We start from the raw sequence: 144179 nt of genomic DNA, 5'->3' as shown, positions 1-144179 counted from the left end.
TGTTCTACTGTGTTTTTAAAAATCGATTTTATATGCTGGTAAACTGATTAAGAGCCTTGCATTCACACTTTAGAAACTGCACGCTGACTGGCCAAGGTGAGCTGGTGTACTTCCCCTTGCCAGAGCGGGACACTGAGCACACGCCACCTTGGTCAGCGGTCTAGTGCTCCAGTTCAACTCCCCTAACGCTCCTCCATATTTAAGGAGAGGAGATGCAAGCGTGAGGTAACTGAGATTATCCTGTGCGCGTTTTTAAAATTGTGGGAACTAACATAGCGCGATTCAGCATCTTGGTATTTTGCACGCGCTCATCTTTTAAATATTGTGTTACACTGTGTTTTTAAAAATCGATTTTATATGCTGGTAAGCTGATTAAGAGCCCCGCATTCACACTTTAGAAACTGCACGCTGACTGGCCAAGGTGAGTTGGTGTACTTCCGCCTGCCAGAGCGGGACACCGAGCACATGCCAACTTGGTCAGCGGTCTAGCACTCCAGTTCAACTCCCCTAACGCTCCTCTCTATTTAAGGAGAGGAGATGCAAGCGCAAGGTATCTGAGATTATCCTGTGCGCGTTTTTAAAATTGTGGGAACTAACATAGCGCGATTCAGCATCTGGGCATTTTGGACACGCCCGTCTTTTAAATATTGTGTTATACTGTGTTTTTTAAAATCAATTTTATATGCACGCTGACTGGCCAAGGTGAGCTGGTGTACTTCCGCCTGCCAGAGTGGGACACCGAGCACACGCTATCTTGGTCAGCGGTCTAGCGCTCCAGTTCAACTCCCCTAACGCTCCTCCCTATTTAAGGAGAGGAGATGCAAGCGCACAACACGTGTGCGCAGCGGGCATGCCGCTGGCGCGCCAAAGGCGCGCCTAAGGCAAGCCTGTCTGCGCCGATCCGCGCACTGACCGCGCACAGTGCCAGCCATGCTGCCAAACAGAAACTCCAAATAAATGGGGAGACGAGATTTACCTATTCAAGGGAGCAAATACTGGAAATAGGCAAGCAAGGTGGTACGTACAAGAAAGGTGAGAAACTGACAGATGGCAGGCACTCCTCGTCAAAGTCCACACCAGATATTCTCAAATGCGGTCTGATTAATGTGAGATCCCTAGTCAAACACTATCAGGAGATCTATACGTTACTATAGGACCAGGACTTTGACGCATTATTTTTAACAGAAACCTGGACATGTGCTGACTCGTAAGTCGAATAGGGACTAGCCTGCCCACCAAGCTATAAAATATTCCACAATCCTAGATTAAATGGGAGAGGAGGTGGGGTGGGAGTGATACATCAAGATAAGTGAAATTTTGCCACTTTAAATGTCGATGAAATAGAAGGCATTGAAACGCTAGGATTCTCTCTCAAGGATACCAAAGAGAAATTGTACTCTGGCATAGTATGCTCCAGGCCCCCAGGAGGACTAAACCTCCAAAACCAAGCTCTGATTGACACTATCTACAATATGTCACTTACCCACTCCAGAATGGTTATATTTGGAGATTTTAACCTCTGGGAGAACGGGAATCTTGACCCAGCTCTGAAAGAATTACTGCAAGCATGTGAGAACATTAGCTTGCAACAACTGGTGAAACACGCAACACATCAGGACGGACAAATTTTAGATTTAGTATTCGCAAACCATATGGAAGTAACGGTAGGAGAGATAGTGCCAATGTGTTGGACTGATCATTTTTTAATTCAATTTATGCTAACACCTCCTAAACTGAACAATAGGACTACTCAATCCAGCAATTACTGTTGGAGAAGGGACTGGGCCAAGCTGAGGAAAATGAAATACCACCACTTTGCTCTGGAGTGAGCTTATTCGACTCTAACAAAACGGTAGATGTAAACTATCTTAACCTCTGTGTTCAGATCAATTACACACTTGACCAGATGGTACCCACGAAAAAGTTAAAACATATGGATAAACCCTCAGACCCATGGTACAACGAGGAATTAAAAGAACAAAAGAAAATCTGTAAGCAAGCAGAGAGAAAATGGTGTAAACTTTTTGAGGAAAGGAATAAACTTATCCTACGAAAAGAACTGAGTACCTACAAGGGTACAATTGCTAAAACTAAGGCAGCATATTATGAGAAACTCATCCTCCAGGCACCGGATAGGATTAAAACTATCTTTAACATTGTAAAGGATTTGTCCAAACCCGATAGTACGAAAAATAAGACTGTAGCCAACCAAGCCCTATGCGACGACCTGGCAGTCTTCTTTGAGGAGAAAACTAAAAAAATGATTACTGGTCTGGAACATAACAAGGGGAATGGGATGAATAATACAAGTGTCTATTCAGAAATGGCGACATCAGAAAAACAGAATGAGGGAGCAGGTGATAACACTATGGCAACTATGGCCAAGTTTCAGATCCCCACACAGGAAGATTTTAACAAAATAGCCCTAAGTATCTGTTCCGGATCACCACTAGACCCACTTCCGCATAAACTATGGAAAGAGTTTAATCCAGAGATATTCCAGCTGCTGCATCAAATTTGTTGCCAGTCGCTAATTAGCAGTATGGTCCCTGAATGCTGGAAGAAGGCGATGGTGACCCCTTTATTGAAAAAGGCCACATTAGGCCCTCTATGCCCAGCCAACTACAGACCAATCTCTCTGCTGCCTTATCCTGTAAAAATAGTAGAAAGATTGGTCAGTAAATCGCTCTCACAATTCGTAGATGAAAACCACTTGTTAGATGAAGTCCAATTCGGGTTTCGTCCTGTACACGGCACAGAAACAGCCTTGGTAACAGTCCTGGATGAGATGAGAATGCGTGCTGACACCGGTCAAGCGGTTATATTAGTATTACTGGACATGTCAGCCGCATTCGATACGGTAAACCATGAGATCATACTTGAAAGGCTCATGAAATCTGGGATTCGAGGGACTGCTCTTAACTGGTTTCAATCGTACCTATCAGATAGACAGCAAGCAGTGGCAATCCCTCCGTTTGTCTCCAAATATAAAACTATGAAACACGGAGTCCCGCAAGGTTCAGCAATAAGTCCAATCCCATTTAATATTTATATGCGCCCTCTTATCTCCATTATAAAATCATTTGGAATTAAAGTGGTGAACTACGCTGGCGACTCACAGCTTATTTTCTCACTAGAAGGCTCTCAGGGAGTATCTCTAACAAAATTCCACGAATGCATGCAAATAACCTCAAAATGGCTTGGGGACAACTCTCTGCAATTTAATGGGGGTACAACTGAGATTGTACATTACACAACGAACAAGGCACCCTGCCCTCTCCCTGCAAACTTCTGGCCTCTCCCAACAGTTACTCCACTGACTCCATCAAAGACAGTATGCAATCTTGGAGTACTTTTTGACAGTAACTTACAGTTAGACTCGCAAGTAAACAGAACAATCAGTACTTGCTGGTCAATGGTTAGAGCACTACGGAAGATAGCTCCATTGCTACCACTGTCTGCTAGGGCACAGGTAGTGAGGAGCGTCATCTTGAGTAGATTAGATTACTGCAACTCCTTGCTACTAGAAGCACCAATGTTTCTGATCAAAACATTGCAGAGGATCCAAATAATAGCAGCCAAGCTAGCTTTGAAAAGACAATGCATCATCATCATCATTGAAGGACCTTTACTGGCTGCCAATCTCACAAAGAGTCCAGTTTAAATCGCTCTGTATTGTTCTCAAAGCAGTCCACAGACTGGGACCGCTACCACTGCGGAGCAAATTCTCCTGGTATGTACCAGCTAGAAACCTCCGCTCAACTTCTGCCAGACTGGTGTGCAGAGCCAGATTCAAGAAAGCCGGATTAGGAGGCAGAGCTTTTAGCACGACAGCGTCACGTCTGTGGAATAAACTTCCGCTGGCTCTCAGACAAATCGAGAACCGGCTAGAATTCACAAAGAAGCTAAAAACGTGGCTCTTTCCTAGTGACTAGTTAGCCTAGTTATTGCACTTTTATCTTCGCCCGCATACCTACAGGTTTGCATTTCCTGTAGGATAATCTCAGCGCTAGGATACCCGTAGGGTGACAGAGCGCTATATAAGTCTACAATACAATACAATACAATACCTTACAGCCCTCACTGCCGTGCTTCGAAAATTGACCAAAGCCACTACCACATGGAACTGGGAACCCCTTGCAGCAAGAGGCCTTCCGAGCAACCACGTTCGTTTATTTTGACTCCAACCGAGATTCAGAACTATCAGTGGATGCAAGCCCCACTGGTGCACTAAGGCTGCTGCCATTGTCATATTTATTGATCTGGCCAACCATTCGCAGTTCAAACTTAGCACATACCACTAGTCACTCTCTTCACTGGGTCCTCCTCCAAATTGCCTCCAAGAATAGACAAATGAATTCTCCAACTTCAAGCATACCATTTCCCTGTGGTATTTTATCCTGAATCACAAAATCCTGCCGATTATTTATCCAGGCATGCTAGGCTCACCACTATGGAAGAGGAATCAGATGCTGAGGAAGTGGAAGAATACGTTTGGTTGGTGGTAGAACGATCCAGGACAGTCCCCATCTCTCTTGCGGACATTTTTAAGGCCACTACCACTGATAAATGCCTTCAACTGGCCATTTCTATGATAGTATCTGGACAGTGGCACACTCTCACACAAAAGGCCTCCCTTCATAAAGAGGAAGCAAGGCTGACCCTGGCATCCCTACACTTTGTTCGTCTGGAGCTCGCTGTCTCTCCGGAAGAATGTCTTATGAAAGGTCCCCGATTGGTTATTCCGAGTACCACGCAGCAACAGGTGGTTGATCTTGCTCGCATAGCCCATCAGGGGATCGTCAGGGCCAAGTCTAGACTATGGTGCAAGGTATGGTTCCCGAACCTGAATGATCTAGTGGAAAGTACAATCCGGCAATGCCTACTGTGTCAAGTTGCTATATCTGCAGAGTCAGTGGCTCCCATCAACATGGAAACCATACCGCCAATCCTGTGACACAGGGCCAGTGCTGATTTCAGAAAGCCAATCTGAGGCAGACGTATGTTAATCGTCATAGACGATTTCTCAAATTATCCAGAGTTTGAGATCATAGAGTGAACAACATCTGGCCAAACAATCCCCCGGTTAGAAAAAGTCATGGCTACTCACGGTTTGGTGAGTGATCTCCGTACACACAATGGTCCTCATTCTCTAGAAGGAGTTCACTGATTACTTACAATCTCGTGTGAACCGTCACAGGAGAATCACACCACGCTGGCCTCAAACCAATGGAGAGGTCAAAAGATTTATCCAGACTTTAAATAAAATCCTCAGAATTGCTCTGGCCAATGGACAGAACATGGAGTGTACTCCCTACGCTTTTCTAAGGGAATACTGGCTCCCACCACATGCTACGACCAAGGTAAGCCTCAGTGCTCTACATGAATCAGGCTGTGAATGACACCATCCCCTATGTGGAAGTACCTTCAGCCTTACAGCCCAAATTGATGTAGCGGTGTCATGCCAGGCTCAAAATGACGACATCTCTCAAACAAAGCATGCTTGTTGGAGATCTGGTGGTAGTCAAGAACCGCCATCCCCGGAGCAAATTCCAGCTGCCATTTTAGGTTGATCTATGGAAGGTGACATTTGTGAAAGGAACTATCATAACTTCTCAGAAGCAAGGCGAGACTGTCCCAAGAAACATGTTTCTTCAAGCTCTATGGGCAACCAGCTGCCATTGTGGCTGATCAATCATCCACACTCAACCGGAATGTATCAGTACCGGAAGAGTATTACTCATTGGCAGGATGCCCCAGGAGCCAAGTCTCCTGTTCCCTGTTGACACCCTCTCAAGAGGCCAATGAACATCCACTGCCAGTGATCGCGTCCAATCCCAGCAGTGGGTCAAGGAGAGACAGTTCAACTCTACAGTCTGGTCCTGCGACCTGCCAGCCACAAAAAAGACTTGGAAGCGGGGTTGAAACTAGTTCATTCGCCAGTGACTAATGTAAATGATCCTGCGTCACTATATTTTAAATACAGCTCGGTCTATCTTTCAAGGCCCACACCGAAACAGAAGAGTGTGCTCAGTCGGACCTACTGCTCTCCCTCTCACCCTCACATTTCACCCCCAGACCAACTGATATTACGTGGATCTCTCTGTCTCGTTTAAATGCTTTCCTCCTTTTTTTTTTTTAAATAGTAATTTTTTTATTTTTTTTATTTTCATCATCATAATTGACACATAGATACAATAAAGCAAACAACATACAGAAATATACCTCAATCATATAAGAAAAGGAAAAAAAAGAAAAAAGAGGAATTGAAAAAAAAAAAAGAATCAGAAGAAATAATAGCAAAGAGAAGGAAAATAATAATCGTACAATAATACAGTAAACATGAGGGGACATATAAACACAAGTAAATATAAGCACAAAATGATATAAAATTGTATAATCAGAGGGCCATAGGTCGCCATAACGCTTCTAATTTAACTAAGGAACGATTTCCCCTAGCCTTTGCCAGAGCGGCCTCTAAGCCATAAGTTTCTTTGATAATAACCCAACATTCATCAACCAACGGAGGTGTGGGAGAAATCCAAGACCTGGCAATAGCCAGTCTTGCAGAGGCCATCAGAATTGAAACTTGCTATATCTGAATGATTCTCCTTGTATCCCAACATAATTTCAAGATCAGTCAGTGGTTGATCTAACCCAAGTTTGACCTGAAGTAACTGTTCTATTTTCTGCCAGAAGACCGTAAGTGCTGGGCATGAAATAAACATGTGTAATAGATTAGCAGCGTATAAACCACACTTAGGACAATATTTTTTATCTCCTACAATATTTCCTTGAGCCCATTTAGCTATTCTAGACGGCGTATAATATAACATACAAGTAGTACGAAATTGCTGAAGTTGCAGATTCACGGAGTGCACCGACTCCTTCACATTACCTAACGCTTGTTTAATCATATCGGGTGAGACCGCTACACCCAGGGTTTGACTCCAGCGTTCGGCTAATTTTTCATTACCATCTACTTTGAAACTATGTAAATGTGTGTACATCATACCTATTAAAGATTTGGTCTTTCCTCCATATATACAGTCCCAGACATTTGACTGAATGAGCTCAATTGCCCCAAAGCTTGTAGTCAAGTAGTCTCTTACTTGCAAATATTTAAAAAAAATAAATTCGGTAGCTTATACGTTACACGCAAGTTTTCAAATGATTTGATTCCTTTCACATTATAGATTTCGCCCAAGTATGAAATTCCATACTTAGCCCAGGATTTGCCAGCCTGATCCTGAAAAATCTCAGGAAACAATGGATTCCCCCACAACAATGGAAGTTTATTGTGAATTATTGGTAGTTTACACTTAGAAGACATAGCTCTCCAAATATACACAATATCCCTCAAGGTCTTAAACTTAACTCTCTTAAAGTAATTTGGATCGTTTATTCCATACAAAAACATGTCCCTCTGATTACCTAAAGCAGAGGTGTCAAACTCAAATTCATCGGGGGCCGCATCAGCAGTTTGGTCACCCTCAAAGGGCCGGTTGTATCTGTAGGACTATGTGTCCACTCTTTATTATCATAAATCATGGGTGTCGAACACAAGGCCCGCGGGCCGAATCCGGCCCGCCAGACCTCGTCATGTGGCCTGTGTAGCCGCCGCCGGCCGCCAGCCTTCTCCTTTTATTCTCGCTTTTTTTTTACACAAGAAAGCCTTCACCTTTTATTCGCGCTTTTTTTTTTTGACACAAGAAAGCCGCCTCTTCAGCTTATGCGCGGCCGCCTCTTCAGCGCATGCACGGCAGCCTACAAGCTAGAGAACGTCTGCCCTCTAGCGCCGCCGGCCATTCTACACAGGAAACCTCCACTTTACATGCATTCAGGAAACCTCCACTTGTTTTTTATTGAGCGCATGCCATCCTGTGATGTGACAGATCCAACGGCTGCCTGAACCCTTCTCTCCTGTACTGTAAGTACATATGATGTATGTGGGGGGAGGGGGGGTCTGCTTATTAGGGGGGGTCTGCTTATTATTCTGCTTAAAAGTCTGAGCGGTAAACTTTGGATATACTGACTACTTCCGTGTCACTTTACAGTGGTATAGGGACCATAAACTACAATCAAATAACCCAAAAATGTCCAAGAAAAGAAAAGTTGATGCAGAGGGAAGGCAATTTCAGGAGAGATGGGAAAGTGAATACATGTTTGTGATTAATGGAGACAAGCCGGTATGTCTTATTTCCTATGTGGCAGTGGCAGTGATGAAGGAATACAATTTACGCCGGCACTTTGAGACCAAACATGGAGCCAAATTTGCTAACCTTAGCCACCAGGAAAAGCAACAAAAGGTCCAAGAATTAAAAGGTAGCCTGCATTCTCAACGGAATATTTTTGCAAAAATGACAGCAAAAAATGATGCAGCAGTGAAAGCCAGCTATCTTGTGGCTGAAGAAATTGCGCGAGCTTCAAAGTGCTTTTCAGAAGGTGCATTTGTAAAGCAGTGTATGCTGAAGGTATGTGAACAGGTGTGCCCTGAGCAGAGACAGGCTTTTAACAATGTCAGCTTGTCAAGAAACACCATCACAGACCGAGTCAGGGACCTAGCCTGTAATCTTAAAACAAAGTTGGCTGAAGAGGCATGCAGTTATCTGGCATTTTCATTAGCTGTTGATGAAAGCACTGACAATACTGATACAGCTCATCTAGCTATTTTTGTAAGAGGTGTGAAGGAAGACTTGTCTGTCAGTGAGGAGCTCTTGGATGTGGTCGCCATGTATGGGACAACAACTGGGAGGGACATCTTCAATGCAGTGGAGGAATCCGTAAATAAAATGAAATTACCTTGGGAAAAGTTGGTGGGACTTACTACTGATGGCGCTTCAGCAATGTGTGGAGAGAGAAATGGCTTGGTTGGACTGTTAAAAGAGAAAATGAAAAAAAGTAATTGCCACACGCCGCTGATAACTTATCACTGCATTATCCACCAAGGAGCTCTGTGTGGCAAGGTTCTGCAACTGGATAACATAATGTCCACAGTCACGAAAACAGTGAATTTTCTGCGTGCACGGGGTCTGAATCATCGTCAGTTCCAACAATTTTTGAAGGAGGTGGGCATGGAACATACAGATGTGCCATACCATACAGAAGTAAGGTGGCTGAGTAGGAGCACCGTTCTCAAGAGATTTTTTGAGCTTTTGGAAGAAATTACTCTTTTTATGCAAAGTAAAGGGAAGCCCTTGTCAGAACTGTCAGATCCAAACTGGCTGTGCGATTTTGCCATGTTGTGTGACATAACAGAGCATCTCGCCCAACTGAATCTGAGGCTGCAGGGCCGCAAACAAGTCATAACCTCAATGTATGAGGCAATAACAGCTTTTCAGGAGAAACTGCGCCTATGAAAGTCACAGCTTGAAAAAGACAGTCTTGCCCACTTTCCTATCTGCCAGAGCATCTCAACCTCATTCCCAGGTACTTTTTCATGTGCTCGATTGGGTACCAAAGTGAATCGGCTGATTGATGAATTCAATCGACGCTTTTCTGACTTAAAGGACAAAACTTAACCTTTACCAGCTTTGCCAATCCCTTCAACATCGATGTTGACAGTGCACCACATCACCTTCAAATGGAATTAATAGAACTTCAGTGCAACAGCAGCCTGAAAGCGAAGTTCCAGGATGCGACAGTCGACGACTTTTACCGTCTCCTCCCCCCTGCTTTGATGCCACAGCTCCGACTTCAAGCTGCACGTGTTCTGTCCATGTTTGGGAGCACCTATCTATGTGAACAGATGTTTTCAGTCATGAATCTGAACAAGACCAAGCTCAGATCACGCATCACTGATGATAACCTCCATGCTGTTTTGCGGATTGCTACAGCACAAGACCTAACGCCAGACATCGATGGACTGACCTCAGGAAAACGATGTCAGCCATCTAGTCAGAAAAGTTTTTAAAAAGTTAATGCCTTGTGTTTGCCATATGTGTAATAAACAGTGTTTGGCAATATTTGTATGTTTAAAAAATAAAAATAAAATACTGTCTGTTACCAATAATCATTTTTCAATAAATTGTACAATAATTGTACATTTGAATATCTACTTGCCATTATTCTGACTATGTTTCTGCTTTCAGAGCTAGTTATTACTTACATTATTACAAAAAACAGTAATAATTGAATGCAGTGACAATAAGCTTAAATAATAAATCATTCTGGCCTAGACCCAGCAAACAACGAAAACGACCAGTAAATGAAGCCCAGAAATACATTTTGAAATCCGGGAAGCCTAGTCCTCCATGTTCGTACGAAGATTTAAGTAACTCAATCGCCCTCCTAGGTTTTTTATATCCCCATATAAAGCTACTACATATGCCCTCTAATTTTTTTTTAAAAATGTTAGGGATTTTCAAAGGAATTGAACGGAACAAATATAGAAATTTGGGAAGTATTTTCATTTTAATTAGGTTGCATCTTCCAAGCAATCCCAAAGGGAGCCTATGCCAGATTTTAAGCACCTTAGTAGTCGCCTGTAAAAGTGGTACATAATTAATATCTATAATCTGATTAACTTTAGCTGCTATTTTTACCCCCAAATAAGTCACAATTGTATATGCCCCAAGAGTAGCTTTTTGAATCCCGGGTGTAGTTAGCACTTGAGTTTTATTAACATTCAATTTATACCCCGAGACATTGCCATATTTCTCTGCTTCGTCATTAATCCTAGCCACGGCCACACCTGGATTGATAGCATAAACCGCTATATCGTCAGCGTATGCCGTGAGTTTAAGTTTGAAAGAACCGGATTCCAACGGATTAATATGTACACATGATTGTAAAGTCCGTAAAAATGGCTCTGTATACAAAGCAAAAAGCAATGGAGACAGAGGGCATCCCTGTCTAGTCCCGCATAAAATCCTGAATGGTGCTGATCTAGATCCCATATAAGAAAGATTGGCTTGTGGATTGCGATATAAAGCCTTTACACTTGACTGAAACTGCATACCTATACCTATCTTAGATAACAAAGCCCATAAGAATTCCCACCTTACACAATCAAATGCTTTTTTAGCATCTAAAAGGATCATACCAGAGTCTATTTTCTTTTGCTCTGCATAATCAAATGCGCTAATAGCCATATTCACATGAGCAGTAGTATCCCTCCCTAAGATAAACCCGTGTTGACTTTCAGAGACTAAATCCGACATAAGCGGAGCTAAGCGGACTGCCAAGATCTTTGAGAATATCTTTGCGTCAGCGTTAATAAGGGAAATTGGCTGGTATGATCCACATTCAGTTGGTGATTTGCCCTTTTTTAGAAAGAATACAATCTGTGTTCTATTCCATGATGCTGGAACCTCTCCGCTAATAGCCAAAGATTGTATTACTCTAGTAAGTGGTAAAAGTAAAATCTTTTTGAAGGATTTGTAAAACTCCAATGGTATTGAATCAATACCGTTAGCCTTCCCAGTAGGCAATAATGATAATGCCAACTCGACCTCCTCTAGCAACACCGTTTCTTCCAGAGTAGCAATTTTCTCAGAATCTGCAGCTTGGAGATCACTATTATTAATATACCTTAATACCTCGTCTTGGTTAGAGGCCCATGTCAAAGAATATAACTGTTGATAAAACTGCAAGAATTGTTCTAAGATATCTGAGGGTTCCGTATACGTTATCCCATTTGCTCCAATGATAGTATTAATCTTAGTTTTAGCTTTTGTCTCTGCGGTCTGGTAAGCCAGTACATGTCCTATATGCTCCCCATATTCATATTTTTCTAAACGATGCTTACAGTAATTTACAGCCATTTTTTCTCTTACGAACTTTTTTACTGCAATTCTTGCATCGATTAATAGTAAGAGCATGCTATCCTGGGCCACTAGATCCTTATTCTTAACTACCTCCACATGTTGTCCCTCAATATTACACAGATTAAGTACTAGAGTCTCCATTTCATTTTTTCGTTTTTTATTCTGATAAAAGATGTACTTTTGTGTAATGCCTCGAACAAACGCTTTCATAGCATCCCATACAATTATTGGAGATGCAGTCCCTGTATTAATTTTAAAAAATTCCTCTAGTAGCTGAGTCGTACTTAACAAATATTCATTATCCGTCAGCAAGTACCTAGGGAAGGAGTATGGCCTAAGTTCTTTTTCTGCAGTTTTAACCCCAAAAGAAAAAATAATAGGATTATGGTCAGAAGTCACTCGGGGGCATATCTCCATTTTTGATGTTGTAAGTAAACTGTCAGACACAAGGACCATATCAATCCTAGAATATGATTTATGAGGGGCCGAATAATAAGTATACCCTGGTATTAAAGGATATATATGTCTCCAAGCATCCTTAACAGACTGAAGCCTTATCATTTGTAAAATTGCTCCCCGAGTTCTACGCATTCTTAGATTAAGCCTTTTCCCCGTAGAATCTATATGACAATCTATAACACAATTAAAGTCCCCCATGTTTAATTTATCCCCCTCCCAATTTAACAATTCCACGTTGAGAAATTCAAAAATAACAGGGTCATCCACATTGGGACCATATAAAGCACAAATCACATATTTTTTAACCCCTATCTCCAGCTGGACTAATGCCCACCGCCCCCATTGATCGGCTTGCTTTTTCATTACTTTGCAGTTGAACCTTTTATCTTTTAAAATAGCCACCCCCTTTATAGATACTGTTTGAGTAGTACAAATGATTATATCCAACCCTAAATCCATCAATAAATTTCGATCTTTAAAAGACAGATGTGTTTCTGTTAGAACAACCAATTGAGGCTGATACATTCGTAGCTCTTCTCGGACTAACCTTCGTTTGGTTTTGCTATTAAGACCAGCCACATTACAAACCAGACACTTGACCCAACTCATACTTATTTGCTATCTTTTGGATTAATCCTCCTCCTCCTTCTGTTATTATCAAAATAAAATGAATTAAAGTATATACTGTTTTTAATCTACTGTTTTGTTAATTTCGCTTATTAATCAGGACAGGAAAAGCTACAAAAAACCTTCCCCTTTCTTTAGACCCACAATGTCCTGATGATGATGATTTTCTCCCCCATTCAACCCCATACTCCCACCCTCACCCTTTCCAGATATCATTAAGATCTGAGATCTAAGAGTGACGCCTCACCCTGTCTCTTAGAAGAACCCTCCCCTCTATTAACAGCTGCCACTGGAGTGGCAGCCCTATAGAACAGCAGCAATGTTGTTCAACCCACCCCCTTTCGTTTCTTAACACAATTTCTGCAATTCTGGTTTGAATAAAAAAAAAAAAAAAAGAAAACGTGAGAGAGAGAAAGAAAAAAGAGGAACCAAGGGTATCATAGCATAGTATTAACACTATACATACATCCATAAATATCACAAAAAAACCCCAGTCTATCCCTGTTCGGCAGCTTCTGCCCGCCATTTAGCCACTGCCAGACTAGTTTCCTTTTCTTCCAAGAAAATATAAGTATGACTGCCCTTAAGAACTTTCAGACGTGCAGGTTCTTGTAAGAAGGCTTGGGCGCCTAGAGCTTTTATAGGGTCAATAAATTGACGTAGTCTCCAACGTCTGTCCATTGTAGCCTTGCTTAGATCTGATCTAACAAAAAAGGTAAATGAATCTACTGATACCGGTGTGTTAGGTCGTGCTTTTGTTGCCACTGCCTGTCTCAGTAAGAAGTTCCCCAAGTAAATCAAAAACGGACGAGGGTATTGCCCACCCTTATTCTTCTGAGTTGATGGTAATCTGTGGACCCTTTGAAGTTGGGAGTCCCAATCCCAGTCAGAGAGATCAGGAAAGGACTTTTGAAGTAATTTGTACCATAAACCCCCTCGGATCCGCCCCCTCCGCGCCTTCTGAAATACCAAAGAGTCTAAGACTCTGTCGGCGCTGGCGATTTTCAATATCCTCCAGTTTGATTTGCATGCCTGAAATCTGTTCCTCGTGTTTTTTAGCAGAGACATCAGTAAGTCCTGATAGTTCTTCAGTAGCTAAAACTCTCTGCTGCAGTGAGATCTTGAGTTAGCCCACCAATTTTATCAGTCATCTCCTGCAAGGATTGTCGGATCTTATTATTATCCTCTCTAACCTGCATATAGTGCGTCTGTGCCTCTTGCCTTTGCTCAGTTAAAGACTGAAGGATCAAAGAAAGCATTGGTGCCGCACCCTCTTGACTACCAGTTACCATTGCCTCGGGTAGAGCCTTCGCCCGAACGACATGGGCTTCCTCTGAAGGATGTATGTCTCTATGATTTAAAGATGTAAACTGCCCTCCTCCTGGAGTCCCCTGCTCAGAGCTAGCTACTGCTGTCGAAGCACCATAATGAGGTTTCATTGTATTATCCTCAACAGAGCTGGCACCTGAGAGTCGTAATGCCATGCTTCTCACACCACCTTTTGCTTGCACCCATTTCCTAAGAGGACTATTATCCGAGATAGCTTTTCCTGATGCAGGTGCAATATGTGTAGGAGGTATATTTTTTTTAGATTTGTTTTTAACTTTGCCTTTACCTTTTCTGGCCACAAATGATTTGCCCACGGTCTGACCTAATGACTCTGCTGGCTCCACTACATCTTCAAATGAGCCTGAATCATTAGCTTCGCCGTCGTCCTCTCCTTCTTGTATGATACTATCCTTTAGCAGAGCCAGATTATGTTGCCCACCTTGACCATCTTGACTTGTACTAGCGAGAATGCTACATGGGCTCGTCAAACTAGCTGACTCCGGTGTATCCTGCTCGTATCTGCTGAGCCCCTCAGCAGGCTGTGCTGCCCCTGACGGCTCAATTAGATGACTCCCAACAACCTCGCCACTACTCACACTGAACAAATTACCATCGCCTTCATTGTCCGATATTTCCAAAACTGGATCCGAATGAGGGGCGTCAGTACTCATCCCGACAGTGTTAGTGTTACAATTAGAAATCGCAGTAAGTAAAGTCTCAGTAACATTGTTGCCAGAAGAGCACTTGCCTGCCAGAAGCTCCGGCACCCTCCCCGTCTGCAGTAAGTGCGAGAGTGGCTTGCTAGTCGTAATGCCCGGTTTCTCCTTCGTGACGGTTCCTCCAAGTAAGCCTGTCTCTCCTCTTCCAGCAAAATTACGGCCAATGCGAGTGCTCTGAGGTGTCACTTTCGGCGGCGCCATCCTTCCCCCGTACTCGAGAGCCGAAACAGCTGCCTCGGGTGAAAGACCAGACCAGTGGAACGCCGAGTGAGCAAACGAGCACCTCGGCGAAAGACGATAAACTGCCAGCAGCCGTACTAGTGACCCCCGGCCAAATTTTAACAAAAGAAGCTGCCACATTCGTTCGGCTTTATCGTTGCTAGATCTCTTTCTCCCTCTCTCCTGGAAAAACGCTCAGGAAACTTCCAATGCGCCCATTATTGCAGAGGGTATAGGGAGACCATCAGGCTGCTGCTGCTCTCCGTGGCGGCTTCAATCCGCCATCTTGGTTCTCCACCTTCACCTCACCCAAGCAAATGCTTTCCTCCAAGCACACATTCTTATTGTGTAGTTTCTTTAGTTTTGCTTCTCGAGGTCGGCGAATCACCGAAAGGTCTCGCTCCGTTAAAAGTCCTCTTGGACCCTCAAGTCCAAAACTAGCTGATCTTTCATGTGGTTTGTGTAATCCACCCACGCCCAAAACCTCATGTGTCAAGAGTTAATTCTTTGATGTAAAAAAAAAAAACACAGAGAGTTGTGAAACTAGAAAACCTGGAAACGATCCCGGCTTCCCCACTTTACTTTAATTATGTGACCCTAGACAATCTCACTGAGCCTTCTTTTTCCTCATTATCACATGACAGCTCCTTCAACCATATAGGTTCAGGATGTGCACTCAATAAAAACCTCATGTGTTTGGTTTAATAAACAACAGTGTTTCTCCATCTGTAATAACAATCTCGGCTATATTAGGGTACACATGACAACTGATTTGCCTTGAAGTTCACTAATAGCATTGTCGTGAGGGTGGGGTGCAGGAATTTTTTTAAGTTTGTGTTTGAAAACTACCATATTAATAAATACGTCTCTAGATATTGGTATAGTCTGACATACTAAGGTGAAACGATTCCACATATTAAAGAACTACACTTTTTTTTACTTTTCATGTCACTTTATGACATTGGCACATGTTTTACATGCCAAATATTTTCATGGCTCAGGTCGTGCATTGGCTCATATAGACCCTTGCTTGGCTCTGCTTGTTAATTTGTTGGCTTGCCCACCTCTACTTACTGTAAACATACTTCATAAAGTAAAACATATATAACCAGAAAACTAAGTAATGGTGCCTGTACCTTGGTGAACTGCAGCTTACCAAATGGACAGCTGGAAGTGAATAATTACAGTCGCTGTTTGAAGGGCCTTGTCAGCCAAGCTAATAATTCAAACATGATGCCTTATTTGTTTTTCACTGTCTAACTCCCATCTGCCTGAGGCCCAAAGTGTACCTGTACCGTGTCCAGCAAGATAGTCACAGATAGCGCCCTTACTACTTACTGATTTTCCTCGAAATTTAGCAAAACCTTTACCTGTGCTGGAAGCCAGGTGAATTACAGTAACAGGATTGGATCCTATTTGGCACATTGGAGAATAGCGAGTGCTTTGTGAATTTATAGTGCATTGTGGACTCAACCTGACCTAGTGGAAGAGGTGTGGCACAAGGGCGAGAGGATGTGGTCCATCGGCTAAACTGCCGACTTTGGTGCTGGAAACCAGAATTCGAGCCTCGAGGTCGCGTCCACATCCTGTGATTCTGGGCAAATCACTTAATCTCCCCGTGCCTTAATGTGTAATTTAAATACGGTGCTCATGTAAAGCGCTCCAATACCTTCGGGTCGAGTTCGCGCTATATAAATTTGCACCCAAAAAAAAAAAGGGCCAAGGCGCCTGACTCCAGAGCTCAGGGCTCAGGGTTTAATCGCCAGGGGCAGCTAAACTCAGCACCATGTGACTCTGGGCAATAGCTCACTTAATCTCCTTGATGGCCCCCAGTGCCTTGAGACCCTTAGGGGTGAGTAGTTTGCGCTTTACAAATGCCAGATTTAGATTTGGATTTGAGACTGAAAGCACCCTGAATATGCAAATCATTATTATAAATTGTATTGGACACAGTGTAAGTTAATGCCTTGACGTGCTTCAGGTGACAAAAGGAGAGACAAGTAAAGAAGAAGCACGTCTTATCTCCAGGGCGCCTACTAACTGAAAAAATGTAAATGTGTGCAGTTGTTTAATCAGCAAAATCTAAAGGCTAATTTGGATTGGATCAGGCTTAGCCACTTTAGCTGCTCCAACTTTGTCTGAAGAAGGGGGTGCAGATGGTAATTGGGCAAATGCAGTGTTGGGCGAGCTATCACTTTTTTAGCCTAATTCCTCCCCCCCCCATGGCATCAGAAAGCAGAATATACTGCAGAGTGAGTTGTAAGAGCCACCTTTAAAATCATAGTATCTAGACGTGTCATGCAATGCATGTGTGAACTTGGACTCCTGAACCCACTGTATCAAAAGCTACTAGTGTTGTTGTTATTCAGCATCTCAAGTAGGACCATGAAGGGCTGGTAGGTTGCTGTTGGCTCCAATACCTTGACAGGTGTGTGACTACAGTGCTGAGGCCGCTTTTCATGTCCCTGATACAATAAAGTCCCACATTAAAGGTTCAAAGTGTAAACCGAACAGGTTGTACATGCATCTTTTGCATTCCTTAGTGCGATGCATGAGATGTATGTGATGGACAGGGATACCAAAGTTATTTGAGCCCTGTTTAAGGCCATGACCTGCATGGGAATGAAAAAGTATGAAACATGTAGGCTAGGCTATAATGGATCAATGAATCATTATTTGTTATTTTAGATCCACAAGACTTGATTTATATTATATATAGCGCACCCCACTAATAAAGTTGAATTCCCTAAGGGGTTATTTTTAGAAAAAGACATGGATCCCTGCAATTATACAACTTACTTTATTAGAACTGTTGAGTAGCGGTACGCTTACCAAGGCGTTATTCACCTACCTTGTTGTGGCTAGATAACCAGTGATGAAGCATGTCACAATAAATGGGTGAGTTGACCTCTCTATATGTTAAAGGATACCTGCAGAGCAGCTAGGAAGAGCAAATAAATTATTGTTCCTTCCTTATTAACCGAAGCACGTTTTGTGTTGTAAGGATTTATCATCTTCTCCAGCACCCTATTTGTTCCCGGAAGAGCACAATTACTATCAGCCACCCCTCTTCATACAAACATTTTAGCAGCAGCTAATACATCTGATCCGATCCGCTCCTCACAGACCAGAGGCCTTGGGTGGAAGGGGTGGCTGATATATTTTATTACAGAAATGGTGGTGGAAAATGCTCTATTTTACACCTCTTATGCTCCCACACACAACAAAGCTCTTTAATTGGACCTAGCCTCCCACCACATTCAACTTACACCAGCTGCCACTGGGCAGGGAGCATCTGGTAGTGAATTAATGAGGCGTGAGGTGGATTCAAGACCACCGAGTCTTGGTGTTCAGCACCCCAACATTTAATAGCACTGTCTGGGGGCTTCTGAGCAGAGCTTTGGGCACCGGCATTCATTCTTTCATAAATGAATCACTAGACATAACCATATATATTTTATTGATAAGTTATGTGTCAGTTGAGTAACTCTGTATAAGTTCATGTAAGTTGACTTCTGTTGCTTGGAAATTGCAGTTATGTTAATGGTTGTGAGGCAGTGAATCCTTAGTACTGCAAGACAGATTGAGACGTTTAACTTACCCACCTGTAGGATGTTTTGAGAGTTATATATGAGTGTTTACTTTGACTCCATATGGGCATATGGAATCCAGACAGCAGTTTGGGGAAGCAGGTGTAGTACCCACATGCTTGTTGTTGTGTAGAAAGGTGCTGTTGTGCGTACGTTTCTTTAATGTGGGGAACAGCAGTTTCCTGCCACGAGACATAAGAGTGGAGAACTCTTTTATGTGTGTTGTTACAAGCTGGGGAAGAAGCAGTACCCTGACACTAGAGATTTCATTAGGGAGTACCCCAAAGTATGCGAACTGAGGGAAGTGTAGTACCCTTCCTTGAGAAGTTGAATTGCAGAGTACCCCAAGATTTTTTAAGTTGGGAACAGCAACACCCTCTCTTGAGAAGCTGACCGGGCAGTATCCCGATGTGTGCTAAGTGGGAAAACATAGTAGCCTGTTGTGAGACACTGAATGGGAGGATACCCCATGGATTGAAAAGGTGGTGAAGTGTTTTTTTCCGCTAGTGCCCTGTTTTTAATCCTGGCCTAGGAACGCACCAATAAAGGGTTATTGTATATCCTGGAGCTCGTTTTATTATCACTTTCACCTGCTCTGCTATCCCCACTACCTTTACCCCATCAGTGTGATATTTGGCATACCTTCTCTTACACAAAAAACATCCCAGAGCTCCTCCCTCTCAGTTAGGGGGTTGTAGCCCATGCTGTGACTAGGCATCACGGCACAAGGAGATTCCTAATGATGATGCACGCCACCTCTGGTGGATGAGGGAATTAGTCCTTTTAAAGGGATACTCCACCCTTCTGTTTCGCCAGGTTATTGCTGGTAACAGTTATTCATTCTATAGACACAAGGATTTCCAATTTGTGGTATATGGGGAAGTGTAGAACCCCATGGTGTTGTGAGTGATAGCCACAAGTTTCGCCTGATTGTTGCGGGTGATAATCACAAATTTTGCCTGAGTCTGTACAAGTGGAAAGATTTGACAGATGTGGGGTAAAGGAGGTAGAGGTTATTAGTGATCGTTTTTTCGTGCATTTTATTTACTTTGCGTATAATGTAGTTGTTAAGTGTTACTTTTAAATGGCAGTGTTTGATGTAGCCCTAACGTTTTGTAGGTGAGTACTCTTTACCTGCTGACATGGTCTGGTGTCAGTTGTTGTATTGCTTGACTGCTCTAGTGTTTGATTATTGTATGGTGCTAAACCTTTTGAGTATGTGTCTGCTGAAGGCGGTCATCATATTCTCAAGGCATTCTGACTTTTTCCGGTAGATTCAAGACGATACAGCATGGGGTGTAAACTTAGTGCTTTCTTCGTCTAGGTACTTGGTCCTGTTGGTCTGGCCAGCTAGTCTGACTGGGTGAGATGCATGTTGAGTGCTGGACTTCACTATTGTGTGAGTTTGTGGCAAAGTGTGTCCTTGTGGGCATATGCTCATTCCTTGTAGAAGATGAAGAAGAGAGAGTATATTATGTCTGTGCCACCTGTGTACTTAGTTATGTGATGTGGATGTCTGGAGGCAGTGTATGTGAGTGTATATGATGACATGTTTTGTGGCCTGGGGAATTTAGATTTCAGATGGATATATGCTTAAACTTTTCGTTTGTGTTTTGTTTTGTGCCTTGAATGTGTAGACTTAGGGATGACGTGGAAACTCTTTGCCAATGGAAACTGCTGGGGTATGTGCAGTGCTTACGTTTGACTGGGTGTCTGTGACCACATGACAAAGGAGGAGGGAGCACACTGCCTGGCATTCTAGCACACAATCCGCCCAGAAGCATTGTGAAAATGCAGTGCATGGTAGCACTCACTTCAGTTGAAAGTCTTTAGTAGTCACCATTGTTGGTGTAACCATTGCCGTGTATTTCTAGACATGTGTTCTAGGATATTTGTCCTTCTTCAGTAAAGAGTAACACTTCAAATTTGGGGTGCTAGCAACATTGCTCACATTCTTCTCAGGTTTCTGAACCACTACCAGTGTGCAGGTGCATCCCAATGAGCTCATCAGCCCAATAACTTAGCAAGAAGCCAATCAAAACAATTGGGGGAAGGAGCACTCTGCTTGGCATATCAGCGCACAATTCACCCAGGAGCATTGTGTAAATAGAGTACCTGATAACGCACACTTCAGTTAAAAGTCTTTAGTAGTGCCCATTGTTGGTGCAGCCAGTGATGGGTATCGCTAGACACATGTTTAAAGATGTTTGCCCTTCTTCACTGAAGAGTAACACTTCAAATTTGGGAGTGCTGGAAGTGCTGCTCACAGTATTCTCAGGTTTCTGCTCATGACTACATCTTCTGTATGCATAAATGTTCTGAGGCGTCATTGTGAGTTTGCAGACATCTGGTGGTTGGGCCTCATGCCTGAAGAGGTCGCAAGACTTGCATAGTTTGGACTGTTGAGCAATGGTAGTCCCAACCCCATTGTTGTCTTGTTTCTTTGTTTGACATGAGGTGTGGGGAGTCTCATGTCTTGGCCTGTCACTAAGTTTCTGTGGCTGCTATTTGTTGTCTTTGTGTGTCTGCTTGGGTACTGGAGAGTTTCACAGATTGCTGTTGGGTGAATGTGTAAGCTAGATATTTTAGAGATTGAGTTATTGTGCGTGATTTTCCTTGTAGTTGATAAGCGAGGGAAGGGATTTTCATGAGATGCAGGGTTGCACCTTTCCCAGCGATAAATACTAGCCATCCGTTCATGTTTTGGGATCTGCAAAGGCCCGGACATCATACCTAAAAAGAACTTGATAGAAAATCATATGTTTTCCTTTTTAACATGCCCTTTCTAACTTTGTTTACTTCATTCATCAGTCAGGGATTATTAAGGCAGCTCTGAAACACTTTAAATTGCTTTCTTCTTACATTTACTGTTTAACGTATGTGCTGATAATTCTTCTTACATTTACTGTTTAACGTATGCACTGATAAGTGGCAAAAATACTGGCTTTAGGTGAGTTTCCTATTTCTTGAACTGGCCAGAATATTAAAATATTGGTCAAAAACAGCCAGCTGGCAACCCTATGAAGGTGCGTAATATCATGTGTGTCCCCATTTCCTGTATGTCTGTCCTGGTGCCTCAAATGCTGAGAGTGAATGCTATAATAGAGGTATGGACTGGAAGCTAGGAGAGGTACAGTTGGAGGGAGGATGGAATCTTCGCAGGACTCACCTGCTGTTGCTGTAAGCTCAAGGCCTAACAAGAACTAAAGAACTTAGGCCATGTTGTACATAGCCCTAGTTGCAAAATACTGGTCACAATTTGTGACCAGTATTTTTGCAACCATTGGGGTAATTTGCGACTTACCTGTGTACTAATAGGTCCGTTCGACAATCATTGATTCCTAGTGGCAGGGCTTTAAGAGGGAAAAAAAACCTGGGGGTGCTCTAAAGGGGCGGGGCAAACCTCAAAGGGGTGTGGCCTATCTAAGTCGGGGCGTGGTCTAAATAAAGATAACTAGTGTAGCAGTACCCCCTGCTCTGACAAGCCATCAGCTCTAGGACTCCTCAGAGAACAACTGCAGTATACACAAACATAGACATGACAAAATATATTCCGCCTAACCTCAATGCAGATAGAATTGTGACACAGGTTGTCGAAGCACATTTACTTCAGTACAGCCTGCCGTACACCTAAAATCACATCTACCACAACATGTTTAAAGTGACTTTAAACATGTTGCAAGCTGTGACAATAAGAGAACTACCAAGAGCTTGGCGGCGTGTAGGTACATGCTCCGCCCCACGTTAAGCAAGCATCCTGAAAGCTGCATTTCGTACCATGGGTTAACCTGTCGTGGAACTTGAAAGTCAACAGTAAGCAGTCTCTTGAGGCTCAAAGGAGCATATAGAATTGTCTGCACTAGCCTCTGCAGAAGGCTGGTAGTTCGACAAGCGTCTGGCATGCTGTAACAGCATCAGACGGACTGTAGGGACATAGTTGCCCAAGTATATCGCCTTGCATCTGTTTGTGTCCATGGGTGCAGGGAAGAGGGCGCTTTGCAACTTCTTATATTTATGTATAACGAATTTCAACAACATAGAAACAGGTCAAGGTCAACAGCTGAGAGGGGGGAAGGGCAAGGGGCATCTCTTTCATGTCACACGGTATGAGGATCAAGACCTTTGTGAGGGCTGGTTTGGGAAAAGGAGGTGGCACGATGGTACAGCCTTTCCCACAGAAGATACCACCAGCCCCATGTTTATGTATGATCCAGCCGCAGGAATGCACAGGTGCAAAGGGTTTGGTGTCCCTGGTGTGACTGGCACCTACAGGCGCTCTCCCTCTCCTCGCCACTGGTGGCATTTCTTTGTCAGGGCTATAACTAGCCCAGCCTCGGTCCTTGCTTGTCACAAGATGAGAGTGCAGTGCCAACAGTTCTCACTCACAACAAATATTATTTGTGGCGAGTGCACCACTTTGTCTGTGCTGGCTGCAAGTGCATATTTCATTGATAAAGTTCTTCTTACTTTTATCAGGTTTCGACTAAGCTGCACCCATGAATACATGGTGCGCATCTCATTGCCACAATCTAGGCGCTAGATCAATGGCTGCAGCTGCCCCTTACTAAAAATACTTTGTCCACCAAGAGAAACCAGCATTGTAAGTCAGTTCTCTGTGTGAGAGTTCTTAGTACCTGTCGTTTCGTTCATAGTATTTACAATCAAGGGCACCACATGGCTGATAAATTGTCTCTGAGAAGATATTGATGATATAAAAATTGAGCACTTTTTGTTTTATATCTATGCCTACCAGCATAGGGCCCTGCACCGATCGTGTGCCCTGTTGTTTCCTGTCTCCTTCCTTACAATTAGGGTCCATGGAAGGGGTCCCCTCCCTGGGCCTCTCAGGGATGGTGTCTGGAGGCCTAGGGGAGGAAGACGCTTCCTTTTGTTGCAATTGCTCGGAGACCATTCATAGACACTGCGGGAGGCCCATTGTACAGGATTGTAGCGCCCCCACAGTGTTAACTCTCAGCCCCAAGCAATTCTTACATCCATCAGGCTGTAGGTGTGAGAATTGCTTGTGGGCTGAAAGTTAAAACTGTGGGGGCGCTAAAATACTGTACAATGGGCCTCCCGCAGTGTCTCTGAATGGTTTCCTTGAAAGGAGTCACTTAAGTAAATTTGAGGGGCCTCGCACATTCCCTTTTGACCCAGGGCCCCGCAAATCACAGAACCGGCCCTGCTCTCCCAAGTGCACGTGAGGTCAATGAAGACGCACCCCACGTGCATGTTGCAGCCTTTTGTGGATTCTGGAGAAAGCCGTCATGATAAAAAGAGCTCGCAACCATCAGCTAGCTAATTGCCACGTATATATACTTTAAAAAAAGTCTCAAGTAGTCTTATTTTTGCACAGAAAATAGAGCCCGATAGAGACCCGTTTCGATGCCCCCTGAAAATAACTGCCGATGCTCAGACCCGGCCCACTTAAAGCCCTGCCTAGTGGGTTGCAATTTGACCTACCTCATGAGGTAGGTCGCAAATTGCGGCCCAGTAGGAATCAAAAACATCACAGGGATGGTGGCCTGCTGAGTCAGTAGACCACCGTATTTGTGATTGCCTTTAAATAAAGCAATTTTTTATGCAATCCGTTTTCCTCAAAGGAAAATGAGATGCATTTAAAAAAAAAATGAAAAGTGTAAGTTTAATTTTTTAGAGTAGGCAGTGGTCCATAGGGCTGCTGTCTACTCTTAAAAATGTTTGGTCATTATTTACAAGGGGAAGGGGTCACTTAGGGACCCCTTCTCTTTTGATACTGGCTTTACAATTCCTTTGAGGAGGTGGTAAAAGATCAATGGTTAAAATTCGGTCGCAAAACATTAATGCATACCACGATTCAGTATTTCGAAATGACGCCCTAAACAGGCCCCTTCCAAATACCGAAACGTTATAGGGTCGCACGTTGAGGTTTGTACATAAGAAAAGGCCTTTTTGGGTCATTTGCAACAGCAAAAATGCTTTGTACATCTGGCATTTATCTCCTACCTGAAAGACTATAGATGCTTATAAGATCCTGCCCTCCATCCTCATCATCATGCCATCGTTTATGTATTCGCATTAAAGTGTCCTTCATTTGTGCTCCATTGAGGGATGCCTTTAAGTATTTAACTCCCATTTCAACAGCATGTTGATTGTTACATGGATTTTCTTGAACAATAAAGCATTCAATTTGAAACGAGTTAAAAAAAACTACTGAGTACACTTTTAAGCGTCAGGCACATAATCAGAAGAAGAAGCATTTTTTAAAGATAAATGTGAGAGTCAATTGCATCGTCTATGCAATGAAGACACCGATGCCGCACAAGATAAAACGCTTTTGTAAACAGGGCGAAGAAAAGAAACGGTGCTTTTTGTACTGCACACGTCAAAGCCCAACACACTAATTAACCAGGGCAAGATCAGACAGCAGCACCAGGGATTGGATCACTTTTCTCTGCAAAAAAAAAGTCGGCAAGCAGTCCGATACTTGTCCATTTCCTTACACTGAACCCAATGTTTTCATTAACCATTTAATACTGTAGGAAGCTGTTAGTCAAAACACACACAACCAGATTCCGTCGTTCATTTTTAGAAGCCGATAGTAAGTGTCTCTGTGTTGAACAGTAGCAGACGGGTAGTGCATGACCTCGCACTGCGCATGCTCACAGGGAACCGTGTCTCGTATGAGACCGTGTTCTTCTAAATTATAAACTGGGGCCGCTTCAGGGTTTGCATAGGAGGGCTGAACTGACAGCTCCGGAGCTTTGTTCACCGGGTTCTTCTTCCTCACCTCACCAATACACTGCGACAAACTTTTAACTCGGAAAATTACAATGAAACCCAGAAAAAATATGTCGCGGCGAAATTCGGACGAGGTGAGTAATCATGGTCTACAACGAACCTTGGTTTTTATCTCAGCAATGACGCTTACGTAGTTGTTTGCCCGTGAAGTGCTAAGTTGTAAAAATGGAAATAACTTTTATCGCTTATGTAGATATTTATAGATATGAAAATAATGTCAACCTCTTTTTGTGCACAGAGGACGTTACTTGAATGTGATCTGAATACTATAATATTTTGCATTATGAGATTTGAACATCTGCTCTATGAAATTTGCTATTCCAGGCACCCGTTACTTTTTATGAAGTGGCTGCCTATTTCTCCGAAGAAGAGTGGAAACTTTTACACGAATGGCAGAAAGAACTTTACAAGAGTGTTATGAAGGAAATTCAGCAAGCTGTGATTTCACTGGGTAAGGTCATCAGATCTATTTTTGGAGGGTTGAGGGTGGGTAAATTCCTGATGGGACACACTTTTGTGTTTGGAAAAACTGTACCAATAGAGTGAAAATAAATAACATCCCTAGTAGAACAGGAACGTCTTTTCTAAAAATTTCAAAGAAAGTGTACAGTAAGAAGGTCTTCTGGCTCACCCCCAAAACAAGGGTTCTGACACATAATACTTGCTTATCAAATTAATGAAAACTGCAGATCATCATAGCATGATGACAGGTAACAACTCTTTAGCAAATCAGAATTAAAAAGTAATAACCTAATACATTAGCACAATCCCATTTTAAGAAACAATCTAGCATCTTCGGAGCTACTGCTATCTGAAGGTGTAAAAAAAACTAAACATTTCAACCATATCGTTTCATGCAAATGAGTAAGACCTGTTTACACGAAGTAACTACAGCAGAAGGGCCTAGGATATTGCAACATATCAGGAACACTGGAAAGTGCATTCTAAATGTTGTATTCATACCAGTAGCAAAAACCCTTTACATCAACTGTCTTTGGTCTGCGTAGCCTGCGAGGAGATGAGATACGCAGGGCACATTATGGGAAGTGGTGAATAAAGGAGCGAATGACAGAAAAAGCATACAAATTGCCTTGACATGGAGTTTTCACATAAAATGTGATTCAACTAAATCATGCTAATACACTTCTATACATCATATTAAACTCATTTCATCTATAATCTTATTAACTCATTATTTCTATTTTGCATCCAACATAAAATCATTAATATTAGTTATTATTTATGGCAAAAAAAGGTGAATTGTAAACGCTTCCTCACTTTTATGGTTCAAATAATAGTTTTGATCCTCATTGGCTTATGTGATGTAAAGAATTTGCATGATCAAACAACAGTATCCAATCACATTACATACAATGCCATTATTTCCTTCCTCATCTGTTTTTTTCTTCAAAAACAGCTAGCCCCATCTGCTTGGATTGTCTTCATTTTTTACTTTTTTGCTGTATATAGGAAATTATCCTTTTCTGTGTGGTCACCTCAGATTTTGTGCCTTTTTCTGGACCATATTTTTGTTGGACTTAAAACTCTGTGTACTGTTACTCCTGCTAAGCAGGAGTGAAGTGCCTGTGCTCTTCTTTTAAACATAGTCAGGCCCATAGCCAGAAGTATATTTTTAATGAGGCATGGGTCTCGGGTATGACCAAACATTAAGCTGTACTCCAACCATGCATTTGTTCCCAAATACTGGTTGTATCACTATATATTGGTCCCCAGAATATTGTGGTACAAGAATATTGAGGACAGAATATTGAAAGGTAAGTCCATATAGGAAGGTAACGATTTACCATTTGTAACTGCATATCTACATTCCTTTAAGATATATTTATATATATATATTTAACATATTTCATCCTTTTAGTAAGGTCCAGGAAAACGAGGTGAATGTATTTAAAAATGGCTCACTGTGCTGCATATCATCTGGTAGCAGTTACCAAACGCAGCCTCTCTTTTCTTTTTCGTGAGATGGTGCTCCTCCCCACGGTATGGCGCCCTTGTAGATAGTTTGCTCAACAATGGCCAATGGCTTAGGAAGGCCCACACAGCTCGCCTGCCTACTGGCATACCATTCTCCACTCGCCTCGATCACCAGGTAATTATCCATTTAGCCAACGCGTTTCAAGGCTCTCTGCCTCTTCTTCCAGGGCGGGTTCGACAAAATGCAATACAGATTCGTTTTAGCTCTCTCTTTCAGCATTTCATTGGCTCATGGCCCCCTAGTGGGCCACGCTCTCCGCACACGTTTGAAATATTGCATCTTGGGATATGCTGTCTTTAAAACGAGTAATCAATCTTCCCGCAGTGGGTGTATTGCGTTATTGTCCATATTTAACATATTAATCCTTTTAGTATTATATATATATATATATATATATATATATATATATATATATATATATATATATATATATATATATATATAATATTACCTACTGGCGGTCGCCAGTAGGTAGTTATAGTTAGAACCTAGTTTCCATAGGAAAAGCATTTTTTGATTTGCTAATAACTTTGGCGTCGTTTGATGAATGTCCGCGAAATTCTCCCAAAAAAAGGTCTATCCAGGTCAACTCCTATCCTGAAAGTTTGGGGGTGATTCGTCAAGCGAGTGCTGGGAAAAAAGGGGGGTCCCAAAAAGTGTTTTCTCCATGTTAATTTCCGTAGGAAATCTTATTACAGGCTACAGCCCGAACTGCTGAACGGAATTACACCAAATTTGGCAAAAATGTAGTGCTTGGGTCAGAAAGCGACCTTTTTTTTAAATGGTGTAAATCCGCTCAGTAGTTGCTGAGAAATTCAAAAAATTAAAGTCAAAAAATCAATTTCCCATTGGAAACTTTAGCTAAGGCTACAGCCCGAGCTGCTGAACGGAATTACACCAAATTTGGCAAAAAGGTAGTGCTTGATCCAGAAAGCTACTTTTTTTTAAATGGTGTAAATCCGTTCAGAAGTTGCTGAGAAATTAAAAAAATAAAAGTTTCGATATTTGGTGCAGCGGTTGGTTCGTGTACCCTCCCGACCACGCGCTTCACTTTGATTGGCTGCCACGACCACGAGCTTCACTGTGATTGGCTGCCAACACTCCAAACCAGGAAGTGTTGGCAGCCATCTTGTGACTAGGTAGAACCGAGTCTCAAGAAAACAGTCGAAAAAAGAAGAAAAGGGGGCAGGGTAGATATACCCTGACCCCTAGGCCTGCTCAGGGGGTCCCTCAAGGACCCCCAGGCACAATTTTATTTGTTTAAACGTCAGAATGTGCGCTGGGTGCTCAAATCCAGATGATTTTTTATTTTTTTATTTTTAAATTTATGAGGTAGCTCCCCCACTTCATTTAAATGTGCCCCCGGGTGGGCTAGGTTCCGGGGGAAATCCTATAATTATATTGCGGGATTGCTTTCGGGCAAGGGGAGCTGTATGTTAGCAGCTCCTCTTGCCCAAAGGCAATGTCGGCTCCCGCCGCAGGAGGCGGGGAGCCGGCTGGGACCGTGGGGGCATTGGAGCTCCCCCCACGGTCTCCAACGAAGAGGCTAGGCCCCGGGGGATTGGGTCCCCGGGGCCAGAAGTGGACAAGGGAAGGGGGACCACGCGGCCTAATGATTGATAAATACATTCAAGAATTGGGCATGCCCCGGGGAAGGGGTCCTTGGGGCGAATATTAATGAATGGAAGTGGACTGTTTTTTTTCCAGGAAAGTTTGGAGTGGCGATCCTAACGTGGCGCTCAGCACGGCCCCCTAGTGTGAAGGCGCTGGGTCCGCGGCTCTCAGCGCAACCCCTAGTGTGAACGCGCTGGGTGCGCGGCTCTCAGCGCGGCCCCCTAGTGTGAACGCGCTGGGTGTGCAGGTCTCAGCGCAGCACCCCAGTAATTCACAGGACATTAAAAGACCATTTACCTGTAAATGAGGCTTTGTGGTGATTTCACCTCTTCTTAGAGCCCCTGCATCTCCACTCGGCCTATGACTGGAAGAATTAGACGCCCCCCCCTGAAGTTTTTTATCAGCCTCCCCCGAAATTTGGCTCTAGTTGCGCCCCTGACAGGCATGCGCCGGCTTTTCCCACTCCGCTTACAGAATTCCATAGATTCTATCTGCCGTATGTCAATGATCCAGCTGTGGGGCCGGGAATATCTTGCAGACAGGATTCTGGGCCTTTCCCGAGGCTTGGTTTGCAATCCTGACGCTCCGCCGGGGTTGCCACTGGTTGGAAGCCAATTAGAGCCAAGCTCGTGCTCGGGGGTTAGGCTCTGCCAACTTATGTACTTATCCAATCACTCCGCCAATCCCGAAGCACTTATAAATTCACTATACACTCTCCTTGCAGTACTCTAATCATCCAGTCGCTACCCATGTACTCATAGAATGACCCAGACAAAGTTACATTACTGAGGTCTTCCCCACTGCCAGAGGTAACATGGTTGCGTGCGCAGTCAACAGCACAATGTAATGTGATAGGGACCAGAGCCATCATGCATACATAATGAACACACGGACACAGTTGGATAGTGGAACTGGCTACGGCACGTGCGCTCAGACCCTTTTCATTACCAGGGTCACATGTCCAGTGACGTCTGTGCTGGATGCGTGTGGGGTGAGTGTAAGCCAGCCCTCAGGGAATGGTTGGTGCTGGCAACAACTGCAACAGTGATAATCGGATCACACACAGAGATTCAATCATAAAAGGTCCATGACTTGTGGTGCACTAAGGTAGGGGTACCAGATCTTAAATCACACAGAAAAGATTGTATCGTAAAGGGTCCATGACTTGTGGTGCACTGAGGTAGGGGCACCCGAGATGAGCGTGCTGATGTGAAGAAATTGTTACTGGCCCTTCAGTATATTCCTGCTGCATGAGGTGACATTGTTGCGTCCGGTGTCTACAGCACGAAAGTCAATCATAAAGGGTCCATGAGTTGTGATGCACAGAGTTAGTGGCACCTGAAGAGCTCAGCGTGTGCACAGCCAGCGATGATGGCGTGTCCTTGCAGGACAGGATTGGATTGGATATGTGTGAGAACTGCTGACCGCAGTGTAGGCTGGAGGCAGCGGTCAGCAAGGGCCTACAACCACGTGATGTTGACTTGTGGTGCACTGAGTTAGTGGCAACAGTGTCGGTCAGCGTGTGCGCAGCCAGCGATGATACGTAGTTCGGGCGGGCCCCACTGGGAGCAATGTCTTTTGCCTAATGAATTCTGCGTAAATAAGGCCACATGGCGGTGACTTGTGGTGCACTAAGTTAGTGGCATCAGAAGCATTCAGCGTGTGCGCAGCCAGCGATGATGCGTGGTGCGGACGGGCCGCACTGGGAGCAATGTCTGTTGTCTACTGGACTGCGTCATCTGCAATCGCTACTCGATCTGAATTGTGAGCCCTGCTGTCCGCAGTGTAGATGGAAGGCAGTAGTAAGCACAGACATCGAGGAATGCTTTTTGTCACTTCCACTTGACAAAATCCGAGGACATAGAGTACAATTCTCTCTGCAATTAATAAATCAAGACTCAATTCAAATTGCGAGCTCTGCTGACCACAGTGTAGGCGTATGGAACAAAAGATGAAATATGTATCGAATACATTGTCGGAATGTGTAGGTTTCAGGGGCGTTATAGTTAGTTGCCTACTGGACACTGAAATTAAGGAATCAAGACTGAATTTGAATTGTGAGCCCTGCTGACCACAGTGTAGGCCGGAGGCAGAGGTCAGCAAGGGCCCACAGGCACGTAGCATAGAGTTGAGCTGCACAGTTAGTGGTACATGAAGCACTCAGCGTGTGCACAGCCAGCGATGATGCCTGTTGCCTACTGGACTCTGCAATTAATGAACCAAGACTCCATTTTAATTGTGAGCCCTGCTAACCTCCGTGTAGGCCGGAGGCAGCGGTCAGCAAGGGACCACAGCCACGTGACGTTGACTTGAGCTGCACAGATTGGGAGCATTTGGTCTTCTTAACCGATTATACTCTCTTACACAATTTGCATTGGCGCTAATCTTGAATTGTGAGCCCTGCTGAGCGCAGTGTAGGCTGGAGGCAGTGGTCAGCAAGGGCCCACAGCCACGTGGCGTTGACTTGAGCTACACAGAGTTAGTGGTACCTGAAGCACTCAGCATGTGCTCAGCCAGCAATGATGCGTGATCCGGGCGGGCCGCACTGGATGCAATGTCTGTTGCCTACTGGACTGTGTCATCTGCAATCGCGACTCAATCTGAATTGTGAGCCCTGCTGTCCACAGTGTACATCGAAGGCAGTAGTCTGTACAGACATAACTCTGCGGTGCTGTGCCGCTGGGTTCGCAGGGGACCTGTGTCGAGGAGGCCGGCGGTCAAGGCGGCGGCCTCGTGGCAGGGTGAGGGCTTCCGCTCTGGCAGACGAGTTGGTCTTCCCAGAAGTGAACCACGCCCAGAGCCCCGGCCTATTTATTCTCACTTCTACGCTGGAGTGGTGTACGTTGGACCAGCCCACTCCGCTTCCAGTTCCGCTTACAGGGGGGGGACGACACAGCTACATGACCGAGATCTTCCACACTGCCTGAGGTAACATGGTTGCGTCCACTGTCCACAACAGTACAAGCACCAGCAGTATATGTACACATGGAGAGGTCTGTGCTCTGCATAGTGAGGTCTGTCCAGCACATTACCGCTACACTTGGCATTGTGTGCATTGTTATTGATGGGTGACTTGCCTCCTTCACACATACTTGGTTCCCACGTCTCCCAACATTCAGCTATTGTGTGGCTAAGGGGCCATGCCGTTTTGGGAAGGTCCGCTGTTCTGTTCTGCGCTGCCTCGTGGTAGTAGGAGGGGGGGGTCCGAGGGGGAGGTCCTGGGAGTGGTGGCAGTGGTTGTTTTGGCCTTCTTGGGTGTCGGAGCTGCATGATCAGTAGCTCTATGACATGTGTTGGTCTTCAGGTGTGGTTCTGGGCTGGGCTCCCTTTCATACTGTAGGTAGTCGTCCTGCTTTACACCAGTAAAAGGCAGATGTTAAATTCCTACTGCTTACGCGGCTTATCGCCTGTTTTTGGATCGCATTGCAGATTTCGCTGGTTGTTGAAAATATTGGGAAGTGGTTCTTTCATGGTTTTTTTTGCACGGGAACGCCTATTCTGCATATCATTAGCGTTAGTTGTCGCTCTCATTGGTGGCGACGTTTTTTTAAAGAAGCTATCGCTGGAAAACTGGCGATATCGGCAGTTTTCACCAGGTTGAGAATGGGATGATAATTCTTGTGCTGCGGTAAAGTGCCGATAACTCAGCGATAAGTTCTTGAGAATACACCCCATCATTTTTTTATTTTTTCGTCCGGATTCGTGCACCCAGCCAATTAAAAAAAAAAAAAGAAAATAGTAATAATTTTTTGGCCCTGGGGCTTTTTGTGGGATCCCCTGAGCAGGCCTAGGGGGTCAGAGTGTTTGTACCCGGCCCACTTTTCTTGTTTTTTCATCTTTTTTCTTGTGATTCACATGTAGCTACAACAAAGTCTTAATAAACACAAGGGCTCGTTTTAGAGTCACCCTATAACCCAACAGTTGGGACTTATCGCCGAGTTATCGGCAGTTTAGCGCAGCAAAAGTGGCGAAAGAATTATCGCCCCATTCTCAAGTTGGTGCACACTGCCACATTGCCCACAGGCTGACGGTACCTACACAGCGGACAATCAACATCATTACGCAGACAAAGCTGCTGGCTGTGCTGCACCTGTTGGCCTCTGGTATCTTCCAACTAACAGCTGCGAGAGTCAACAGGGCCCCGGTTAGTGCACATGGGGTGGTCTGACACAGGAGAATGCAAAAGGGGATGCGTCCTAACCGGAACATTCATGCACACCATTTGGGAATGCACACATATCAGCTCTTACTGGCTCCAAATCCACGACACAATTAGTGAGGTGTTACGTGTCTCCCTCCACCCGGAGGCGAGACGATACATTTTAAATATTTGGGAGCCCACGGATTTAAACACTTCTCAGACGCAATGGGCAACGCTAGGGTTCATGTTGGCCAAAAGAAACATCGCCCAACTGTGGGGGGCAGCACAACCGCCCACTCTAGAAGCCTGGGGGAAGAACCTTGATTGGTGTATGTTTAGAGAAAAAACTGTGTATTTGGCAAGGGGGTGTCCTAGGAAATGGTCCCGTATCTGGAATCCGTGGAATGTTTATAGAGGAGAGATCTGTGTACCGCCTCGAAATATTGAGCATGATGACCCGATTTCCCCATAATGTTCCTCTCTATGGTGAAGTCAGTGTATCCATCCACCCATGCGTACTGTAATGTATAACCTGCACAACCCTCTGCATTGTATTACTGACCGATGTATGTTTAATAAAAAGATTTAAAAAAAAAACAACTGCAAGAGTCTGAGGAATCTCACAGCCAGCCCTATTAAACTTCCTCACACGTCTTGGATGCATGTCTATAAAAGCAACTCAGGCCCCTGCATCCGCTCCACCTGCTCTTCCCAATTCGTAGTATTCCTGCACAACCAACCCCAACCCCAGCCGTTGCTTGACGCCTCTGTGCTCCAGATCCAAGATTGTAGTCACTGAAATGGGGGTGCGCCAGGTCATGAAGTCTAGTAGTCAACAGTAGTGGAAAAACAGTACTTTATTAGAAAAACAAATTAATAACACAAAAACATCAAACAACGAGTGACATTGCCAACGGGGAACATCAACTTGTGGATCGAAATAACTGTAGATCGTCCTGGAAATCCCAAAAGTCCGTATTCAGAAACCTGTTGGATAAATGAAGATAATGGTTAAGCATTAGTATGGTCACAAACGTAATATGGTACAATGTATTGCACTTGCACAAACCAGAATGCTTACAGGTATGATCAATCCTGCACAAAATGACCGTAACAGAAGCTTGTGTGGTCGTAACCTTCTTAGGAAAGAAAAGGAACGTTACAACCACACAAACTTCTGTTACGGTCTCATTATGCAGGATTTATCACACCTGTAAGCATCAGGGTTCATTTCAGCTTGATACACATGCATGTTCACTTCACCTAAACTGCACAGAAACAACTGGAGACCAAGCAAGGGAACCACGCCTTAGCAGCCTTCCTGCACGTGTTGAGGACGACTGACTGCACACATGTACTATTTGTGCCTCCTGCCGAAATGGCACCCAATCACCGCAACAGAAACCACATGCATTCCAACAATGTGCAGGCAAAACTGGACCACCGGGGCCTGTACACTAATGTCGTCGCAAACTTCTCAGGCAGTGTGCATGAGTCTTACATCTTTCGCAAGCATCCCAGCCCTGGTCCCCAGACCAGTCCGCCGCCCAGCGATGACTGCCCGACCCTACGCACCCAGACCTCAATGCTCGCCTGATTCCACTGGTGTGTATCCAAGAGGGCCCACCACGTGCCGGAGCAACCTCCTCAGCCGTTGGTGGATTCCACAGCACAGGCCCCCAGCGCATCCTGCTGCACCGCGCCGAGGAGTTATGTCTGTACAGCCAGCTGCCTTTGGCATACACGTGGTCCAGCCGAGCTCACAATTCAAAGCGGGTCTTGATTGCCAGGATAGCGTATCGAGGCCACGCATCATTGCAGTTTGCACACCCGCTGAGCTCTGGTGACACTAACTCAGTGCAGCTCAAGTCATCGCCATGTGGCGGGAGGCCCGTGCCGGCAAAGTGCTTTGGCTGCCACCATCTCTGTGCACCTCAACTCATTGCGACGTTGCGGGAGGCCCGTGTCGGTCAAAGTGCCTCGGCTGCCACCAACATAATAAGCACACGGATACACCCAGATAGAGAGTGGAAATGGCATCGAGCACGTGCGCCCGGCCCTTTTTATTGGCAGGGTCACATGTCCTGTGACGCCTGTGCTGCATGGGTGTGGTGTGGGTGTAAAGCAGCCGTAAGGGAGTGGCTGTGGCATGCTGACAACCAGACCTGTGATCAGCAGATCACTACAGGGAAGACCTGGGACATTTAGCGTTGTAGTTTCCTCCCTGTAAGCTTAAGCGGAGTGGGCTGGCTGAAACGCGTATCCTTCAGGACTTTACCAATATGGCGGTTTGAATCTGCACACCCAGCGAGATAGGTACATGATGGGTGCGCGACTCCACTTTTTCTAATATATATATATATATATATATATATATATATATATATATATATATATATATATTACCTACTGGCGGTCGCCAGTAGGTAGTTATAGTTAGGACCACGTTTCCATAGGAAATCCGCGACATTCTATTTTGAATAACTTTGGCGCCGGTCGACGAATCCTCGCGAATTTTTCAAAATAGGTGGGGCGCTACGCTCCGCTCCTACCCTGAAAGTCTCGGGGGGATTCGTCAAGCGGGGGCTGAGATAAAAGGGGGGTCCCAAAACGCATTTTTCCCATGCATTTTTCCATAGGACCTTTAGACACAGCTACAGCCCGAACGGCTGAACAGAATTACTTGAAATTTGGCAGAGAGGTAGCCATAAGGTCAAGGAAGTGCCTTTTGCAGGTCTGGTGTAAATCTGTTCAGTATTTCCGGAGAAAATAGCATTTAAAAGCATATATATATCTATATGCGCGCAGGGTGCGCGCACCGTGCGAGCACCGTGCGAGCACCCTAACGTGCGCGAGCGTAATTCTGATTGGTGGTTACATGTTAGTCAACGTTCTAATCGGTCGAAATCAGGAAGTGTCGGCCGCCATTTTGTTTGTTTTCAGTGCGAGAGTGAAAAAGGAAGGTGGCGAACGTGAAAAGGGGGCAGGGTAGAGAGTTCCTGACCCCCTAGCCTTTGTCAGGGGGTCCCTGAAGGACCCCGAAGGCAAAAAAAAATATATATATTTTTTTTTAAATCGCGGGGTGCGCGCACAGTGCGCGCACCCTGAAAAACACACACAAAAAATATTTTTTTTTACAAAAAAAAAAAAAGAATTCGCAGGGTGAAAACCAAAAAAAAAAATAATAATAATTTTTAATATGTAGTTTATTGTAAAATAAATATATAAAAAAAATAATACATAAATAAATTAGCATTTAAAAAAACGTACAAATTCACTGAAAAAACCATAGGTTTCACACATGTTATAGTTAGCTGGACATTTCACTCATAAAAAACCAATGAAAATCCCCCGTTATAGTTACTGCAGGCAACTATAACTCACGCGACCGTAATCCTCTGCTGATGCTAATACTGTATTTAGACACTTATTTACCCATGTCTTCTTCCATTAATCTTTAGCTATACATATATTACAAATATTTATTTTTCAGAAAGACACATATGTCATCAGTGATGTAATATCTGACGTCATCAGCAGAGGATTGCGGTCGCGTGAGTTATAGTTGCCTGCAGTAACTATAACGGGGGAATTTCATTGGTTTTTTATGAGTGAAAAGTCCAGCTAACTATAACATGTGTGAAACCTATGGTTTTTTAAGTGAATATATATATATATATATATATATATATATATATTAATATTTAAGAAAACATAATACATTATATTGTTTTAATAACAAACTAAAAAAATACAAAAACTATTTTTTGGATATTAAAGTTACAAAATATCACAAAAAAAATTTCAAAATTACTGAAAAAACCATAGCTTTAATAAACAATATAATTCGAAATTAGCATTTAAAAAGCCTTTGAAATTCACAGAAAAAACCATAGGTTTCAGGCACGTTATAGTTAGAAATTAGCTTTTTAAAAACTTTAGAAATTCACTGAAATAAACACAGGTTTCAGGGACGTTTTAGTTAGTTGGACATTTCACTCGTACAAAACCAGAGAAATTCCACCGTTATAGTTAGTTCAGCTAACTATAACTCGTGCCCCCGCAATGCACTGCTGATGACGTTACATATTACATCATTCATGACATGGTCAGTGACATGTCTCCCACCTGGGTGAGGGGACATCACCCAGGGAATCCAAGACCACCTGACCCTGGAGCCTGAAGCACCTGCTTGCCAAGAAGAGTGACTCTGCTGCGGAGGAGGACCGCGTTGGAGGGCATGAGGTCCAGTGGGGTTCCTGGCAATTGGATCCCTGTAGAAAGGTTTGAGTAGACGACTGCTGCACTGATTAGGTTGTTGTCCATGTGCGGGAAAAAGTCGTTTGCCCCGTAAACCTGGTGAGGCCACCATAAAGATTGGTGCCCAACTGATTGGGCTGTAGCCCGTGTGTGGAACCTAATAGGCCGTTGCATATGGTAGGTGGGACCTCCATGAAGATTGCTGCTGTGCTGATTGGACCGAAACCCGTGTAAAGAGGAGGAACGGTGATCTTGTATGTCAGGGGAGCCACTGGGGAAAGGCAAGGAGCATGGACACTGCTGTGGTAACTTGAGCCAACCCATGCCGTGACCGAGGACCAGGAGCGTCACAGCCCCCACCCCACTGGTCAGGAGGATCCCAAGAAACTCGAGAACCACCTGGCCGCTGCAGGACTGCATGTGAAGAACTTGAGGATGCCCACCCGCAGTCCCTCCCGTGTGTAAGACTTCAGCATCCCCCCTGCGAAGGGGGCATGCTCAGAGACTCCAGTTGCTCAAATCCTGCAGGTGTGGTTAAAACAGAGTTATGCGCCAGATGACCCCAGGGAAACTTGCCTGCCAGATAGTGCTTCAACGCTGGAACACTTTTGACTTAAATAAAGAGACGGAATGGGACCCCCTAGACTCTAACTACTAGTGGAGTTTAACTTGAATGGCGCCTATAGTGAATGAGGAATAATCACTACCGCTAGCGAGAGGAGAGTGAGACTCAGGGACTGCCCCCCAATGAAACACTAGAGCCTTAGAGCCCTGACCTCAGGGGACTGTGTGTATTGTTTGTGAATGTCGTCTTTTAGATGTGGTCATATATAACTACTACTATTTTTCATAAAAGCAAGTATTTGACTGGTCAATCATGTACTGTTGAGCCCATTTTCCATTGTGAGCCTATGTTCACCCCCGTGTCTGCCTCCTCCATAAGGAGCCTACGACTGCTTGATCCCTGCTGTCACTGAGAGTCAAGTGCTGAAGGGGTACTTGGCCCTTTTGGTCTGAATCTATAGTAGGTTGGGCTCCAGGATATCAGGAGTAAAAGAGTCCATACCCACGGTTGTGTCCAGAAATTCCGACATAACCTGTGGCCCTTTGAGCCGGGTTCTGACACATGGTAAAGAATAGGTGATTGTGTGAGCCTTGGATGGGTCCTTTTGAGGCCTGTGGCCTGGCTGAGGACACTAGTTCTATCTCTAGTTAGAAGAATTGATTCTAAGGTTCTGAATAATGGTTTCATAGTTTGCATCTGGGAGCATGCTTTGTCATAAAATCTCTTATTGATGCTGCTTACATAGTACAGCCCAATTGGATCCTACAGAGTCCTCCATTTCTTGAATTATGGACATTCTCCGCCCTTTCACATGTAGTAGATTCTTTGCATAGAATGTTAAAGCTGGCACCCACTATGTGGCTAAGATTGTTTGGATGAGCATGCACATTTCTGAGCTGTGAATGTAGAAAGCATGGCAGTCTGATATGTGGACTTTGAAGACCACTATGCAAGGTAATTCGTGGACCTTACACTAAGTTCCATTTTCGAAAATAAAGCCCAAAATTGTGCATCGAAATTCCGTTGGGCTAGGCCTTTTGGCCAAAACACGATAATCTATAAATTTCACTTAAAATCTCCTAACACCTTTTCTCCATGTGTATCTAGCTCTCATTTTGCTCCTTTAGGCTCTCTCTTAGTTTTTCTATTCTCTCCCCATCTCCTAATCTCTATCCCCACTGCTTCTCTAAACCTTCGTCCCACTACCTCTGTTTGCTGCTGCATCTATCGTCCCATTCCTTTCTCTCCTGCCCTCTCTCTTGGCTTTTCTACTTACTCTCTTTCTTTTCTCTCTCCTTTTCTAAAATCTCTTCTCTCTATCTTCTCTACTATCTTTTACCTATATATACCAATATTTCTTATTGTCTCTCTTGCCCTCGTCTCCATAGTCCATTTATCACAACGGAAACTTTCTCTTGGCTGTGCATGGCAATTAGCAGCACCACCCACCTGCCTTCGACCATTGTTCTTTTTGCTGTACCCCATCCCCAGAAACCTATTACCCTGGGCACCTCCTGGAACTGTAGAAGACCCCTACGATCATGAAGTCAGTCCAATATAACCAACAAATTCCTGCAGCTTGCTGCCAATTCGTATTGATTGGGACATCCGGCTGACTTTATTTGGTGGGTTTTAACTGATTTTGGGGCAGACAGCGACCTATTGACATCTACCCTGCTACTTCCACAGTGAGGTGGACTTGAAGGGGTTGTCCACAGTACTGGAAATGAAAATATGTTTGGTAAAAACACCAGAAACATTTCCTTTTTCAAAATCAAAGTTAGGAAGGGAGGGAAATGCCCCCATGAGTCCAGAGTTTGATTTCTTTTTTGTTTTACTGTATTGCGCAGCAAGCATGCTGTGTGCTCTGTGGGTTACACAGCAAAACAAAAGTGGAAGCAGTCCTAGCTAATGGAATCTGTGGGGATCCACAAATGTTCTACCACACAGTGTTCCTACCCCCATCCTGATAGCCTAGTCACACAAGTGGGTTACTATAGGTATCGCCTGTGAAATGAAAGGCTCCATAAGCCCCCTTAGACACATGGAAACATCAAGATTTTGCCTTTCAAATTGACCCATTGAGGCACTATGGGTAGCTGCAGTATTTAGGACAGGGCTCAGTTGTCACCCAGAGAAACCTGCAAGACCCAGACATTTCAGAAAACAAGGCACCTATGGTAGTCTGGGGTGGTGTGGCTTCGTGGATCCCAATATCTTCTCTTACCCAGAATGACCTGCAAACACCAAACATTGGTTAAAGCACAGATTCTCCTTATATTTCCGCGAAGGAAAGTTCAAGAATCTGTGAGGATCCATAAAATTCCTACCACCCAGCGTCTTTACACTTCTCCCAATAAAAATGCTACCTCAAATTTTCACCAACTATTATGCATATAATACATTCATTTACATCATAAAATCAATGTATTTACTATAACCATGTTAGATAAAGATCAAGCAAAGATTTTAAGGTGTCAGTATATTTATAAATACCGATTCATACTACACAGATCTTAAATGACAATATATAAAAATCAGGGAATGTTAGTGAATGTTCTTTGACAATGTCTAGAGAGGTCAATTATAATACACATGCTCAGCCTCCGATGCACTGATTATGGTTTCCACAATAATTGCTTCAAGGAGATGAATCTTCAGTGTATTGACCCTGGCAGGGCTATCTAGATATTAAACCTTTTTCGATAGATAGATATTCTATTATAGCAGACATTTGTGACCTGGGGGCTATATTGGGTCATTTCAGATTCACACTACTGCAGGTTAGGGCATTTACAGCCCTCTGCAGCGGGCCCATTAACCTAACAAACTATATGGCTCCTGCAAGCAAAATAAAGATCTCTAGAGCAGATACATTATCTCACTAGGTTATATTTCACAACAGGCACCAGTCCAATGGAAGTCCTACCCAGCTTGTGATGACTCTGCCCCAGCACAAAAGATGATTCAAAGAACTATGCCATATAGGAATCTAACGTTTTCTGATTAGACATTGCTTTTGAATTGCTGGTAGGTTTAAGTAGTAACAACCACAGAAATAGGAAAGCTTATAAACGCTGCTGGCTTAAGAACAACATGACTCAATATCCTGTACAGTTGTGCAGTCTTTTAACACAGCAAATTCTTGTTTGACATACCATATGTGAAAGGTGAGAATGGAGTTCAGCTAAAGTCTATTGAATTCTTGCCCTTTCAGCTGTGACTGTGAACTAGTGTTGTTTCCACCTTTCTCACCAGCCCCTCATACACAACACTGTGGCATCCCTCAGGAGTCCATCATATCTCCCTCTATTATTCAATATCCACCCAACCCCCTTACCCAACCTGATAAAATCATTCAACCGCACCTGTTATAACTATGCAGATGACACAGATACATCATCTTAAAATCTATGGTCTGCAAGACCCCTGCAATTCAACACTTGATGATTGCCTTCAGGCCATGAACGCATGGATGATGAATAACCATCTAAAGCTAAATACTGCAACGAAAGAGAACATGACCTGCGGAAAATGGCAAAAATACCAGCAAACTGTGAAATGGTCTAAGGAATATGAGGTCACTCACATTACATTTCGTCCTCCCATATATTGGATACCAACAGAAACTGCAGCCATCTTCACACTTGTAATCTCCAAGCTTGACTATAAATTGGGCCACCCTCATTCATCATCCACAAATGCAAATGCTGTTGCAAGACTTCCTTCTCTGACTTCAACCAATACAACACATGACTCTAGTCTTGTAATCACTCCTCTGTCTACCAATAGCAAGAAGGGCAATGTTCAAGACACTTTGCAATGTCCATAGAGCATCCAAGGAAAAAGACTGATATACCTACAAGTAAAATTCAAGCAATACAAACAAAAAAGGACACTGCGCTCCAGGCTTGAACCACTTTTCATCATACCACCTTTCCATAAGAAATCCTTTGGAGGCACTTCTTTCTCAGTACAAGAGGCCAAGCTCTGGAACATACTACCAGCCAGCAGTTGAAGCATCCAGGAGCAAATACACGTCAGAAGACAGTTGAAAACATGGCTATTACCTGACTCAAACTGGATTTTAGTGTTTGATGTGGGAGTACACTAGTAATTTCCATGGTACAATTCCTTTACACTCCCAGTTTTAATCCCAAGTTTGGTATGACTGAAGATGTTGGCCATCTTGGATTTGCCCTTACACATTGTAATTCGGGCCTCTTTGCAGTAAGGCAAACTGGAACTACTGAAAAAGTAGGTAGGCCTGGGCCTGAGAACTTTTTTTTTTTTTTTTTTTTTTTAAAAGACCTTTATTGAGAGATACACAGTACACAGCTGACAGCCTACAACCCAAGGGGCCGGCCACGGAGGTGATATTGTATGTGTAGCCAAATAACACAGCCCTGTGCCGTCAACCCGGGGGCACGGCGGCGTTAATAAACAAGTGTATCAAATTGTAGGGAAGAAGAACTTAGGTCTCGGTTTCTCTTAGAACCACTTTTCAACATAGGCAGGTGCCCCAACAGGCGTAAAGGTACCTAACAGTCAAACTCCCCCCCCCCCACCCTTTTAACTAACGGTCCACACTGTACGTACCGTATGCCTTCCACTTCCCGGTGGTGCGACCTACGCATCTCTATCTTAGCCCTCGGAGGGCCTGAGAACTTTTAACCCATTGGTTAGGAAGTTCCCAAGAGTCAGCCCCGCCCAGAACACTTTCCGGACCTGTGGAAGGTTAGAAGCCTGGGACCTGAGAGGAGCCCTGTGGGACTGGATTTGCTCCCTCTTGTAACCAGTACAAAGAAGTGGACTCCAAGGGAGCCCCCCACTCATTAATATAACATTATAGCCCCAGGGAGGTGGCAGTCCCCAGGGTTGCGAGGGCCGCATTCCTGCTATATTTAGTACTAGGGAGTACTTTGAATAGCCCGAGGAGGGAGGCCCGTGCGCCCCCCTCATATATTTACACATGCCCTCAGGACCTGGCTCACCTGAGGGCCATTTTCAAACGAAGCGCTTTGTTTTTTTTAAATTGAAATTTCGTTGGGAGTCACAGATCCAGGGTGACTCCTGTCAAATTATTTTTTTCCCAGAGGTGCAGGTTCCTTAAGACGTCATTAGAGATTACTTTTGAGTCAGGCTTAAAAGCACTGAAATTTCTATCATAAAAGTGCAGTTCCACTAGTCATTACGAGGTGTCCCTCTCGAGCAAAATGCAAAAGCATTGATATTCTTCAAAGTAAAATAGGTTCTAGATGTAGCACTCAAGTCACATTCAAAACATTGAAATTCTCACATGAATCCACATTTCTGCTAGCCGTTACTAGGTGTCTCTCACAAGTCAAATACAAAAGCATTGGAATTCTTTAATGAAGCCAGTTTTACTAGTCCTTAATAGGTGTCCCTATTGAGTCATATGCGAAAGCATTGAAATTCTTACCTGAATCTATAGTTCCACAAGTGTTTTTAGGTATCCCTCTCACGTCAATTGTAAACAAGCATTAAAATTATTCCGGAAGCTTCAGTTCTACCAGTCATTACTAGGTGTCCCTATCAAGTTAGATTCAAAAGCATTGAAAATCTTAGATGAAGCTTCAGTTCCACTAGTCGTTACTTGGTGTCCGTCACAAGTCAAATGCAAAAGCATTGACATTTTTTCATGAAGCTGCAGTTCCACAGGTTGTTGCTCGTTATCCCTCTGGAGTCAAATGAAAAAGCATTTATGGGCATATTTACTATGATTTTGCATTTGGTGCATCACTTTTGTGGCCCAGCCCGACACAAAATCATTTTGCATATTTAGTAAGACATGTAAACCCACTTTGTGTGGCTTTGCGTGGTTTAGAAAATGCAAAGTACCGCAAGGCATCGCATAGCGGTGCATTGCATTACCTTGCATTGATAAGACATTTTATGTGTGTAGTATGGGCTTTCCCATGCAATGCATCCACCTATGGATTTTGGCACATTCCCAGATTTATTAAAGCTAGTACACCTGGGAATGTGTCAAAATGTTATGCCTTCCCCAGTGAGGTGTAATGAGGAGAAGACTCTTTATTTCACCTCATTACTTCCGCTTTGTATATGTGTTGCATTCTGTAGCACACATATTTATTTTATAGAGTTTTATATAGAGCGAACTTGACCCCAATCTGGTTATTAGAGCGCTTTACATAGCACCAGTTGCATTACATGAGGACGCATTCCTTTTTGTTAGGCATGGGGAGATTAAGTGATTTGCCCAGAATCACAGGATGTTCACCGTGATTGCAGAGACTCGAACCCAGTTCCCCAGGTTCGAGATCGACCGCCCTAGCTGTTAGGCCAACTCCTCTCCCCAAGAGGAATATGCCTCTAAGGATTGTTTTTGTGCCGGAAGGTATCCCTTCCGGCGCAGAACAATCCTGCCCATAATGCAGGCACCCTTGCCCAATGGTACAAGTTTGCCTGCATTGAGTGCTGCACTGCAGGGAGGGACCTGAAGAGCGCCATATCTTAGTAGATATGGTGCTTTTCAGCACTCTGTCCCATTCATGCCATGCAGCACAGCAACTTGCCTTGAGGCACTGCAATGCGTGGATTCTAAGTAAATCCGACCCTCAACATATTACATGAAGCTGCAGTTCCTCTAGTGTTTACTAGGATTCCCTCATAAGTCACATGCAAAAGCTTTGAAATTCGTATGTCATTTCTAAGTATCCCTCTCGAGTCAAATGCAAAAACATTGGAATTCTTACATGAAGCTGCAGTTCCACTTGTTGTTAACAGAGGACGTACACAAGTCAGATGCAACTACTTCGAAAGATCTTCACAAGGCTGAGGTTGTGTGACTTTAATATATACATTAGCATACACACTTGTGCTAGTTTAATCATTTGTGCTTGGTTTCCATAGATTTTTATTTGCCAAAGTTGGTTCATAATAATCAGTCAATTACGGATTTGAATACATTTCTTGATTTCCATCACAGTAAGTGATTACACCCTACCAAATATAGGAGCTTTTATCCTCTGGTAAGTAAAAGTGCATATAGATGATCTATTATTGATATTTTGTTTAAGGTAGGTGTAATTGTATACTTAAACTAGTGAGTCTTTGCCTAGTGGCTCACTATGAGGTAAGAGGAGGAGTGTTTTCTTTATGCAGTCCGCAACCAAGGTATCTTTCTGTTTCTACCAGCTTCTTTTCAAAAGCTACAGTTCCACAAGTAGTTACTAGAGATCTCTCTCAAGTCAGATACAAGTGGTTGGAAATGTCAATCACAAACCTGAGTGGAATGTGGCTTCAACCTAGAAATCTGCATGTATACTCTAGCTACTAATAAATTGTGCTAATTTTCTGTAAGATAAATAAATATACCAAAGCTGGTTTATAGTGCGGGATCAACACTGTAATTTGCATGTTTCCTAAGGGTTATGGAAATATTTGATGAACGCCTATTAAACACAGTTCTGCTCAGAAGCCTGCACCGGTGCTATTGAAGGTCAAGCAGAAGTTTGCCAAGGCTGCATGGCCTTGATTCCCCCATGTCTCTCCAATTACCCCATCCCGTAATGTCTCTTTTTCAGGTTCTTTTTCATCCATTCTATCTCTCTTTGTCACTGTTTATCCCTCTTTTTCTTCATCTTTCTTTCCCTCTTTTATGTTTTTCTTTCTCTTGCTCTGGAGCATTGTATGTTGAGAAAAATTAAGTGCTGGTCCGCAAAATTAGTGCAGCTGAGCGCCACCTGCAACTAGCTGCTCATATTAAGCAGTAGATACAACTTATATGAGCGCGTGAAAGGGCCAGCGGGGGTGGTGATTTCGGAACCAGTTCCTAGGAGAAAACTAGACTGCGCATTATGCATATGGGAATTGGGACAAGAAATTACAAGTAAGTGGTGGTGATAGACACTGTCTCATACACAAACGTGATATTCAGTAAGCTCGTTGTCTGAAGATAGATAATGTGGCCAGAAGCAAGAGAATCACCAAGTATGGGCGCTAAAAGGAAGTAGGCTTTTTCGGTGACGATAAGAATAGGCACAGAAAAAACACTCCAAACCCTTAATGCAAGGCTGTTCAAAAGATCAAAGGCAGCGATCTAAATCATTTGCTTTTGTAACAGGTCCTTGAATGCAATACCCTTGCTTTGAAATACCATGGGACTAGAATCCTTAATACTGAAGCGGTGAGTCTGAAGCCTTAACCACTAGCCTGCCTCCTAAGAGTGGCCAGCTTAGTATACATAAAGACATTAATAATTTCAAGTACTCAGCTCGGACCAACAATACAGCAGCAAATTTATTAATTCAGGCACCCTGATGAACATCTCATCTTCCAAAAGGAATGTTCGGAAATATAGTGGTGAAACATGCTGATGAATTATAGGAAACTAACTTAGAATCCACTGTTCTATTACAACCTACTTGATGTTTTTCAATAAATCAGAGGTTCAGAAAAAAGAGTGTATGCCCAAAAGGTATTTAATGCTGCAACCATGAGTGGATCAGACAGAAAAAAATACATTTGTGATACAATCACCCACAAAATACAAAGGAGGGAAAAAAAACTGTAGGTTTATTGGAAATTATACCAGAAATTCCAATGATAATAGGTCCATTATTATGGAATATTGGAAAGTGCTTAAACGTGATACTGATACAAGCAATCTTTTAAATGAAAGGAGTCTGTAGCACATAAAATGAGCAGTAAGGTGAGATACAGTCTCTGCCACAGTTTTAGACTGATGAGTGTCTTAAGAAGTTGAATAGCTGGAGCAGCACTATTTTACCACCTTCGACGGTGGTAAATGGTTGCTTGTCACAGGAATTTTCAATGCATGTGTTCCCTTTGGCTTGAAACTTAGCAGCATATGTTGGCATACAAATAACAAAATAACATATACAAAGCAACATTATAACTCAATTAAAATATAACTGTCACAACAGAACAAAACATTCAACATATAACTCAACTCAACAACCACAGTACAAGACAACATAATTGCATTGCAATAATGCAGCACAATAACAGTAGTATAAAAAACCCCACAAAACAGCAGTACAAAAAACAAATGACATGTAACCACCACAACAAAATACCATACAACAATTGTACACACACATTCCTGTCGCTCATTACAGTAGAATATAAAAATAAATTTCCAAAAACATCTCAAAACAAAAATCTTGTTAAAATCTTTAATATTTATGTGCAGAGTTTCTTTGATGTTTAGATGTCTGCACTTTGCACAGGATCAGTTGGCTAAATTTGATTTCATGTAGTATGTTATTGCAGAGTTTCCTTGACTGAAGCTAACAAGTTTAATCTGATAAACGGTTTTAATTAGTTTGCTTTTGCCTGTTTGAGGAGTTGTCAGCTGGAAAGTAGAGTGAAAGAGAGTTTTGTTAAATGTGAGGATTTAAGCATCCAAATACTACATTAGTAGATCTAGTTAGGATCTTTCCCCAGGCTACAGAAGGACTTTAAAGAAATGTGTCACTTGTGCCTCAGATTATGGGTATATGTTCTAGAATACACTTGTAAACTTAGATATGTTGAAAGTACTGTCTTCCCAGTATGAAAAGGATTTTAGGGCAGGAGAGGGTGATTAGAAATATGGATTTAAGTTAATCAATTGCCGGGCGCTTCTGCAGCTTGCATAACAGTACACATGAAATGTTGACATTTTTTTGGACGACATGGTGATGAAGATGGAAAGAGTAGATGACTGAGAAAAAAATCTTTGCACACTGAAATCCAAATATATAATTTCATTGAACGTCAATAATCTGAATGGACTGCACATGGATAAAAATAATGCGTACACATTGATTAATGGAATCATATGTACAGACTGATTTTTGGAATAATGGTCCCTATTGACTGAATAGCTGAAGGACTTTGTTATGAATGTATTGATTCTAACCTAATGGCTGTTCCAATTATATGACTAGTGATTATTCTTTTATTTGTGCTGAATTCATATGATCTTGAAAGCAGTTCACTAGGTCAGGATGGAATATGAAATGATTATACAATTAAATGGATTTCCCTAGGGTTATCTTACATTCCCTGGTTGCGTGCTATGAATCTTAAAGAAGTTTTTGAGTTATGGTATTAAAGGCCCTTTTCACTTTTCATTAATTGTTTTTTGGATGTGCAATAATATTTTTTAATGGCAATAATAGATGAATTCATATTTGTGATTATTTATGTGAATTCACGGAATCTAAAGTTTCCACTTCTAACTAAAGTTTTGGATTTATGTTTGAAGCTGATGTTATGTTATGTTAATTTAATTTGTAACACACACTAATCCCCCGGGAGGGGTATCTTGCCGCAGAAACAGTTCACAGGCAAAGAGAAAACTGCTAAAATTAGAACAGCCCTGTCTTGAGTAATTTTCTAAATTGAAGGTGATCAGTACATGTTTTTGAATGTGCACTGGCAACTCATTCCAGTAAAGAGTGGCTAGGCAAGAAAAGGACCTGCTCACAGATCAGGACCTTCTGACCATGGGACGGTGAGCAAAGCTTAATTGCTAGATCTTAGGAGTCTGAAAGGACGTTAGTGAGTAAGCTTCGAAGATAGGTAGCTTGGACCTTTCCCTATCAGAGAGGTGTGTGATATGCAACAGATTTTGAAAATATTTCTCTTCTGGACTGGTAGCCAATGTAATGAACGCAGAAGGGTAAAGAATGCAGCACCAGATGAAAGATTGCAAATGAGAGGGGCTGTGGTGTAGTTTTGATAACAACAACTTATTTGCCGGGGCCAGTAGGGCATTGCCATGATCCAAATGGCTAATGACAAGAGCCTGAACCACAGCTTTCCCCGCTGTGAGTAGTAGGAATGGGAAGGTTCTTCTCAACCGGCATATTGTCTGAAAGCAGGTGCCTATAATAGACAAAACCTGCTCTTTCATAGTAAGGGATTGATCGAGACGAACACCCAAGTTCTTGACTACCTGTTTGGGTGTCGGAGCTGTGCCTGGTTCTGAAAGCAACCAATCAAAGGCCCAAAGCTGTTGGGCCTTACCAAACAATTTGCAGGGGTGAGCTAATTAGTAAGAGCAACAGAGATCCTAGGAGGACAAATTGTTGGAGGGGGGTAGAATGGAATTAATCTCCTCACATGCCGGATCAGATGGGCTAAGGAAGTTCTGATAGATCGCTTTGATTTTATCTTCAAAATGATTGGCCAGAGAATCGCAAATTGCTTTTGAAGCATGTATTTCTTGAGAAAAGGCACCAGGGTTTAGGAAAGCGTTAAGCATTATTAATAGCTCTTTGGACGAATTACCAGCCTGGACGATTTGGTTGGAAATGTAAGATTTCTGGGCTCTTTAGATGTTGTGGTGGTTAAGGCTCCTCTACAGGCCTCCATTTCTATTTTATTGTTGGTTAGCTACCACTGTCTTTCCAATTGTTTACAAGAAGCTTTCTCTGTCCTCAGTTCTGGTATGTACCAGAGCGCATGGAATCCATATTTGGAACTGGAACTAAATTATGAGGGGCAATCGTATCAAGAGCTGAAGTTAAGGCTCTATGGAAGTCTAGTATCGCTTGATCAACGTCTAAGTCTACCGATGTAGCAGTAAACTCAGACTCCTTAGCAAAAGAGTCAGGAGTGATTTTTCGCCGGTGTCTTGAAACATTTTTATGGGCTTTTGTCATTTTTCCCATCTCCTTTAACATAGGAATCTGGAAATAGGTAAGTGAGTGGCCCATCCAGAATAAAGATTTGGGGGGGGGTTCACAGGTTAGAGATATAGCGTTCATAAACATTAGATTCACATGTGCCCTTCAGCATGGGTAAGTTCCTAGATGTTTTGGTGCAGGGCCAAGCATGGCTAAATCAGAAATAAGCTGTCCTACCTCCGTATTTAGGGAGTCTTCTCCACAGTAGTTAAAGTGTCCAGCAAAAGAAACTGTTGCGATACCAAGACATGGGGCACAACATATACAGTTAGGCGCTGGCTAAATCCTTTTTTGGGCCCCGTAGGGCGATACACTACAGCGCCTTTCCATAAGTCCTTTGGGGAGAATTCAAACTTAAATATACATATCTCAGCCCAATCAGCAGGCGAAGTGTCAATAAGTGAAAGATTGATAGTGTCCTTAAAAACAATGGTTAGTCAGCAGCCTATCCTGCCTTCTTGGGGCACATTGTTGCTTGACAAAGGTAGGTGGATCTCAAACGCATTGAAAGCCTAAACAATAAATAAGGGTGAGCTGGTCTCCAGAGTACTCTCTTTGTCTAGATGTGATATGGGACGGCCTGCATATAAATTGTGTATTCTTGCGTACTTTGTCATGGTCAATAAATAGCAAGGAGTGTGGATTGGGATGTCTATTTCTATTTCTATCTATCTATATATCTGCAAATCAAGGCTAGGAACTCTTAAGTAGTTCCAAGGTTTACATGGAGAGCTGCTCCTGTTTATGGAGTGTATCTACGACACCAGCAACACTGAATTTGCCTACCACAAATGTCTGTTTTTCTTTAGAGTTTTTAGGCTTAGGATGGGCACAATGACATTCATGCTGTGTTAGAAAAGCAACAAAGCCTTTTGCTATTTTTGCAGCAAAGTCTTTAAGCATGGGATTATCTAGTACTAACCACATTGAGCTAAAAAATGACATACCTTTTTTGCTATTCCAATCACAGTATTACAGCTTTGGACTGGTAAAATATCCTTCAAGTCAATCTGGAATAAATAAAAGCAGCTTCTGACACGTGTTTCACTATCATTAGAGCTTGGCAGAAAAGCATAGCTTTTTCTCAACACAAGGGTTTCACCCAATATTGATTAAAATCAAACACAAGCTGAAAGTGCCACATAAATGATGCAGTTCAGGGTTATTCACAACCACACACACACACGTAGGAAATCGTTGAATACGTTTCATTTTTTTTAAGTTGCTAACTAGTACTTACCTGTGAAGTTGTGGTTCCTGTTGTAAATGCATGTAAGAACTTTCAATGTACTGCCTGCAATGTAAAGGTCAGCACACCATTTCCCATCTTTCGATAATCTCCCATCTGATGTTTTTCATCCATTTATAATGATCTAGAGTTGAGTTTTCTCATACCACATGTCTTTTGTAAAATGTTGTAGCTATCCTTGCACATTTCATCATTTTATAACAAACTGTTTCTGCATGATTGTTTTCTTTTCACAACAGGTCCTCTGATTGCCACCTCAGTCTTTTCCTTAAAATCTAAAACAAAAGAAAAAATGGATCAGATTGACGACATGGACTCTGAAATAAGTAGTATGAACCTTGACCTAAGTAAGTAGGAAATGTAGAAGTCATTGGTCAGGAGGTGAGAGAAGGAATCACACCCTTTCTCTTTTCTTTTCCTTTGGTCCTTCTCTATTACTTCATTGTTACAATACGCTAACATTATTTTTAATATGCCTTTCCCAATTTTCTCTTAGATCATGCAAGTATGTCACTATTTGTGTAAGATCAGCCCTTTCCTTTGAGCATTTGGAATGCATAGATGGGGTAGTGTATTATACCTTCCCAAAATATTATTGGTTTTATTGTAAAACTGGTGTATAGATTTGTATTGCTTTTATCACTGTTGCGTTGGAATTTGGGATCAGTGTTTTAGTGAAAAGATAGTTGAATGTGATCCATCGTCAATCAGTGCTTGCATCCCTAAATTACTTATTTTTTAGCTTAGAAGTATCACAGGAAGAAAGAAGGTCAGTAAGTAAACCCGATTAGATCCACTGAGTAGCCCTTTCACTATGTGTTACATGCAGATTTCTAAAGGAATTACTTTGGGGAGGTTCATGGTCTGATCTAACTTTCTTGAAGATTTCCAGATGAAACTGTTGTAGCATTCTGCCGACCAGAAAGATACCTAAGGGGTCTAAAGAGGAGCAATTACATCTGCAATTTTGCCAATTACGCCCTCATTATCACACAGGCGTATGTATAAAAACTCTTTGTGTTAAAAAAACATTGAGCAAATACCTTGCCTAACCTAAATGGTGAGGTATTCATAGTTTGATCTGTAGACAGTATAAATTATGTTTTGGTAAGTATCCAAGTGCTACTTCAGGCTTGTAAAAAATTTACTAATGAGAAACATTGTTAACCCAGGTTTATCCTGCCTAACAACACCTATGGAGTTCTCTTTTATTTTGGAGTTTACCTGCTATAGTCTTAACCTCTGGTTCCTTAGTGAACATAGCTATATCATATATCATCAGTGACAGCTGCTAGACAAAACTCCTGATCATCAGAAGAAATATGAAAACTCTTTAGCTAACTAATAAATGGTTCTAGAATCAATGCAAATAATAGTGGTGTGGGCATCCCAGCATGGTTCAATCCTAGAGGGCAGGGCAGTTGTTTGAGGCAGACCAAAGCGATTGGTCAATATTGAATATGGACCACATCTATCGGTACTAAAGGAAAGCCATATATTTTAATGGATACTATGAAAAAGTTCCACTTCTTCTTCTGTAGGCCTTCTCTTCATAAAAGAATGCCATTCCTAGAGGAGGCTTACAAGCATGAGCGTAACCAGAAAGAGTAACTAACAGCAAACTAATAGTGATCTTTGATTTTCCTACGAGGAATGTACCCATGCTGTTCAGGGGCACAAGTTTGGGTGACATCCTACTCACATATTTATGTTTTTTAGTTTTTTTGCCTTCGTTGTTTGTGAGTGAGATTGAATATATAAAGAGGGGATCTTTTTAGATATTGTAGCATTATGGACTGCAGCTTCCTAGTGATGCCATCTGAGCAATGAAGCGAGTATTGGCATGATGTCATTTTTTTAATGTTTTATAAAATGAATCCGGATTCCCATGATTACCAGCCAATGTATTATTACATAACCTCTGTAAAACCTGCATAACTTCCACCCTGGTGGCAGAACCTGACAAATATTCTTGAGCTTCAGCAGGTTGTTGGTTACAATGAAATCCATCTAGTACTGCTAATTACATTCCTTCTTAGATTATGGTTTGCATCTCCTAGTGTTTTGGTCTCTGTTTTCCTGTCTTTTAGTCAGTAACTCCAGTTTATTAAGCATCTGTTATATGGACATATTTGCTTTATCTCTATAAGTGTCTCTGTCTGTATTTTGATTCCTTTGTCGGCATTGGGTAGATACTTTTAAATTAAGCTTTAGAAGTCAAGTCTCCTCTATAGAATTAGTATATTCCTTGATTCAATCTCTGACTCTGTTATATCTGTTACTGACAATAAAAAGAGTGGAAAGGGGATTTTGATCCCTAGCTTTGGTGCATTGGATGCACTATCTCATGATTCACAAGATCCAAGTATGTGACTCCAGTGATTGTTGTTTCACAGTGTTCCTCTTTTTTTGAATTTGTTGTTTGATGACCTTCCTGGTACGGAGTGTTTCCAACTGAGTTTATTTTTTAAATAGCCATTCATGTTCACCATCCTGTAGAAAGCCCTCTTCCTTGCTAGCCCTCCAGAGGACCATTCAGCGGGGGCCGTCCAGAAATATTTTATAAAGACAAAACGGGTAACTTTTCTGAGATTGGACAGTAACTATTAGAACTAAAGAAGCTGGTCTGCAAGCTTCTTCTAAAGAGACTGACTAATGAAATACAACCACATGATGCCACAAGTTCTTTGCACTCTCGGCAAAGACTACCTTCCATGCAGAGAAAAGAAGGAAGCAGTAGAGAGGAAATGGGGGCTGGAGAATGCATTAGTGGAGACACAGCTAAAGAACTCCAATAAAAATAACCTGCTGCTTTTGCTGGAGAGGTCCTAGAGCTAATTTGGATAGCTGTCTCCTTCAGTTGTTTATGTGAAGAGCTGGAATCCTGCAATTCCAGCTGATGCAGCAGCGTCTTTGCAAGCTGAAGTTATTTGACTAGAAAATGACCAAGCAGTGGCTGGTAGTCGTATCAGGAGATACTGATCGCTTCTTTTTTTATACTTTTTTAAAATTGAGATGGCAAGAGATACCTTCAGAGACTTTCTCTTTATGACAGCACACATACAGCCTGATTTAGTAAAAAAAATCTTTCCTTCTGTATATTAGACTGTCACTGATATAGTGCTGATATTAGTTTCCATAGCTCTGGAAATTAGAGAAAGATTTAGCAGTAACAAGGGAGGAACCACCCAATTACTTCCACCTACATTCCCTGTATATAAAGATGTATGATAGATCATTTCACAGTGATGCAGGGGAAATGTTTGAATGTGGAAACCTCATGCAGCTATAGCTCTAAAGTACCCTTGTGTGCACAGACAAGCCAACATAGCTGGCGGGACCATACCCAGACTTGCAACTTTGCAGGTCCTTGTGGTCTTGAGCTCCAGTAGTAAAAGACAAGCGGTCTAGCCAGTAGCTCATGAAAACAAATGTAAAGGATCATGCATCTTGCTTAGGGTGTCTGAACAGGCTTGTCTCTGCCTGCTTCCAGGGTAGTTAACATCCCAGGATGGCATTCTATCTCTGCCCGCTTGAAACAATTGTATTGGCTCCCAGTTAAAAAACAAATGCAGGTTAAGGCCCTGATGGTCACAAAAGTCCAGAAAAACAGACCCTTTTTTTTAGGGATAGATTGTCTGCCTACATACCAATCTCAGATATGTTCTGAAGGGCAAAGCAAGGTTTCCTGACAATCCCTAAGAACCAAAAGGGGGCGTCACGCAGTTTCATTCTTGGCAGCCAGCTCTGGAATGAGCTACCCATTGAGTTAAGGAAGACCATCGCTGAACCTAATTTAAAAAATAACATGAAAACGTTCCTTTTACAATAGGTGTGAGCTGTTTAGGGTTACGTACTGTACCTCCGGGCTGCTTTGATTGAAGCAGCTATGTGCTATATGAGTTACAATCATTCATTGTCTCAGTGGTGGAGAACAACAATGCAAATGAAAGGATCAGAGTCACATGTCGGAAAGCAGCAGCACTCTGCTGTATTCAGCAGCAGTTTGAAGCATCTCATTCTAAAATGTCAGTGTCATCCTAAATAGTCTTCTTAATTGAGTAAAGGTCACACAAGTAATATTGCAGTCCTGGGGCAATCTCACTGCTTATTCTGGGGTATTCTGAGCTACAGTGGTATGCTTGGTACTGAATGACTGAGTTTAAAATTCCCACTACAACAGTGTCACAGCAAAATGAGAGATTACCAAAATATTGACAAGGTAAGTTTTATATGAAAGTGTAGTTTTACTATTCTTAACTTTATGCACCATGACTATGTGCATCTTCAAGATACCTACATTTGGAGTTAAGCATAGTAATTCAATACCCATCAATATATAAATTGGTTGTTGATATGTTTACTACAATGTTCTTGTGACACAATATTTATGTAGTCAATAATCTGATGTGCAACCAGTGCAGGGAAGATTTTTCAGTAGCGTAGGCCAACATTGATATCAGTCTGCTGCCATTTCTACCCCACAAATTCCTTGTGCACTTTTAGGAAATGTTCTTTCTGACATTTCCCGCTTGTAAGATACTTAAAACAAGTAACGTATGCAAATTGAACTCTTTTGTGTGAATGTGAAGTTTGTTTTGGCCTTTTTTTGGCAGGAGATGAGACTTTGAAGTCTGAGGGGCCACTCAGGAAAATAAAAATGTCAGCCAACCATCTGAAAGCTGCTCCAGACCCCGATCCAAAGGACACCCATGATGATCCCATCACAGGTTAGGAAGACATGGTGACAAATTTGTTTGGTCCTGATGAAACAGTATGCACTTGGGCATCAAATACTCCATAAACTGAGCCTAACCCTGTTTTGTCCACTGAAAGCAAACATGTTATTCAAATTACTGAGCCCGACACGCTACTTTTTGTCCTCTAGACATGTTATGGAACATATTGTAAAAGCTGGATTGCTTGTTCGATTACATTGCAGATCACCCATTTTGTATGTAACAAAGTCCAAAGGGTTCCATGTGACTATTTCAGATCAATTACGTACTTTTGATTTTAATCTCTAGAGTTTAGTGTGAGAGAAAGTTTGAGATTCATTGTTATTTTGTTTTTTTAACATCACTATCAGATCGGATAAAAAAAAATATCGTTTTCATTCAAAATGAATGTAACTTTTTTTCTTGGATGATGGTGGTGCAGCATCTACTGTGTTTCTGGTAATTAACTTTTTATTCACAGGGTAACCCCCATAAATCCAATCCTATCTATCCTATCTATCCTATCTATCTATCTATCTATCTATCTATCTATCTATCTATCTATCTATCTATCTATCTATCTATCTATCTATCTATCTATCTATCTATCTATCTATCTATCTATCTATCTATCTATCTATCTATCTATCTATCTATCTATCTATCTATCTATCTATCTATCTATCTATCTATCTATCTATCTATCTATCTATCTATCTATCTATCTATCTATCTATCTATCTATCTATCTATTCTATCTATCTATCTATTCTATCCTATCTATCTATTCTATCTATTCTATGTGTATATAGAGATCTATATTTGCTTTATTATTGCATAACATGTGAATAGTCCCTCTCTATTTGCAGCTTCTGTTTCAGTTCACAAATATAATATGTCAGTGGCACATGCAAGGTCTGCTTTGACCACCAACGTGCTTTCTCCATCGGTTAATGGGAATCCCCTTGCTGTCCGATAGGCAGTAGGGACAGGGCGCATTTTCTTTCACATATCCACTCTTTCTAGTTATTCCTCCTCTGCTTTTCCTGCATTTGTTTATGAAGCCTTAAAATCACTACAGACAATTTCAGAAGATCCTTTGTACCTGTTAAGCATGCAACAAACCTAAGTCAGGCAAGGGGACACATTCCCGAGTACGGAGGAAGGTCATAAAATACCTCTGGGCATCTCTGGTCATGTTTGTGTGGCAACTTAGTTCTGGGGTACCGCACCCTCCTGGTCCAGGCTCTATGTTGGGCACCATGGTGCGTTAGCCCTAATTTATTGGAGTCACACCAGGTAGCTCCCCTAATCCCCCAGAGGCAAGCACAACCTTTTCTTTCTCTCCTGAGGTAGGCTCGAGTGGTGTCAGACAAATCTGTCGGAGAATCTCCAATAAAAAGTAGTAGTCACATTCTCGATCACTCCACTGAAATCAGTACACACACAGACACAATAGTAGGTGTTTTACTAAATGATTATTTATTATACTCTATATTTATATAAATCATGTACACTAGAATGATTGTAAGTATTATATACAGCTCAGCAGCAATGATGCAATTTAGGGCAAAGGTCAAATAGGCCCCAGTCATATTTCATCACATCTCCCTATCCTAATAGTTTGACTTCAGTTGGTTGTAACCAGCCATCTTACAGCTGGGTTGGGTAAGTGTTACATAATATGTTAATATGCTGCGTCATGAAATGTCTCCACACGTACCTTGTGGCATCTTCAGGCTTCAAGCTGGACCTCCATGTTTGAGCACTCCCTCCAGCAATGAGGCTTTGAATCGCCCTTGTGTCGATGCCTTAAATGCCTTTTCTAGGCCTTGTGCTCAATGGAGCAAGGGGTTGGTTAATGCGTTGCTCCCATATCATTATACAAGATATCTGAACTATGCTTCTTGTTTCAAAAAGAGTATTCAGACATGTATTGCTACTTTCCTTCCTTCTTCCTACAGGAACAAACAGACACGTTCATCCCTCTCATAGCTATCTTTCAGCTATCACCTTTACAAACATTGCATACACCAGAGTTTGGACATTTTCCTTTTTGGTTCTTTTAACATGAGTAAAACAAGGGCAATCCAAGTACCTATTTATGAGCTGGAAAAACACGTTAGCCTGCTTTCTAGGCCTTTCACTTGCACAACACACGCACTGTCCAAAAGCAAAGACAATGTTATGTTAGGTGGTATTGTATGGAACCATGCCTGTATTGCATGCAACACAGAATAATACACATAGAAGCCTTGCCACACTCTTGAGTTGGATCTTGATGTCTAGCTTTTTGCCTGTGCAAAACAGATTGCGGCACATTAGAATAAATAGATTTTTCTGACTCTATTACTGTTTAGCAGGAAGTCTCGTTTTAATCACTTCTTTAAAGAGATCACCTGTCTTTGTGGTCTCACTAACACAAATTTGAATCTATTAGTTCCCAAGTCTGACGGATTGGTTTGCCAGACTGATATTGTGTGGCCATGCGTCATGACACTGAGTGGAGGGAGACATGCAGACTGGACTCGTTAAAGATTTTCAAGATATTCTCATAAGATGAATTTACGTACAATTGATCTGAATGGAACTCATTAGCAAGGTAAGTTGTTATTCGGATGACACAATCTTTTCTGTGACAGTTCAGATCATGTTTTTTTCTCTTTGATTCTCAGGACATGTGATTGTTAAGCCAGATGCGGCGTACAGAACCTCAAAAACCTGCCAATACCAGAAAGATGCTCCTGACATATATACGAGGGACAGTCAAGATGACCCTACATCAGGTCAGGAAAATATCTTATCATTTTGTTTCCACAAGATAATGCACATTAGAAATTACATTATATTACCTGAATGCAAAAAATTTAGTTACAAGGATTAATAATCATCCCAGTTAACTTAACCCCAGTAATGTTAAAGTCAGTCTTGTCTGTATATATGAAGGAACACATGTTTGCATTTGCTAAATAGTCCTGCAGCTTTGTCGGTAACAGCCACATTTGTCACCCCTCGATGGCAACTCGCTTTTTCTACTGTTCATCTATGTTAAAAAGTCTCTTATACCTATTCTCTTTGGCCTCAATTTGTTTCCATAGACAGATGTAGGCACACAATCATAGAATGGGGAAGTCTTTCATGTCACGTTTCATCACCATTGCCTTGAATCATTCTTCAAGGTCTGTTTTCAATCCATGGTCCTACCAGGCCCATGAAGGCACCATACTGAAACAGGTGCATAGTCCCAGCAAGCACCAGTGCGCACCCAACAACCAATGCACTCTAGACATTAAATTTGAGAGCTTGCACCTGTACTGGGGGATGGGGGGGGGGAGGGGGTGAAAGGCAGAGTTGTGGTTTCAAACTGACACTTTGTTTTTCGCTACAGACTTACTGGCCTGTTTTTGCAGGAACCCCAGCTCAGGTTTATTGTGCCTCCTAAAAGAATTTTGCCAAAGTACCCAACGCGGTCTTACAGAGAAGATGCAGAAACATGCAAATGAGTGAATACCCCTGTGATATTCTAGAAGTGGCAAATCTGTGCACACAAACTTGACATTACAGAAGGTGCTATGCAAGTGTCTGTGACCCATTCTGTAATACATAAGTGTCATAGGGCCTTATGTAGGTGGGCTGGCATTTACCACTTCATAAATACCGAATCATACCGATTCGGTATTTATGAAGTGGTAAATGCAATGTAGGTAATGAGTCGGTAAATATTACAGATGCGGAAAAATTCGGTAATTACCGAATCGGTATTTACCGATTCGGTAATGAGGCATACCTACCGATTCGGTAATGGGGGAGCACATGCAAGGGTGGCAGGGTGTCACATTGACACCCTGTTGCACCCCTGATTCGGCCATGTGTGCACATGTGGCGCACATACATGCCCTAAGGGCATGTATGTCTGCCACATTGCACACTTAAACGTGCACAAAAATGCTTTTTTACACATATTCGTCATTTACCACCAACCTTTAGTTGGTGGTAAATAACGAATCCCCACACCTACCACACACTCCCCCTACATCTCATTTCATGATTCGGTATTTACCGAATCGGTAATATTACCGATTCGGTAATATTACCGATTCGGTAATTTTACCGATTCGGTAAATACCGAATCATGAAATTCTCCCCCTACATATCAAAAGCCAAAATACCGGTCGGTAACGGTATAATTACCGAAAATCGGCCGTTACCGACCGGTATTTGGCTTCCTACATGAGGCCCATAGTGTGCAAACAAAATGGACGAAGGTCTGCTGCACCAGTGAGACACTTAAGTAATGAAATCCCTGCACCTTTTCCTTTTATTTCCTTTTTGCTTGGCACACAGAGTTTTGCCTTGTAATATTATATTATGTATATGCATTTCCAAACGTAGGTCCTGATTACAATGCCGTTGAGACCACCACTGACAGGCCATCGGTGACAGTCCCACCGACATATGGCCTGCGTTGTAATGTGACAGTCAGACCAATGTTAGCAGGTATGTGAGCCTACAAGGGATTTACTAAACCATATATTCATAATAATTTCTGCACTCAATGTAAACAAACTCTTTCCAGTTTTTTGTAGTTCAGTTACTTTGGATACAATTCTGATTATTTACATATGAACAGATCTTCAAAGTAATATTTATAACCCGGGTATATGTATTCAAAGAGTAAATTTATATTGACCAAAAATTGCAAAGGGTACAAAAAGGTAAAAAATATTCCATAGAAAACACAATGCAACCAGAAGTTACAATGATTTGATGTTACAAATAATTCATTGTTACAATTGTGAACACCTTTTCTAAATATTCGTAGGGAAATGTAACCCAACTATACGGACAACATAACCTTCAATACAATGATACAAAAATAGGTGTAACTGTCGACATTTGGGTCTAAAGTTGTCTATATCCGCTAGACCATCTTCAGGACATTTGGTATGGAGATGAAGAACCCTTCGGAAGTGATGGGAATAATGTTTAGACTTTATACTATTATCCACAATCAAAACACGTGGTAGCTGAAAAGCCTCCCACTTGTCCCAGCAATAAATGCCTGGTGGTTAAGAGATCGATGACCGTTAATCAGGTTGTAAATGAACCCTCTGGTCCAAAATCCACCCAAATCTGTATTTCGCCGAAGTTAAATCCAAAAGATGTGCCGCTTGCTCATAGCGACGTGATGGTGGGCGGTGGTCCAACCGCTCGGCAGCATTATGATGCCCTTAGTGTTCATCATTTACGTGGCCTCTTTTTGCTGGTCGTGAAATTCCAATTTACCTTGAGACAAAGATTATCTTTGATAGATTGTGCATTCATTGTGTTTCTAAAGCATTTGTCGCGCAGGACTCGATTTACGCACATACTTTGAAAAGTCAGAAACGTACTCTTTGCAGATTTTCATGTATGTGAATGAAATCTCTGACGCCGTATATTTCTTTACCTGTAACTGTAATGGCTCTTCTGATCTGACTCCTAAAATCTATCATTATACTGCCCTTATATTTAGGTTAAAGCCTACCAGACATCTTGGGGGCATTGCAGAAGCTAACCGTCCATTGATTAGCTTTGGCTCTGCTTTTTAGTCATTCGCATTTGCTTGCATTTGTTTTAGCTTCTGCAGGTTGTGTTTGTCCCTCCTGTGGATCATGGCCTTTTTACCATCTCTCTTATTGGCAGCTCCTATTCTCCCATGAGTGCTCGCTCTTCAGGAACAATTTTTTTATTTTTGTGGAAGAACTTCATGAGAGTGAATGTTTTCCATTTCTCACTCGTGTTTCCCCTTAAAACAGACAGACTGCGCTTCGTATTGCAGCTCTTATATAACGTTTTTCAGCTTTATTGGCTTTGGTTTTAGACTCCTTTTGTGCAGTAAGTGGCGTTGTTGTCGTTTACACATATAACTTTGTTAAGACGCATGCCCCTGGGCGCCCAGTATTGCGTCCTTTGCACACCTCTTAAGCATACATTTATGCTTTGTCGTTTATATTTATCTGTTTCTATGTTCATGCTTGTAGCAACAATATTCCTTTTTGAAATGTGCATCCGCATTTGTAGCTTTATTTTAATACTTTTAAACACCACTCTTTCTCATTACAAGCAACCCTGTGTTCTGTGTCTGTCCCAGGAGGCTTGTTTCCAGTACAGGGAGGACCTGGCTTGGCAGTTCAGATTGGATTGTTCCAGTGGGGAGCAGGGTCAAAACTGATTTGCATATGGTTGGGTCCAAACTGGGGTGGCATGGTGAGCAAAAGACCAATGGATTAGACCCAGATCTCTTGACTAGAGGTGAACGGTTGAAATGTTTCAGCACCCCGTCCATCATCCTGTTATGTTTGCTACGTTCGCCCTAAGTGGCCAAAGGTATGTTGAGACGTGGGTCCCTTGCTTGCTGTACCACTGGATTAAAGCTAACCTGGTTGATGACGAGTGAATCCCCAAAACTGGTCCCAGTATGATTGTTTCTGGTCCAGGGAAGACCTGCCTTGGCAGTTCGGTCTGGACTGTTCCCATGAGGAGCAGGGTCAAGACTGATTTGCATATGGTTGGATCCAAACTTGGGTGGCATAGTGAGCAAAAACATTATGGATTAAACACAGATCTGTGACTGGGGACAAATGTTTGATTTGTTCTGCATTCCATCTATCATCTGTTCTTTTTGCTTGTGTCTGTTTTTAACATACTTCTTAGCCATTGATTCCTGATTGTTAAACTCCTGCAGTGCACACTAATGGGTTTTTATGCAGCTGCGAACATCCTAAACAATCAATTTTATCGCTTATACGTTTTTGGCATCTCTTTTATATCAGCAGTAATACATTTTAAAGTTCACATTTTCAGCAACAACATGCTTTTGCAAAATGCCCACTAGTGTGCATTGCGGGACTTTAACAAACAGAAATTTATGCTAAAGCAATATGTTAAAACAGACACAATGCTGGTAACGTGAAAGGCTGGTTATTAAAAATCTTAAAATAAAACTACAAAAACATGGGATGTGCAGTTAGAAAAATAATGTTTTTGCTCCAAGCATGAATATAGAAATGTATTAACATACATGATAAAGTATTAATATGTGTTTTGCAGTTTTAAAAGGAGGCGATACAGACCACAGGGGTGCAGGGGTTAAGAAAAAACGTTCTACATGTACACGGCAACAAAGAAAGATACTTGATGTGCAAAGCGAGCCTGAAATTAAAGCAAAACAACGCTGACAAATTTAAATACTCCCGCAATAATTCCATGGCATGCATGACTGCTCCCTGTAAAAACAAGGAAATGCTTACTTCACATCTTCAGTTTTGGTTATTAAATGACATTGAACAATGAGCCTTTAATACTCATGGGGCACGGTGCAACTGCTCCTGTTACACCGACTGTGAGACCCATTTGCCCACACATTTACCTACTCTCTCAATCTTAGCCGTGGCAGGCCTAACATGGGTCGGCTGCATCAATAACAAATTCATGAAACCGCGAAATGAATTATTATTTTTTTATATTGTTTTCTAATTTAAAGAAAATTGATCCCAACAGTATCCTGACTATTAAACATTCATGAGCAAGCCATCCTTTAAAGTTTAGTGTCCTGTAAAATCTAACACACTTTTCTATTTTTTTATGTGAAATACTAAAATTACATTTCAACTATTAGACAAGGAAAACACAGTACTTTGCTACTGCCAATCTTTTTGTACAATGCTTTTAGCACCATCTTAGTCCCTCAGCCTTCTGAGGCTGATATATTAGGTTAGGTGGCATTGAAAACACCACACATTGTATTAGAACATTAGGATCTCTGTATCTTTTTAATCCACACTAACAAGATCTTCAATTGTTGGCTACATCAGACGCACTCTTTTCTACATAGGCGTGTACGTCCGCTTGGGTGCTTTTCTTTTAAAAGTACTCTATAGCCTTCATAAGCCGTTAACGTTTTTCAGTCATGATCCTATTTACTGTAATCACAATTTATTTTTCTTGCCTGTGAGTTTTCTTTCCTCGGTGCACTCTCTGTTTCTAATGGTTCAAAGTGTGTTTTTTTCGCTGCTTTTACGCAGTACTGTCACATTCCGTAAACAGTTTGTTTAGCCTATCAATTGCGGGTTATTTTTAATCCTTACTAACGTGCCAGGCGCGGCCGGCACAAGTAGGTGGGGGGGAGTCGACAGACGACGGGATAGTAGTAAAAAAAATGCTTTTATTTGAGTTCATAAAATCATAAAAGGGTGGAACATACCGCCATGGGATATACACGGTAAACAAGATCAAAATTGCAGCAAACCATTTTTTATAAATAGTGAAGTAATTATTCCAAGGTCCAAAATCTTTGTAAAAATGATATCTCGACCAGAGGTCTTTAAAATGTAGTTGGAAACATGTCTATGCCTCTTGCTTCAGGTAAAGTTCTTGTGCCGAAGAGGGGAAAGGGAGAGAATAAAGCTGTTTAAAAGTTCTGAGGAGGACTCAGCCCGACTGCTTGATGGACTACTGGTCATCTGTCCTTATCAAATTCTTTGATCACTTAGTCCTTCTTTTCAAGTTCTTTTGCTGCTATGTTCAGGAATTTTATTGTTTTACTCGACAGTTGAACAGAGGAACCACTGAGACATTATATGACTGCCACTCTGCAAGTCCTTAATTGTTCTTCTCTCAAGATTGTCCTTAAAAGGATCTTCCTCGTATTGTATAGAGCCGGGCAGATACATAGTAGATGTAATAAAGACTAGAATTAGGGAATAGGTTTGATGTTTTTTCCGACATGGATGATTGTGATTGAAAATTACAGTTTGGGCAGGGAATGAGGGAAAGTCAAATTGGAGGTGGAGTTGTGGGGAACGATATTGTGTTATCTAATGAGGCTGATGATCCCCAATGCAGTGATGGGTTTCTCCTGGGTGCGGAAAACAGTGCCGCCATTCGCTCTCGTCCCCCTACCCATACTTTGCCTGTGGGAGAGAGTAGTAGCAATAACACCCAGCTAGTAAACTGGGAAGTGTATTCCGGAATACCCACTCCAGGGAGTATAGACAAGGAAATAGGAGTTATTCCCCCTCCACCCCCTAGTGGGAAAGATGTTATTCGACTGATATCCTGGAATATAGCAGGGTTAGAAAGGAAACTAACTATCCCGGACTGGAACATCTTTATCGAAAAATTTGATATATGTATGTTCCAAGAAACCTGGAGCTTAGTTCCAATTTACAAATCGGGATATGCCACCTTCTGTGTACCTGCTCACAGCAGTGGCAAGGGTAGACCTTCTGGGGGCCTACACATTTGGATAAAAGTTGATCTAAACTGGAATATTTCAGCTCATGATTCCGAGTGTAGGGATATTCAACACCTTACCTTGCCAGGCCAGGCACGGGGAAACAAGTTGGAGCTTTTTAATATCTACGCTAGAGGGACTCAGGGTGGTAAATTGTCTTGTACTTTTATAACTTTGGACCAGGTATTAGCTAAGTGCCCATTAAATTCTAAAATACTTGTGGGGGGAGATTTTAACTGTACATTCGAACCTTTAAGTGAGGATGATCCCCTGGGCCTAGAGGAGGACGATGCTAGCTGGTCTATTCCTGCCTTGACATTACCCCCGATTAAAAAGTGGTCTGCAAAGGCGCTACAGATTAACACCCTTACGGTGGACCATAACCTAAGAGCAGTAAATGGTAGATCCCCTTCCGATCGGGACGGGGCAATGACTTTTAATAGACTCAACAGTCCGTCCAGAATTGACTATATTTTATTGGACGTCACTATGTGGCATGATCTGGTTGACATGGAGGTGAGCCCCTCACAAGATAGTGACCACAATCCCTTATGTATGTCTTTAAGATGGCGGGACTTAAAAAGCAATCAAAACCCAGCCAAATTAATGACAACAAAGGAGGTGATCCCATATGCTGGCAATCGTAGATTGAAATGGGAGAAGGTAGCTTCTCACCCAGACAAACTGGCAATGATTAAAAGGTACATAGATGGGCTGATCACTGAGCTGAAGGTTATAATCAAGGTGTCAGAGGTGGGCAATGACTCGCTCTTCCCACAAATCTATACTAATGCCATTGAAGCAGTTGGCAAATTATTCTTAACCCGGTGTCCTAAATTAAATGCACCTAAACCCAGTAATCCCTGGTATTCTACAGAATGTCGGGCAAAAAGACGCAAGTTAACAGTTGCCCTTCGCAATAAGAACCAATTGTTGGTGAGAATAGCTAGGAGGGAGTATGCGGAAGAACAAGCTCGGGCAAAAAAAGAATGGGAGGAACTGTATTGGCAGGACCTTAAAAATGCATCAAGAATGAAAAATAGTTCACTATTCTGGGATCTGATTAATAAAGCCAGAAATTATAATAGGCCTCTGATGGCTAATCACATCACTAGTCAACAATGGCATTCCCATTTTTCAAAAATCTATGATGACCAAGATGCACCCAAATATTTGTGTCGAGCTCCGGTTTTTTCGGATGAAAACTCATATGAGCCTTCCGAGGTTTTAGAGGCCATAAGACACCTAACCCCTAGGAAGGCAGCAGGCCAAGATGGCATCCCGGGGGACCTGCTTATAAAAGATTCCGTAGATTGGGCTTCAGCTATTGCATTAATAATGAACTTGATAGCTAGGGGCCATCCTGTCCCAGACTCGTGGAAGGGGGCAGAAGTAATCACGGTCTACAAGAAGGGAGATAGGGAGGACCCCGCCAACTACAGACCAATCAGTCTGATAGACGTGATTCAGAAAGTGGTTGGTAGGGTCGTCATTCTGCGGGTCGGTACTTGGATGGATGAGAAGCAGGTTCTTTCTCACTACCAGGCCAGATTCCGGAGGAAAGTAGGTACAATGGACCAGGTCTTCCGCTTTTTCTCGATCTACTGGAAAACTGTGTTAATCAACCAGGGTAGTCTTTATTTGGCCTTTATAGACCTGAGGATGGCGTTCGATCTGGTCCCTCGTGCCAGGCTATGGGAAGTTTTGGAAGAGCTAGGCGTGCCAGGCTACCTACTGGACCTTATAGTTAAGCTCCACGAGGGTAACTACGCAAGAATCAGATGGGGTACACAAGGCCAATTGACTGAGAGGGTGCCCGTGAGGAGGGGAGTCCGCCAGGGTTGTGTCATGGCGCCGACTCTATTTTCCCTATTTGTAAATGGTGTGGTGGATTATTTGGGAATGGAGCCGGCGGATGCTCCATCCCTGGCGGGAGAAAAAATACCAACTCTCCTCTTCGCGGACGACACTATCTTGATCTCAAAAACCCCGACAGGTCTCCAAAAGTTATTGGACCGATTTAGCGATTTTTGTAATGATAGGGGTCTTACAATCAACACCTCGAAAACCAAACTTATGGCCATAGCACCCTCCCGGAAAATACGGAATAATTTTTCGCTTAATGGTGAGTCTTTGGAAATGGTGGAGTCCTTTGACTACCTGGGAGTAAGGGTGAATAGCCGGATGTGCTGGACTGACCATCTGGCTAAAATGTCATTAAATTTTAAAAGAGTTGCAGGGGTGGTAATGCGCGAACATAGATTGTCAATGAGTAAACCCGTGGCCCCGGCCTTAGCTATTTACGAAGGCCAAATATTACCTAGTGCCCTGTACGGTTCTGAGATCTGGGGGTTTGAAAATATCTCGGATTTAATAACCTCGGAAAATAAATTCCTGAGAGATTTGGTTGCCCTACCTATTTCTTCCCCACTGACACCCTTACGTCTAGATATGGGCAGGCGTCCCCTCAAGGATATTGTGCGCTTGCGCCCCTTACTTTTTTGGTGCAGGCTGAGAAGAACTGAGGAGCTTAAGAACTATGCTGCAGCATTGGACGAACTTATCTTGTTGGACAAAAGTAACAGGATTAAGTGGTTGTGTAATCTACGGAAGCTGGTGGGATCCTTGGGTCTAAGTGATCTATGGAAAAACCAATCTCCCCCACCTAAATTAGTTATTAAGAAGCTTTATTGGGAGTGGGTCCAGCTGGAGTTCTCTCGTAGTGGCAATAGGGGTGCTCTCACTGAGCGGTTTCTGGATCATAAGAGGTCGAGGTTATTTGAACCACTTCTTGACTACATTGAGAAACCCCTTGATAGATCACTATACTTAAAAATTAGATTTGGAACCCTCCCTGTAAATGCTTTTACTTTTGGGTGGAACTCATATGGTAGTCCAACTAAGGCGTGCCCGTGTTGTGCAGCCCCCACTGAGTCCTTGGCACACCTCATGTTTGCTTGTCCGGCTTACAAGGTTCCCAGGAGGATATGGCTAAAACCAATATGTAGGGGCCTGGGCATTCGTTGCCATGTAATGGCCCTGCGAATACTCTGTACTGAAACATCCTCCACCTCACTGGTGTGTGGTGTCGCTAAATTTATTGGGAACGCTTGGGTGATTTGCACGAGGAAACTAAAGGCCCAACTTAATACGTAGACCGGGATCGTTTGTTATTATGATGATTTTAACATTGTCCCTTGTAAATGTAAATTTATGTATTATGTGGCATAAATTATAGTGTTTTTATCACATGTTCAACTAGGTCATGTTATTGTATACTTACTTTTATGATGAAACTTTTATCGAATAAAGTATTACAAACAAACTAATAAAGACTACTACATTTCCACAGAGGCAGCAATCTGTGGTCGACCATGTCCGTAACCATTTTGGAGTAAGATCTGTTGTGGTGAAGGACCCCAGTCTCAATAGGGTCAGTTTCCTCTTGTAGTGATCTGTGAAGCCCTCTTGTAAATATGGTTGAGGTTTCATCAGTTTGTAGGTAGGCATTATCATCCATGCATGACTTCAACCGGCCAATAGAGTTTTATCTGTTTGCTGCGATAGTTGTTTGATGGCTTTATTGGTAATTTGTTTAAATGGGGAGTATGACATTGATGTATGCCAGGCTTCCTCGAGCTTTAGCGTTGAAATGGCTTGCTTTAAAATTCGAAATATGGACTTGTTCGATCTTGATTGTTTTTCGACCTCCTCCCAGCATTGATGGGCTAGCGTGTTTCGGCTGTTATGCCTTCTTCCAGTGTCACAGTGCTCAGCGCAATAACTTTCTTTTTTATGTCCATTACATGTGACCTGTAATGGACATAAAAAAGAAAGTTATGGCGCCGAGTACTGTGACACCAGAAGAAGGCGTAACAGCTGAAACGCGTTTGTCTTTGTGATTAATTAAATCAATAAGAAATGACCCCTGAGAGTGTACGAATCGCTTTCATTTCCTATGGGAAAACTCTGATATATATTATGTTATGTTAAAAATGTCTTGTAAAACGCACATACACCGATTGGTTTCTTGGCGCTGTCCTAGGATTTTGACGGAGCCCTATGTGTTTGGTTATTAGCTTAGTATTGAGTGAGGTTTAGCGAATATATATATATATATATATTCTCCAGCAAATGCCACCCTGTACTGCCGAACTTCTTGCAAATGGGTGCTTCCTTGCATGGCAGTGGCTACTCCGCAAGAAGTTCGGCAGCACAAGGTGGCATTTGGTGGAGAATTGTTGTAATACTGCCTCAACCGCCGCTGATTTTCAGGGATTAAGTGTCTGCTGACACGTAGTCACCATTACCGTAATGAGAGGATTTTGGTTACTTAAACCTGCTCCTGCGGACACTTGCCTGAGATAAAAAGGCAAGATGAGGAACTGATATTATTTATGCCACACGTGATGAGTGATGATACTAATAATTAAATTGTTGCTGCATGCTCGTTTCTACCGAGTGACTAGACTGCACTTATATGTCTTTATGAGCAGGCAGCCACCTTCCCTAAGAGAAATAAGAGAAACAGACACATGAAGTAATGGTGGACACGATGTTGAGACAGCGAAGGAAATGCTCAGTCCGTCATCACTCACCTAACAGTAACTGTCCAATGGAAAGGAGGACAGGACTGTTTAAATTGTAATTTATGTAAATGTAAATGTGATTGGCACTAAAAATGCTGTTGAGCTGAATCGCTGTTTGCCGCAATATTATTAAATAATGGTTAGATACTTCACATATTACATCACTCATGACATGTTCTATGATATAATTTATGACATCACTGATGAGGACATCATCGAATGAGTGTGCTGGTTTATTTTATAGTTTACATAGTGGCAGGTAACTACCATATTACTTTTCTACATAATTACAGCCTATGTCCAGCTAATAGGAGTAAGTGTTTATAAAATGCATGTGCTCCTAATGCATCATAGGTTTGTAGAGGTATTGAACATGTTACAAAATGTTTCACTGAAGAGTAACCCAGTGTGCAGGTGACAGTCGACAATTTGTTTCCATTATGTTTCACACACGTTTTTAGGCTCTGCAGAAAAGGTTTGCAACAGGGAAAAGATTCTTCATACAACATACTAAGTATTGTAAGCATCCTTGAGTTATTCGACTGAATTGTCTCAGCATGACAATTTCTAGATAACATAGAAGACTGTGTGCACCAGGTATTAAGCTATGTACATGTGCTTTTTTTGCTTCTGATGATTGGCTATCTGTAACGTTTTCACCACAGTAGGCAGTCTACAGGTAGTATCATATTTAACACCTTCAGACGTTGCTCATTAAGCGAATAGTGTCTTTTTCGATAAGTATGTTTCATAAAGTGTACACTGTTCTTAGTAGATACTTTTTAATCCCCCATAGTGTATTTCTCATGGGAGTTTCACTTTCTGCAAACCATGTGGTGCAGGGTAAACTCTCCATAGAGTGAATACTGTTTACAGTAGACACTACTCTTGTCATATCAACTTAATTTCTCAATGTTGTTTCGGTGACTGTCGGGGGTTTGATACAGATGAAAGCTATCCGAAGTAGGGCATTCCATTTTGAACAGACGTTCAGTATTTTTAAGAACTTTACTTTTTCTGAACAGTTGTATACAAACTGAACACCGTATGCAAAGAGGGTTCCCTAAATGTCTGTGGTTGATTGTTAATGTGACTACGCTACCCATAAGTACATGGTATAGGGTCAGTGTGACACAAAACCCACGCTTTCTAAACCAAAGGGAGTTGTATCTGTGATGGCATTAATGATGCCTCATATTCTTCTGAGCTGTTTTGTACTTACTTTCTGAGCTCTAATACTATATCCGTTTATAGTGCAATGTGTTAAAAAAAAGCTTGGATGATGTCATTGATGATGTCATCAATGATGTTATTAGTGATATCAATGATATCATTTGAGATCTAATTCGTGATGTCATAAATGATGTCACAGAACATGTCATGAGAGGTGTAATATGTGAGGTCATAAGCAGTGAATGGTGGGAGTGCAAATTATAGTGAGGTCTGCTAGCTATAACTGGTGAATTTATGTGTTTTTTTAAGTGCTAAACGTTAATGTTGTCACTGGCAAATTCACCTAATTATAACAATAGTTTAACCTTTGGCTTTTTTGGTAATTTTAAAGTTTTTTTAGAAAACAAAACCAGATATTTCTCACACCTAACTATAATGTCACCATAACCTTTGTTTTTTCCCCATCCTCCAGTGTTTTTTGTAAAGGGGGAGGGGGGCTTGTTAGCCCCGTCCCAAATCTATTATGGCCCTGGGGAACCCATTCCCCAGGGCCATATATATTTTAAAGGGGCGGGGACCGTGTGGCCCCCCTTCTGAAACCTCATTAGGCCTTGGAGAACCCATCTCCCAGGGCCTTATTTATTTTGAAGGGGAGGGTGGCCGCATGACCCCCACCTCCCTGGCCTTAATAGGCCCTGGGGACCCCATCCACAGAACCTTTTTTTTTAATAAACAGGAGAATGGCTGCATGGCCAACCCTCCCAACTCTTATTAGGCCCTAGGGACCACATCCTCCAAGGCCATTGTTTTATTAAAGGGGAGGGGCCCCCTCCCAAGCCTTTTTCGGCCCTGGGACGCCCTACTTAAAGTAAAAGGCCATTATCAGCACCGGGGACCCAAACTCCTGGGACCCACATCAATAAAGGTGGGTGCTCACAGGGAGCACCCACCATACATTTGTTGAAGGGTGCCAGGGGAGCTTCAGGACTCGTGGCCCCAGCCGGCTTCCTGAATACAGAGGGAGCTGGCATTGCTCCTGCCCGGAAGGAGCAGAAACTGATGCTGCTTCCTCCAGGCGGGAGCAGTATTTTGATCTGTTTCCCTGCCCACTTCAGTGTGGGCTGAAAACAGATCAAAAATCTGCTCCCAGAGGCCAGGAGCATTTTCAAAGCGCCCGCCTACTGGGAGCAGACTCTGGGTTTGTTCCCGCTTGGTGAGAGTTTTGAAAATGCTCCTGCAAAGCAAGAACAAACACAGGTTTCTTTTCCATTCTGGTGCAGTGAAACAGCTATGTCGTGGTGGTGGGCTCCCCGGGACATAGCATGTGAACCGGCCCCAGGGCATGGGGTCCCTGGGGACCATAATGGCACGGACAGGGTGGGGATGTGCGGACCCCTCCCTTAAAGTAATCAGCCCTGGGGGTGGGCTCCTCCGTGCATTTATTGGCTTGGGGCACGCACCCCCTCCCCATTTTGAGTATTCTCGGTCCTGGGTGTCAGTTCCCCGTGGCGTCGGCTCCTCAGGCCTCGGGAGACTCAGGGAGGGAGCTGGGTGGCCCCCTCCCCTTTTTTCATGATTATGACCTGAGCTCCCCGGGGCCTTTTATGGCTAAGGGAGTGGGCCACGCAGTGCCCCTCCCCTTTATGAATACAGCCCTGAGGGTGGGCTCACCAAGGCAGGGGAGGCAGAGGAGGCGGGGAAGGAGGCGGCGGTGTGGTGGTGGTGGTGGTGTTGGTCTGTTTGATAGAATTAGAACAGGAAAGTGGACAGTGTTTCAGAAGATGGGTGAGAGACTGTCTTGCTTCGCCTATCAGATAACACAGAATCTCCCACACTGTGGCTCAACACACACAGGGCGAAGCAGGAGACATAACACAAAACAAACACCTTTAGAAAACGGCTTTATTTTACAAAATGCAAAGACTCTCTTTTTAGAATAAGGCTTGGGGTTTTATTTTACACAATGCTCTCTAACAGAAAGGCTTTCCCAGATGCCAAAATAACAACATTCAAATACACATAGAGATATATATATTTATATGCAAGCAATAATAATACACTTGGTAAATGCAACAGTTAAATGCATGAATAATACCATGGATAAACAAGCAGCAAATAATATAAGCTAAAACTCATGCAAATATAATATGCTGGGCGTCCTGCAAGAGATCAGAAAAATATATACACACTCGATGCATCAAATGATTACTTTGGAGATGCACCTCGCTCATTCACACATCACAATGAAAACACCTCAAATGATCAAAGCCACTGGCCAAACATCCCAATGGCAATAATCAAAACTCAACACTTCCCCTGGTGCAAACATTTGACTTTAGCCCACTCCTGACCCTGGGATTAAACAGCCGGGATAAGAGCCTCAGCAACTAGGGTTCCGCTGAACCAAAGTAGACACGTCCGTCCCCATTCGGATTCCAAAATCCCAGTTTCTAAGTCAACAACCCTCAGCTTTATAATCTCAAAACACACTAGAAGGTTCTAGAAACCTTCCCCCTGCACCAAAGGAATCTTACCAGGACTGGCAAGCTTCCAAGCAAGCATTCCATGGCAGGAAGGAGTTCCCACATTCCCTCTACAATCTTGCATGTTCCAGCCTTTATCTTGACGAAGCTCACGAAAGCCTTCCAGGGTACATTAAACAATCTCTCACAAAAACAATCCTTGAACGTGATTAACCCAAACAACTTGCAAGCGTGGCTGTGCGCGCAGATAAAGCTCAAGCAAGGCAGAGTCCGAATTCAGGATGACATGAGGCCATGTCAAAGCCAATAGTAAGAACTTAATAATACTACCAATGTACAACACAATTTATATTTGTGCACCGCTGCTTATAGCATCACATACTTCATCTCTCAATGTACAACACAGAGCACATTTGTGCACCACTGCTTATAGCATCACATACTTCATCTCTCAATGTACAACACAGTGCACATTTGTGCACCACTGCACTTCGAGACCAAAAAGTACATTCCACACCTCCCTCTCTCTCATGCTTTCAAATGCACATCCCACACGTTCTGTTCTTGGCAAGGCTGTCCTACTCAGTGACAGCTCCCTCTGAAAGACTGCAAGGTTAAAAGATTTACACCTTTAAGAGAAGCAAGGCATATGCAGGACGTCGTACATTCAGGCTAGGGTCAAATAACAGACCAAAGTCAATTAAATGAATGGTAGTCAAAGTTCATCACTGGGTGTCAGACCACAAGAGGGCCTCTAGCACTACAGAGATGGAACTTTTTTAACACACTGTGGGTATGCCCTCAATAGCAACCTTCAGGAGCAATGTTTGGACCAGCCTAATAAAGTTAACTGGATTTACTGCCAACCTAAACACCAAGTTAACATTATTTTGCATCTGGGATGAGCACACCCCTCCAAAATACAGCGAAAAATCAATGTGAAATTGAGTTGATAGGGGCGAAATCGCTGTGGAATGGAGGTCTAAGGGGTGAAGGTAGGAAGGAAACAGGCAGCTGAGCTCTCTCATACCAAGGACAGGCATGAAGTGCACATGAAGTACGAAATATACATCAAGCTGATCTAGGAGGAGGCAATAAAGGCACTGGCATGGCAACCAAGTAATTATTGCTGTTGATTTTTGTCCCATTATGACTTATTCATGAAATTTTGTAACCAGACTGGCAAGTTGATTGTTGACTTTAGTCTCTTATTACAAAATCAATACTTTTTTTGTATAAAAAAGAAAAAATGAAAGCTCTTAAGTCTCAAGTTTGTGGGCTCTGCCATGGAATGCCACTCCCCATCATTTATGTGGAATTTGCACATGCAAAATATTAAACTTTCATTGGCTGATATTATGTGTGAGGAAAATGTTTTACACGTGTTAGGTAAGGGTTTTTGAATGCCTTCCAGTCATACTTCCAAACATTGATGTGTGGTAATCAGATTTAACATTTGCAAATAGTTTTAAGATGGAGGTACTACTTTTTAAAAACTTGTTAATCTGCTGCTTTTTACAAAGAGTTTTTCAAATAAGTCTGATTTTCAATCTCCTGATAGCAAGAACTATCATTTGAATATATGCACTTAATTTGTCCGCTAGGATACCAAACACTCAATTCTGACAACAATCTAAGAATGGTGCAAGAGTTGGAGCCAGGATTCATGGAGGATTATGGTTCAACAAAAATAGACAGCAACAATCATCCACATTTAGGTAAGTTACAAATACTCTGGGGTTTTTTATAGTCAGATTGCACAGAGATGGCTCAATAAGTGAATTCAGGTTTGTGAGCGGAGTAGGTAGTGTGCTATTAAAGAAGGCCAGAGCAACTGCTCAGAAGTCAGACTGTACCTATTCTGCTATTGGTAGATGTTTTGATGCTGGTTGTGTACTGTCGGTGCTGGCTGAACTGTGCTATGTGTGTATGTTGAGTAGTGCATAAATGTCAAAGGAAAGCTGGATAACAAAATTACGTTAAAGCAAAGATAACTATAGAAGTCTACGAAGGGGCAAGATTATAATAATAATCTTGTCTGGGGGCCATCAGGGAGATTAAGTGAGCTATTGCCCAGAGTCACATGATGCTGATCTGCCGCCGGTGCCAGGGATAGAACCGTAAGCCCTGCGCTCCAGAGTCAGTCGCTCTGACCGCTGTGCCACACCTCTCTCTCCACCTCTCTCCATTTATTGGTTCAGAATCAATGAGTGAGGCCCAGACTGGGCATTGGACAGGGAAGCAATTGGATCATGAGGGGATGCACCTTGCATGCTGTGGTCTCACACTTTTTTTTAATTTCTAGTGCATATTTTCTAGTCTAATATCTGGATGGCTAATGCACTGCGAATAGTGGTAATTTTTTTTATAATTCACAAAAGGAGGGACTGGGGCTTTTTTATAGATGAAATGGCAAAAAACAGAGTATTCACTTCCTAAGTAAGGCTGGGACTGAGGAAGAGAGAAGGGTTGTGTTCCAGATGCCAGGAGGTTGAAAGGACGACTAGGGGGATCGCTCCTATAAGGAGCAAGGGTCCTCACAGACCCCGGAAGGTGTCATGCTTCATCATCAGGCAGCTCCTCGTTGGGCCGGCGCTGCAATGCCCAACAGGCCCACGAAGGGCTCTTTGCCGTAGGTCTTCTCTTTTTGCCAAATGATGTCTGTTGGGTGGGAGCAAAAAAATTATGTGAGTTGAGACGGGAAAGTGCAAGTGAGAATTATGTTGATTCATGTTTTTTTCTCATTCGCTGTACATTAGGCCAAAAAATATGGTAGTGCCAGTCTGCTGTGTTATTCCGGCATTGGACACATCACACTGGCATCTGTATTTTCACTAACAATGGCTATTTGGGTGCTGGTGTCCTTATGAATATCCCAGACAGTAAATTATGAAACCCCTCGTTGGCCAGGTTTTCAGAAGTCAACTCCCTGAGTGAGATGGTGGCCACTGTCGAGTAGGGCCCAGCGAGGTTCCAAACTCCGATCAAGGGGGGTCTCTTGGCCATCATGCAGTGGCTGACCCGTGGCTGTCCCCACTGCTACAGGTGGTAGTTGCAAGGCTATGATCCACCCATAGCCAAAGTCCACAAGTGAAACGTTTTTCCAATCTTAAAGCAGCTTTGTTAAAGTCGTCCCAGAAGCACATGAGGCCTCATTACGATGTCGGTCGGAAAGGCTCCAAATGACATTCTGTTTGACCGAACCCTTGTCGGATGCCATGTTTCCAACTGACTTGGAAACCTTTCAACAAACCGATCCTGATACAAGGTAGTCGGTCGGTCATTCCGAATCGGTTCCGAACGCCGTTCGCATAGTCCAAGTCGGTCGAAGCCGAATCGTAGAGGTATACGGGCCGCGTTTCTGACCGACCGTATTCCAACAGCCGTTCCGACTCAGTCTGTCTGACACAGATTGTCTGTCGGAAACCGACTTTAGGGGCCTCTAGCACGCCCCCCCTTCACCCAGAAACCTACGGTTGGGGCCCGTGGGGATACCCATGGGTCCCCTCTTTCCAACCATGCACAGTGTGGCAGGCACCATCAGGTGCCCGTCATAGGGTGGAAGGTTTTCCGCACCCAGCCCTTTTTTCAATGGGCGCCTTTATTGTTCGTCAGAACACAGGCTCTCATTGAAGTTAATGGGAGTCCGACTGAACGGTGTTCGGAACCATCGTAATCGGTCGGTCGGAATGGTTTTCAGCCGCCATCGTAATAAGGCCCATTGTCTCAATCTTAGGTAGGTTATTGGAGATTTATCGCCTTACATCACCCAATATACTAAAGAAAAGAGCCTTTTTTCAGTTGAAAATTCCTTACCCTCAACGGCTTAAAGATCCATTTCTAAGGCACTATGGCACTGCTTCTATTTGAGACTTGGTTTCCCTGGACTTTTTAAAAACAGAATTAGTTGACTGAATACCTCACAACTAGCCATGTAGAGGATTCGGCTAATGAAGAATTTAGGAAGGAAAATACCACAAAACTGCCCAATAAATGCAAATACTTCTCTTTACAATAATTGTAACCAAGACAGAACTAAAAATTCCCAAAAGGAATTTCCCAAATCTGAAATGAGGAAATGAATGCTTATCAGACTCCATTCAAATTGTCACACATAGCAGATCTGTGTACAGATTGCTATGAGAGTGAGCAATTGTGCTCTGATATAGCATGAAATAATGCTGGTCTCTTGACAAGAATAGTAAAACTCGAAAGCAAACCATTAATTCTAAATGACCCATACAACACTTTCTAAATTCAAAGCAGGACGGCAGCATTAAAGGGTGGAGGAAATAAATAGAGGAGAAACAGGCTTATCGGACTTATGAGCATCAGGTTAAAGGCAGAATTTCCTATTAAAGCCCCCAATAGTGCTTTCTAATTTGTCCTCTATTTACCTCTCACCATCCCTTGTTATCCGTCTTCTGCTCAAACCCCCTTAAGCCTCCCTCTCTATCCTTTTGTACTTCTTGAATACCTTTCTGCTTATCTCTTTCCCTCTTTCTGTATCTCAGTAGTCTTCTTTCCTCTCTTTTAGCTTCTGTTTCCAAATCTCTCTACCTCTGCTTTTCATACATTTGCTTTTTTTTTCTCTCTAGTCTCTCTCGCACTCTTTGTCCCGCCCTCTTGTTCTCCTTTTCTGTCCTCTTCGCTCTCTGTCAGTTTTTCTCTCTGGCTGTCAAACTCTTCCCTCCTTGTTTCTTTATCTTCTGCTAACAAACCCTCCACTATTATCTGCACCACTTCTCTATACTGTTTACTCCATCTCTACTCACTTATTGCTCTCATTATTGCTGTGCAGTCCCCTTATTTTGTCCTCCTCAATATTCCTCTTATCTCCTCTCCCATTCCCTCTCTTCTCTCTCCCTTCCTCCACCTTGACTTAACTTTCTCTGCCCCGCTCTCCCTTTTATTTAAATATGTCATTCAGCCCTTCTCTTACTTGCAATCCATCTCCCAAAACGTCTTTCTCCCTCTCCAAAACCAATTTATCTTCCCTACCCTTGATGGTGTTGAAACTCTAATTAACTAATTGAGAGGGTCAATGTGCACGGGCGGGACCGTCTGAGTCTTTGTAAGACTTTGGGCCTGATTATGACTACTGCGGTCCGATGGACTGCCATAGCCAGGGTGGCGGTGCGGGCACTGCCGCACCAGCGGTCTGACCTCCCTATTATGAGTTTGGCGGTCAGACCACCAAAGGACTGCTGCAATCGCCGGGGATTCGTGATCCCTCAGTGGTGTTGCAGCGGTGTGATGCCGCAGTATGCTTGGCAGGGCCGCTGCAGCACCGCCAAGAATATTACAAGTTTTTCTGACCACCTCACTTTCAATGGTAGTGAGCTGGCCATTAAACGTGCAGCGGTGAGGAAACAAAGGGGGCCCTACAGGGCCCCTGTTGCCTCAGGGCCAAGGGGGTGCCTGCAGGGGAGCACATGTTATGCCCCCATGTATGCAGTCACCCCCTTTCCCGTATGGCATGGACATTACTGTCCATGGCATGCAGGAACGGGCTTTGGCGTTCCCATTGCTGTTCCTTTTTAATAGGCAACACTGTGGGAATGCCAAAGGACCCGCCTGCCAGACCAAAATATTAATTCCAATCTGGTGGGTGGCCAGCGGTCGAGTTTGGCAGTCCTGGAGCAGGGCACTGATGTGGCGGCCCACTCCAGGACCGCCAAATTCATAATCAGGCCCTTTGTAAAACTTAGTCCAAGGCTAATACACAAACCTGCACAAGATTCCAGGTTAAAACCTCATGGGCTTACTCAAAAATATGATCATTACAAGAAGACGGGAAAAAATTAGTTAATTAATTAGGTATCAGCATATACAAAGTAATGAAAGTATAACTCTGCAAGAGGACTAATATAAGGTCTGCCTCTGAAGGAAGCATAAGGAAAGACTAAATACAAATCAAATCAGCACAGTCTGACAGAGTATGCTGTATAAGCAAGTGCCAAAATCTAAGTGTAAGCCAAATAGACCAACAGAGTTTCTAAATAAAGACCCGAAAGAATGGGCTTTTCTCCAAAATGAAGTTGCTTTTATGTTTCAGGGTACAGAAGCCACACATATGTCATGGTAGTGTATGACATAACAGGGCTGGACTAGAAATGTTGCAAACACATAAACATTCAGTATTCTGGTAAACTAGATAATTCTAGAGACATCTACTTCCTAATGCATTTCATTGATTAGGTTGTTCATAACTAATTAAGGAAACACATTGACAGTGTATGTAACACCGCAATACAATGGCTTGTTCGGCTAATGAATGACACACACTGAACATTGACAGGCAACGTTGGAAAGTTATAAAATAAAGGAACATCCTGAACATTGTTTCCTCGAGAGAACACAGATATTACATTTTATGCATGTACAGACACCACAGTTGAGGCTTTATCCTCAGTGATTTTTCTGGAAAGGAAAGAAACACAAGCAGAGAGCGAGAAAAATGCTCACTCGCATTAAATAAACATGCCCTGTTATTCAGCAAATATGAATATCTATCAATACAAGTTGACTGTGACCTAGTGATACTCACTAAAACACATTTAAATTATGCATTATTTTCTTATATGTAAAAACCTGTCTACAGTGTTGCCACAGAAGTTCATCATTCTTGGAAGCCTGCATATGTAGCACATATACTACCAGCTCTAAGGATCGACATGGATTGGGGACCAGCATGCCGCAACAGTTTCTCATGGTTCCTACATTTGAAATGGTACCTCGATGCTGAGAACTGAGTTAGGAAGACATTTTGCCATTTTTAAATATGCAAGCAGTAACTTGTAACTGGCAAAAAAGAAATTAGCAGCCAGTGCCTAGCCTACCTGTTTTCAAACATAAACAAGCTAGACCAGCCCTAAAAAACTATTAAAAGTCCTTACACTTTGATGGCAAGCATTATATGTTCAATTAAAAATATTTGTTGGGATTTTAAATTAGAATTTGTTCTTGTAGATCCCTTTTCATTTTGCTTTACTTTTAAAACTGTTTCAGATACCCCCTTGACTTTTCTAGGATAACAAAAAAGGCAACCACTAAATCAGAAATGAAAGGTTATGTGTCAAGGAGTTTTTGTTTTGAGTATTATTTCTCATTCATCATTATGCTTTTTCATATAAGCATCAGATTCCTTCTGGTTCCAAAAATCCAACGCATGGTTTCATATGTATTGGTTATTTAAAACATTATAGATCACTGTCAGAAAAACTGTCTGGTGTGCATATGTTTTCTTTACTGTTTAATGTAATCAAAGCTTTTTACCATCCATTAGTGAGGGCAATTTAAGATAGTCCACTTAAGTAAGGACAAAGAAGAAGAGCCAGACCATCCTATAGTCTGCCATTAAAAAAGGAGCTTTTAGTCAACATGTTGACATTATGACGTAAGACATTTCTCCGACACATTAGCAAGCATAGATTTATTCAAGAAACAATGTGAATCTTTACCAGATCTCAAAATCTAATGCGTCCATGCTGTCCATGCCTAATTTCTCTGTGATGCCCATTGACTCTCCAGTCTTGGTTTTAATCTCTTGAACAGTAAACGTTCACATTGGGAAATGATATCTATTGCACCTCTCTGAAGTATATATATAATGTAATTCTGAGACTCCCCCAAAAGCTCCTTTCCTGGGAAAACTCATTGTGCTCTGCCTTTGGGTGTTATATGAGCTGGATGGGAAAGGAACAAGAAGGGTGCACGTTCAGCTTGCTAATGTTTAGACTAAAACTATATAAGTTCTGCCATTATAAGTTTCAAGACCACATGAGGGCCTTACGGTCTGTCTTTCATCCTTGCAAACTGTAAGTTGCAAGGATGGATAGAATTGTCTGATATTAAATAAGATGTGTTTGATTTTATACTCTAAAGATGCCTGCCATAATTTTGTCTAAATTGCATTATGTTTAGTGAATTTATAGAGCTGCAAAATATTGCAGCATTCCAATAATTTTGTTTTTCAAAACATGGCAAAAGAGAAAAATTCCTAAAAATAAACCTTAGTCTGTATGTTTTCAAGTCATTTTGAAGTCATTGTGCAATTGCATTTGATAAGTGTGAAATATTGCATATGTTATGTAGAGACCAAGAAGGCCATATAGTGAAATTACTTTATTGTGGTTAATCTCTCAAATATTGTTCCCTGCATGTGATGGTGGCTGTTGAGATAATTTGTTCCCATAGTGGTATATTCATCACTTATACATATAATAACTCCCCTTGCATCACTTTTCCCATCATTCCGCCAATGTTAAAATGTCCATTAAGTCATTTGCATCACATTGACTTACCATCACTTCATCCTTCAATCCTTAATCTCTAAAACAAAAATAAAGTTTCGTTCAATGCCATAATTTCTATTCTAAACCTAATGTCCAAACTAAATCAGACAAATATTACACATTTAATTCTATTTCAAATTTAAATTAAATATAATAATGTGGAATGTGAGTTGTACTCGTATATAACAACAGCAGCTAAACCTGTTATAAATTCTAAATACTCACAATATTAAATACATTAATCGAAAATAACATATGGAGCACAAACCCTAATGTTATTGAATTCAATTACTTTAGAATATGTTGCATGAATATTAAAGTTAATGAAATGAAAATATAATATTATAGGTAACCTTACCTCTAATACATGTTACATGCCTAATTATATTTATCTAAACATTAAAAACAAATTTAAATTGAGAACGACAATTGTAACTAATTGCACATATCTAATAGTAATTAAATTAAAATGAAATAACCAACTGTGACCATAACCCTAATTAATATTAAATAGCTTATCATGATTATATTTATTAAGGTAAAATTAATTAAATTAGTATGAAATAGGCACATGTTCAATTTTAAAAATATAGGGCCTAATTCTCAGTGGTATATTTACAAGTAGGTTTACTCATGTGTAGATCTGCTCCTACACTTACGCATAACTCTACCCTTTTTGCTCTTCAGCATTTCAAAGTGGAGATCTCCAGCGAGGTGTAGGCTTACAAGTCTTCCCCCACTCAAGTGAAATTACGAGTGTAAAGTTACTACAAGTAACGTTTCACCTGTTGGTGCGCATCTTTGCCTCCAAAGTGGAGATTTCTGTGAAGGAAAGTATAAAGAAGATTCTTTTTATTTATTTTTTTAAAGTATAGTATAAAACTAGTTTAAAATAATTAATATTAACCTAGAAAGAACAAAATATTATGTTACAGCACATAAAAGCCTCAAATGAAATGGGACTTAAATAATAACATAGTTAAAATATATTAATTTAATAATAAACAGTAAGTTAAAAAAATTAAATACCACCGATAACATTGTTATTTGATTAGCACTAAAGTGATCTATTTAAATATTATTTTTTATTTTTAAAAAGAAGTTAACATTGAATCAATGTATTTCTTAATCAAATATATAATTAAATTAAAAGCAGTAAATGATTCTACATAATGTTTATCACAATTAAATGTAGAACTAATTTAATGAATTAATTTAACATTGACATCTATGGAGTGTTACTTACATTCCCTGCCTCACTTCTTTTCTATGGGAGTGTGTTACAGCACCAGTGGGTGGCCATGTGTGGTGTTTGACTTAGTCCAAGGCTGGCCAGAAGTAAATGTACGCCTGTATTGACACTGTTAGGGCTGTAGTAACTTTAGAAGAGTTTTATGTTAATTACAGTGGTTTTCTGTTGGTATGTGTTCTAAATTAGCATGTTCCCCCGAAATCCCTCTTTATTTTCTCTTAACTCCACCTATTTTAGAGCAATTAATCCTCTTTTTCCCATCACTCACCTAGTCAGTTTGCGAATCAGGCCCATATTGTTATGTAGAGCATCTGGAAATAACAAATTTTCTTTAAGGGGTTTTCATGACATTGAAAACAAGGAGAGGAGAACTTGCGCAGCTACCGTTCACTTTTTCTTGCATCGTACTATTGCTCTTACTCTACTTTGAATTATACATTTACCAGGTGAAATAGAACAGCAGATTAGGGAAATTAGCTATACTTTTGCATCCCAGGGGTGCTCATGCATACTTTAGGTTTTCCAGAAGAATGAGTAAATATGACAAAAACACAAAGACACCAGAATTATTTGTCATAAAGAATATTATAATGTGTCAATTTCTTTATCACAGGGCATACAGACCTGGCAGTAGTTTCATTCAGTGTGAAAGAAGAGGAAGATACATATTTCATGAAGCACCCTGATGTGGAGAAAAGCGAAAATATAACCCATACGCCAAGTGAGTAACTAGTGCTAGAAGTAGGGAAAACAACTGTGCAAGCAGCACACTGTCGCAACAGTATATCTAAGGTATTTGTAGAGGATCTTTATCTTCCTCTTTGTTCCCTGCCTCCCTCCCGCCTCCTACTTGCATCATCCGCTGTATGTCCTTTTCTCAGATGTTCTAGATTTCTGAGCCTGGCTTGGCTTGCAGCATACTGTCATTTTAGATCATAAAATCATCATAAATCTTTGGGGCCTGAGAATCTTGTCAGCTGAAACCTGCGATTGGGAAATAACATAAACCACAAAATATACAACTACAGGGTTTGCAGTGACATGGGAGATCAGAAAAAGAGTAAGTAACGGTAATGTTCACACTAATGGGCACAACCAATAGATGTTGATACTACTTTTTACATTGAGACCACAGCACATACTTGTAGCTTGGTAAATTAATGTGATGGATGAATAGAAGTGTCTGCAACTTGCAGCTCCTAAGGTAAAATCCCAGAATAATAACCAAACCATTTATGTGACTGCTGGTTAGGGGTATGGATAAAGCGAGTTACATATTCAAAGTAGAATGATATATCTGAGTGGGTTTATATACCTGTTAGAAAGATCTGTGTTTAACTTGCAAGTCAAAGGCTCCAGTTCTGAAAAGATAGCTGAGTGGTGTATTGCCCATGCTGCACATCATTTGTAGTCTGAAGATCACATCCCAGTGCTAGTAAGATTTTCATGTAGATTATTGCAAAATGGGTAACCAAAATACTATTATCTGTATATTTCAAGATTATTATGCAATACTTTATCAAGGTGATACTTTACCTACTTCAGTACAGATATCATCTTATTGTATCACTATTAACTATCCCTGGATAACCAGAGTTCAACAAATGCTATTGAAAACTCTGTCACAAAACAGGATTTAAAAGGTTATCCCTAGTATACCCAAAGGCACTAAGTCTGGCTGGACTCTATCCCTTTAGATTTCTATAAAGTTTTCTCTAGTAATCTGGCATATTATCTATTACTATTGTTTAATTCGCTCACTGCAGAGGCTTCTCTTTCATGAAACCAATATAGGTTTTTTTTTTAATGAAAAGAAAATATTTTAATTGCTGAGGTCATAGTGACCTATTGTTTTTAGGAATTGTGTTTCAAAAATATATATAAAAATACTTGCCAACAGACTTCCGCTGGATTGGAGAATGGGTTTATCCCATGAAACACAGCTTTGTTCCTTCGCTAGATATTACTGATCAAACAAATATGGCTACAGCAATTGTTGGTATTGAGACAGTCACAGGTAACCCAACAGGGATGATAATGCTTGATGCTGAGAAGGACTTTGTTAAGGTCACCTGGCCCCTTTTATGGCACGTTTTACAAGGTTTTGGCTTTGGTATACTGCTTCTACCCAGTAACAAAGGTCTCTATTTTGAACTACTTAGGAATTATGGTAACCAAATTTTCTATTCACTGGGAGGCACGTCAAGGATGTCCTCTTTCTCCCTATCTGTTTGCTTTGTGTCATGAACCCTATCTAAAATATCTACAACTGAATTCAGGCATTCCATCTTTGGTATTTAATAAAGTATACCTTAAGCCAGCTGCGTAAGCAGATACTGCAATCTATACCTATAATCTATTTATGGTTCTGCCAGCCATCAAGTAGGAGGCAAAAACTTTCAGTGAAGTGTCCAGACATAATTTAACTCATAATAAAAAACACATTTTACACCAAATGTTTGTAGTCTGGACATTTCCACTGCTACTTACTTGGGTGTTAAATTGTCATTCAAAATAGAGGAGATGTTTAAGCTCTATCTCGATTCCTTGCCAAAATGGAATAGGTTTCCAGTAGGAATTATGGGAAGAGGCAATGTAATCAAAATTACAATACTGCCTAAACTTTTATTTTTGTTTCGAGCATTAAAACTGCTAGTGCGCTCTAATGTTTTTAATAAGATTATTTCTGTGGTGTCTTGCTTCATAAGGCAAAATAAAAATCCCTGAAGGGCTATTCGATTTTTACAACTACCACTCCACAAGGGACAATGGCTCTCACTTGTTTTAAATGTTGTTATTGTTCTGCTTTTTGCACTAGATTATCAGTACTATTTGGTCTAAATAAAACTCAGTGGTCATTTTGGGCTAATGATTTATCTCTATCTATTGACTTTTTCGATCCCTCATATTTTAAAAGAACAGGCTTCAAGACCCTCACCGTACATGCCCATATTTGGTCTTCAAATACATAAAAGCTAGAAATCCCAAAAATGTACCAAGTATATTTCCTTCCGGCATAAATCCTTATTGATTTCAATATGTCTTTGTCCATCAATGGTCTAGGTTCACTCTGCAATATATTGACCAACTCTATGATGGCTCAACTTTTCATTCCACTAAATATTCAGTTTGAACTACAGGATTTGTTAAATAGCAATGTTTTTTTTTTACAAATATCCTGTACCTAAACTTAAATCTTGAAGTATTCATATATTTAGATCTTCTTTGCACAACAGTTAGCAGAGATTTTTTCTTTGGAACCTACCGTTGATTTTTGGCGAGACTGCCAGACAGTATCCATCATCTGGAAATAGATGGCCAGAGAAAGCAGAAGAAGGCAGCACAATAAATGAAAGCATTAAAAGTACTGTACTATGTTTGGAGATAAATCTCTTTGTGTCTCAGGTCGTAAGGTCCATCAATATAAGCTTAATCAAGAGTTGTATTATAGACATAAAAAGCTTCCCTCCTGGGGCCTTAGTGAGGATTCCCAGTGTTTTCACTGCTCTGCCACTGCCGCATATACAGTCCATATTAATATTCATTGTACTAAAACCCAGAACTACTGGTCTCAAGTGTTTCAAGAAATAAGCAAATTAATTAGCGTTCCATTCCAGCCATCTATAAAACTAATATTGCTTGGTCTATCTTTGGCTATCCCAATCAGATATCAGGATATTATGGAGCCTATTCACAAACTACGTTTTGTAGTAATTTCCGTAGTGCTACAGCAATACTTTTTAGAAAATGCTATTCACTAATATGTGTGTGGAGGTCTGCGCCTCACCTATCTTCTATTGCACGTGTGCATATTTTTTGCCTCTCCTCCGTCCCACCCTCGTTTAGACATAGTGTGTTCTGGTTTAATGCCTCCTTTTTGTTATTTTGTACCTCTTGTATTGTCATGCCAGCCAATTGCTACATCCTGCTTTGTCATATGCCTTTCCCCTTGTTATAGTATCCACTCGCTCAGGCAGCTTCTTTCTTCTGTGTTCATTGTGGGACAGGCACCTGCTCCTTAATCAGCCTCTTGCAGTCTAAAATGGTGGCTAGCAGGATCTGCCATCTCCAGTGGATCTAGGCCCCACTGTTCTATTTCATTCATTAATACTTTGCAAACTCATACAACCCTGTGTCTGTTATAACACAGTCAGTTTCTCGAAGCCCATGCACATGGTTTGTCAGTCTTTCTCAAGAACCCCTTTTACATTGGCTGCACTAATCTGTGTTACACAGCTCGCAGTTCCAGTTGCCTCCTCTAAACTCTGGGCATCCACTCTCAATCATAGTTATGTCTCAGTTATCACACTTTTCACAACAAAGGCACTCTGTATTGCTCCAGTGTGTATGCTCTTTGGATTTTCCTATTGGGCCCCATAAACATCGTGCCAAAGAGATAACAGAAACGGGGGTGGTGAGCATTGGAGAGGGAGTTACTTTATTTGACTAGGGTCCCACACCTCATTTGGCTCAATATTCTGTCCACCTACTCATAAGTGTGGGACATCAAGAGCCAGGCTGAGTAACTCTGATCTTTTGCAGCCTTTTCGATTGCATGCTGAACATGCCCACATGTTGAAGATTTTGGGTGAGCTGGGAAAGGGGTGGGTGGGGTGGTCTGAAAGCACGTTTTAGGGGATTATTTCTCAACAGTACTAAAAACAGGCTTTTTCAAAGCCATTAGCTCTTGCTGTTGGTTTTGCCACTGCTTTTTGCAGTACTTTTAAGCAACGGCAAAAGCAAAAAAAAAACAATTATTGCCATCTTGTCAGTGCTGAACAGCACCACTAAATAAAAATGCAGAGATAAAGAAGCTGGAGATTCTAGGTGATTTGGTGCTTTATTTTGTTTATTACATGTCCCCCAGTTCTTCCCACTGTAAAACATCAGGTAGTTTTAATAACCCGAGTTCTCAAACCTCTATTTATATTTAACTAGAGTGGAACGAACAATGTAGGACTCTGGTAGGACTGTGACACATACCAATTGCATTACTATTGCTATGAGAGCAATACTGGCCTGAAGAAGCCCATATTTGGGTGAAACGTGTTAGTTGCATTTGATTGTTCTGTTCTTAAGGTGAAAGAAAAGAAATAAAAGAACATACAAGCAATAACAGGCTTGTTGCGTACTTAAGAAAGAACTTTGGACTCAACCTCATGTTTCATATTTTGCCTCTCATCTTTGTGTTTTCAGCTTTAATTATATGACGGGAAAATATAAAAGATTTTAAGTAAATACATAAAAGTACATACTGCAACTCAGCACCAAGGGACAAATATGCACTGTAGCAGTAGTCAAAAGGCATGCACAATATTTCTTTGGAGCATCTATGGGCTTTGCCAGATTTTTCAATGATCTACTATATCCCAATAGACTTGAATTTTTTCCCTCTGGAAGATGAAAGGATGAGTTTGCTCTGACAGAATTGAAGGTCTGATCTCAGGTTACATATGAATCTGCGGCAAAGGTATAAATCAACTGCACTATACGTTACCGACTGCCAGCCGGGATCTACTATAAAAAGAATGTGTCTTTTCATGCAGTCTTAAACCACATGTTAAACTCCTTGCTTCTAATTTTCTCTGGTGGATTGTCAATAGGAAGAAGGGTTGCATCTGTGCAATGAGATCACATCTGACAGGAGACCTTGCTTAAAAAAGGTTGCAGACTGATGTTTTACAGTGGAAGGAACTGGGGGACATGTAATAAACTTGATAAGTGCCAAATCACCTAGAATCTCCTCCATCTTTTTCTCTGCATTTTTATTTAGTGGTGCTGTTCAGCGCTGGCAAGACGGCAATAACATTTTTTTGTTGCTTTTGCCGTTGCTTAAAAGTACTACCAAAAAGCAGTGGCAAAACCAACAGCACTGACTTTGTGTAAGTACCTGCAAAGCTGAAACATCCTACTATGTTGTCATCTTGGAGTAGGATATAAGAGACTGATACTGAATCTAACTTGGCAATTACTTCTTTCTACCTTGCTTGTTCTGCAGCTGGGAAGGTAGATCCTGGGTCGAGGAGTGACCGAGGAAGCAATCCTCTAAGCCCTGCCCCAGCTGCCACCACAGGAAGCTGGAGGGCTGATTTCTCAGCGAGTGGGGTGTTGTATGAGCATGTTGTTGGCGGCCATTCATAAGGGGACCACTGCTCCCGTATTCTCTAGCAACAAATGGCTTTGTGCTCTGCATAGACAGGCGACCTATGCCCCCAATGGCCATATTCATCTGCATTTTCTTTTGCCAGACAGATGTGCAATTCCAGATGAAGAGACGCAGGAAAGAAAAAGTCGATGCCAAGGAGAGAACCCACTCACAGCTCCAGGAAGTGAGTCAAGGAGGCTAACCAGAAAACAAAGACATTGGGGGCAGAAATAATTTTCTGTCTTGCTGTTTTTTTCTCTCATAATGTCCTCATGGTAAAATAGCAAGGAAATGGAGTGCAGGGTGTAGTGCTCACATATACTACGACCTGAAAGCACTTCAAGCTGTTATCTTGCCCATGCCCCCTATGATACCTAGTTTTCAATCTCAACTGCAGTATAACATATATAAACCTTTTGCCATTTTGAGTCTATGCAACCGAACATTTCAGAAGGAGCTGATTGGCTTTATTTACTTAAGTATTTTAAATCACACCAACATTCCACCTTTCAGCCACTTCAAGGCAATTTCCAATACAGTTGTGTAGCTGGTGGTGGATATAATTTGGTAGTTATGCCTTGTTGGTGTCCTCAGCCAATGGGTGAGGTTTGAAAGGATTCATGCTGGTGATAGAATAAAGGTCCGTAATATGGTGTTGATGTGGAAGTCACAGTATATATAGTTTCTACTGGTAGGCTACATTTGGAGACTAACCATACTCGTTTCTGTGTCTGTAGGCTTCTGTCCTCAGTCCTGTCACTGACTAACAGTTCCCTTTGAGCAGCTTCCCAAAAACTAGATAATGTAGCTATTTTGTACCTTGTTCAAATGTGTTTGCCTAATACCAGTAGTACCAGCTTCATTAACGCTGACTGGGGGTAGACTTTGTTGTAATGTCTCCTCACCTTTTAGGTATAGCATGACGGACTCGCATACAGGAAGCAAACTCTTCCTGCTGTCTGTGAAAGTTGACTCCTCATCTTTCACAGACAGCATGATGGGCTTGCATGTGAGATGGAGGAGGTACCACTCCATGCATGCCATGTCTGGAAGATAAGTTGAAGCACTGACCTTGATTCACACAGGATACATACCTGTGGCCTCCCACCAGAAAAGTCATTTGGGGCCTCATGTAGGTAGCATACCAGTTACCACTTCTAAAATACCGAACGATACCGAATCGGTATTTTAGAAGTGGTAACTCGTATGTAGGTAATGAGTCGGTATTTTTTACCGATTCGTTACAATTCGGTAATTACCGAATCGGTATTTACCGATTCGGTAATGAGGCATACCTTCCCATTGAGGGGAAGGTATGCCTCATTACCGAATCGGTAAATACCGATTCGGTAATGGTGGAGAAAATGCAAGGGTGGCAGGGTGTCACATTGACACCCTGTTGCACCCCTGATTCGGCCATGTGTGCACATGTGGCACACATACATGCCCTAAGGGCATGTATGTATGCCACATTGCACACTGCTACGCGCTTCCAAATGCATACACACATACATGAATTATTTACCACCAACTAAAAGTTGGTGGTAAATACCGACTCATAAACACACACACACACTCCCCCTACATATCATTTCTGAAATCGGAATTTACCGATTCGGTAAAACTACCGAATCGGTAAAATTACCACATCGGTAACGTTACCGATTCGGTAATTTTACCGATTCGGTAGTTTTACCGATTCGGTAAATTCCGATTTCAGAAATTGACCCCCTACATACCAATAGCCAATATACCGGTCGGTAACGGTATAATTACCGAAAATCGGCCGTTACCGACCGGTATATGGCTACCTACATGAGGCCCTTGGTGTTGTATATCGCATCTTATTCTTACTCTTTTCAATACATATTTACATAGGCAGGGAGGGAATGGTCCTGATGAATGCAGCTGCACCTCTATGAGAGCATTTGTCTAAGGCAGAAACATGTCGACCTCTCTCTCCAGGTGAATTGAATCCCCAGCTTTTTATTCTGCCCACTAGGGACAACAATAAAACTTCAGTCCACCAAGAGTCTTTTTTAATCCTGCTTTCTTCTTCTCTTAATTCCCCTCTGCACCTCTGATAGATCTCAACCACACCTCTATAGTAGGGACTTAGGCATGTGTTACAATCTCCTAAGGGCTCCGATAAGATTGTAGACCACTGCGGTTTTTCTCCAAATGCCAAAATGAGGTGGGACACTGTAAAAGCATGCCATCTCTGGGTTGTTGAGGGCTTCCATCGTAAAAGAAAGGCTCCTTTCTTAGCAACAAAGCAACACACAATGTAGCTGCACACCAGGAGTATTAGTGTTATCTGATCCCTCGGTGGTCATGTTCGCGATATATAAAACTTTATAAATAAATAAATACGTGTATGTATGTTTACAGGACATACTTTGTGGCGTAGTCCCTCATTTTCTCTTTAGTGCTTATGAATGGGTATACAAATGGCATTTTGAAATTAACTAGTTATATTCTACTGCAGGATTCCCCTTTCATAGGAATGAGATAGAGACAAGTTTAAGAGAACATCTTGGCAAAGAAAAAGAAGAAAGCAGCAGGTCTATGAAGTCAGGTAAGCTGCATAGCCTTGCAATTCTTCTTAACTCAGGACAATTTAGAAATAAATTGGTGATCGAAACACATATAAAAAATGTGCCTAAGGCCCAATTCACAAAGCTTCCCTTGAAAATTAGGATTTGTACTTATTGTAGATTGGGATCTATTATGTGAGTACATTTTGGTATTTTCAGAAAAATTCTGAAGATTACCTTAAATATGGATGGAAATCAACACAAGCTGAAGCTTTCTGTGTGTGATTTTCTAGTGATTTATTCTCTTTGAGGGCAATCCCCAGAAGTACACATCACAAAAACATATACATTGTAATGACTTTTTTGTCTGCAGGGAAATTATTTTTCCCTGTGGGGAAAAAAACTTTCCTCTGCATGCTCATGGATTAATTGGGCTGTTACCTTCATTTTGCTACCGTGGAAAGACACTTATTCTTGTCATATAGAGGACCATTTTTACATGGGTTTCTAGTGTGGGAATTTGTTCACATAATTTTTGTGAATATCTACCAAATTCATTGTTTGTAAGGGTTACTGTGTTTTTCCAAAGCCATCCCTACTCCCAGCTCTCAATATATAACTGGTGAGGGTGACAAACCCACTATATTGAACAGTCTCCTACTGTTATGCTAATTATAATACTGTCAATCAGAAGATGGAATTTCTGACCACAAGTGCCTTTTTAGTGCATAGATAGGTGCACAGATCTTTGTAAATCAGGTCTTTAGTAAGTGCAATGAGGGAATGAAACTGGGAGTTAGCCTTTTTCCACCTCTGACCTATTGCATGATTCCTCCATCTAACTTGCACTCCAGTTTTTTCCTGATGTCTATGTTTTTATGAACTGTATTGCAAAAGTCTTTTCTTTCTAACGCTAGGCTACAGTCAACCACTGCCAGCAAAAGGCAGTTTCTTGCAATCACAATGTAATTGGTTAAAGAATGTACAAGACACATTTTGGAAGGACATATAAAGATTTGTTAGCTAAGTCAACAGATTATAAGACAAAATATTAAAGGACACGTCTTTGTCAGGACTACAATTAGGGCTCCTTTACCATGACACCATATAGTTACTAACTTGAATGTGTTTTTTAACAGTGCCTCATGTTACTCCAACACTTCCCTCGATCTGCATTAATGAAGAGGGTGAGACCTATCCAATCGAAATCAACCGCATCAGAAAAAGAGAAAGAATTATTGGTCCTACAAGTGAGTAAATAAATCCTGGCTATTTGTGAAGGGGCTTGCCTGATGTCTTAGGCTCTACTAAAGTTCCAACAACCAATTTAGGCTCTCAGTTACTCCAGAAAGAAGCACATTTATGGGTCTGGCTATTATGTTTAACCAGCACCCACACTTTACTCAGGTTAGATCATATGGAAGTTGTTTTGTAAGCTGACTAGAGGAACATTGACTGTTATGTCACATTCTTGATGATTTCAGCATAGTTTGAGGGAAAGACAATTTCCCATTGAGATAGAAGCAGAGAGGTGTTGGCCATCTTGCTGGTATGTCCAGACCCATAGTCTAAGAACAGTAGAGTGCAAAATTGGGGAACCAGGCCGATAAATCTGTCCCTGTTACAGAGCTGGTGGTGAATGTTTGTAACAACATATATTGGTTGTCTTCTAGACATTGAAGTTGTGAGGCTTCCTGAGAAAAAGATCAATGCCATGGTTAGGCTGGCGAGCTCTCTTTGTATAACTGTTCAGACCACAGTAACATGTTGTTCTAGCTGTTTCAGCGATTGTAGAATTAAATCTGTAAAGCTGTTTAGAGTAGAGAGAATGATTTTCGAACAAACGCCTTTGATGCTTATCACATTAGGTGTGTACTTAAAGGAATGGATGCAAATGTTTTTTTCCTGGAGAGAATTTTGTACATGCAGCTTTCACTACGCCCTGCGGTGAACTACTGTAAAGTAGTTCAGTTTTGCTGGAAGAATCTTTAGGAAAGGTTACTTCCTTCCTACAGCATCTGTTAGAAATTGGAGTAATTGCCACTGCATGGAAATAGGATAATCTACTGATTCCTACTAGCTATGTGTGTGCAGTGCTACAAATAATTTCCTTTGTACATTAAATGCTGCACACAAGTCAGGTCAAAAGACTCATCAGTTGTGTGATACATGAATACTGGTGCAATTTTCAGTACGTTTGCACTGGTGATAAGTGTGAAATAACTCATATGAATACAGTTATGTACAAGTGGTGAGGGAAGTATGTACAGTGGGAAGCTTAATTTGTTTAAAACAAAATGTTGTGAAAGGATCATTGTTCCACTTGTGCTTGTGGGTGCCCCTAGTGGGCAAATCCATGGTTCATCGTCAGGGACTGCTCACAACTTGATTGAGAGCAACTGTGATAAATTAGTAAAAAGAGGGTATGTACAGTTCCCTAGAGGGAGTCTAAGAGTCAACAGCAACTGTAGTTGCAAAATTGTTTGGAGCTCCACAATTAATATGAATGAGTTATATAACACATGAGCAATCACGAGGACTTGACCACATAATTCTGAGGTCATGCACTGACAGGTGCTGTCAACAGCTCAATCCAATGTCTGGTTGTAGTTTGTGAAGGTGCAGAATGTTCAAGGTCCAGAATTCTCACCTCACTTCCACACAGATGATAATCTTTATGAGGGCGGTGCTTAAGACAATCCTCCTCCTCAGAGGGTCATGTATATTCAGAAATTGATTCTGATGTTAGGCTACCACCTAAGACGAAGCTGTGTCGAATGCTCGTCAGGTCGGTGTTTGAGATTTGCTGAAACTCTTCTTAATTATTTTTATCGTTTTAAGCTTACCTGTCATTTCTGATTTTAATCGCTGATTGCTATTTGCACAATAACTTATTTTCTGATCCTGCACTTTACATATTGCTGCTCATCTATTCCACAAGCCGTGTTATCACGTGGCCGGAAGGGGGAATTAGTCAAAGCTCACCGCCATTTTGACTGTTAGCGGTTAGCGCTCCAGTGGTTGGACAGATTTCGGCATAAATCCCACGCTGTCGCAAACGCGCAGCGCTACCACCTAAGACGAAGCTGTGTCGAATGCTCGTCAGGTCGGTGTTTGAGATTTGCTGAAACTCTTCTTAATTATTTTTATCATTTTAAGCTTACCTGTCATTTCTGATTTTAATCGCTGATTGCTATTTGCACAATAACTTATTTTCTGATCCTGCACTTTACATATTGCTGCTCATCTACTCCACAAGCCGTGTTATCACGGGGCCGGAAGGGGGAATTAATCACAGCTCACCGCCATTTTGACTGTTAGCGGTTAGCGCTTCAGTGGTTGGACAGATTTCGGCATAAATCCCACAATGCCGCGAACGCGCAGCGGACACGGGCAGCGGGCGCGCCGAAGGCAAGCCCGTCTGCGCCCGTCTGCGCTAAGTCCGGGCTTAGGGCCATTTCCCCTGGTTCTCCTTTATCCATTGTTAGAAGCTATTCCAGGGAGGAACTGCTGAGCTGGGACCCGAAAGGGGGCAAGGCCAGCTGCACTCGGGTTAACCCTGACAGTATCAGAGGATTGCGGGTTGAGCAATGCCACAAATGTCACAACACATTGACTGTGGAGAATTCTGGCAGTATAGAGGGCAAAATTCTCAGTGGCAGGATTGGTTTATTTGATCATGAGCCTCTGAAATGTCTTCTTCTTAACGTTAGGTCTTTAATTAAGCATGGTATAGAATGCGCTTTATTCATGGAAGACTATAACATCAAATTAGCCCTCATAACGGAATCCTGGACTAATGAAACGTCCGGCCCTGATCTTTTTAATGCCATTCCCTCCGGTTTTCTATGTTATACACTTGACAGACCTACCAAAAGAGGAGGTGGACTGGCAGTGAAATGTCATGAAACTCTAAAGCCCACCTGTACTAAGGCCTCCAATCTGGCTTGTCAGGCAGTGTCTATTAACATGCAAATATCAGATCATGACACATTTGATGCCATTCTTCTCTATCGACCCCCAGGGTCCAAGGGCAGGTTCATAGATTCGATTGGTACACTATTGGAGGAAGGGTTGTGTAATAAGTCTCTTACGGTGATGGGAGACTTTAACTTTCATCTTGAAGATCTTACCAACACTGATAATATCAAATTGCAGCAGATATTTAGTGGTGGGGATCTCAAGACAGATCCCACTCACTCTGCAGGACATATTCTGGATGGGATCTTCTCAAACAATCCCTGCCTTACCTATACCAAAACAGTTCCACTCACATGGACGGATCACGCGGCGATTCTTTTTGATTTTAAACTAACTAATCGTCATTCTTTCAGATCCTCCACTAAGGTGGCCACAACCATTAGGGACTGGAAAAACATTGATAGATTAGAACTGGGGAACTTGTTAAAAGTTTCACGGCCTGCTCCATCATTTAATGTCGAGTTAGATACAAACTTTTATACGGAATGGATAGATTCTGCCTTTCGGAAACTAGCGCCAGGCAAACAATGTATCCTTAAACGGACAGTGCCATCTGCCCCTTGGTATTCTGAAAATCTAAAAAAACAGAAACTTGAATGTAAAAAGCTTGAACGTAAGTGGAGGAAAAGGTAAGATATTTATGACAGAGATCTATAAATTATGTCTCTCCAAATATAAAAAATTGCTTTTGGAAACAAAGAAAATATATTTTGGAGATCAAATTAGGAAGGCAGGACCCTCATCTAAGGTCCTGTTTAACACAATTTCTAGACTCACTACTCCCGCTAGCTGCAAAACCGAAAGTAGTCCAGAATTGTGTGAGACTCTGGCTGCTTTTTTCCTACAAAAGGTAGAAAAGATCTTCTCTTCCTTTTCCTTCACGCCCTCTGATGCCATGGAGGCCGCTTCAACACAACCACTTGATGGTAACAAGCACATTCCAATACTAGATCGTTTTACTTCACTAAACTTACCTGATGTTTTTAAACTTTTACTTGACATTCGATCTGGCTCCCCCTTGGACCCTTGTCCAGTTTCTATTTTGCAACAGGTTCCGGAAGTGATTGTGGAAGTTCTCACTCCACTGTTTGCATCTATTTGTGATAATGTTCATTTTCCGAGCGCTTGGAAAATAGCCTCCATCCTCCCCCTTTTAAAGAAGCCCAACCTAGATCCACTTGATTCGTGTAACTATAGGCCCATTTCTCGGTTCCCTTTCCCTGGGAAAATTATCGAGAAGGCTATGAATGGTCAACTCAGTTCTTTCCTCCAAACCAACTCTTTGCTTGACAAGACACAGTTCGGCTTTCGTGCTGAACACAGCACTGAGCTGGCATTGATCAAATCTACTGAGGAGGTTAGAAAGGCCTTAGACCAAGGTGGTGCCGCCATACTCATTTTATTGGACCTTTCTGCCGCATTTGATACGGTCCATCATGTGGTTCTGATGGACCGTTTATCTGCGGCCGGGGTTACAGGCAAGGCTTGGGATCTTCTCAGGTCGTTTTTGACCAACAGAACCCAGACAGTAGATCTTGGCAGAGATAGATCAAGACCTTTTTCTCTTCCCTGTGGTGTTCCGCAGGGGTTCTCGCTCAGCCCCACACGGTTTAATGTGTATATGGCACCGCTGGCCGTCCTGATTAGATCATTTGGATTCCAGTTGACTTCATATGCGGACGACACACAAATTGTGCTGTCTATTAAAAAGGGGTCTGAGGCTGAGATTGGATCCAGTTGCCATAACTGCATGCAGGGGATTTCAGCCTGGATGGCATCTAACTGCCTAAAGCTTAAGTCTGACAAAACAGAGGTGATTGTCTTTGGGAATATCGTTAACCTCTGGACTCCAGATTGGTGGCCAGCAGCAATGGGCTCACCCCCAGCACCTGTGGCTCGGGCTAAGAATTTGGGAGTAATTATTGACTCAAAACTTTCCTTCGGTGATCAAATTAGCAGGGTTGTTTCCTCCTGCTTCTTCATTCTAAGAACCCTTAGGAAAATCAAATTCCTCCTCCCTGAAGACAGCCTGAAGACAGTAGTCACAGCACTCATTCTGTCTCGACTGGACTACTGTAACAGTCTCTATATTAACATCCAGGAGAGACACCTGGTCAGACTCCAGATCGTGCAGAATGCGGCAGCCAGGCTGATCACAGGGACACCTAGATTTATCTCTGTAAGGTTGGGTCTCAGGACACTCCACTGACTGCCCGTTAAACAACGAATTCAGTTCAAAGCACTGTGTATTATCTTTAAAGCACTCAGTGGAGCTGGTCCTGATTTTCTGAAACATGCCTTTCAGTGGTATGTCCCCGGAAGAGATCTACGCTCGGCTCAGGCCAAATTAGTTACCCTCCCCGCCTTAATAAAGCTAACTGGGGAGGTAGGAGTTTTTGCCATTGTGCTGCTAAGGCATGGAATGGTTTGCCTTTTCAGCTTAGAAATATCACGGAGCTTTTCTCCTTTAGGAAAGAATTAAAAACCTGGCTATTCATATAATCTCCTCCTTCAGCATAATCACTGGTTAATCTCAGGTGGGTAGTGTACAGTGCCAGGACACCTCTGGGTAACAGAGCGCTATAGAAATCTTTTTAACATAACATGTTTCAGACTTGGGATTCCAGTCTTGAGCCTGGTAGGCCTCATGGCTTGGTGCCAAATGCCTTATAAGACACAAGCAGTTTATTACCCTACATGGAGGGCTCTAGGCTCAAACCCACATGTTGGTTCTGGTGAGTACATGAGTAAACTGGGCCAAAATTGGGTGCCTCTTCTGAAAGGAGTGCATGTATTGCACGTTTCAGCCTCTGGCAAAGCTTTAATTCAATACAGTGGGACATAGTTGGTTATGCTGGCAAGCCAGTTATCATGGCTATAGTTCTGACCTGTTTATTATGAAGTGTTGCTATAAAGGTAGTAGGCCTGACATATTTATTTTGAAAAGCACATATTGACATCAATCAATTTAAGAGAGGATTGGTATTGTTGTATACAAAAGCCTGCAAAAAAGGATCTTGCTATATGAAGTCGTACAAATTGCTTTAGTAGTATGCAAGGGTTTTGGTGTTGGCTACCTCCAAGACAAACCATGGATATAGAAGATTTGCTCAGTGAGCATCCTCGTTTACCCTTTTAGGTACTGTAACTGTGCATATATATCTGTGTCATTTTATGACTGGTTACCCTGTAGTTGCTTTGTAAGAAAGCAAAAGTTACATACAGTTCGTTATGGTGATAAGCCAAAGATAACAGCTGTATAACTGACTGGTTCACAAGGAAAAGGATTTGCAGCTAACTCACCACGGAACAAACACCAAAGCACTACAGACATGGGTGTTTGCTCCACTGTGATATTGTCATCCTCTTAAACTCTCCAGTTTCTTTTTTAGTTCTTGCCTGCGACAGCGCATGCACTACTTGCGCATGCGTTATTGCTTGTGAGACTATTGTGTACAAGATGCTTGCAGCCCATCCTATTGCTTACCATTCGTGTCTTCTTTGTCACTCTTATTTGGTGCCTCTAATTGGGCAGCACTGCAAAGCATCCCTTCCTTTTTTTCTGTGGTATATGTACCAAGCACAGATTTATTCAATGCAATTATTGCCCATCTGCTGCTCGCTCTGTGATTGAGGTACTATTTCTTCTTTCCCACTCTGTCTTGTTATTTTTGTGGTGTTCAGTAAGTGTGAGCTGTTCCTCTTGTCTCATGCGGATGTGGGACTCTACTTTTTATTGTAAATGTTGATGTTTCTCTTTCAGCGATTTGAGTGGGGTTAGAGGTGATGTAAGCAGGGTTCTTGACGGGTCATTACTGTAGGTGGTGGTGTTAATTGAAGCTAGATTGAGTTTAAAGTTGTTGTCCTTTGTTGAAGTTGTTATTGATTTAAAATAGGTGATTTTTTTCTACTTTCTGAATATGAATTCAAAAAACATTAGCGTAACAGCAAAAAAAAAGGTAGTTAATGCCATTGTGGATTTTGATTCAACCCCACCTTTACTTATATAGCTATGCTAAAAAGCGCAGTTCGTCAAGAGGTCACAGAAGAGTACATGCAAAGTGATTCATTTCAGGGCATTGTGATGAATTAGGCTTCTGATATATAACACTTAAACTTTAGTTTTGGGCGAGGGTGATCATTTGGTATGCCCATAAGGATATACAGCACGCTTGCTGATCTTGCAGACTTATCTGGAAGGAAGGGCAGTGAATATCTGAAACTGCTAACAGGCTGTGAACATGGCTGCTAACAGTCTGGCTGTTACTATAATCCCCCACCACATTTGCACTAGCATGGCTCTGCGCAACCTGTGGCTCCCGCATCTCCTCGGGTAAAGCAGACACACACAGCTTTAGATATGTGTATACATAAAGGGGAAGCACTCCAAACTTTATTACAGTTCAAGCCTTTTTAATAGTCCTTGGAAAATTGTATTATATTCCCAAGCGTCTGTGGTGTTGTATTATCTTCACAGCAATGTTGATTCCATCCAACAGAAGTAGACTCAGTGGAATTATTAATGTTAAAATCTGTTTATAGTTCAATCTTCTTGAGAAAACACAGATCTTGTTAGCACAGCCAACGCGATTCGTTCTCATAAGGGACTTTATCAGTGCTGCAAAGAACATATATACGAATAAATACATTAAAAACCACAATACATAACAATACGCACATCAACACTTTTTACATAAACATAATACTCACACAAATCCCCTCCAACAAACATTTGAATATCCCTCATATTCCATAAATAGTTTCAAATGTTGAATTAATAATACATAATTACTATGTCATATCCATTAATTATTATATAGAACACACCATTTAACAACATTTTAGAAAATATCATTTTCGTATCAGCTCTCAACGATTCATTATTCTTTGGAGGATCCATACTTTCCTATATCAAAAAACATCCTATATCGGCATACAAAATTAGTATCATTAGTTACAAAAAATGATCAGTGGTGGAACAATCCTTCACAATATTCCATATCAACCAACGACTTGCTCTGAAATATATTTATAAAACCTGTATCCATTCTTAAATTCCATTTAAAAAGTAAACTACACGATCTGTACAGTTCTTAATTTGCCATATATTATATATCCTCAATAATTCTGAGCAGAGATGTAAGTGATCCAAAATGAAGAGCACAAAATATTAAACAATGAAGATTTCCCTAGTAAATTATGGAGGAAAGTATTAATTTCATTAAGGACATGGAGGCGAGGATTATGCTTTTCTGATCTTGCTTTATTTGAACAGCAGCAGTCAAGATTCAGAAATACTACAAATCCAATAAGGCCTGGAACCACCAGCCAATTGTAGAAAACAACGCAGTACCAATCACAACTAATAGTAGCCCAGCAACACCTACAAAAATGCTAAGCTTGACTGCGACCAGCCCTCTTTTCTTGTGCGAGAAGTTAATAAACATTGAACAAAGGAACTAGGGAAAACACAATTGTACATGCTAAAGTCAAAGAGAAAGTTCTCTGCAGAAGTCCATAACTCCAGGACGAAAGAAAACAAGGGAGGACGAAGTGGACTGAGAAGTTCCATGAAGATCCAGAGGAGGAGACTGGTAGTAAGCACCAGGAGAAGATGAAAAATCCTTAAGAGAAAGAAAGTGGTGCTGGAGCCACTGTCACGGAGGGAGAGAAGCATGAAATGAATCAATGTTGAGGTGGGATCATACTCGCCTCCATGTCTTTAGTAAAATTAAGACTTTCCTTCATAATTATTCTGGGGAATTCTACATTTTATTGCAAGACCGGAGGCTCCTATTATGCTTATGCTTTTTGAAAGTATGTTAACTACTACAGAAGATGCAGTGTGTACAGTATGTACAGGTTTACAGTATAAAGTTCTGAAAACAGCCCTGAGGATATGAGGTTGACCATTTTGGAGGAGACTTTTTGGAGAGGAAGGAAACACAGTCTGCAAAGGCCTTGAGTAAAGTTCTATAAGATAACCTTGAACAGTGTTTAGCATCAATAGATCTGATGTTATAGAACGCCATTTTGGTAGAAACAAACTAAGTCGATAGAACTCGGGCTTGCAATCCTGGTAGGAGGAATTGTAGGAGCCTCTGGAACCTTGGTTGTTGAAGTTGCAGTTGGTAAAGCGGCTCCTGCCTCTACCGGCCCTGGTGAAAGCACATTTGGGGATAACTTTTCTCAGTGACTGTTGTGCTTTGTCAAGCGATGCAAAGGTAGAACGTATTTACTGAGTTCCTTAATAAAAGAATGTCCAAACAAAAGACCTTCAGCCTTAAAACCACGGTCCAAAGAGGCCAGGTTTACCAGTTTAGGGTCCAGTTTTAATAGCAGAACTTTACTACATCCATGAGTTATGGCGGCGTTGGCACTGCCAAGTAAGCAGAAGATTCTTTGCACCCATAGTGAGAGAACTTCAGGATCAATGGCAGAGTTATCCAGACTAGTTTAAAATACGGGCCAGCGGACCAACAATGTCTAATAACTTGTACTGACACGTGGACCAAGCTTTATCCACGCCCTTCTGAGGGTCCTTCTCCAAATTTGGAAAAGAAAGTGAGCAGGGAAGGGTCTACGGCTGGGGTGATATTCATTTTAGAAGGAAGGGAGGGGCAGTGGCACTCTGACTTCAATTTAGCTCTTATTTGCTTCAAGAGGTAAGAGCAATCTAGAGGGTACATTCTCTCCCACATGTTCGGTTGGAAACCACTTGGTTGAATTAGAGTGATGAATAAGGTTGGGGTCAAACATGGGGAAACCCTCTGAGTCCAGAACCAACTTTGCTTTGAAAGGGTCATGAGCGGGAGAAACCAGTTTATGTTTTTTAGGGAAAGATGCGGAAAAAGGATCATCGTCCCTAGCCCCATCATCAGTATCGGGGATATGAGATATGACTGTGGGAGACAAAATATGCTCAACTTCTTTATACACTTGGATGAAGAGGATTTGATATTACATTTTTTTATCATACTTCTAGAAGCAGGCCTGAGAGGAACTCGTCCTCTATCATGTGTGCGGAAACCTCACTAATCAAAAGCGCAGCATTATCTTTTTCTTTGGGTTTAACGTTAGCCAGTAAAGGGTATGTACCCCTTTTCTCTGAACTTTCTGTGTTCCCTCGCAGAATGGGCCAAAATCGTCCTTGATATTACATTAATTACAGAATTTTCTATATTTATTGTGACCTTGTCCACAGAGGCTGCCACAGCCTGTTCAACTGAAGTCTGAATGAATTCATTCAAATTATCCTCATCCTCAAGCAGGGGAGAACTATCTACTTCCATGGAGAAACTAAATAAAAAACCAGCCCTACAATAAAACTGGACTAGAAAGGGCTAATGGCAAGCCTAACGGGACCAAGCACCGCCTCTAGGCTTGAACCGAGGCCTGATCAATGCTAAAGAGATGAAGCCAAGAGAGCAAGGGGATGGGAACGTAGGCTGCACCCCTGAGAGGCGAAATCATAAGGGCTTGGACGGAAACGTTGAGCGCAGGGTAGCGGCAGTCACCAGACGGCAAACACACAGGATAATGCTCTTGACTGTGTGCCACAATACTGCCAGAAGCGGAGAAGACGTGGTGCTGTCGGAGGGTGAATGCGCTCTAGAATGTTGGGATACTGAAAGACGTGGTCAGAGAATGCATAGGAGGGCAAGGGGTAGGCGCGCGAGGACAGTGTGGCTACGTGCCGGCTCAGGACACAGAATACAACACAGTTAAGAGATCAAAGCCTTAATAACAGTAAAAGCACACCAAACAGTAAAATCAGTAAGGAATGTGGTCAATACTTATCTTGACTGTGAGCAGCAAAAAAAAGGGATGTTCGCAGTCAAGCTTAGTATTATAGGTGTTACTGTTGGTTGTTATTGGTACTGTGTTGTCTTCTCCCATTGGCTGGTGGTTCCAGGGCTTATGGGATATGTAGTTTTTCTGAATCTTGACTGCTGCTGTTCAAATAAAGCAAGATTAGAAAAGCATAATATGAGCCTCCGGTCTTGCAATAAAAGCTATCATATGGATCCTTTGTTAAAAGGACCGCTGACACTGATCCAAACTCTTAGGGCCCTATTCCTATGTCGGCAGGAAGGGCTCCGATCGTCGGTCGGAGCCCTCCTGTCCGCATCAGGACGTGCCGTTCAGATTCCTTTCTAACCGAGCCATTCTGATGGGCTTGGTCGGAAAGAAATCCGACTTAGTTTTCCGGGTGGCTTACGACGGGCACGGAGAGCTTGTCTGCCATCTGTAAACCCTTCAGTACTCCCCCGGCCGCCTCTTTCTGTCCGAGGGAGTACGATGGCAGTTTCCCACTGCCTTTTTGTGCCGGTCTTTCCAGCACAAAAAGGCAGTGGGAAATTGTCTTTGGGGGCCCCCAGTAGGCCCTCCATGGGTACGGCACCTAGTGTGCCCCCCAGTTGATCCCTGCACCCGGCAAGGTGCCTGCCACAGGGTGCAGGGATGGACTGCACCTCTGCAATTAACGAAGCGAACATGCATTCCATTCGAAATGCATACTCCCATTGTTAAGTATAGGATTCGGTCGTATCCTACTTGCAGGTCTGTAACCAATGACAGGAGGTCGGTCGGTTACAGTTCCTGACCGATGTCTGACGGACTCTGGTCCATCCGACATCGGAATCGGGGGTTTTATGTATTTTCCTACAGGATGTTAGTGGTCTCGCTACATTCACTACTCAAACGGCCACCATCCCGTTTCTAAGTTTCCCTCCCATCATGTAATTCATTAATAGTCCATATTACATTCACTGTAAACATTTCCGCCATTTGGTAGTGGCAACATATAAAACATCCATATCGTACGACAAATTAGAATTCTGTCATTCTATGATCACAACCCTGCCACATATCTCCGAAATTAAAATTACAATTCGTTATGTAATTGTAAAATCAAGTAGATCCCACGTAATCAAATTCAATCATACTTTTCCAGCCACCAGGCGCCTCTGTAGGACATGTATTTCATGCATTTGCCTTTAAAATGCTAGTAAAAAACCCTATTTCGGTACCCAACCATGAGACCACAATCCTTTTTTTTTTCCTCTTTTTTTTTTTTAAAAGAAAATTTAGCCCAACAATGAGATGGACATAAAATGTTAGTATTCTCCCTCCATCCCCTACTCGAACCAGCAGCATAGCGCTCATTACACCACCATCTTGTAAAGTGTTCTGCCCATCATGTGCTTGGCTGAAAGTCTCATATTATATTCCCTACAAACATTTACACCATCTTGGAGTGGCGACAGATGTACCGTCATTTTTCTACAATGTGCTAACTTTAAATAACAACAGCCCTACCAAATATATTCAGTAATTAATAATTACAATTTATTATTTTGATGTAGAATCCAGTTGACACAAAATAGTCGAATTTAGACACACTCATTGCGCCACTGGGCACCACCTTAATATGCTTATTACATACATTTTCATACCAAACGCTACAAAAACTCGCATTTCGTATTTTTTTTAAATCTTGTCCAACAGCCAGATGGCTGATGATTACAAACTAGCCACAACGTAGGTAATTGCGCCATCTTGGGCTGAAGACAGATTTACCTATCTTAGTATAAGATATACATGCAAATCCAGGTGCAGAGACAGAAGATCGAAGTAGAAATATCGAATGTCAAGGATAGCGAGTCAAGAATATTGTGGAAGAAGAATGTCGAGGTAAGTAATATCGATGTTAAAAATATATGTTCATAATATCAAATTTTTTGTAATTTTATTTTGAAGTATAATGTTCTATAAAAATTTGTTGATGTTAATTGTAGTTATTTATAACATGTATTTCTTTATATTTATGAAAAATATAATTGAAATTTTTCTGTAATAAGGGTGGGGAGAAATTTCAAATATATTTGTTTTTAGTAATTAGTTTTTTTCAAATTTTATCTTTAGATTTTTTAGGAGCGGGATTTTGGGTTCATAGGGGTTAAGGGTGTGGAGTAATTTAAAATATATTTGTTTGAAGTAATTTGTTTTTAGTACATTTTTATTTATTTTTGTAACTTATTAATAAAGAATGTTATTCAATTATATAATTTTACTTTTGTAAAAAAAAATGTTATTTTTTATATTAATTTTATTTTGTTTTGTATTGAGTTGTTAGTTTTAGAATGTCTTTTTTATTTATGAATTTGAAAAAAATTTAATAAAATGTTTTTTATATTGAAAATGTTAGTTTATTTAAATGTATTATATGATTCACATATATAAAATGTGTTTAGTAGTTGTAATTGTTGTATTTGAAAATAAAAAATGTGGAAATAGTGTTTTAATGATTTTGTTAATTGTATTCTTTTTAATAAAATTTAAAAAAATTAAAAATGTGATGGACTTTAATATATTTGTTTTTAGTAATTGTAATAGTGTTTAATAGTGTTTTAAAAAAAATAAACACATTTTTAATTTAATTACATTTTTTAAAATAATTAATTAATCTTTAACTTATTTTTGGCAATTTTTAAGTATTTAGACTAAAGCTTTGTTTGAAAATTTGTTATGTTAATTTGTTAATTTTAAAGTTTATATATGTATATTTTTGTTCTTAATATTTTTGGGGAATATTTAATGAAAAAATGTTAAAAGCTTTTTTTGTCATTATTTATTATGTTGTTCTTTCGTACGAGAACTTTTAGTACATTTAGCATTCTATTCATTATGTATTTATTGGTTATTTAATTAATTTGGTTTAGTATAGCAATTGTGTTTTTGTTTAGTGTTTGTTATATGTTTTTATGGTTTTTGTATTCTGAAATTGATTAGTTATTTTATTTCATGATTAGGGTGTGGTATTTTTCATGATTTTTTGGAGTTTGGATTTGGAAATATTGTTTTTTTAAGATTTATCATCCAGCACTTTCCCTGAATTTATTTAGTATGGAGTTGGAATAGTAATTTTGTATGTTTTATTTCCAATACTTTCCCTGAATTTAGTTAGTTTGGAGTTGGAATAATATTTTTTTTAATGTTTTATTATCCAGTACCTTCCCTGAATTTATTTAGTTTGGAGTAGGAGTAGTAATTTTTTTGTTTTATTATCCAGCACTTTCCCTGAATTTAGGGGCTCATTACGATGGCGGAGGGTCCGCTGCCGCCAGCCGTGAGGTGGCGGGCTCGCTGCCATTGGACAACAATTTTCCCGTCCACCATCGTCACGGGGAGTGGGGCCGCCTGCCTACAATGTGGCAGTCCCTCAGGGGTTATTAGGATGCGACCGCCACCGTGGCTGTCGCACTGGCCATACTCGCCATACTTTGCATTGTGGCGGGTGCTGTAACAGTGCCCAACACTCCCCCACCAGCAGTGTCGTCTCCCTGGACCCGCCCCCAAGACTCGTCAGAGTCCTGGGGGTGGATCTAGGAGATTAAAATAAAAGGATAATAAAACGGGTTTAAAACCAGTTTTATTATCATTTTGAGGATGGTTTCGGGGCGGCGCTCCTTTGCCCAAATGGAGGGGCCGCCACAGGAGACCACCCATCTTACAATCCTATTTAATTGTAGGTGTGGTTTGTGAGAAACTAACCATTGACTAACTGAATTTTTGGGGGCAATTAAGCACAAATCCATGCATGATGCAGTGGTTGCTGTGTTTTGCCCAAATGCATCAGTTAACTCACCTGCCCTGTGGAGAGGATTGTGTTCTTTTCAAGTGCCTGGCAGAATCTGATATTTAAGTTAGGCTTCTGCAAGACTTGTTTGGCAGTCATTGGGCATTAAAGATAAAACTGGGAATGTCCTTTTCCACGGCTAACAAGATCATGAAACAACATCTGTCAGCCCTCTTACTTCTATTTTCCTACCATCAGAAGGACTAACAAGAGATTTGATTGCAGCATTGTATTTTTCTGTGTAATGCACTATGAAGCTTTTGTGGCAAACACCTTACGCAGTTTCTATAGCAACTGCAAAAGGCATTAGCAAGCTGCAAGCCCAACAGACTTTGAAATGTACAGGGGACTTAGGAGTATTCAGGACATATCTATCTTGTGCTACAAAGTTAATAACTGAATGTCACTTACATAAGGGAATCTTTCTCCCAGGGTCTTCCCAGCACTATGATCTTGATGCTTCTCTGGGAGGGTTAGTTTGTTAAGCGGTAATAAGGAAACTTTACTGAATTCTTTAGCTTTCTGATTCAGATTTTCATATAAACAATACCTTTTCCCTGGATATGGAGTATTTGGGATCTATCCACTGTCTGGCAGTAGGAGAGAGCCAGAAGAATGTCACCCCTATAGCGACTATATTGTTCCTATTGCACAGGGTGTCTTCTTTTCCCTGTTACCCCTCTGCCATTGGTTAAAATCACTGTGCTGACAGGCTGCATTTCAAAACTGTCCATTAACTAATGTGTTCTGCATGTTGGAAGGTAGTGTGCCAGCATGAAGGCCATCATGTATGCATAGTTAAGAGTACACTAAGCCTAAGCCAAACAGCCTTAAGAAGCAGTTTCTGGTCCCATCAAACTCATAAAGAAAGACTTCATAGTGGTAACAAATAAGTTTCAAAAATGAAAATGATTTTTTGGAAGAATTGCACACTTGATGTGGATCAACTATCAAATATGGTTTCAGAATTGGGGGAGTAGAACAGCTAGGTTTTACAAAAATAATGAAAAGCATATAGTTAAAGTTGTTTAGCGGACCTTACGTTCTGAAGCAAATCCTTTGATTGTTATGACCTCTTGCCTCAAACATTCTCTTGCAGTCTGCTTCCTACTCATCTTACTAGATTGTTAACAAGAGATCCAGGCCCTGATTTAGAGATGATTGGTAAGAAACTTCCTTTGTTTTGTAAACTAAATGCTTAGTCCAACTGGTGAATCCCAGTGGTGGCTAATATTCCAGTTATGGATTTTCCTTTGCATTTAGCCATTCCCCAAGGTTCAGGGAGTTTCTTTTACTGTCCAACTCTCAATCAGGCCCCCAGGGTATAGAAATGAATATGATAAAGAGGTTTAGTTAAAAAAAATTAATTGTAGGGGTATTTATTTAAAGCTGACTTGAAACTCTGTATGCTTTTATTAGTAATGTCTTAGGTATTATTGATGCAATATATTACATCTTTGTAATATATTGAAATAAGTTCATATATTGTCCAAAGTGCAAATGTTTGTATATTGTATTTGCTTGTATTTGACCTACAATATGAAGACTAATTACTTGTTTTTTATTGCATAAGGTGAAGGGATAATGAAAAGAAAACTTAAGAATGGAGAAACCATAACATACACCGAGAAACATCCAACACTGAATGCATCATTGGAAGATAGCAATGCGAAGATCATCCTGAAATCGCTGAAGCGGAATTGCTCCAGAGGCAACGTTTGGTCAGAAGCTAATTGTGAGCCACAAGCAGAGAAAGCTACTGGAAGTGAAAATGATTTTAGAAATGGCACTCATCCCAGGTTGCACCAGGAAGTCCCTGAAGAAGATGAAATGGATAACATGAATTCCCAATGGAGCTCCTTGTGGAATGGACCTGTTTTGATAGGCCAGGCAAACGCGCAGCAGAGCTGGGAGCCATATAATATTCCAGACTATGAGAGAGGACAGAGCATCAATTTTATTGAACACCAAAGACAACAGGCAGAAGTTTGCCCTAAAGAAGGTAATTTTCAATGTAGCGAATGTCATAAAAGCTTCAGTCAGAAAAGATATCTCATTTGTCATCGGAGGATACATTCTGAAGAGAGACCATACCATTGTTCTGAATGTGACAAAAGTTTCTGTCATAAACACCATCTTATAGGTCACCAGAGAGCACATTCGGGAGAGAAACCTTTTCAGTGTACAAAATGTTCAAAAAGTTTTACTTGGAAGGACAGTCTTCGTAGACATGAAAGAACACATATGGAAAACGCATAAAACAACATAATTCAACTTGAAGATTGAAAAAGACCATATAAATGTAAGGAATGAAAGAAACGCCTTAATGCAAAACAAGATAACTCGTAAAGCCTTCATCTGTACTATTATAACCTTGCCTAGTTTATTCTGCCTCACAGTTGTTTCACTTCCTGGTGCATTAGAAACACTTGGATGGAATTAGGAATGTTTTAGTGTTCTTTCCATACATTTGGAAAGCCCTGAGATTATTCAGGAAATGTTTTATACATTGATATTTTGGCTGTATTCTGTAGGTTGAATTTTTTCTTGAAAACTCTATGGATATAATTTATTAGGGACTACACTACCTCTGATAGTCTTGTAACTTCTACAGGATGTGCAACACTCCTTTGCAATCCTTACTATCCTCAGGGTTTGCCTTTATATGCTGGCTGGTTTCTTCTTCCATTGACATTTCATTCACACTTGAATTGTTAACTCCTTCTGTACCGTGTTTAACAGTATGTATCTTGGAATTCTGGATTAACTGAAAACAAGCTCTAATAATTGACTAAATTGCACTCAGATTCGATTGAAAATGTTCCTTTTTTAAGAATTGTAAATAAAGAAAAAAACAATCCCGGTATTTTCTGGTTGAATTCCAAGTTTGTGAAAACCTTTTTTAAGTTTTTTAGAAACCATTACCCCATTTTCCTTTTAGAAGTTACTACAGCAGTGTTTTATTATTTAGTGTTTCTTGTCAGATATTTTCATCTTAAGTATTTTTAATATATTGTGGTTTTAAGTATTGTTTAATGTAAAGTTTAAATAAACCTTAAAGATCAGGATATGCATACTATAAATATGTTAACTAAATAAAAGTGTTGTGCCCAGGTATGTACCTATCTAAAATCTACATTTAAACAGCAGAAGCAGCTCCTTTTCTGGTAGGAGAACTGTTGAAATAATCATTCTGTTGTGTACTTCTAACTGCAGATTCCTCGCCTTTAGGATATTCCCCAGGCACCAGAATGGATCAGGAAATTTGTCATATCAGTGCTGCCGCATATAGGCGCCAGCCCTGAAAGCCCAAGTCGTTTGCTTTCTTTCGGTGCCGTTGCAGATTTGGAGCTCTTCTATCACTATTGTTGGTCTTTTACCATCACACATGTGCTCTTTAGAAGCAGACAATGTTCTCCCCTTGTTTCCATTCTGCACCACAGTGGGTTCCCAACATAGTGCAGACGCTGTAGCTTGAGTTATGTATGCTTTAACCATTTTCTTTCACAGGAACAGCAATCCTACATTAAGGTGAGTGAGTCCACTCATCCAGCATGCAATTTTAGCATTGCATGCCACTTACTCATGTAACTAGTGATGTATTTATGTAACACTGGGGCAATCATTACTCTCACGCCCTGAAGAAAGTCCTGGATCAGACAGGTCAAGGAGTAGGGGCTGAAACATTTTGACGTTTATTCAAGGGTCATAAGATCATTAAATCCTAGAAAACCACATCAAAGATCAATCTTTTCTAACCCACATTCACCCAAACCATAAAAGGATACCTAGGTGTGTTTGAGGCATTTTTCATTTAGTTGTTATCTCCCTGGTAAAGATAACAATATCAAAGAGCTCCATGGAATACGGATGAGCCCACTCGACTTTTAGGGGCTAGGGTGGATGCAATGATGAAGTATGTGACTGTTAAGAATGGGTTAACAGTATTATTGCTGTATTAGGGAGAGCCCTAATACAGTATTACTGTATTATGGAGGCCCTTGGGCCTCTGTTTCTCTCAAAGTTGTCCCCATCCCTAACAACAGGTAGGGCTCCCTCAGGCCATTCAACTATTTTTTGTGATAGTGACTGCAGAAAAAACAGATGTTGGTCACGGACCTGCAGAAGGCGTGTTTTTGGTATTTGGGCTTGGGGTATGATTACAAGAAGTGAGATGAGTGTGCACTCATGCACCCAAAAGCAATCTAGGTTTGCAAAGCTATACATCTCTGAAAACAGGAAGAATTCACAGACCCTGCTTAGGTCCTACTTGCTCCAAGTCATGGTCCCAGGCTCATTCTACTTCAGGGGCTGCTGTCAAAGTTCTCTGGTAAGTCAAAGTCCAAGAGGAAAGATAAGAAGGCAGAGTAGGACTTGACCCTATCCTGACACTCTCTATTGAAAAAGAAGTCACAAAGGTGTAATAGTTCATATCAATCTCACCCTAAATCTCAGATTGGGGAGCTGATCCCAATGCTTCCTGAGTTCCCTGGGCGACATTGCAGTAGGTTGAATACAAAAAGAACAATTGATGGACAGAATGCCGAACAATGTCAAACATTCACCCCTAGTACAGAGATCTGGGCCTAAACCCCTAGTTTTTTTCCTCATAATGCTACTCCAGTCTGGACCAACCATATGCAAATCAGTCTTGACCCTGCTCCACATGGGAACAGTCCAGCCCGAACTGCCAGTCCAGGTCCTCCCTGGACCAGAAAAGCATCATGGGACTGGTTTCGGGGTATCAGCCAGGCCAGCTTGACTCCAGTGGCATGGCGAGCATTTGACCCATACCTGTCCCACTCAGGGTGACAAATGCAAAAAGAACAATTCATGAATGGAATACTGAACACTAAAACATGCACCCCCAGGATAGAGATCTGGACCTAAATCTATTGTTTTATTGCTCACCGTGTGACTGGACTCGGCAATATGCAAATAAGTCTTGACCCTATTCCCTATGGGAATAGTCTACCCCCGAACTGCCAGGCCAGGTCCTACCTAGAACAAAAACAAGCATCCTGGGACCAGTTTCAGGGTATCACCCCTCATCAGCCAGGCTGACTTGAATCCAGTCGCACAATGAGCCTGAGACCCACGTCTGAGCATAGCCGGCACACTTAAGAGGTCCTTGATGGTATTTAAGTCCCTTCCAAGGACCAATCAACCCGCCGGAATATTCTGAATCAAGCTGAACAATGACCTTAATGTGTCCTCGGCCATTGCTGGTGGCAAAAGGGCACTCACAAAGGACCAGGAGATACCTCGAGCAAGCCCGAAACCCCCACATAGCGAACCAGAGGGTCAATTTGTACTTAAGTGATCCAATAAGGGTACGTCCTGTGGATTTAAATAGTGACTGTCCAGAGCCTAGTGCAATCCCTGAATGATATAAACCTTGATATAGCCATATCTGCCAAAGAACCCACATCTGGAGCCCAACCGGTTAGTTTCGTGCAAGAAGGTCTGCTTGACGTTTGACCCTTGAAGTGTTGCATTATCTCCCCTCTCTTAACTTCGTCGTTTGACTTTAAACTCAGCTAACCTCACATGCGACATATATCAAAACATATCATTGAAACTAGTGTGTCGTACAGAGTGAACAATTGCAAGCTTTCCGCTAACTGTGTCGCACAAAAACTCAAATCTAACAAGAAGCATTCGTAGCCCACTAACTCTAACTATGAGACTTCCATCAAGTTCAAAGAACCTTTCAGGCCACTACAAACTAATTATACTGGTGTCTATTAACAGTAACCATGATCAGCAAAATTCCTGTAAATTCTCTCAACTAATCAGACACTTTTGGGAGGGAGAGGTCCTTCTAGCAGCACCTTACCCCTCCTACCTGCCCACCCTACTCCACTGGCATCCATCTCTTCATCCCGCTAGAGTTCGTGGGGATGGTACCTTTTCCTCTTCCTGTCCTTCAACGCCTTGATCTGAACTGGCTCATCATCTGTTTTTAGGTCTATGATAACTTGGTGACGCTGCCAGTTCTGTCTGTCAAGTCCCGTTATCCCCAGTTTTGAGCTTGTTGAGGGTAGAACGAACATCTACTCGTTCCCCTACCCAGTCCTAAGTGCTTTTAGGATTTCTGAAGAAGTGGGATTTCTCTAAATGAATTACCTTCAACGTAGTGGGGTAGAGCAACTTGTATTGGCGCTCTCAGCCTTTGTTTTTTCATCTTGAAAGGATTTGCGCTTTTGCTGCATTTTGGTAATGTAATCAGTAAAAAATTACGATTTTTGAGGTATTGTATAAAACTTCTTTACATTCTCGTGCTACTCCGAGTATTAGGACTCTGTCAGCATAGTTGATTTCTGTTACAATTATAGGGCAGGAAGGAGGGTGGCCTGGGCACCAGGCTCGTTCTAAGATGAAGCACGGGGGAAGATCTTTGCTCACGATCCAGAATGTAAACAAACCTAACAGAAAAGTTGTGGGGTGAAGATTTCCAACTGTCAATCTAGCTGCATAATAGTATGTTTAAGCTTGTTGAAGTCTGCTGTGAGAACATGAAATCGGTCCTCTGTCAAGTACATTTGCTCCTCATTCTCATTGGTGTGGTCTGACAAGTTTTGCCGATTTTGATGCAGCAGGGATACTTCTGCCCCTACCCAACCGATCTTGTCTTCCAGTGCTTTCTGAGTGGTCTGTCTGGCATTTAGGACCATTTCGGGAGAAACCGGCTCTGACAGGGGGCTCTGTGTTTCCAGTGCAAAAGATGGATCACCCCGTCCATCTCCCACTGCCACGGAGGGTCTGATAAATTTGCCTATCCGGGCCAGTTGGCCCGTCTCGGAGGCCTTTCCTTTGACTATTTCAACCAATCAAATGAGGCTTCTACTTCAGTTTCTCTCTCAGTGGAGGAAGTCCAGTCTAATGTCACCTCCAGGGATCACCACAGATGTCAAGGACCCAGGGCCACAAATGCACCTTCAAAGGAAACCCTCACGTTGGAACAACAGCAGGAGGCCTGGGTAAAAATCTTGCGTGACCTTTTTCCTATTCTACTCTTGGGTCACCACTACATCAGTGTAGCAACTGTTCTAGGACCCAGACACACTCACGCAGGGCAGAATTATTCCAAAAATGTAGTAGCAAGCAAACTATCCCCACTTGGACATGGCTAGGAAATTCAGTTGAACCCACAAATTTTCAGTGTCCCTTAAAATGCCCAGAAAGGAATGTGTTTGCCGTTGTATGGGAGGGGGCTGGCCCTGATGCAGTTTTATTCCAGTACTTGTCAGGCTAACCCACCACCACAGCTCACAGATCCACTCAAAGTCACCTGCCACCAGGTCTAGGTCCAATCTACTGCAAAACCAAACTCATCCATGACCTCTGTCAAGGCGCACTACGATGTATAGCCCACGAGGGGCTGCCTTCATTCTCCCAGGAAGCAGGGGGTCATCATGGCTATTAACTCACATTTCCGGCATACTTCTGAGGCAGCACAATACTCTGATCAATCGGGGCATGCAGCGATCTACGGCCCCCTGGCGTCTTCTCCTGCTTCATTGAAAAGCTACAGGATACCTCCTGATGTTGGAGCAAGCTATGCCACCACACCCCCTTGGTGGTCAGAAGCTCCAGCGTCAACAGACTGCAGCCTACATCTGCGTCTCGGACTGCACACTGCATTGGTCGGGTGACCCCCATTAGTCTCCGGGCCTTCAGCGGTTCTCGGCATCTCATCCCTGCCGGAGACTGAGTTGCTCAATATCCGACTAGTGCTCTGGAAGCCAGAGCCGCTGTTCACCTCAGCGTCAGTAGGGGTTCTTACTGCCATCAGTCAAGGAGCAACCCAGCTGGCCCAATGTCCAAACGTGCTGGGCCCGATCTCTGACCCTGACATAAGTGAGTCTGTTGCTGCAAGAGGAAGAGGATCCCCAGTGATGCCCCACAGAAGACAGCGCACCAGTTATCCAGAGAGAACCTGCTTAGCACTCGGGTTGTGGGGGCGTGGATTTGGAAAGGATTAAAAGTGGCTGATAGGAGCCTCCCTAACTAGTAGCACCATCTTGTCCTGCAACCTGAAAGCTCCCACTTGTCAATCTCTTGACTTAAAATTGCAGTTCATGTGATGCAGTTGAGAGGGCAACTGCGCTAAGATGAATGAAAAATTGTCTATAGGTGCATCGTATTGAATTATTTCAAGTCCACAAAACCTATAGGACGGTGTCACAATAATTGTATGATGTCATCGGTGATGTCATCAATTGTCATTTAACATTTCAGTGAACATATATATATATATATATATATATATATATTCACTGAAAAAACAAGGGTGAAAGTAACATCATAGTTGAAAATGTCAGTTAAAATATACTGTTTTAAATTAACAAAACCACAGAAATTCACCAGTTGTAGTTGTCTCAAGTAACTATAAATCATACCCTAAAGTAACTATAACTCACGCCCCCACCCTGCATAGTCTTATCATCAATGATGTTATTTCAGATGTTGCAGCCATGCTATCAATGATGTCAAAGATCATGTCACAAGTAATATGTGGGGCAATTCGCAGTGCATGGCAATGGCACAAGTTATAATTACCTTAGGGCACAAGTTGTGTCAAAGACCTCAGGTCAGTAGAATTCTCATACTTACTTGGTGTGATATTTATTTTAGTAAAGTTAGTAAAATTAGGTGATAGACAACTCAGCCAGAAAGAATTCCAGATTTTGGGGCCACAGACTGAAAAAGGATTACTGAAATGTTTGCTGTGGTTGAGGTTAGGGTCTTTGGATGTCTAGTTGAAGTAGGATCTTACTATGTAGAGTGTGTACATGCTTCCTTTGTGCTCAAATTAATTTCCATATAGCTTGGAACATTGTGTTTAATATTCTTGTGTGTCAGGTAGGACGTTCTGAAAAGCGAGCAGCTTTCAATGAGGAAACTCAGGACTTGTGGTACATGATTGAAACCGCGAGGAGCTCAATATCAGGTTAGCTGCTTTACAAGGACCAACATTTGATGGGGATAAGTCTGCTTATAATAATTGGTATAAGCAGGGCTACTGTGTGAGATAAATTCTGGAAGATTTTGACCTATGCAGGCATAACTGAACTTTTTCTCCTTGTGCATTGTTTGCGATGCAGAAATCAAGGTGACATTACAAGTCAAGTAAGAAGCCAAGGAGCTTAGTCTTGGGAATGATCACTGATGTGAACCTCATTGCTGTTCTGTTCAGATCACCACTGGGATTATGCACAGCTAGTAAAAGATCTCTTGTGAAGCTCCAGTTTGAGTTTAGGTTAAGAGAATAAAACATATCAATCAATGCCTATTATGGCAAGGTAAATTATTTTATAATAATTAGAATTAGTTAATTAACTTACACTTAGAATACAATTTTTTTTTAAATTCATGACGGTATGCTGTCCTTACTCTTCACAAAGCAATTTCTCCGATGCACATAGCATGCGAAGATCTGAAAAACTACATCAATAAGTTAACTAGAAAATGCATGGTCTGATGCTAGTGAAGTGTATTTGCTTAGGACATCTAAAATTGTAGGTGATTTAGTTTTAGAGATTTCCAAAAGTGCAATGAAAATATCACGGTATGCAAAGATTAAGTGCATATCGAGATTCCTAAATTGAGATGAAGATTTAGAACTCTCCAGATAAGTGTGTCACTCTCAATAGTGCTGATCCTAGAAACATATCTCTATGTGGTCATTAGCAAAACAACCAGAAGAAGTGATACCAAACCACTAAAAGGAAAGTGACACAAGTTATGCAAAACAGAAATGGAGATCTTTCCAAGTGCAGCCCCTCAATTCACAAGCCACACTCTCATTGCCCCACTCAGATGTTTCTGTTCTTGCAGTGTCTAAAAGGACAGAAGCAGTGGAATATTATCAATTAAGTGACAGAAAGTAACATAACAGTGATCATTTCAATCAAGTAATACATTATTCTATTACCATACTATCCTTTGCCACATTCAATACGATGAACACAAATTCTACTATGTATTGACTCTAAGATGCTATCAAGAGGGCATGGCTCTTGTGGGCAGCAACAAAACACTCGGAAAAATGAAACATTCTAAACTGAATTACACCTTTAACGTGACTATTTAATGCATTACTACAGAAGTGTTGTGTAGTTTGAGACTGCCACTTAATCCTCTATGTGTTATGCTTTCCAAGCCAATTCTCTCTTGGCTGGAGCTGTGTTTGGCAGCTCTACTGCAAGCTTTGTGCAGTCTAGGTTGCCACCAAGTCTCCTGTGAGCGCACAATGGAGCCTCTCAGTGGCTCTTTCCACCCACTGTTTGATCTTAGACCTCTGCAAGGCCACAAAGTTTAGGTTGGTTAGTGATGTAGTGCAGGATGTGTCATAGGGAGCGGGGTGTGTTACACCTGCTCCTGAGGTCTTCTAGTTGTCTGGGTGCCTCTTAACACATCGGTGCTAAACACAGCAGCATTCTTGAACTAGGTACTTCAACTCATAGCACTTTGGGATACTAAGCCCCATATACTTGCCCTTACAGCTTCACAGGGATTGACAGACCTCTATTGCTATAGGGCAAAACTTCTGTTTGCCTCAAAGGAAAATATTCTTGTTGATATTGTTCCAGCTATATATGGTTACTGTTGGCCTGTTGTACCAAGTTGATCTGTGGACCTACCCCCGATCCTTACCCAAAGTGTATAGTGCATGCGGGACTTATTGCTTGATCCATAGCAGCGACTTGTTAACAGGTTACTACAACCTGTCTGGAAAAAAGTCCTATGTGTGTAGATGAGTGGAAAACAGATGGTGGACGCCTTCCCTCAAGACTGAACAAGTTGTTTGACTACCAAACTCCATCAGAGTCCAACGAGATTTCCAGTCGAACCATAAAAGCCCAACTACAGTGAGCTGGAAGCCACCTACAGTATTAAGTGCTCTCTTTTTTTGCTTTGAAAGCTGATGCTGTCAGAGCCATTTATTGAGAACTGTGCTGGACTCCCGCCCTTCCTCTCAGAACTGACAGAGATCAGATGCGGAGTACCCCAAGGATCTTCCCTCAGCCCCACACTCTTCAACGTCTACATGGCACCCCTTGCAACCATCGTCAGAAACCACGGATCAACATTGTCTCCTACGCCGACATCACATGTCATGTGACCCCTGCCTGATGTCACACAAAGTGACATCACATGATCTTTGACCTGATGACATCACAGGAAGTGACATCACACAAACTTTGACCTGGTGATATCACAGGAAGTGACATCACATGCCTTTGGACCCCCATGAAATCAAAGGAAGCAACATTGCATCACCTTTGACTAGGTGGTATCACAGGAAGTGAAGCATCTAACTTTTGGTTACTTACATCACACTCAAAGGCTGGAAAATCTCTACAGATAAAAAAGAAGTACCCTATAAACAGAAATACTTCAAAACCTATTGAAAATGCAGCTGCATCCATTGTTATCTTCAGATATACAATTAAGGTATCAAATGGTGTACAACAATGGAGAATACACTAATCAAGTTGAAATCAGTCGTTATCAACATCAAATAACATAACATGGGAAGGTTGATGGGCCTATAATGTTCAAAACAAGTTCATTTTTCCGTTTGTTTTAGAAACTAAGGGGCATATTCTCAAAGATCTATCGCAGAGTTATTGGCACTTTATCGCAGCCAAAGGCACTATAAATCTATCGCCCCATTCACAAGCTGGTGTAAACAGCCAAAACCACCAGTTTACCTGCGATAGCATCCGCAAAAAACATCGTCACAGATGACCCCGGCAACTATCGCTAATGAGATGCAGAGTAGGCGTTTCCAAGCAAAAAGCTGCAACAACACCACACCTCAACATTCTCAACGACCAGTCAGATCGGCGATAAGACCACACAACAGGCGATAAGGCGTGTTAGCAGCAGGAAATTAATACCTGCTCTGACCTGGTGCAAAGTCGGACGACAACCTGCACCAGAAAAGGGAGCCCAGCCCACAGCCACACCAGAAGAACAACATATGCCATGGAGCTACTCATCATGCAGCTCGGAGCCCCAACAGGGCCACAACACCCACCGCAACCACCCCCAGGCCCGCCACTCTCCCCCATCCCCGGACCACCACAGAGGCAGCGCAGACAAAGACAGCGGACCTTCAGGAAATGCACCAGCCTCACAGACTTAACACCAGAGAATGTCATTGCCCACTACAGACTCAAAAGGACAACCATCCTCCGCATCCTGAACATCATAGCCCACAGGTTGACGGTACCAACACAGCGGACAACCAACATCCCACCTCAAAGCTGCTGGCTGTGCTGCACCTGTTGACCTCTGGGACATTCCAGCCAACAACCGCCAGAGTCGGAGGAGTCTCGCAGCCAGCTCTTTCCAAGTTCCTCACACCTGTCCTGGATGCCATCATTAGCTTGGTACCCCAGTACCTATACTTACCCCACACTGCGCAGGACCAGCTGGAGACCAAGCACGGCTTCTACGCCATAGCTGGATTTCCGCACATGTTGGGGGCCATTGACTGCACACATGTCCTACTTGTGCCCCCTGCCGACACTGCACACAATTACCGCAACAGAAAGCACACGCATTCCATCAATGTGCAGGCAATAGTGGACCACCAATGTCGTTGCCAACTACCCAGGCAGTGTGCATGACTCATACATCTTCTGACAGTCCATCATCAACCGGCGCTTCCAGGATGGCACCTACGGAAATGTAGTGCTCGTTGGTAAGTACCAAATGAACACACCACACACCTCAACTCCACAATCATGCAACTCACAACTCTGGCAATGCACATGTTACAAACTCACATACATCATGCCAAACAACATGCCCACCCACCATACACGACGACACAACGTACTGCGGTAACCTGGGCTAGCCATGTACATGAGCCATCAACGGCATGACACCTCAGCCACACAATAGCAGAATGTGGGAGAGGTGGGAACCAGGCATGTGCAAAGGAGACAAGTGACCCATGAATGAGAATGCACTCAATGCCAAGTGTGGCGTGGATGTGCTGGACAGACTGCAGTATGCAGACCACAGACATATCCATGTCGACATATACTGCTGGTGGTGGTAGTGTGGACAGTGGACGCAACCATGTCACCCCAGCCAGTGGGGAAGATCTCGGAAATGTAGCTTGTTACGCACCCCCTGTAAGTGTGTGCAGACACGCGGCTGTGGGCCCATGCTGACCGCGGCCTCCGGCCCACACTGCTGTCCTGTATGTCACACATTTGGAACTGAGCCTTGATTTAATATCAAGAGTTAATATCATTGTACAGGCCTCATCGCAGACTGCATCCCCTTCCAGCTCTGGTGCCACTGACTCTGTGCCACGGGAGTCAGGGACACTCTCTGGTTGAACTTTGGTGGCGTGTGAGTCTATGGCCTGGAGGTTGTCTTCATCAACATGTAGCTGATACTGACATGATGGGAAAAAGGAGACTGTAGCATTCAACTCCTCCATATTGCCTGTTTCTGTTTGCTTCTGCCCTCTGCATCATGCGCTAGATGGACACCTTCCACTGTCTCCCGTAACACTCCACGACATTCTCTTTGGACATCAACGAGGACACGCTCCGCTCTTGTGTCCTTATCTCAGTGCACCGCAAGTCACCGTCCCTTGCGGGTGTGCCTGTGCCGGCCGCAGTGCATCCGGGGCCACTAACTCTGTTCAGCTCAAGTCATGGACCCTTGCTGTTTGTACTTTGAACTTCTGATTGTCTGATTACTGTTGTAGTTGTTGCCAGTGATGGAGCAGGTAGAGCAAAATTTTGTATACCTCCTCTATTTTGCATGAGAACAATAATTATATAATCTACTGATTATAATTTTACTAACTGAGTGCAGTGTGAAACTAAACCAACCATTTACATACACCAATTACACGTGGGAAACTGCTATCTGCATGGCAAAATAACTCTAATAACTAAAATCTGTGCGCATATTAAAAGTAGTACATGTGGTAATAGAAAATCGCATGATTTATGTTGCTTTTGTGATGTTTGCATTCTCGTGGAGGACCGTAAAGGTAAATATTATTGCTTTAAATGTCGCTACACCCTAGGAAAATACTAATAAATAAAGGGATTAGTGAGGGTTTAACATTAGAATCTTCATTTCTTTGTATTAATTATTCTTTTGTGGTTGTTTCGCTTAAGTTGACATTTGGGCCTACCTAAAAATGACGTACGTATTGGAGTTCAGAAGTGGCTACCGTCTCGTGAGCGCGATGCCTACTGCGCAGATTCGGATGGCTCCGTGAACTTCCTGACGACCTCAGCTCACCATGTTCCTGGTCAAGGATAGGATCCTGGTGGGACTGCCAAACTTCAGTCAGTAAAAACTGGTCTAAATGAACAACTGGAACATACAAACAAACCTTAAACATTGTTGCATAAGGGCAACTTGAGCCACGGAAATGAACCAGCAAAATCCATGAGAACTTAATAGAATAAAATCGTCGCCTAAAAATGTTTCATGTTATCCCGAAAATTATTATAAAAAGAGTAGTAGAATAGGGCGGGGTCTGGCATTCGGCGGTTTCGATGACTGCATACCCTCTTTGACCTCACAGGCGATGAGAGATGCTTGCACGATTTCTGGTCCTTTGGAGAATTTGGGACTGTAACGTGCTGAGCAGAGATCTTTGGACTTTGAGCTTTGGCCTGCTTTATTCGGACAATTAACGGCTAAATTTGGTTATGCAGAGCCAAATGAATTAGAGAAAAATCCAGATAGCAAGAATAGGTAAATATAAATGTCCTGCGATCTGTATTAATTGATTAAATTTCTAAACTTTGATTAATCATAAATGTTGAAACTAAATGAAAATATTTAGATAAACAAATATTGATTAACAGAAATTACGAGTGTGTGGTTATTCAATGAAGAGAGTAAAGGATTCTGAGTCTTAAATGTGTTTTAGCGGGTTCTAAATCACCATCAACCAATCCAACTAATTGGTCCGTCGACCAAGTGGTGGAGTGCCTTGATGTTTAGGATTAGGAATCTATAGGCGGCGAATGCTAATGTATATTCTGTAAAATTACTTTTTCTTCCCTATAGGTTATAAGGTACCCCCCACATGTCCAGCGCTTGAATTGTTCATCCCTCCTGTGTGCAGACTTGATAATGGTTGGTGTGAGTGTTGGTGTTATGGGCCCCACCAATGACTGCGTGTGTGAGTGATTTAGTGTGACGATGGGCCTGCGACGCTGGGAGGATAAGTGTACATATTTTTGCTCTTTCACTCCGGTCTCGCGCTGGATCAGTTTTTCTGGTAGCAGAATGATGGTTTTATTGCATTGGTTTGATTATTATTGCTTATGAATTTGATTTTTGCTTATTGATTATTGATTGTGGATGTATGGATGAGTATTGGATTATGTACTAACATTCTATGTTGAGTCAAGTTGAGTTCTATGTTGTTTTTGAAGACTTCTGGGATGCAGGAAGTCGGATGCCTGTGGCAAGAGAAGTCACATGGTGAATTGTGTGTTGTCCTGTAGGTACACGGGGAAAACGTGTGACAATTGAAGTTGCACGACACATTGTCTGGGTTTGATTTGGTAACATTGTTGTGTGTTACTGTTAGGGACATTTCTGTGTGAAAGAGGTGTATGAGTAGCGAAGGCCACCTGTGAAATTTTGGTCTTAAGTACCAGGAGTCCACGTGAACTCTGATTACGCTTATCACTGGAAAGGTAATAGGTGTTTACTAAGCTTGATAGAAGAATAAAGTAGATGCTACTTTATTAGCGAGTGTAATAATTGTGTAGTAGGGCAGATTGTAGCGCTGCTCTCGGGAAAGACAGGATTCTGTGTGAATGAACCACTTTTTCCGTATGAATGTGTGTAAATGAAATAGCATTCAGGTTAATTGTGAAACTCTGGTCTTAATTCTCAGGAGCATTGGGTCTCCAACAGGTGTTTTATTTATAGAGAAACGGTTAGCTAATACTTGCTAGAAGGGTAAGGTAGAGGGAAGTGCTACTTTATCGACTGATGTAATGATTCCGTAGTAGGGACAGATTGTAGCGCTGCTCTCCGGAAAGACGGAATTCTTGTGAAAAAGGTCAAGACTATACTTTTTGTTAGCGAAACAGATAATGGTGGTGTTTTTATGTTGTTACTAACAGAATTTTGGGTAAAGAAGTGTAAGAGAAAGTTTGCCGATAACTTTTGTAAAAGAGGGGTCAGCAGAAGCAGGAATAGCGAGAAAAGCTGACGTAAGAAAGACCGCGCTGGGATTGGCCAGCTGTAGAGTGACGTAGACGTTCCGGATTGGTGTGTTAGTGTACGCCGCGCTGAAATTGGAGTATTGCAGGGTGACGTAGACGCTTCAGATTGGTGCGTTGGTGTGAGTCGCGCTGGGATTGAAGAATTACAAAAGTGACATAGACGGTCCGGATTCGAGCGTTAGTGTAAGTCGCGCTACGATTGGATAAGACAACAGAATAGTCGTAGGAGAAATCTAGCGATACTGAGAACAGAAAATGATGTATTACGATCCACCAGAAAAAGAGAAAAAGTCCTGGTTTGGGAAAATTAAGAGCTTGTTTAAAAAGGACATACCGATTGTGACTAGTGAGGGACAGTTGCTTCCTCCACCGAAATCACCTGCATCCTTTATGGTTGCAAAATATGGCTATCATACCTGTATTTGGTTAGACAATTGGGCAACGTATACAAAAGATGATGGAGTTTTAGCATTTCCGGAACATGGTTCATTCAATTTAGTGGTATTGAGGAATTTGAGAGAAAGAATGATGAAACTAGAACCGAGACCTAGACCTACTCAGTTTGAGGCATTGACAGAATGGGAAGATGAGATGCATGACAGAGAACGGCAGCGGAGTGGCGGAATATATGTTTGGTAGGTCATATGGACAAGAGAATCATGATGATAGAATAAGGAGATGGCGAAGTGCAAATATGGCTGATGGGATGTTCCCTATGAGAAATGTTGAAGAGACCAGTAGTAGAAAATGTACGGAAAAGAGAAATAATACAAGATCAGAAGGTTACAAGTATGGTGTGCATGAGTCGGAGGATGATGTTCTTGAGGACATGCTGTATAAAAATCCACCCCCGTACCAACAAAACTACACATTGTTGACACCAAGTGCCCCAGTAAAAGAATCACCACAGAATATACAATTTGAGACCATACCACATGAGGTAGAAAGAAATAATCCCTTTAGAGAAACAGAAAATAGACAAACTGGTAAAATGGCTAATGAAAATTCAGCTGAATTAGCAAGGACTACTTTAGAATGAACTGAAAAGATTAGGGAATTGACTAAAAACATGGAAGCTGTAACTGTTCTTGTAACAATAGGACCTGTAATGCCTATTTTTGATAAACAAAAAGATATTGAGCATTGTCTGGTGATTCCTTGCAACAGTAATAAAGAAAATGAAATACAAAGAAGAGGGTCAAGGGAAAATCAATGGGGACAAGTAGTCGGTATTTCCGAACAAAGTACTCCTAAAAATTTGACTGTAAATCAGAGTCTAGTGAATAGAGCAATAATGACGACAGAATCAGTACCAGGGTCACCAAAAGGTTTAGAAAAAACACAAAATGAAATGAATCCTGTAGGACCTACTTCCGAAGAATTAAGTGAATGGTTAAGGAGTTTACAGCAAAAAGATGCCGAACCTCGACCTTTAGACATGTCCAAATTAAAAATAGTCTTAGAAGAATTAATAGTAGGAGCCATTCCCACAGAAAAGTTAAAAGCTTATGAGGATGAAGAATTGATGTTTTTATGCAAGAGTATAACATGGAGAGCAAGAAATTTACACGAAAGACTAGAAGAAGTGACAAGTGAAATGGGTATCGACTTTGAAAAGGTAAAGTAATTACAAAAACCATAAAGGGTAGACTTTCCTGAAAAGGACATTGAAAATCTGAATACTGCAGGACAAACAACTCAGATTAAAGATTTAATCATTTTACTGAGAAAATGGGGTGATGTAGACAAATGGAAAAGTAGATGGTTTTGGAAATGAGATGATCCAACAGATAAAACGTTTGCAGCCTTCCCAGTTAGAGAAAAAGAAAAGGTGGTAACTGAGTGTCCCATGAGGGAGAGTCCAGGCAGAGGCTATGTGCATGTCCCCTGGACCAGACAAGATATTTTATCATTCACCAATGACTTTCCTCGCTTGCGCGAGAAGCCGGTTGAGTGGTACAGGCAGGTAGACAGGTTTGTAAAACTATCAAAAGTATTATGGATTGATTTAAATAGTTTATTTGACATCATTGTACCAGCAGACCTATGGGCAGAATGTAAAATTACAATAGGTTGGCCTCCTCAAGAATACCCTAGAGATCCAAAAACAGGTGCCCCTGATCCAGAAGTAATGAGAAAATATGAGCAAGTAGTTACCTTTCTGAAAAATAAAGCGCCTCCTAAAGAAACTGATTGGGTAAAAATTGATAGAACTCTTCAAGAAGTAAAAGAGTCTGTACACGCATATTATGAAAGGTTGATACTAGCTTTTAAGCACTACTGTGGTGATGAGAATCTAAGTGAAAAGGATTTGAGTCATTTTGTATATCGATTTGTGCATGGATTGCGTCCTGAAGTAAGTAAAATGATTAAACAGCATACAGTAGATTGGCAAAATAAAAAGATAGATGAAGTACTGAGACATGCAAAATATTTTAGCGATGAGATTGAAGCAAAGCAGCGTAAATTAAAAGAAAAGGCCCTGTGGGCTCAAGTAAAAGTGGCAGAAAGACAGGAAGCTCAATTGATTGAACAAGCAAATGGTACGAACATGAGACAGAAACCCAACATTGGGAAAGGGAAAGGACAGATTAGTCTAGATGAAGCTAAAAAGAAATGGCCATGTCATATTTGCGGAAGAATAGGGCATTGGAGAACCGAGTGTAAATTTCCCCCAAGTGCTAATGGTGATAATGCATCATTGAATCCACAGGTGCAGAATGAGGTGAGTTGTCAACCGCAGCGACAGCAGCAGGTTGTTGCCCAACAGTGTCAGGTGCCAAAACCGCCTTTTCCACAGAGCGTAAATCCTCAGAAATACAGTAATGAGACAGGATTCTACAACGAAGAACAGGTAACTAAGCTGTCACGCGCTAGTGCTGTTTCGCAGTATTGGCTACAACACGATGAGAGTGAGCCAGAAGAAAGCTATTGACGGTGCCGAGGGGAGGAAGAGGAGTGTGTACTTGGCGCAACTCTAGAAGTAGACCAGAGAGGCCCTTTTGTGGATGGAAAGGTAAATGACGAAAACATTACTTTCCTACTAGATACTGGTGCTACTCGTTCAACTGTTAGGTCAGCTGATGTTAAAAATCTTCCTCTCTCGGATGAGACGATCCAAGTAGTTGGAGTATCCAACAGACAGATAAAAACGTATCTCACTGAACCAGTTAAAGTTAACATAGGGAAATTTTATGAAATGCACCGTTTTGTCGTGTGCGATTCAAGCCCTGTAAATTTGTTAGGGAGAGATTTGCTGTGCAAAATGAATATTCTGTACTCCTGATGGAATAGCTTTTCAGACTCCTGATGAGGACGTACTGTACAAAATGACAATAGCTAATATGGAACCTGAAATTACTGAGGCATTTGCTGTATTTAACCCTGAGGAATTGCCTCAAGAATTGAAAAAGACAGTGAAAACGGAGGTATGGGATCTCACAGGAGAAGATGTGGGATTAATGAAAAATGTAGATCCCGTAAAAATTGCTGTAAAAGAAGGAGTAAGTTACCCAAATATTCCACAGTACAAATTGACACCCGAGATAATTGCAGGAGTCACTCCTATAATAGAGAAAATTATTAAGCAAGGTATTTTGAGAGAAATAATGAGCAGTCCATGTAATTCACCAATTATGGGTCTGAAAAAGCCTAACGGAACTTTTAGAATAGTACAAGACCTGAGAAAAATAAATAAAATCTTTGTATCTTGTTGTCCCAAATCTATCTGTAATTTTGTATCAGATTCCTCATGATGCAGAATGGTACACAGTGATTGATTTATGTCATGCTTTCTTTTGCATTCTATTGCACCCTGACAGCCAACAGATTTTTGCGTTCCGGTTTGGCGAACATATTTTGGCATGGTGCCGAATCCCACAGGGGTATACAGAGAGTCCCTCGATATTTAATCAGATATTGAAAAGGTCTTTAGAAGATTTAAAAATGCCTGAAAGTTCGGTACTGGTCCAATATATCGATGACCTGCTTGTGGCATCGAGAACTCGAGAAGCTTGTGTAGTGGATACCATTGCATTGCTGAATCATTTGGCAGATGGAGGACTTAAAGTATCCCCATCGAAATTGCAATTCTGTCTGAAAGAAGTACAATATTTAGGCCACAAAATTGAAAAAGGATTGAGAAAAGTAACTGCAGATAGAATGAAAATAATAAAAGGAATGAGAGCCCCAATGACTCAAAGAGAAGTGAGAATGTTTCTTGGAATGGTCTGATATTGTCGTCAGTGGATAAGTAATTTCTCTTTGATTGCAAAACCTTTGGTACGCTTGACAAGGAGTGATGTAAAAGATCCCATTGAATTAAATAAAGAAGAGTTACAGGCTTTTAAACAATTGAGAGATCGTTTGTGTGAAGCACCAGCACTTGGCATGCCAGTCTATGAGAAAGAATTTGAGCTCTATTGCAGCGAAAGGAATGGATGTGCACTTTCTGTGTTAATACAGAAACACGGAAAATTGCGGAGACCGATTGCATATTTTTCAGCTATATTAGACCCTGTAGCTGTAGCATTGCTTGGTTGTTTGAAAGCTGTGGCAGCTACTTGTGAGAGTCTGGAACAAAGTGAAGGAATTGTGATGGGATATCCTGTGAGAGTGTTTGTACCTCATGATGTGGCAATCCTTTTAACAAGGAGCCGCACTCAGTTCATGACGCATAGTCGACTGACTAAATACGAGAAAGTCATCCTAGGTGCAACAAATGTGAGTCTTGTGAGATGTCTGAATGTGAACCCTTCAACATTGATGCCCGATGCTGAGAATGTGGAAGTCCGAGATGACGTGGTTCATGACTGTTTGGAAGTGCTTTATTTCTGTACCAAACCACGTCCTGATATAAAAGATGTACCTTTGACAGAGAGTGACTGTGATGTTTGTGGATGGATCATGCTTGAGAACAGATTAGGGAATTCTGAGTGCAGCATATGCAGTATGTACGGTAGCAGCTGTACTGGAAGCATCTTGTCTGAAAGGAGTAAAATCAGCCCAGGTTGCTGAACGTTTTGCATTAACAAGAGCATGCAAGTTGGAAAAGAATGTGAGAGTGACTGTGATAACCGATAGTCAGTACGGCTTCGGTGTAGTGCATGACTTTGGGCAAATCTGGTCCCAAAGAGGTTTTTGACATTGAGTGCAACTCCTATAAGGAATGCTGAAGTGGTTGGAAAATTGCTTGAGGCGATACAGCTGCCTAAACAGTTAGCAGTGGTGAAATGTGCTGCACATTCTAAATCCAATGATTATATCTCAGCTGGCAACCAATTTGCCAACGATATGGCTCAGTATTATGCACGCAATCAGAACTCAGTCAATCATGGGAGAGAAAAATAAATTAATTCCTGTCCCTTGTTGTTTACTAACACTGTGAATACATGGGAAGAAGTGAGACAGTTGCAGGAAGAAGCAGGAGATGAGGAAATGAGACAGTGGGTAAAAGCAGGTTGTGCACCACGGGAAACAGATCATGTGTGGGTTTATCGGGATGGAAGACCAGTCATGCCTGATAGCATGGTTTCTACCATGGCACGGATGTATCATGGACAAGCACATGTAGGGAGAGATGCTATGATCAGACTTTTCAAACAGACATGGTATAATGCCAAATTTAGACTTGTAGCTGAAAGCATTTGTCAAAGATGCCTTATATGTCAGCAGTTCAATCCTGGAAGAAAAACAGTGGTAAGTCTGGGGACGAGAAGGTGGGCCTTTCACCAGAATGCAGATTGACTTCATTGAAATGCCCCCCTGCAACAGGTTGAGGTATGTTCTTGTGATGGTTTGTTTGTTCTCTCGATGGGTGGAAGCATACCCACCTAGAAGATGTGATGGAATCACAGTAGCCAAGCTACTATTGAGAGAATTCATTACTAGATTCGGTTTTCCAGTAACGATTGAGTCAGATAGAGGAAAACATTTCCATAATGAAATCATGAAATTAATTTGTGAAGCATTGAATGTACAACAGAAACTACATTGTGCCTATCGCCGAGAGGCTTCTGGTGTGGTGGAACAAGTAAATGGCACCATTAAAAACAGACTGGGAAAAATGTGTTTAGCCACAGGTTTGAAATGGCCTGATGTCTGGTACTCATGTCTATTAGATCTATTCCAGATAGGAATACAGGCTTTAGTCCCCATGAAATTGTGATGGGGAGAGCAATGCGACATGTTTTCATACCAGTCAACAAGCTATTGCCTATATCTGATGACTTGGTGTTGGATTATTGCAAGGAGTTGGCTGATTCTGTTCATTCTGTGTTTCATCAGGTTGGATCGGATGCCACCACTCTTGAAAAGAAGCCAGCTCATGATCTGAGCCCAGGTGACGAGGTGAGAATAAAAGTGCATAGAAGAAGAAATTGTTTGGTCCCCCGGTGGGGTAAACCACGTCAGGTGATCCTGACCACAATGACAGCTGTAAAATGTGCAGGAGTGAAGAATTGGAGTCATGCTAGTCACACCTTGCGAATTCCAAATCCAGTGGATAACAAAGAAGGAGAATACTTTGAAGAATCTGATACAAGTTCCGAATCAGATACCGAAGAAACAAGAGCAAGACAAACTCCTGAAATTGGGGGAGTTAGAACCAAGTCCAGCTATAGCACCAGAAAATCTTCCATTAAGAAGAAAATTGCAGATTTCTGACACCAGCTCAGAATCAGACACTGAACCAGCACAAGCACATAAGTGTGAAAATAAAAACAGTGAAGAGACTGTCAAAGAAATTTTTGATAAAAAAGTTCCATGTGAAAGGTCAAGAGAAATTTCACCTGAAATAACAGAAGTAGATGGTAAGGTACCAGATACAGAGAGTGAGGGAAAGATTGTCGCGGAATACCCCGAGGAGATGTAGGGAAACCATAAAACCAGGTAGAAGAAGGGACAGTTAGTCAGCAGGAAGATTGTGTGGAAGAACCACGAGGAAGGACAGAAGTAGGTAAGAAAAAGGAAGTGGTGGAAGGAAAGACTATTGAAAGTAAGAGTCGAGTTGGAACTGAATTAGAGGACAGTGACAAAGAAATACCAGAAGGTCGAGTCCTGAGGAAAAGAGCATGGAGAACTGAGAGAAATGAAAAAGGAAATAAGCAAAAAAGGCCAGCAAAGGATGAGATTTGGCCAAACAAGATTAAAAGATTGAGATACAGATTGACACAAGTGAATTCATCTAGAGCTGAACAAGTGAATGAGGTGTCTAGCCAAGGAAAAACAAAAGACATTGACCAGACACCATCAGAAGAAAACAAGCGAATGAGAAGGCCCAACCAGAAGTATAAGTCACCAGAATGGTCATATGTGGCACTTCCTGAAGTACGAGAAGAGGCAGATAGCCAAGGAGATCTAGAGGTGACTGTACCAGAAGTGGTTGAGGAAGACGAAGAATCGGAAATCCTGAGAGTTATCTTGTCCGACATCGGGGAAGAAACGGATGTTCAGGAAATTCTGAATGAAGATTGTGAAAGAAAAGTGAAAGACGATCAAATGCCAAACTGAAGAGACAAAAGTGTTCTAACGGGAGAGACTTGAAATTTACCGGAAAAGACATAAACTGAAAGTACCAAGTAGGTGCTTAGAGCCTTGGGTTAGACAAAATTAGTTGTGAAGTAGAAGAGGCTAAGTCAAAAGACACTGATCATTTTTCAAAATGGCAAACACAGAAAGTAGAAAATCTAAATGTGTGTTCCTTAGAAGATGGTTCAAAATGTGTTGTTGTTGTACAGGATTACTAATGCTTCTGTGGAGTGTGTTAGCTTTAATGGTCTCATTTAAGGTTACATTAGAAACAATAGAAGGTCATAATGAGAATAAAACGAATGAAGAAAAGATTCAGAAGATTTATCTGACTAAAATAGATAGAAATTACTTACATAAAGATAGGTCCGTAACTGATTTTTCAAATAATGTTTTCTCAAAATTATTGTATGAATATGTTAAAACAATGGATGTGAGAGACTGCTACGTATGTATGCAGTTGCCTGCATCAGTGTCTGAGGGAGTGATTTACCATCACCTTCCAGTGACATATGGAATAACATGTAGTGTAATAGCAAGTTTGTTTTACGAAATAGGGAAACTAGAATATTATTTTTCAGATGTAGATAACATATTTTCACAAGTATCTGTAGTCAATAAATTGAATAAAGTTAAACCTGCTAAAGTGTTAGGTGAATTTTTCTTAGAAACTAAAGAATTAACATTAGAGTCAATATTTAGAAACAATCTAAATTGTAGTCTGAAAAGAGAGGAGAAGATTTTCTTAGATATGGTAGAAGAAAGGAGACTAAAAATGCAAAAGAAGGTACCTGAGGGAAAAGAAGAAAAGACAGTTTGGGATGTTGAAAGAGAAAAACATTTGAAAGGAGAAGCTAATCCAACAATGGCTCTAGATTGGCCTCAGAAAGGAATGTTGTGTATTAGAAGAAATCAAACTGCATATGATAACTATTTTGTAGGTACAAGTGATTGCCATGAAACTTATAGAATCATGGGTGGATGGGGATTTAAAGGAGGAAATGATCCAGTTTTCCCTGGATTATATTTTATCTGCGGGAATAAAGCTTATTATCGATTACCCGACCATTGGAATGGCACATGTTATCTAGGCCTGGTTTTCCCAAAGATATTTCATGTGGGAAGAGGAAAAGATGGTGAACATGAGATTGGTAGACAACTAACACGTAGAAGAAGAGAATCATTTTCAGAAATTGTAGGAGACATTTTTGGAGCACTGATACCAGCTGTTGGAATATCTCTGAATGCACATAAAATTAGAAAATTATCAACAGTAGTGGATCGTTTGTCAACAAGCACCGCTGGAGGATTTTTATTGGTAAATACCGAAATGGTTGCCATGCGAGCCATGGTAATGCAAAATCGACTTGCCCTTGATATAATTTTAGCAAAAGAGGGTGGAGTCTGTGGAATGCTGAAAGTTCAACATTGTTGTACTTCCATTCCTGATTTAAGGACGTACATTAAGAATATAACTGATCTGCATGAGGAGATTGTTCCACTGGAGGTTGAAGGTATTTGGGAAAAGATTGGTAAAAGGTTTTCTTCTATTAAGGACTTTTTACTGAATTTAGGAAGTACTTTTATTGGTAAGATTTTATTTCCAGTAACATGTGTGATTATTATAGTATTAATTCTATGATTAGGATGTTTATGTAGCAAAAGAAAGAAAATACGAAATAACATGAAAAGAGAAACTATAAAGAAAAGAGAGAAAGAAAGAAAAGAAAGGGAATTGGAAGAGATAGATTTAGAAGAGTAGAAAGAGAAAATGTATAAAAAGACAAGAGAAGAAGAGACAGGTGAAACTGTAATGAGATCTAACAAAATATTAAGAGAACTGAATTCATTTCTATCTACAAAATTTATAAAATTTTAGGTAGTGTGGTGATGTTAAAAATCACCAAAGGGGGGATTGATGGAGCAGGTAGAGCAACATGTTGTATACCTCCTCTATTTTGCATGAGAACAATAATTATATAATCTACTGATTATAATTTTACTAACTGAGTGCAGTGTGAAACGAAACCAACCATTTACATACACCAATTACACGTGGGAAACTGCTATCTGCATGGCAAAATAACTAATAACTAAAATCTGTACGCATATTAATAGTAGTACATGTGGTAATAGAAAATCGCATGATTTATGTTGCTTTTGTGACGTTTGCATTCTCGTGGAGGACCGTAAAGGTTAATATTATTGCTTTAAATGTCGCTGTACACTAGGAAAATACTAATGAATAAAGGGATTAGGGAGGGTTTAACATTAGAATCTTCATTTCTTTATATTAATTATTCTTTTGTGTTTGTTTCGCTTAAGTTGACATTTGGGCCTACCTAAAAATGGCGTACGTATTGGAGTTCAGAAGTGGCCACCGTCTCGTGAGCGCGATGCCACTGCGCAGACTTGGATGGCTCCGTGACTTCCTGACGACCTCAGCTCACCATGTTCCTGGTCAAGGATAGGATCCTGGTGGACTGCCAAACTTCAGTCAGTAAAAACTGGTCTAAATGAACAATTGGAACATACAAGCAAACCTTAAACATTGTTGCATAAGGGCAACTTGTGCCACGGAAATGAACCAGCAAAATCCATGAGAACTTAATAGAATAAAATCGGACGTTTTCCAATCAACCAATTACAGCTCTTCGTCGCCTAAACATTTTTCATGTTATCCCGAAAATTATTATAAAAAGAGTAGTAGAATAGGGAGGGGTCTGGCATTTGGCGGTTTCGATGAATGCATACCCTCTTTGACCTCACAGGCGATGAGAGATGCCTGCACAATTTCTGGTCCTTTGGAGAAATTTGGGACTGTAAAGTGCTGAGCAGAGAACTTTGGACTTTGAGCTTTGGCCTGCTTTATTCGGACAATTAACAGCTAAATTCGGTTATGCAGAGCCAAATGAATTAGAGAAAAATCCAGATAGCAAGAATAGGTAAATATAAATGTCCTGCAATCTGTATTAATTGACTAAATTTCTAAACTTTGGTTAATCATAAATGTTGAAACTATATGAAAATAATATTTAGATAAACAAATATTGATTAACAGAAATTATGAGTGTGTGGTTATTCAATGAAGAGAGTAAAGGATTCTGAGTCTTAAATGTGTTTTTAGCGGGTTCTAAATCACCATCAACCAATCCAACTAATTGGTCCATCGACCAAGTGGTGGAGTGCCTTGATGTTTAGGATTAGGAATCTATAGGCGGTGAATGCTAATGTATATTCTGTAAAATAACTTTTTCTTCCCTATAGGTTATAAGATACCCCCCACATTTCCAGCGCTTGAATTGTTTATCCCTCCTGTGTGCAGACTTGATAATGGTTGGTGTGAGTGTTGGTGTTATGGGCCCCACCAATGACTGCATGTGTGAGTGATTTAGTGTGACGACGGGTCTGCGACGCAGGGAGGATAAGTGTACATATTTTTGCTCTTTCACCCCGGTCTCGCGCTGGATCACCAGCACCAACCAACCCCTGTGGAGTGGCTTACACTACCCAACACCCATCCAGCACAGGCGTCACTTGACGTGTGACCCTGGCAATAAAAGGTGCCGGGTGCACATGCCCGTAGCCAGTTCCACAAGTTATCTCATTGTGTCCGTGTGGTCATTATGTATGCATGAGGGCCCCGGGTCATACCATATTACATTGTGCTGTGTACAGCGGGTGCAACCTTGTCACCTCAGGCAGTGGGGTAGACCTGGGACATGTAGCTGTGTCGGTCCCCTCCTGTGAGCGTAACGGGAGTGGACGGCGTAGGGGTGTGGTCATTCAACACGTGGCTCTGGGCGTGGTTGACTTTAGGCCTTGCCAAGGAAGTTACTAATGCGTGTGTCTCTGGTGAGGTGTCGGCGCCACCCGTCACGCAATATACAATGTTGCTATGTAGCATGCCCCCGGAGCGCGGGCTCGGCCGAGGGATACATGAGGGTGCGCAAGCCCGCTCGGGGTCAGGGATCAGACATGCCAACTGTTGTGTAGCTATTTCCGCAGCATAAGCCAAAGGTCCACCCTCAACCGCATGGCTAGTTCAGCCAGGCATGAACTCTACATCTGTGTCCGCCCTATCCTTACCATAGGACTACACACATGTGGCCGCCCACCTTCAGCGCACAACATCACTGTGTCGTTGTCAAGCATGTGGACATGAGCAGACAGGCATGACAATGGTGTACCGCAGGGGTGCATGTGATGCAACCGCACTGCGCACACTAGTAAATAGGCTCAGGGGGAGGGAGTAGCAGCAGTGAGGCTACGTAATACACATTGATGTCGCTCATTTGCAACAAGCAGTACATGTCATACAGAAATCACAAATTCACACATATTACACACCAATGAACCAGTGAGCCTGCCAACACATCATGCAGAACCAACTATTGACTCATGTCTCTGCACTGTCACAGGTGACCAAGGATATGCACTCTGTGCTTGGATGATGACGTCCCTCCGAGCCCCAAACACACAGGCCCAGAGGCAGTACAATGCGGTCCACAAACGCACGGGGGCATCGTGGAACGCACATTTGGCATGTTGAAGTCACATTTCAGGTGCCTGGACGTCAAAAAAATGGAAGGCTCCTGTACAGCCCAGACATCCTGTACAAGATGATCGTTGCATGTTGTGTGTTGCACAACATATGTGTATGCAGCAATGCCCCATGGATACAAGTGCCAGATGCACTGGACGATGATGATGAAGATGAGGCAGGTGGACCACACCCCACTGCAGCCGCAGCAGGAATAGCCCGTAGGAACATCATTGAGCAATCATGGGACAGTACAAAATGACCACAGACACATCATGTGCAAATAAATGCATTCTAATAACAAATTCCCTGAGTGCATGTCACTCATCTGTACAGGCACATCACTCAGACAAGTGTGAGTGCAACATGTAGTGCTAACATGATTGGTGGGTGTGTCAACTCTGTGCAGAGAGGCTGTTTAGGGTGTCACGTATTCGAAATGCCAAGTCTGTGTGTCACAGTTAGTAGGGAAACCCACTCTTCAGCATTTCGCATGTGTCCAAAATCATTCCATTTTGGCTGCCATTTGTGACCTACAGGTGACAACAGGGCTCCTTTTGTGGTCAGATATGTACCACCATGATGCAGGGATTCCCCCTGTAACCCAAGTCCCACCACATGGGCAACATGTACGTAAGTGGGAGTCACTGCCCCTACATTCGTTCACGATTTCATAATTGATTGATCGTGGTCAGACTGCATGTCAATGTACATTGTGACTGTGAGGAGATGCCTATTTGATGTGGGACAATGGTCATTTGTTCTACGTCATGGATGTGGGGTTGTGCTCGTACATTGTCATCTCACCGTTTTTTTACTCTGCTTTTCTGGTGCATTTTCCCGCATGACGCATGGGAAATGCATGCCTAGTGCTGGTTGTCGCTGATTTTTAAATCCGATTGTCCTCATCGCAACTTTTTTTCGCGTTTCACATTTTTTCGGCGTCGAGTTGATTTTAATTCGGTCATATGACGCGTTATCGTGGGACTATCGCATGGTGCTGTCGGGTTGAGAATACAACATTAACACGGCGTTATTTTCCTGCGATTGACTGCAATATGCAAAGTTGCGTCAAGCAAATTTTGTAAAAGTTAGCACACGTTCTTGAGAATATCCCCCTAAGAGTGCCATGTAATTAAATATAATTCTTGGAAAATAGATAACAGTGCTATTTAATGCAGGTCAAGTTCTACCAGCAACCTTCCTTTTTATGACATGGTATACATACTTCTAAACCTATAGAGCCATCGAACATTTCCAGGTTTACTGTCATTAATTTATTCAACAGAAAACATGCAAATCACTGGTACGGTACACTTGTGTTGATCATGATATCCGTGTTAGCAATTTAAAGAGTGTTACTAAACTGTTGACGATTTTACTCACATGGACGAAGATACTAGCTGTCTTGTTGATACTGCATTACTGATAAGAAATTATGCTGCTGCTCAGCTTCCTTGGAAAGAAGAAGGTACTGACTGGGCAGATAGAAAGAGGCCAACAGTTCTCATTTCCTCATCTAGAACTGTATCTGCTGGTATGAGCAGCAGCTGGTTTTAGTGATGATTGGTGCATCCTTCCATGAAGAGACTGACTTGAGGGTAAGTTGATGCTCAGCTATTATGAAATCCAGAATAGGCTGACAGTGCCACGGGTACGGTATACAGATCTCTGAATAGGATACTTGCTGATACAAGGAATAGTTGCTGTACTGACAATTGCCAGTCTTGATGAGAGAACAAATAGGTGGACAGCAAGTGCTTGGCTCCAGGAAATAAATGTGGTCAACAGTGCTTTGTAATAATGCTTTCATATTTCTACACATGACAAGCTGATGTGACGAGGATGCACATCCACTGTGACAGAAAGAAACAAAGGGGTATAGTCATAAGAACGTGTGATAACTACCGCAGGAGAAGCGTAACGCAACTTTCATCGCGGGAAAATAACCCAGTGTCAACGTGGCATTCACAACACGGCGGTACCATGCGATAGCCACCAGATAATGCGTCAAATGTCAGCATCAAAATCAACGCTGTGCCGCAAAAATGCGAAACGTGAAAAATCATGCGATTAGGCCAATCGCGGTACACAAATCAGTGAAGACCAGCCACAGGCCTGCAAATCCTACACGTCTGGCGGGAAAAAGCACCATAAAAGCAAGAAAACAAAAAGCCAAAAAACAATTCAAACTGCGTAGCAACATGGTTGCACCCGGACCGAGTGCAGAGGACAAGCTGAACACCACAAGCCCCACGTAGGATCAGCCAGGAACCCCACGTTCGTGGAAGGGTAAGGACAAGAGGAAGATGAAGATGGGGTTCAGTCCGCAGGAAGACCGGATCCTCGTCACGGAGGTGACCGAACACCATCAACAACTGTTCGGCACCTCTACTGCGGAACTGGCAACCCAAACCGAAATTTGGCAGGCCATCATTACCAACGTCAATGCAGTCAGAGAGTCTAGGAGGTCACTGGAGGAGGTCAAGAGGTGCTGGCATGATCTGAAAAGGCAGACTAAACATAAGCTTGCCGCCAACAGGGAGGCAGCAATGGCCACTGGAGGTGGGCCTCCTGCGACACAGGATGAGCTGGAGCAAATGGTGACCACAGTCAGCAGTGAGGAGACGGTGGCAGGATTGGGGTCCTGGACACAGCACAATACGATTTGGCCCAACAGCAACAGGGTGAGTAACGACCGGGGACGGGGGGAGATGGGCACAATGGCACACATGCACAAGCATGCATAGCACACTGCACACCCACAATGACAGTGGAACATGTCCCTGATTGCCTTGGCACACTGCAGAACACATAGAAATGCCAAGTAGGCCCCCATCCACAAAGTGCACAGAGGGCCCCCCCATCACCAATATCACAACCGACCCATGCACATGTGCTGAATCCAGCAAAGCAGCTGCTCTGTGACCCACACTGACTATGCAAGTAACACTGCATGTCCGATAGCATGGCAGCAGCCCAAAAAAATGACATGGCCCACAAATCGAAATGGAGGTAGCTCCGTGCGGATCACATCCATAAAGGAGCAGGTCACACTCTGACATGTCCACGTGCACCCACAACCCATGCCGTACAATACACGCAGCAGACAAACAATGCACCAGGCCACAAAATCTGTCCGAGAGCACATATGACCCAAGTCAAAAGCAAATCAGGCCCCGAAATCACACAATTCAATGGCACTCCGCCTCAAACGGAGAAGGCCACACCAAATCAGAGCTGCAGGGGCAACTCCCCCACAGTTAAGCACACACACATAGCAATCACAGGACATCAGCAACGATGGCAATGTGGTACAATGTGCAACACCAGCACCACAGGACAGAGCTCACAACAGGTTCCGCTCGTGCGTAGTAACTGTCCACTCACATCTGGCATTGCCTGACACAGTGTGATAATAATGAACTACCACAATGTACATTGGCATGCAGTCTGAATGTAAACATCTGCAAATCAACAACATTGCAGAGGGACAATCAACACTTACTGCAGAGCAGACCACAAACCCCATCATTGATGATGTAGAGGACAACCTGCACATATGTAAAGATACCCTCCAACGGATACTGGACAGCCTCTGCACCCTATCCCCAGGAGCAGGGCAGGCCAGCTGCCTCAAGGTGACCCCAGCACCTGCACAGACCACACAGCAGGAAACAAACACCACCACGGCTGTCTTCCAGGACCCCCCGACCAATACATGGAGCACATACAACGTGTGTGGTCTTTCAAGGTGGAGTTGGCTGAACAGCTGCAGGTGGGTTTTGAGCTCATGGCAGCCAAACTCGATGCCATACGTGGGTGTCTGAGTCCCATCAGGGACCACGTACAGTCCCTATCGGACACCCCCTGTCCGCACCATGCTCCACCACAGACCTTGGCTGACCTCGCTGGTGCCATGAATTGTGGGCAGACAGGCACCAGCCATGACAGCGCAGAGTTGGCATAGACGCGGAGGGCAATGGAGACCATGGAGCAGATGCAGGCTGGAAGGATGTCTGACATGGATGGACACCAGCGAGTAGTAGCTGGGGACTTCAATGCCCTGCAGTACTTCATCTTGCCATTGCTGCCACTGAGCCGTTCCCAGATAACTGCAGTGGGAACATCGACACACACAGCTCTGGCCCCTGATGTGTCTGTGGCACACAGTGATGCTGCCCCATCACCTTCGCAGTCTGATGTGTCAGTGGCACACAGTGATGCAGCCATCACCCCGCCACACACACTGAACACAGAACCCGTATCAGGGGAGTAAGAAGGGGATTTGAACTACTGTGTGAGGAAGGAGGCATTAGCAGCCATCACCGCCGTATGGCCTGTCCCTGCCTGGTTATGACCTATGCATCATGGCCTGGGAAACACCTCCTAGTGACCCCCGGAACACTCTGCGACTTTCACCTTGATCCTGACACGCACTGCCATTTCTTCACCGCTCGCCAATTACACAGCTATCCTGCTGCGGACTGCACTCTCCCTTTTCCCAATCACTGTGCAATCCCCAAAGGACTCTGGTTGGCACACCACTGGCCTTCCATGTGATGTGAGCTTGGATGGCCATGTACAGCCCCAGCTCCGTCAATCACCTGAATGTGAATAAAACATTCTAAATCACACAGATGTGTCATCACTATGTTCACTCACGTATGGAGGTAAGGCTGGATGTAGGTACAATGACTGCACATGAAGGTACACTCTGGTAACTGACATCTATGCTCATTTGTATCCCTGAGAAACATGGCCAATTGGATAACTGTGAAGGTGAGTACTAGCTGTGTCCCCATTGCACATCAACAACAATCTCGCAACCCCCAACGTAGGCACACGTCCATGTATTAAATAGGGCTGTGTGTAGGACTGACCCAAACGAAAGCAGGCCAGGGGTGGTGTCCTACAGCACATGTGACACCAGAGGTTCACGTTGCATACCTACTCACACACATCTGTGTGGACACATTCTGTTGTGATATATGACATTGCTCCACATGGTCAGAGGTTGGACACCATACTCACATGAAGTCACGTAAGTTAACATGTCGTCCAGCACCTATCCCAAAAAAATGTCTGGCTCACAGAGGTGGAGCTTGCCAAAGGGACACACCCCCATTGCACATGTGTCGGTCAGTTCCTCCCTGTGTAGGGACGATGCTCATTGTGGCACACGAGTGGACAATCCAAACAACACACCTCACAGTTAGACACCAGTGGAGTTGCATATACTTTATTGGCATGTGCGTGTCAGTACGGATGAGGCAACGGCCACAACAGGCATGGACATGCTTAAGACATTTACACGCAACATGGGTACATGTCGAGGTTCAGAAAATGTTGGGGCTAAAATGGGCAAAATTCATCACGGATGGCAACACTCTCAGCCCACCTTGCCTTGCTGGATGAGTCATGGTTTGTTTGGCGTCTGCCCATTGCCCCGTTTGAGGGGGCTTGACTCACTGCCCATGGGATCTGCAGAGTGCTCTGCCTCCGGAGTGTGCCGATCATCTGCTCTGCTGACAGTGATCTGGTGTGAGGGTCTGACAGGTTCACATGTCGTGCTACATTGCCATGTGTGTCCTCTCCCCCAGCAGTGTGTCCGAATTGGCAACGTTGCCAAACGACACTGTGTTGCACCGAGCATGGACCTGCATCAACTTGCACAGGTGTGTGTACACACGCGTTGTTCCATGCACATGCATCCAGAGCCCGGACGAAGGCAGACATGTCCTCTGTTGTGGTGGGACATGTGAGCAATGCCCACGATGCAACAAGTTGTTGGGACATGTGCTTTGATGGCCAATCGGATGTGGCTGCAGGAACCTAGTTACTCGTCCATGAATGCCCGTGCAGCTTCATGTGCAATGTGTTCCAATAGTACGTCGTTGTTGTGTTCAAGGATCCCCAGGGTGAGCCAATCCATTTAGTGGTCCAGGCAGGTGTGCTCAGTCCACGCCGTTTCACCAATCCGCAACTCAGCCCAATAGGGGAGCGCCTCAATGTGGTCACTGCACACGAGGAATTGTGCAATCTCCCATGCACAACTACCAATACATACGCCGTATGTCAGGGCATCCCATGCACGGCTGTCCCGGTTACACTCCTGTTCGTGATCCAACAGGGGGCGCAGACACAAGTCATAGTCCAATTCATCAATGGTTGTGTTGGATAGGCAGACATCCATGGGACACTCAAATGTGCATGTTCGGCAGTGGAACCAGGGCTGGATGCAGGTGACGTAGGCAATGCGGAAGCTGAGCCGGTAACTGATCTGGAGCACTGCCAGTGGCACTGCGTCCTGTAAATGCAGCATACGTGCACGGTACTGTTCCACGTGACGGGGGGTTGTGCATGTGCCCAGTATGGTCTGCCATTGCGTTGGTGCATCTCGTGGAACCGGCACTCTTCTGAACTGCAGCAGTTGTCTGGAGGATATGCCACAGCTCTGAGCAATGATTCAAATGTGTCGGAAACATTGTGGAGAGTGGGTTGATGTTTCCGTGAGTGTCAAGGACATCCCATGCAGGGGTACCACAGGCAGGGGCTTCTGTGTGTGGGGTGTGGATAAGTCAGATAGTTCATTTGTGGAATGCATTGTGTGGGAGTCTTCCCGGTCTGCCATGGCATCTCTCTCAGCGTGTTACAGGCGCGTTCTGGACCAAGGTCAGAGGTGCAGGTGTCCTCCCGCCTTCTGCATTGGAACAATGGAGCTTTCATCCCTGATGTTTGTCTGACTACTACTTGCGTTTTCGGAATGTGATGTGGCTTTGGCACTAAGATTGGGACACGGCCTTGGGCTCATGGTGTACGGATGATAAAACACACACACATGTTGGCATGTGGAGCCAGGTGCCCGAGAGGCCTTGCGCTGCTTGTGCAATCTCAATCCGTCTCTCTCCCTCGCTCTTTCCCTCTCTTTCCTTTGTTGGGCACATGGCACACCTTCTTCTCTTGGATTTGGTCTTCCAGGCTGTGTGCTACGGATTGTCCAGTGAGGAGCTGCTAGGACTCATCCTAAAGGCTGTCTCAGCTTTTGTTTGTATGGTGTTTTGCATTGCTGTTTGACTGAGTCTCCATTTTCTGGCCATGCATGTCTGTTGATTTTCGTCTTGTGCGACATCAGGCAAAATGTTTGTATTGGTATTCGTGGTGTTGGTGTGCAGTTTCTTAGTCCGGGGTTGGGGTGGTCCCGGGGGTGGGAGGTGTTGCAGCCCTGGGTGTGGAGTCAGAGGGTGTTGTAGCCCTCTTGGGTGTCCGGGCCGCATGATGGGTGGCTCCATGGCTTCTGTTGCCCTTCCGGTGTTGCCCTGGGCTGGTCTCCCTTTTGTGGTGCAGGCTGCCGTCCGACTATACACCAGGGCAGAACAGGTGTAGATTTCCTGGTGCTAACGCGCCTTATTGCCTGTTTTGTGTTTTTATCACTGATGTGGCTGGTCGATGAGAATGTTGTGGTGTGATGTTGTCGCGGATTTAGGCACTGGAACACCCACCTTGCATCTCATTACCGATTGTTGCGCGGGTCCTCTGTGGCGATGTTTTTTGCGGCTGCTATCGCAGGTAAACTGGTGCTGTGGGCTGTTTACACCAGCTTGTGAATGGGGAGGTATTTTTATCACGACGTTGGCTGCGATAAAGTGCCGTTGGTTCGGTGACAGCTCCTTGTGTATATGCCCCAAAATGTACAGCAAGTTGGTGCTTTGCCAATAGTGCTTAGGAGCATGCTGGCTGCTCTCTTCTTGCTCCTGCATAGGTTACGGACTTCTGAGATCACTGGCAGATATCTTCAGATGGCACAGGCCTCAAGGGGAATAGAGACTGATTGAGTAGTAACTGTTTTTTGCCTGCCCATCAGGAGCAGGCTGATACTGCATGGCTGTACGGTAGCTGCCATCTTCGTGCTCCTGCTTAGGCTATTGGCTTCTGTGATCACTGGCAGATATCTTCAGGTGGCATAGGCCTCAAGGGGAATATAGACGGATTGAGAAGTAACTTGATTGCTTGGAAAAGTGTGAGGCTGCTTCTGTTCTTCTATGAGGCTGCTTCTCTGAATGAGGGAAAGAACCAGCTTATTTTTTAAGATACCTCCGGTGGTGCATGTCAGCAAATCTATCTATAGCTTCATACAAATTTAGCTGCTTAACCTCACTAGGCTCATTAAATCACTATGGGGGATATTCTCAAGAACGTGTGATAACTACCTCAACAGTAGCTTAACGCAACTCCTCACATCGGAATCTATCGCGGGACAATAACTCCGTGTTAACTTGGTATTCAGAACACGGCGGCACCATGCGATAGACCCATGATAACACGCCAAATGTCCACGATAAAGTAAACGCGACGCCGCAAAAATGCAAAACACGAACGCAAAAAAAGCTGCAATGAGGCCAATCGTGATACAAAAATCTGCGAAAACCAGCCACAGGCCTGCAATTCCCACTCGTCATGCGGGAAAATGCACCATAAAAGTCACACACAAAAAACACAGACAAAAGAAAAACAGCAGCGAAGCCCAATGGAGGTAGCCGGAGCAAGTGCAGAGGACAACCAGAACCCCACAAGCCCCCCGGAGGACCAGCCTGGGACTTTGGGGTCAGGGAAGGGCAAGGACAAGAAGAGTAGGAAGAAGCGGTTCAGTCCGCAGGAAAACAGGATCCTGATAACGGAGGTGATAGAACACCATCAACTACTGTCTGCACCTCCACTGTGTCACTGGCAACCAAAAATGGAATATGGCACACCATCGTGGAC

General features: G+C 42.3%; 1 protein-coding gene and 1 pseudogene across 3 annotated transcripts; both read left to right on the top strand.

Annotated features, from left to right (window-relative positions):
* Positions 1-8096: 8096 nt before the first annotated feature.
* LOC146861852 (general transcription factor II-I repeat domain-containing protein 2 pseudogene) lies at positions 8097-9913 on the top strand (annotated as a pseudogene).
* Positions 9914-25354: 15441 nt separating this feature from the next.
* Positions 25355-109962, top strand: LOC146861851 (uncharacterized). 3 transcript variants are annotated; one of them, XM_085641016.1, is made up of 12 exons: positions 25357-25565; positions 25816-25942; positions 51243-51350; positions 55620-55733; positions 58397-58507; positions 74848-74961; positions 83406-83513; positions 89041-89121; positions 91426-91515; positions 92614-92724; positions 108196-108260; positions 108670-108803. In XM_085641016.1, exons 1-11 carry the CDS (start codon positions 25524-25526, stop codon positions 108225-108227), a joined length of 1038 nt encoding a protein of 345 aa, XP_085497142.1. In that variant the 5' UTR covers positions 25357-25523; the 3' UTR covers positions 108228-108260; positions 108670-108803. The 3 variants fall into 3 exon arrangements, with proteins under 3 accessions (XP_085497140.1, XP_085497142.1, XP_085497141.1); XM_085641014.1 differs by lacking the exon at positions 108196-108260 and having other exon boundaries at positions 25355-25565; positions 108670-109962; XM_085641015.1 differs by lacking the exons at positions 91426-91515; positions 108196-108260 and having other exon boundaries at positions 25358-25565; positions 108670-109962.
* Positions 109963-144179: the final 34217 nt, after the last annotated feature.

Source organism: Triturus cristatus, chromosome 2_2 (genome assembly GCF_964204655.1).
Source record: "Triturus cristatus chromosome 2_2, aTriCri1.1, whole genome shotgun sequence".
In the NCBI taxonomy this organism is placed as follows: Eukaryota; Metazoa; Chordata; class Amphibia; order Caudata; family Salamandridae; genus Triturus; species Triturus cristatus.
This window is presented reverse-complemented; position numbering and strand designations above follow the sequence as displayed.

Coding starts and splice junctions, on each gene's coding strand:
- LOC146861851 (XM_085641014.1), top strand. CDS start 25,524: ATGAAACCCAGAAAAAATATGTCGCGGCGAAATTCGGACGAG. Junction 25,943..51,242: donor GCAAGCTGTGATTTCACTGG/GTAAGGTCATCA, acceptor TTTTCACAACAG/GTCCTCTGATTGCCACCTCA. Junction 91,516..92,613: donor CAGCAGGTCTATGAAGTCAG/GTAAGCTGCATA, acceptor GTTTTTTAACAG/TGCCTCATGTTACTCCAACA.